General features: G+C 42.2%; 1 protein-coding gene across 2 annotated transcripts; it reads left to right on the forward strand.

The window, feature by feature from the left end:
- The first annotated feature begins 17,409 nt into the window (after positions 1–17,409).
- RGS8 (regulator of G protein signaling 8) lies at positions 17,410–98,536 on the forward strand. 2 transcript variants are annotated; one of them, XM_089683992.1, is made up of 5 exons: positions 17,410–17,769; positions 56,335–56,442; positions 65,715–65,779; positions 68,401–68,567; positions 88,100–98,536. In XM_089683992.1, the coding sequence occupies exons 1-5, from the start codon at positions 17,642–17,644 to the stop codon at positions 88,280–88,282; spliced, it is 651 nt and encodes a 216-aa protein (XP_089540118.1). In that variant the 5' UTR covers positions 17,410–17,641; the 3' UTR covers positions 88,283–98,536. The 2 variants fall into 2 exon arrangements, with proteins under 2 accessions (XP_089540118.1, XP_089540119.1); XM_089683993.1 differs by having other exon boundaries at positions 17,412–17,769; positions 56,338–56,442.
- Positions 98,537–144,179: the final 45,643 nt, after the last annotated feature.

Raw genomic sequence — 144,179 nt, forward strand, 5'->3', positions numbered from 1 at the left:
CAACAGACTTATCTTATTTTCTCTATTTTGGTCTGCTAAATATACAGTTGAATTTCTTTTGCTATATCTGTTCAATAAAGTGAGAAAAATACCTGTTAATGTTGTCAGAAATCTTTTCCGCTAATAACTTTCTATGCTCTCTATCTGTGCTGCATTTTTAACAGTTACAGGGTATGTTCACACGAGCAGCTGAATTGCAACAAAGCAGCTGGTGTGCGGTGCGATTCGGTTGAGATCAGCACAGTGATGTCATTTTTTTTTAAACTTTATTGAGATGTCACACAGACACCTCATAAAGTTCAATTGCCACCTGCACAGTGCGAAGCAGTGGATTGCCTCGCACTGCAAAAATAAAAGTACTGATTGCTGTACTTTTTTTCAGCGAACACCACCTGTGCATCACTGCAACACAGATAGGTAGACAAGGCATTTTGTCTTGTCATGCTGTGGGACCGCACTAAATAGCTGCTCAAAGCAGTCCCACCACGTGTGGTGTGAATTGACCCACATTGGTCCTGAGCAGGGACGGACTGACAACTCATGGGGCCCCCGGGCAATAGGGGATCATGGGGCCCCTGTGTCCTTGCCCAAACTCAAAAAAGCCTATGGAAAAGGTACCGGGGGCATCTCATGGGGCCCCTTACTGACCCCGGGCCCTCGGGCAGTGCCCGAGTTTCCTAATGGTCAGTCCGCCCCTGGTCCTGAGGACTATAGAACCCTGCCCATCTATCTTATGGAGAAGAGGAGAGAGGTAGGTTCCAGTTGTGCAGTTCAGTTTCTGTTGTTCTAATACAGTATTATGAGTAACCATTGTCACCGTGTGTTACTAGCAGGCTCACAAGGTGATAATAAAGAGAAAAAAAAAACTAAAGCAGTCACCAAATCTAGGGATTGGTAAACTGTAATATATAACATTTGTCTTCTCGTGTTGCTAAAAATATGCTCTAAATGCCAAGGTGTTCCCAAGGAAACTCAACTTCACATATTGCTTTTATTAAGGTAGCAGTGTGTAACTTGAAGAAAAGTATGGTATGTCTTTTGAATGGTTTTTCTATGTCAGTACAGATCATGTATTGCATAACTTTCCAGAAAGCATGCCAAATACATTTTTGTGTTTAAAAATAACTATTGTACATTTTACATTTAGGACACACTACCAAATTTTCTAAATCCCCACCAGCAACATTTAAAGCATTTATGTATTTTTAGAATAATTAAATGTAGCGCTATCTGAAAGATCGAATTGAATGAAAGTTACTGCAAGCACTTAAAGGAACACAAGTGTACATACCTTTAACTTGGTTATGAATTAATACCAAGAAATAGACACAGGTTAGAATAAATGGTGGTTTGAGTATAAATGAACACAGAAGGTAGGTTCAGACACAGTCCACTAGACAGTTTAATCACTATAATCAGAATAATCAACTCATGAATCAGCAAAGTCAGCAATGTGCAGTGCATATAAGCATTAAAGTGTTACTAAACCCAGGACCCTGCATTCACTATATCTGGTCTCCCACAGTACACACACATGGAAATGCAATTGTTTTAGTAAATATAAACTGCTACATACCTTTTCTCATTAGCAGTTAGAGCAGTCTTGTGACTTCTATCAGTGTTTAGCAGAGCATTGGTTAAACCTTGTAGGAGTTTTCTTTCTGCTCTAGTAGGATGCAAAACCCCTGACCCTCTGTCTGGACATTGCTGATTGGCCCTGTGCTGATCACATGCACTCTCCTAAGAAAAAAAAAACCTCTCTAGTAATACACACTAAACTGAGCATGTGCATGTGACTACAAGCTCAGTCTGTCTTATTAGGTGGACATTTGAACAAGAGGAGGGGCAGAGAAAACAGGACCAAACAGCCTTTTTACACAATGCAGAGGATAAGCCCCTTAGGTTCCACAGTGGGTATGACAAGCATGCTTTACTGCATATACAGACTGATTTTACTGTTGTGGGTTTAGTAACACTTTAACTGTAATGTGAATACTATAACTAGCCTAGAGTGCCCTCTAGGAGAATGGCTGGGATATCATGCAATGTCCTCTGAGAGGTATCTGTTAGCATAAGCAATAGGTGAATGTCAGGGCAGGTGCTGTGGAACGGACAGGCAGGCCTAATGGCAGGGTCACGCACCGACTGACGACAACCACCACCCACAGACCGGAGTCCCTCAGGGCACGGAGTCTAAGTCCCAGGCTGCCCTTCACCAGGGCCCCTGATGGTATGGATGGACTTGACGCAGCCAGGGACCAGGTCACGGCCCCCCAGACACCCTAGCTGCAGTAATGGCTGCCACCAATGTAGCTGGTAGGAACCAGATAAGACAATGGCGTAGTCGGGCAGGCCGGGTCGATAACAACAGGACAGACAGTACAGAACGGTAGACAAGAATAACAGGTCACAAGCCGGGTTCAGCAACGGGAGGTCAGATAAATAGATAACGCAGAGAATAGTCTAGTCAAAAGCGGAGTCAGTTTCCAGGAGAGCCACGAGAATAGAAACAGAGCTTGTTGCAACACAAACATACAAGACACGAATGCAAAGAGCACAACAGGCTTATATGTGATCAACCACACCCTTCTGGGGGATGGACCGCAGAGGCCTGAAGGCATAAAAGACTCCCACCATGCTCTGCAGAAACCCAAGATGGATGCCAGCACATGGAGCAGCATAACCTCTGGGAAAAGGCAGCACCTTGACAGTGAAGATCTCTGTGTAACAGTTGCCAAAGGACAGTCTTTAGTCCTAACTCTTCAGCCGGATAGCAATGGGGCCCAGTTGTACTGTAAATGTGCAGGCAGCAATAAGTCTAATAGATGGCTGTATGGTCAGTTCCCAATGGACAAAGAGGAAGCTGTGCTTTCTACAGATTTAAAAAATGCAGCTCTTTCCCTTCCTTCTGAGAAATGTAGTTCAATGATCGATAGAATTCCACAATATGGCTCTCTTTCCCACATTCACTGTGGCCAGCATAGAAGTCTATGAAGCTCATTGACATCCCAGTTCCCCATGCTGGCAGGAGGCAGACAGTGAGATGAATCAGCATATCAGTTCAGTGATAGTGTAGACTGTCATACCTTGTTCATCACAGCCAAGTACCTGGAAACACAAATGTATTGTATAGCAAGCATTATTACCTGTCTTCATATCAGCCTCCTGTCATCCCTCCACATATTAGTACTCAAAGAGCATGCATACAGTTGTGACCAAAATTATTCAACCCCCACTGAAATTGAGTGTTTTGGCCAGTTTGACATTGCTTTTGATCATTCAGTCATCTTGCTTACATTTACATTAAAGAGGCACTTGTAGGTCAGACAAATATAACATAACAGTTATAATGAAATAACCACAAATGTCTTTTCTGTGCTCACAGCATTATCAGTTTTATTCAACCCCCAAGTGACATTCAATCTTAGTACTTAGTACAGCATCCTTTTACAGTTATAACAGCTTTTAAACGTGAAGCATAGCTTGACACAAGTGTCTTGCAGCGATCTACGGGTATCTTCGCCCATTCTTCATGGGCAAAGGCCTCCAGTTCAGTCACATTCTTAGGCTTGCGCACTGCAACTGCTTTCTTTAAGTCCCACCAGAGGTTCTCAATCGGATTTAAGTCTGGTGACTGCGATGGCCACTCCAAAATGTTCCAGCCTTTCCTCTGCAACCATGCTCTAGTGGACTTGGAGGTATGCTTGGGATCATTGTCCTGTTGAAAGGTCCAACGTCTCCCAAGCCTCAGGTGTGTGACGGACTGCATCACGTTTCCATCCAATATCTCCTGGTACTGAAGAGAATTCATGGTACCTTGCACACGCTGAAGCTTCCCTGTACCTGCAGAAGCAAAACAGCCCCAAAGCATGATTGACCCTCCACCATGCTTCACAGTAGGCAAGGTGTTCTTTTCATCATAGGCCTTGTTCTTCCTCCTCCAAACATAGCGTTGATCCATGGGCCCAAACAGTTCTAATTTTGTTTCATCAGTCCACAGAACACTATCCCACAACTTTTGTGGTTTGTCCACATGGCTTTTGGCATACTGCAGTCGACTCTTCTTATTCTTTGGAGACAGCAAGGGGGTACGCCTGGGAGTTCTGGCACGGAGGCCTTCATTACGCAGTGTGCGTCTTATTGTCTGGGCTGAAACTTCTGTACCCACATCTGACAAATCTTTTCTCAGTTCCTCAGCAGTCACACGGGGACTTCTCTCCACTCTACGCTTCAGGTAGCGCACAGCAGTCGAAGTCAGCATCTTCTTTCTGCCACGACCAGGTAGCGTTTCAACAGTGCCCTTTGCCTTGAATTTGCGAATGATGCTTCCTAAGGTGTCTCTTGGTATGTTTAACATCTTTGCAATCTTCTTATAGCCATTGCCCTTCCTGTGAAGAGAAATCACCTCTTCTCTTGTCTTCCTGGACCATTCTCTTGCCTTCACCATGTTTGTAACCACACCAGTAAATGTCTAGAAGGAGCTGAGTATCACAGTCATTTTAAAGCTGCCTAATTGGTGCTTATTATGCTTGATTGCTGCTCGGTGACATCCACAGGTGTTTTCAATACCTGATGGAAAGCACCTGTATGAACCTCTGTTCTTCAGAGTGGTAGTCTTTAAGGGGTTGAATAATTGTGGCAATGAAGAAACCACATAAGAACCATTTACTACTGTATTACATAAACAATTGATGTCATTTTAGTTGCATTTGGGTAGTTACAACGTCCTTGTAGGATTTGATTCTGAATACAATTCCAAATGTACACTATAGTCCCTAAACCCCTTTACAGCATTGGGGGTTGAATAATTTTGGTCACAACTGTATACTGTATGCTGACAAAGGGAAAGGGAAATGTGGGCAGACGTTTTCAGTGTTTTGCTGCTCCTTTACTGGCCATTCAGAAGCCTCCGGGGAAGGGGGGAGATGATACCACTGTATCCCTATTCGTGTCTGAACCTGGAGTGGTGTTCAAAATTATCTATGCTTGGTATAATTATGACCAATGCCTAGTGAATGTCCTACTCTCTGAAAAAAAAAATCCTTGTTATCACTATTATTGACAAATTCTAAACTGATCTGGGGTACGTTATGGTGGCAGTCCATTAGAGAGGCACTGGAAAAATCCTGGTTCTAGTCTAGTGATAATTGAGCTGCAGCCTTCTTCATTTGTGGGTAAATCTACCCACACATAAATAAGCAATTTCTTTTGGTATGGATGATTCTGATTTATATTTTTTATATGTACATGCAAAGGTTAAAGCACAATAGTCACAATAGTCGGGCACATGCACGCGGTCAAGCACTCTTTTTTTCATAACTCAATATTATGACTAATGATGGGTGAATCTGCTCAGGTTTGATTTGCTAAGGGAAGGGTTCACCCTCTTTCCTTTTGCCCTCTCTTTCCTGCTCTTTATCCCTCTCTCTTTTCCTACACCTCCCATCTCATCCTGACCGCTGCACTTTGTGTTGTATATTACTTACTCCTGATCCATGCACTCTATTGTATGTTGTACAATATATAGTCCTGCCCAAAGTGTTCATGGTCTCAACAATTTCTATACAAATACATTAAATAACATGCTTGGAGGACAGTTTAAAGGTGTATGTGGTGTTATGGAGCAGTACGATTTTCACAGACAGTCTCAGCAGCTCCCCCCCCCCCAATCCTCTTTATCTCTCCCCCCTCTCTCTCTATCGCTGTCTCTCCCCCTATTTCTCTCACTCTATTCCCTTTCTCACCCCCTTCCCTCTTATTCTGAAAGGTGCACTATTTATACTGTTGTATGTTACTTACTCCTGACCAGGGGCGGACTGACCATTTGGAAACTCGGGCACTGCCCGAGGGCCCGGGGTCAGTAGGGGGCCCATGAGATGCCCCTGGTACCTTTTTCATAGGCTTTTTTGAGTTTGGGCAAGGACACAGGGGCCACATGATCTCCTATTGCCCGGGGGCCCCATGAGTTGTCAGTCCGCTCCTGCTCCTGACCCCTGCATTCTATAAACCATGTTATACATTACATAGTCCTGACCAAAATATTAATTGTCTCAACAATTTTTAGGATTAATAGACTAAGTAAAGTTAAAAAAAAGGGATAGGAAACTGGGCACTGCCATGGAGAACATATACAAATGCAAATAAATAAATAAATAGATAAATAAATAAATAAATAAAACTACTGTACAGCAGAGATGTGTATTTCCCTGTGGCTTTGGGAAAGTTTGAAAATACACAAATAATTTAAATAACATGCTTTGGAAATGGCTTAAAGCTGTATGTGTTATAACAGAACAGTAAGATTTTTTAGGGATAGTCTCAGTGACAGCATACCCTAGCTGTGGAACAATGTTTTTTATTTTACAGTTAGCTGGGCTTACATACAGTAGCAGCACCCCAATCTATTCATTTTCAGGTAGTTTTAGCAGTGACACATGCTCAGGGTTACCAACCGTCTGTATTTTTATGTAGATGTGCAAAATACATTCTGATTTCTCTATTCCGTAATGGTTCCCAGACAAGACAAGCTGTCCGTCTAAATACAATGGCTGGCTGCAGCTGTCAGTGAAGTGTCTGTCTCCTATCTCTCACCCCCCTTTCTCTCTCCCTCCCCCCTATCTCCCCTTTTCTCTGCCCTCATCCCCCTCTCTCTCTCCATCACCCTTCCTCCCCCCTTTGTCTGCGCCCCTCTTCTTCCCTCCCTTGCCTCTTTCTCCCCCTCTCATTTTTTTCTCTCTCCATCCCCCCCTCTCTCCTCCTGACTGCTGCACTCTTTATGCTGTGTTGTATGTCATTTACTCCTGACCCTTACACTTTATATACTGTGTTGTACATTACATAGTCCTGACCAAAGTGTTGACTGTCTCAACAATTTTTAAGACTAATGAGCACACTACTGTAATAAAAAAAAGCATTGAAAACTGGATACTGCCATGGGGAACATTTACAAATAAAAAAATCCAACCCCAAATGTATGGCAATGCCGTGCCTGAGAAGCAGGTTGTGTGGGAACGGTGGCAGATTTGAAACAGAGTATACAACTCTATGTCCTGGCTGCCTACTGTCACTGCCTGAGCCTCAGTGAGACCAGCCTGGGGGCTAGGGGGAAGGGGGGCATATTTGGTGACTGAGCATTCTGTACGCTGAACGCCCCCCTCCTTTACTCTCTTCCCCCCTTTCTCTCTCCCCTCTCTCCACCTTCTCTCTCCTCCATACTTCTCTTTCTACCTCCCCTCTCAACCCCTCTCCTTTACCCCCCCCCCTCTCCTCTTCCACCTTTCTCTTCCCCCTCCCTGCTTTTATATATATATATATATATATATATATATATATATATATATATATAAAAGCATGGAGGAGGAAGAGAAAGGTGGAAGAGGAGAGGGGGGGGCTAAAGGAGAGGGGTTGAGAGGGTTAGGAGGGCCTGCTCCTTGGAGCTTACAATCTAAGATATACAGTCGTGTCCCTAGGGTTGGTGTCCCCTGCTGCGGTAACACTTGGTGACACCCACTCCGACAGTCCCCGCAGGATGTAACGGATCTGCGGATTGAGCAGAATGGATCGGATCTGCAGATTGAGTATAATGGATTGGACTCCGATCCATTATGCTCAATCCGCAGATCTGATACATCCTGCGGGGATCGTCGGCTTGCTTTACAACTTACCTTTTCGTGGAACGGGTCTGGTGTCACCCCATGTGGTCGGTGTCACCGGTGTGGGCCGCACTCCCCTCTCCGGCCTCGGGACACCCTAGTTGTCCCTCTTTTTGTTCTGATGTGTACATCTCTATACAAAATGTACCATTTTGCTGCAAAAAGTGATATGCTCAGGGCGGGTAAGGTGGGGGGTGCTGCATGGAGAGTTCCTTCCTACAAGCTGACAGGAGTAGTGACCACAGCTTCACTACTCCTGTCAGCTTAGTGCTGGAGGAGACAAGCTAGATCTGGAGAAGAGGCGAGAGCCTGAAGGATGTGCAGGGTGTGCTCTCTCTCCTCCAGCTCCTGCAATGCTCCTGGATTGGGACTGCCAGATCACCATTGTGTAATGTTAGTTCACCCGCCTCCTATCTCCTCCCAGCAAAGAATGTACTAGGAGGGGGCTTTGTGTTAAAAAGGGGGATTTGGGAGGGTTGTGCTAGTAAGGATGGTTAGAGGGGATGTGTGCTAAGAGGGGAAATTTGGGGTAGAGGTTTTGTGATAGGAAGGGGGATTTGGAGGGGAAAGGGGATTATTGCTCAGAGGTGAAATTTGAGAAGTAGAGGATTTGAGCTGGGGGGGGGGGGGGTAGCGACAAAGATTTGTGCTAGGTTGGGGGGAGGAGGATTTGTACTAGCAGAGGAGGAATTTTTGTCTGGGGAGAATTTTGGATTGCAAAGGGAATTTATGCTTAGGGGGACAAGTATGCAGATTAGTGCTCAAATTTTTGGGAGGGGGAGGGAGAGGATTTTTTCTGACACATAATGCTCATGCATTTTGGAGGTAGGGGGTTTTGTTTGGCATCTTCACCCTTGGTGCTAGAATGCCGTTGTCCCAGCACTGGCTATGCAGATCTATATTTTTTTATCCAGCCTCTACCTTATTGCATTTGTTGTTTTGCCAAAAAGCCAATATAAAGGAAAAACAGAGGTCAAAAAACACTTGTGTGGTTTAGTCAATCATTTTCTGTATATTAGATCTTTGTGGTAACAGGGGCCATGGCAGGGACATGTCCTTTTCCTACATACTTTATGCTGAAAGTTTACTTTTTGTTAGTGATGTGCCTTAGTTTGGGTTCTCACAGATCCTACTTTGCATTCATTGCAGGGTGTTGTTTGGGTGCTAACACTAGCAGTCATATCTGGGATTTCCACTGACATCAATCTCTTGGGCTGCTTCTTGTACCGTTGATTTTAACTGGAAGCTATTGTACACAAAGTAGTCCAGCCAAATAGCTTTCTGAGTCTGAACGTTGTCTCCCAATGTTTGTTGTTGCACCCCTAGCAACTAGCACCGGGCCTCTGGTTTAGTGACGCTAGGATTGACGCCAGAGCCACTTTTCAGTTACCGAAAGTGCGGCTGTAAGTGCACAACAGCAAGCAAAGAAGCCCAAGTTGTTGCCTTATAAACTGCGGCTGAAAACTATAGTAATCAACTATGATATTCAACCCAATTAAAAGGATTTCATCCCAAGATGAGTCTTCCTGGAGTTCACCTGATGGTCTGAGCATGTCAACACAGAATAAAAATACATATAGCCAGGTTTGCAGTAGTTAAAAATGTTTTTCTCCATTTGCAAGTTGTGCCACTTACCTGTGGCATAAGGAAGGTTAAGTGTATTGCCTGCAACGCTGAGCTGCAGTGACCATTTTGGAGAAGACCATGAACAATGCTCAGTTATTGAGTTTCTTCAACCTTGGGAGGCAGCCATTTTGGGTGAGCCAGTATGTATGCTGGATGGATTGTGATTGGTTGAAGTATATAGAGGGCATATGGACTGATGTCAATTGTGGGAAGGAAAGATCCTGCTGGGAGCACCTATGTGGGAGATTTAGTTCCTAGAGACTAAGCCTTTGTTTTAGGTTGGAGGAGGGACTACATATCCCAGCATTGCCAGAGTCTCATGGAGAGGAAAAATCAGGGTCTGTTCCTGGACTTCAGGCAGAGGTGGTGAGGACATTTTGGAAAGAGAGTTCTTCAGGCTGTTAACAGAATTTTTTTGCCACTGCATAAGGCACGCAGAAAGCCAGAGTAGTGGACAGAATGTCACTGTCACCGACAGGTGCTGCCTGATCATGAGGGAGAACACCGCTGACTGGTGCTGTCAACTGATTGCTGGGACGGATGCTGCTGCCATTGACTTCGCTGAGCCACCCTAGGAGAACACAGGGAGACTGTCACCCCAGAAGTTGGTGAGAGGCCACTGACCAAACCCTACTGCACCTCATGAAAGAGGAACAGTATTGTTTGCTTGGGACACAATGCAGACACATATGTGTGGGTTAGGAGGAAACTTTTAAGTGCTCAAGCTCTGGATTTGGGCCCCAAGGTGATGGGAAAGAGTTTAATACAGCCTGAGACTGTTATTGAATCATTGTCCCTTAGGCAGGACCCTCCCTAGTATAGAATTTAGGGGTCATTCTCTGGACCAATGCCTTACTACCAACTGTATACCCCAGTTGCTACTGTTTATATATATTTTTTAGCCAACTGCATATCCTATTTACTACTGTTTTATATATTTGTTTGAGGGGTTGCTGCCATTTCCATTTTTCAGAGTTTTCTGGTTGCTATATATATATATATATATATATATATATATATTCACAATAAATATCTCCTCTTCAACCCAGGTGTGTCAGAGAGTGCGGTGCTGCTTACAGAGTTCTAGGGTCTGGGAACAGGGGACCCAAGAAAATAGCAGTTTCTCTGGGGGTAAGTGCGTACAGTATAATGATCCTCAAAACAGGCAACATTGTAGATGACCTCCAGTTACCATTACCCATTTCAAACAGCAAAGCACCAACAGACTGATCATTCATTATATACACTTTAAAGTGGTAGTAAAGCCATTTTGTTAATTTTTACCTACAGGTAAGCTTATAATAAAGCTTGCCTGCAGGTAAAATGAATATCTCCTAAACGTGCACTATATAGGAGATATTCGGGGGGTTTATGCTCTGAAGGGATGCATACCCGTGCCATTCCTTCAGAGCACTGTGCGTCCCGAAACTCCTGTGCGCATGCATGGGAGTGACATCTTCGCAGCTTGGCCATTCAAGCTGCCATAGCCTGCGAACCCAGGAGAAGGATCAAGTGAAGATGGAAGCCCTGTCAACATTGACAGCATGCCACTGCAAAACTTCCTTTAAAGTAAGTTTTACATAATGTGCTAGTATGCGATGCATACTAGAACATTTGCCATTACCTTGCAGGTATTTTTTTTCTTTTTATGCAGTTTACTACCACTTTAAGGGTCACATAAAAACTATACAAATATAAATTAATTAACCTAGCTCCAGTATAAATAGAGTCAGCAATGCAAAGGTATCACAGGGACAATACTTATCGCTGAATAATTTTTTTTTTGCTAGAGATCAGCAAACATACACTGTTGCATGGAACTCAAGTTAATTGAGGATGCTATACAATTAATTACTTAATGAGCCTTTACTTTTAATGCTAGTGATGGGCTTTATGTTCGAGTTAAATGTAAGTTCAACACGAACATTGGCCGTTTGTGTGTTCGCTGAACACAAGAACGGTAAGTGTGTTCACCCGCCGCGCCCCACAATGCACTGCACCCTGACAGTGCATTGTGATTGACCAAAGCAATTCACCTAACCACAGGTCAGGTACAATGCTTTAACCAATCACAGCGCATGATGATGTCACAAGGGGTGGGGGTAATCCCGTCCCTTGTGACGTCATCACAGTATTTAAGAACTGTCATCGCAGCGCAGCTGTCAAACAGCGGGAGCCAGCTTCAAGAGTGGAGCGGGGTTTTTTTATTTTTTTGGGTCAGTGGTGGTGTTGGATCTACTTCAGAGTACATTTTTTTTATTTTTGTTTTTATTAAAGGACTTGTCAAAGACTGTCCTCTGCCATTTTTACACTGCACTTTTTTTGTGAATGGGTAGCGGTACCATGTACCGCATACTCATTCACATGGGGGGGGCAGGATCTGGGGGCCCCCTTGTTAAAAGGGGATTCCAGATTCCAATAAGCCCACCGCCCACAGACCCCATTGTCAGCTGAAACATTAAAGAATGTTTCACTACTAAAATACCCCATGACTTAATAATATAACTCATGCGGTATTTTAGTAGCTGAGCAGTATCTTACCGCATACTCAGATGCAGTGAATACCACTCAGTAAGTTGTCCCTGTTTAAAATTTGCGGTCGAACTTTTGGTAGGTTCGAATGTTCAACCGTGAACCAAACCAGGGGGTGCTCGGCCCATCACCAGTTAATACTAAGCTTCAAAAATTACTTTTTCCATTCTAATGGATTTTAGTGATTTTATTTATGGTAACCCTAGGTGTCCTGTTGCAGTGGTGGGAATCTATTGCATGGTGAGATAGACTCCCCATTGCACTAATGTCTATTGTATGAGGCAACAATTGTATTGTATTGTATTGACTGGACAACAGATAAAAATACTATGAAAATTCTATAGTTATTAGTTTCAAGCGTAAGCATAACACTACCTGCCTGGAGTTTTTCCTCTGTGCCTATGTGGGCTTTCTCTGGGTAGTCCAGTTTCCTCCCACACTTCAAAGACATCCTAATAGGTTAATTGGCTCCTGTCTAAATTGGTCCTAGTATGTATATGTACCACCCCCCATTCATCTGCCACCACCAACCCTCCCCTGCCCCAGTGAGAGAGAGAAAAATACTCACCTACACAGCTCCGGACATCCCCGAGAATGAGAGTCAGGCTCTCCATACACTGTCAAGCAGCCAGCAGCCTCTCTCGGATCCCACCTGGTCCTCATGCCAGGTGTGTCTATTCTTCCAGATGACAGCGCCACCCCCCTGAAAAATGCCTCCCTAGGCAAACGTCTTGTTTGCCATGATACCAGATCTTCAGTAGATGGCCCCTCAGTTTTAACAGAACCAAAGTCGCAGCATTCAGGTCCTCAGGTAGCCCACCTGAGACCACATGGTAGCAGTTGCCTGGGAGGGCAGCATGCCCCGCTTCAGGCTGGACCAACCCTACACAGGAAAAGACCCATAGCCAAGCATGCTCGCTGAATATACACCCAGCATGCCATCAGAGCCTGTCTCTGTGAAATAGGCTGGGGCAGTATCAATAGTTATACTGTCATCTGCATAGCTCCACACCTATGATCCAAAAGCTTCTCAAGCTTTCTGGATGCAGAGGGAGCTATCAGCCTTGCAGCAGCTGATCCCACTGAGCAGACCTAACCAGCAGAACACAGCAGCACTGATTGCAGGACAGTGTGCAAGGTATACGTTTACCTAATAACAATCACAACCACACTGACTACAGTGTGATAACTAAATTTACCTATCAGAACACAAACTAAATCTGTATATCTAAAGCTAGCACCCATCTAGGAGGATGCTACATATTCATCATGTTCCACCACTGCACCAACATTATTCATGGTCCCCTTCACCGCCACTGCTCCCTCTTCACCACCAGTGTCCTGAAATGCAATTATTCACACGCTGTTCCTGTACTGACATGCACTCTCTGCCATAGCACAAATGGGCACTTATTTGCACACTCCTTCTCCTTCCCATACTTTATGACTGGAAGTGCTGGGACAAGTTCATCCAGGGCCCAGGGCAAAGATGCCAAACTGTGAAGACAGACACAACAAAGATGGGCACTAGTTACTTTAGTCTTTTTCTTCAGTTTTATTGCTCTAGTTTACATGTAGAGAGGGTTAGGGTATAAGTCTCCTTTAGCACAGGGCTCCAGTATCCTTTAGACTTCAGTACAAAAAACAGTCACTGCCCCAGTCTATAACTGGCCTTCGCAGCAAGGAGCACATGGACGGACGATGCATGTCAAACAACAAAAAGAAAAATTCCCAGCTCTAACTTGCCAGCAAGCCTGCAAACAAACCAAATTTACCTGTCTAGCAGTATGCGTTAAAAACAGGGGTTTAGTTAGCACACATTTGCAAATACATGCGTAAGCTACAGAGCCTCGTCACGGCACCCCAGTATTCTGTAGTTCCTAACTCTACAAATTTAAGAGCCCCCATAGTAAAGGTACATGTATTTAATGGATAGACCAAGGGCAGGTGGACATGAGGGTGCCCACCCCTCCTTAAAGGTACAGGAGTGCACTGAACACCCAGCATGTAGCACAATGGCAGCTAGGGTATCCAATGCGCCCCCTCGACCAGCAATTCAACAGTACAAAAAATGGTCACTGCCCCAGTCTACAACTGGCCTTCACAACAAGGAGCACATATATGGGCGACGCATGTCAAACAACAAAAAAGAAACATTCCCAGCTCTAACTTGCCAGCCAGTCTGCAAACAAACCAAATTTACCTATCTAGCAGTATGCATTAAAAACAGGGGTTTAGTTAACACATTTGCAAATACAAGGGAGTGCCAGGATCCTCTGAGGGTGGACACCAACCCCCCCTCCAGCAAAACTTCATCCACTTGCTCTGCCACCTTAGATGTTGTACCCTCCGTGACCAGACAGAGCAGCATGAGGAATTTTGTACTAGGCCCCAAACAGACTCTGGCCTACACAGCACAGGCTCTTCTGCACGCACCTCCCCAGGCTGCAGTTTGGGAGAAGGAGAGCCCACCAGGTCACTTCCCAAGCATTTATAGCCTCCCTCAGCATGCACCACTCCAAGTGGTTGCCAGAGGGGACATAGATGCTCAAAGCACAAGATTGTCACTACCCCCATAACTATTGCCCTGAGTTTCAGTGACACCCTAGGGGGGAAAATCTACAAATTGACCTGGGCAAACTTCTACTCAGCAGAACTAAATTTACTAGACACTTCTGATGACATGGCAACTACATTTAAAAGCCAATGTTAGCTATTCACAATACATTCCGATTGTACAGTCTTTGTACAATCTCCTTCAGATTTACCAAAACCATACTTAATAAGGACTTAAATCAATGATCCATTCAATTTTCATCTCTATAGGCTTGACCTTTATAGTTGTTTTGTAGATCTAAAGGAGTTTGTACAATTACATTATAACATGTGTGTTCAGATTCATGGAGAAGATGTGCAGGCACCTTGAAAGCACCTCTGAGTGCTTGGATTATCATAATGGTGGCAGCTTACACAACACTAGGTCAGTACAGAATCACTATAAAGTCATGGTGCCTCGGGCTATAACTTAGATCTTATCTACCACCTGCTGTGGCTAGAGATCACGGAAGTCATTTTTATGAGTGACTTTAACAATAGTGTGAAAATTACATAACTGTAGCAATGCTGTGTAAATAAATCCAGTCTACTTTGTACAGGACAGTAGGAGACTCGGTACTTTGTGTAATAAAAATAATATTAATCATTGTTATCATGAAGACAATGGCCATAATTTCCTGGTAAGAGGCTATAAGAATATTGGAGCCTGTCAGTGAAGTTTTACTATTTGTGCAATACCACAGCTGCAAAGTTACAAAAAAAACTGACTATGTTTTGTAATCTGCCCTCCGTCTGCGCCTGTAACACCGACCACAAACTGCAGACACACGTGTATAATTTTGGCACCTGTCTCTGCCATATGACTGTAAATGTGGTAACAAGAACATAACGTCTTGGATTTGGGGACCTCAGACAGTCAGTTATATATCACCTTATTTTGAAAATCCCTTGCAGGCCATAAACAATACAGATAAACTGAAGTGTCAGAATAATGGCACACTGAATAAAACAGTGCAAAGAGCAAAGCTGAAATGTAGTACCCAAGCTAGATTATTTACTGAAACCAATTCAGTAACATTAAAGTAGGTATATTTCTAATCTAAATTTTATTTTGTTTTTTTTTCTTTTCACCCTTCATTGCATCGCAATGTTAATGATCACCTAAAACCTTTTTGCAGCCACTGCCTACATGCACTGCAGCGATGGCTGCATGGTATTTCACTGGGCAGGTTTTAGATGGTAACAGCATTAGTGTTTTGCAATGGCGACTTGTGGTCTACATCTGAAGTCTGTTTGGCAGGGTGACAACTCAGGAGCACTATGGGGAGATACGAACAGAGTGCTGTCACCCAACACAAGGAAGTGCCTAAATAAGGATCTTAATGGCAGGATAATATTTAAAATGATTAAGAATGACTTTTTGCAATTAATTTAAAATGTTAAAGCCTATGTGAGATTGTAATAAATAGGTTTACATATACCTAAAATTGTCATTAATTACTATGGTTTATTGCCCTTACCTTGCTGAATGAAGCCAGCCATAGATGGATCAACTCTTGGCTGGATCAGGACAACTCGATTTCAGTACAAACAGCCTGTTGAATTTTTTCTATGCAATTACTGTTGGGGGCTATAGCAGCTAGCAGTCATCATTGTGTTCTGCTGGCAGTGAAGGTTCATCACTGGCAGAGTACAATAGCTCTGCGGGAGGCATTACCCCACCTGTGACTGGGAGAAATAAATTCTAATAATCTATGGCTTGATTTAGTCTTCTAGAAAGGTCAGGGTTAGGGTTGGGGAAGGGCGTATAAAACTGCTATATTGTCTAGGGCCTCCAAGATTCCATTTCCCCTTTTTAGCAATACTAATGTAAAACTACAACTATGTTCCATCACATCAGCTCTTCAGGTTGCAGTGCTCATGACTTTGCAGTCTACTGAGATTATTTACAACCGCGAACATGAGGAAGGGTAGGTGGCAGGGGCGGACTGACAAGTCATGGGGCCCCCGGGCAATAGGGGATCATGGGGCCCCTGTGTCCTTGCCCAAACTAAAAAAAGCCTATGAAAAAGGTACCAGGGGCATCTCATGGGGCCTTCTACTGACCCCGGGCCCTCGGCAGCGCCCGAGTTTCCAAATGGTCAGTCCGCCCCTGGTAGGTGGTGATGTTCAAAGCTGTCTTTTTTTGAAAATAAATTCATATGTATAATAAAATTTGGATCATAAATTTTGTATATGAAGAATGTCTATTTCTGAGACATATATTAGAAAGATGGAGAGCGCCGGCTTATGAAGGCCCCCGGGCAATAGGGGATCATGGGGCCCCTGTGTCCTTGCCCAAACTCAAAAAAGCCTATGAAAAAGGTACCAGGGGCATCTCATGGGGCCCCCTACTGACCCCGGGCCCTTGGCAGTGCCCGAGTTTCCAAATGGTCAGTCCGCCCCTGGTAGGTGGTGATGTTCAAAGCTGTCTTTTTTCGAAAATAAATTCATATGTACAATGAAATTTGGATCATAAATTTTGTATATGAAGAATGTCTGTTTCTGAGACTTTATATTAGAAAGATGGAGAGTGCCAGCTTATGAAGTTTGAAAGAATGGTATAAATATAATATTATATATATATATATATATATATATATATATATATATATATATATATATATATACATACCAACCTTTCTTACATTGCCTCTTGGGGTTGACTGCCTCAAGTGTTCTTTCTTTTTTTTTTTTAACACTGCTTATCATCTGCTTGTCTATCCTTCCGTGACCGGCATTACCGTTTTGTCTCATGCGTGTCATATGAACTGAATAATACTCTCTCTTTACATTTTGGACTCAGTATTAAAAACATGTTTATTTGCTGAAAAAAAAAATGACAGTGCATGCCCAGAAATGGGCCTGGGATGGTTATTAAGAGATCCTCAGCTCTGATCCCTGATCTCCATCATCCACTGCAGAGGATGGGGCTGAGCACACACAGTTAATAGGGGTATTGGAGGAGGAGAGGTTATGCCTGGATCAGACATCACGTGACTGTTAGTGTTTTGGTACCCATGCAGTCAGGATAGTTCTCCTCAGCATCAGTGAATACAAGGAATGGCAGGGGTATGGTTGTAGATGCAAGCAGCTCCCAACACATGTGTTACATTGCCTGACCAGACGCCTAGGGGGGATTAACAGGGCTGAAACTGAGCTGTCACACAAACAAGGACAGGAGGCTTGGTGTAGGGGGGATTATTTGTCAGGCGGGGGTCTGTCCTCTCTGGATAATGCATCAAAGCACCAAGCTCCGTTCTCTCAGCCTGAGCTGTCCGACACGTACCACAGATGAAATGGACGCTGCTTTGGGGGGTAACGGAACAGAAAAACCGCCCCGGCCTTGTGGGTCTAATCTGGGGTAAGATTTACTATTTTCAAGAGCCCACTCATTTTTCTTGTCCTGTGTTGTCCTATCCCTAACCCTGTAGCTGTTGATCGCATACATCTTCCCCTCTGTCACCTTCTCCATGAAGCCCATAACTCCCAGATTGTGTTAAAAAGCCTAAAGAGGTAACAATGAAGGTAAGGTATGCATGTCAAAATAACGATGATAAAACATTGCTCGTTAATGCCATGCAGATCAGGCGTAATAATGAAAAGCTTAACGGGCTCCGATTCTGCATCCTGCAGAGAAGGTGAAAATTTTTATCTCACATTATGAGCCAAATGTGACTCGCCTGGCACATTAGGCAACCGCCATCCATTATTGTTTCTTTCATGTATCCTAATCCTTGTAGTGTAAATACGATCCCTTTGAAAGGAGATGCAGAAGAGCTGTGTAAACAACGACAGCCATAAGACTGGTTTCACGCAGGCGGAAGCAGGCAGTGAAATGTGTAACCGAGCTGGGAAGAGCTTGTTCTCAAACAATGCTTCTATCAAAGGATGCTCTGCAACATTCCCTCCTTGACTCATGACAATATCATAGACTGTGTTGTTTAATTTGGCCTGGAACAAAAAGTAAAACTGAAATATATGTAGTCATTTGTGTCGGTGGAAGGGATAATAGACGGAATTTCATTTGAGAAATCCCGATCTTTGATCCAGACTTGGAAATTGAGAAGACATTGATTAGGCACAGGAGACAATAGTGGTCTCTTGTGAATGCCGGAGAGGCACTTGCTGCAGCACCAGCAAACTGAAAGCAATTGATTAAAAGCTTTGTTAGTCTTGAACAATATAAATACTTTACACGTCTCCCATAAGGTTTGTGCTGATGTTGATGTATCGAAGGGTTGACAGATGAATGCATTTTTTTTTTTTAATTTTCCGGTGTACTGCAGTCATGTTTATATTCATCACCAACCCCCTTAATGTGCCGCAGTTTTGATTTTATCTTTGAACACCCATTGAAAGCATGATGAAAAACAAAACATAGCCAGCTTGTGGTAAACGTAGCTCTGAACTTGGTGACTTGCATACTACCAAAAATGTAAATTGCAGTTAACAAATGTGATCTTTTACAGGCTGTAAATTGGTATTTTACATGTCGATTCCAGTGTAGGAATGAGAGTGCTTGGTTCAGAATCATGTGATGAAGAAAGTTCGAGAATATAAATGGAAAAGTACTGTTGTTCTGTAATCATGTCATAAGATAGCTATAGGCGATAGGTAGTGGTCTTATGATGAGGATGATGAACAAGGTTTTGACAGATTGATCCATAGATATGTATAGTTGTACTGCACAAACATTCAGTGGATGCATATCTCGGTAGCTATCCTTATTTTGCAGGGACAACAGCCTACTGGATGATAAATTCAAATAAACAGGTAGACATTGCTCTGGAGATCAAATTGGCCAGCAGAGGTCTGAAGCTGACCACAAGCATGCCAAATATTGTCTGATATTAGTTTGTGACCAAGTGTGAGCAATGATCATCTAAGACTATGAAGCTATGTCCACCAAGTTATTGTCCAACCATTACTATGTGAAACACTGCCAAACTGTTTGAACAAGAAATAAATCAGCTGTCTGAGCAAGGCAAAAGGTTTTGTTTCATGTAATTTAATGAATTATAGGCCTATAATAATGATATGACCTGTGTGCTACCATTGTGAAAGTCAGTACTATATTAGTGACCAACCTAATGGACTATGCTACCAATACTATATGTATCCTTTGTTTTGTTTTGTTTTTTTATAACAAGTATGTCTATACTTACCTGCTCTGTGCCGTGATTTTGCACAGAGCAGCCCCGATCCTCTTTTTTTCAGGTCCCTGGCGAAGCTCCTGACTCCTCCCCCTCAAGCAGTGCCCCCAGAGAAAGCCACTCGCCCTGGAGGCACCACTGCATGCTCATCCCCGAGTCGCTGCTCTATGCGTCCATAAAACACATAGTGCTGTGGCTTGGCTCTGTCCCCTGCTCTCTTGTCATTAGCTCACTACTGCTGTCTCAGCCACTGAGGAGAAAAATTCCCAAGACAGCAGAGGCTGTTGAGAATGTTGCTGGATCAGAGGGGGCTCAGGTAGAGACGGGCGGGGGACAGGTGCTGGGGAGGCTGAACACAGAAGATTTTTTACCTTCATGCATAAAATACAAAATACAAAATTCTTCAGCCTTTAGAACCACTTTCAACATATAATCTGTGATTTTACTGGTGTCTGTGTGACGTTTAGTTCTCCGCATGTGCAATAAACTGAAAAAAAAAGTATAACCAAAATGGTTTGTGTGTTGTGAGGGATATTCAAAATTCTAATAACTCTCTTGAACAAAAAAATCATATAACACAATAGATACAATTAGTAAGGGAGTTTTGATGAACAAATATAAAACTAATGATTATAAACGACTCGTAAACATAAATCCCAATAAATGTGAACCCGTGTTCCCAGTGCTACAACATAAACATGAAATTAAGTTTTTTTTATATTAGGGGGTTGTGACCACCCTCTCAGTGCTATGTAAATCACAAAACACAAATAAATGTGAATAATTCAACAATCTACAGTATGTCACAATGCATGTAACTCCATAATCCCAGTGCTGCAACATAGACACACACCAAAATATATGTTGAGGTGTTGTCACCAACTTTCCAGTCCTGTGCAGGACAACTTACAACTAATCAATCTATCAATACACTACTAGTAAATCATTTGCATCCACATGGTAAACAATGGGAATTACAACCGCATTCCCAGTGCTGCAAAACAAACATATAGTGCAAAGATAGTCCAATAACAGTAATAAAGAAATGTGTAGTGAGCGCTCTTAGATATATATAGCAGCTGGAACACTTCAGACAACCACAGTACCTTTAGAATATAAGTATATCAATGTAACAAGAAACAGTGCACGCTCAAGAATTAATAAATAAATTAATGAAAACCAACTATATATATATATATATATATATATATATATATATATATATATAAAAGTCTGTGCAATATCCGTGGTATTGTCTGGTAAGGTGAATACACATCCGGAGTATATACTGCCTCGAAATAATAGCAATGCGCACTCACCAGAAACGCATGGATTATGCGCATGTAGGGTAAATCATCCCAGATATCAGATCCAACGAAGACCGAGTGGTGGGCGTCCTACTCACGGTGGGTCATCAGATACACCAAGACTGATCCAGAGGTCCCCTTAAGGTTACTCAGATAATCCACACTGATGGTGTTGATCCCTCTTCTGGCTGGTAAAGGCACCCTTTCTGTGGGAGTAACAGCTCCACAAAGGAGCCCCAAAAACAGGTGCCAGAGATAGTGTAGTATGCTCTTAAATGATTTTATTGGTCAAACATCGCAATAGGGCAGTATGCATATCATAACATGAGTGTAGAGGTGAAAGACAGCATTTACTGACCCCAATAAAGATGGCCGCCGGGCCTCCTTGTGGCTCCGGCGGTAGGAAGTGATGTCACGCTCTGCACAGCTCCTCCTTAGGCCTTTCGTGCTACAGGCACATCATCAGAGGGGAGGCGTTTCTGGTGAGTGCGCATTGCTATTATTTCGAGGCAGTATATACTCCGGATGTGTATTCACCTTACCAGACGATACCACGGATATTGCACAGACTTTTCTATATATATATATATATATATATATATATATATAGTTGGTTTTCATTCATTTATTTATTAATTCTTGAGCGCTGCACTGTTTCTTGTTACATTGATAGTCCAATAACAGTTCGCAGACACTCTTCTATGTTGTAATCACTACTGATCTATGTACCCCAGCACAATGCTTGATCTTTCAGTGCACATTAAATAGTTCTCCGCCAACAGCATGCAGTGATGTGCTCCACCAAAGTTCAAATTTGCTGCTCACCCAGTTCTTAGTCCTTTATTTACATACAGGTCTAACAACGCTTTATGTAGTATGAGCAAGTCACAACACCAGGTATCAGCGTCCTCAACTGACTTTCCTCAGCATCCACCAATTAACAGTTATATACAAAAAAGACAATCCTCGCAATCGGAAGCCAGTGGAGGGATTGGCAGAGGGGGGGTGGCGGAGATGGTGCGGTTGGAAAGGTGAATGAGTCTAGCTGCAGTATTTAGGATTGACTGAAGCGGGGATACCCAGCAGCGAGGCAGGCCAGTAAGGAGGGAGTTGCAGTAATCGAGTCGTGATATGATGAGGGAGTGGATGAGCTGTTTAGTGGATTCTGGGGTTAGGAACGTGCAGATTTTGGCGATGTTGCGGAGGTGGAGTCTGCACAAGCTTGTTAAAGATTGGACTTGGGGCTGGAAGGATAAGTTGGAGTCCAGAATGACACCAGGTACTCTGGCCTGCGGGGCGGGTTTGATGGTGGCGTTGTTGGACATGATGGAAAAGTCAATGGGGAGCGACATCCAGTCAGATATGTTGCTCAGTAGGTGTGTGATTCGGGCAGAGACTGAGGGGGTGAGGTGGGGGGTTGAGAGATAGATTTGTGTCATATAGGTGGTAGTTGAAGCCGTGAGAGTGTATGAGTTGGCCAAGGGAGGAGGTGTAGATGGAGAAGAGAAGGGGCCCGAGGACGGAGCCTTGAGGGACCCCAACAGAGAGGGGGAGTGAGGGGGAGGTGGTAGCATTATAGGTAACGCTGAAAGAGCGTTGTGACAGGTAGGATGAGAGCCAGGAGAGAGCAGTGTAGGGGACGGAAGCCGGACTGTAGGGGGTCGAGGAGGTTGTTGTCATTGAGGTGAGAGCATAGGCGGGTGTAGACTAGGCGCTCGAGGAGTTTGGATGTAAATGGGAGCAGGGAGATGGGTCTGAGGTTGTTTGGGTCATTGGGGTCCAGGGAGGGCTTTTTAAGTATGGGGGTGATGTGTGCATGTTTCAGAGGGGAGGGGAAACTGCCGGAGGAGAGGGAGAGATTAAAGATGTGGGTGAGGGAGCGTAGGATGGAGGGGGAGGGAGGTCGTAGGAGTTGTGAGGGGATAGGGTTGAGGGGGCAGGTGGTGAGGTGGGCATCAGAGAGGATCTTGGAGACTTCCTCGATGGTAGTAAGGTCAAAGGTGTGAAGTGTTGGGGGGGGCTTCAGTATGAGGAATGAAGGGTGGGGTGGAAGTGGAGGTCAGAGCAGTGGTGGGGCCATGGGAGAGGGGTGATGAGGGGGTAGCTGAGTGAGGGGGAATGGGGTTAGAGGGAGTTTGAGCAGTGACGAAGTCCCTGCGGGTTATGTCGAGGGAGAGGGGGGATGAGGGGGTAGCTGTGTGAGAGGGGACAGGTTGAGAGGGCATGTGAGTTGCGGCGATGTCCTTGCGAATTGTGTCAATCTTGTTTTTGAAGTGATTGGCAATCTCAAGGGCAGTGAGTGAGGTGCTTGGTGGAGGTGGGGGTGGCGAGAGTAGAGAGTTGAAGGTGGAGAAGAGTCGGCGAGGATTGGAGGAGAGGGCCTTGATGAGGGTCAGGAAGTAGGCTTGTTTGGCTGCGTGGAGGGAGGAGGTGTAGGTGTGGAAGGCAGATTTGTAGCGGGTGAAGGCTTGTTGGGATTAGGTTTTGCGCCATAGTCGCTCCAGGGCACGATACCCTGCATTGATACCCTGAATTGCTTCTAAGTGAACTTTTTTTGTCCAATGATCTGTCTTTCTTGGATATTTTCTTGGAGATTTCAGGAGACTTTAATCTGACCATCTCAGTCTTGATTTACGGGAAAAAAAAGGTGGCATTCTGTTCAGTACTACTTCCCCATTCTTTCCATACAGTTTGGGGTTCATCAGACCTAACTATCATTACACCAGCTCATGTTGGTGTAACTTTTTTAAGTTACCCCATTAGAGAGATTTCCCTTCATTTCCTACCAGGACAGGAGGTGATGGCATTTTTCTCCAGACCAAATAGAGATGCTATAAGACACGTATTTTTCATTAACATGAGAATGATTAGAACCTCTGTCAGATAATTATACATTTCTATCTTGAGGTCCTTGTGACAACTGCTTCACTTTATTTCTTGGATGCTGTTTCAGGAACAGGAAATAAGGTGAAATATCTGTAATAAGGTCAAGGACAGCTTTAAAGCCCAACTCCAGGCCCAACTCCAACTCCTACCCACCCCACACTGCAAGGTTTAAATTCTTGTTATGTCTAAAGGAGAGATGAGCATGTTCTATCATTTAACTTACACACCACCCCAGCCATCGCAAGCGCTGTCATTCTCCCCCAGAAGCTTAAGTTCATGGGCAGAGCCTTGGCATTATCACATACTGTACAATGCAGGGTCAATGATCCCGTATGGTACTCCGAGGAGCCTGGAGTGTGACTAGAGCTGGTTGCAGCTTACAGAGCAGCTGCAGGGGACCAGTCGCAGTGCTGGAGAGATACTGTTGGAGCAAGGAGTAAGGTAAGTATTTACTCCTAAATCCTCTGTTCCTAGGTAAACTAGCATTAACCCCTTCCTGCCACCACCTCCCTGCTCTTTAAGAGGTTCTAAATGGTCATGAGTTGGCAAACTCCCGATCAAGTATGATCCCAATTATGCATCGGGAGATTGTTGGTATCCCTCTGGTTACTGTGCTGGGAGCACGCAGGGAATGCGCTCTCAGCACAGAAATGTGTTTACTTAGGGACACATATAAGTGGCTACTGGGCGTTAAAACCCATCCTCCCATGGGCCCTGTACACTCACCGGCCACTTTATTAGGTACACCCTGCTAGTGCCAAGAAAATATTACCCACACCATTACACCACCAGCAGCAGCCTGAACTGTTGATAAAAGGCAGGATGGCTCCATGCTTTTATGTTGTTTACGCTAAATTCTGACCCTACCAATTGAATGTCGCAGCTGAAATGGAGACTCATCAGACCAGGCAACATTTTTCTAATCTTCTATTGTCCAATATTGGTAAGCCTGTGCAAATTGTAGCCTCTGTTTCTTGTTTTTAGCTGAAAGGAGTGACACTCGGTGTGGTCTTCTGCTGCTGTAGCCCATCTGCTTCAAGGTTTGACGTGTTGTGCATTCAGAGATGGTATTCTGCATACCTTGGTTGTAACATGTGGTTATTTAAGTTACTGTTGCCTTTCTATCATCTCGAACCAGTCTACCCATTCTCCTCTGACCTCTGCAACAAGAAGGCATTTTCGTGCACACAACTGCCTCTCAATTAATATTTTCTCTATTTTGGACCATTCTCTGTAAACCCTAGAGATGGTTGTGCATGAAAACCCCAGTAGATCAGCATTTTTTAAAATACGCAGACATCGTCTGGTACAACTATGCCACGTTCAAAGTCACTTAAGTCCCCTTTCTTCCCCATTCTGATGCTCGGTTTGAACTTCAACAAGTTGTCTTCACCACGTCTAGATGCCTAAATGCATTGAGTTGCTGTCATGTGATTGGCTTATTAGCAATTTGTGTTACCAAGCAATTGAACAGGTGTACCTAATAAAGTGGCCAAGGAGTGTATATTCATAACTTCATCGGGAAATGGTTAATCCCTTGTACCAGTGGGGGGGGGGGGGGTCACTACATGGGTGAATAAAACATTTAAAAGTTCTGTATAAGAGCAAGCACCATCCCTGTGCCCAATGAGAGTGCCTATATTGACCACTGAGACAATCTCACTAGGCAAGGGATTGAGAGATGGGCAGGGCTTATTCCTAAAGTCAGGGAAGTCACAACTGTAGTAACAAGGTGCATCATAGGGGCCCACGGAGGAAAGTTTCCTGGCTAACAATAATGGCAGGTACTTTTGATTTCTGTGTTATGTAAATATATTGGATTTACTTATATCTCACATGCTTACTAGTTAACTTCAGCATTTAATTATGGCTTTTAGAACTGATACTGACTGCAGATCATCACCAACAAACCAATGTATTTTTATATGAGTTTTTAGTATTGTATACTACTTCTGCCATGACGATGTCCCACATGACATTTGACGCAGAGGGTGCATCAAAAATCTCGATCGCTCTAGTTAATGGAAAGAGATTATTAGATTTGAGGGGCGAAGCTGTGAAATCACAAATCTCCTTCTGCCATCAAGACCCTTATCTGTGGCCATCTGTGTATAGAGCAGGCCAGGACAGAGCAAGATAGCAGGGTTACCAGAGATATTTAGCTTATTGAAAGCCCAATATAGTCTACGCTTTCCACTTAACATCATTCCCACATTTCATGGTATAAAAAGCTTCTCAACAATCTCTTTATATAGCTTTTCTGTCATATTATAAAAATAGATAATCCAGCTTTACCTAAATTCTTTCAAATTCTTTCTTTACAACCATCATTCTCATCTACAGATATCAGCCAGCTGGAGGACAAGGTCAGGTGCTGAAACCTCCATGCAGTCATTCTGCTCTACATTTTTTTTTTTATACAATCTCATCCAATCTACTTTTATCCTTTTATTTTAATAATGTATTGATTAAAGTCTTTAGTATGTGCAGAGGCTGCTACAAAGGTAGTTCTATACAACAGTCATATGTAACTGAATCATTCAAAAGCGTTGCAAATGCTTTTGATCAGGTCATAAAAGGGTTACCTGTGCCCAGGCTCAATTCACTGAGGAGTTCAGTAAATCTTGTTTGAAATTTGGCAGATTCTTACTTAGAGGTGAATTTCATTGAAGTCTATAGGGGGTGGATCTTGTTACTGAATTCTGTCCATTTTTAATGGGAAAACCACTGCACAGAAAAAAAACCAGGGAAGCTGAGCACATGTACCAATATATATTTTAAAAAATGCAGCTGGAGAGACTTTTCGTGTTGCTTCAACTTCTACACTGAAAATACTCAAATCCTTTAAATAGCATGCTTCAGGGATGCCCTAAAGTGATTGTAGGATTAAGGTATAAAACCTTCTGTGTGCAGTCTCTCCCCATCCTTACCTGAGCCCAATCTCGATCTAGCTCTGCTCCCAAGATGAGATCAGTGTCTCTCTCCCCCCCCCCCCTTTCTTTTTCCTCACTGGACATGAAGGCAGCTGTAGGAGCCATTGACTCCTGCTGCTGTCAATCAGAGCCAGTGAGCAGAGATGGGGGGGTGAGACTAATTAATGCTGTGTGTTTCAATGAACACACACATCCAGTGGTGTATTAAAGTTTTGTGCTACCCAAGGCAAAAATTGTCTGCCCCCATGGACATGAACCAACACTCCCCCCCCCTCCTTCCCCCTCCCACGGAGAGAGCCTGACACTGACCAACAACACCCTTGCCCCCCACCTGGGAGAGCCGAGCCTTCTGCTAAACACCCCCCCCCCCCGGCGATAGAGAGAAAAACACCCATCTTCACAGCTCCGGACATCCCCGGGAATAAGAGTCAGGCTCTACATACACGCAGCCTCTCTCTGATCCCACCTGGTTCCCATGGCGTGCATGTCCCTTTTTCCATACCTTCTTCTGAGGGGGAGGTGCTCCCCCCCTAAAAAATGCCGCCCTAGGTAAGTGCCTTGTTTGCCTTATGGTAAATGCGCCCCTGCACACAGCACGTCTCTGGATTGCACCCACCCAGGAGCCCCCATAGCAAGCAACTTGTTATAGGGGCACTCAGCAAGAGGGAGAAGCAAGAAGCACCATGGGGGACCCAAGAAGAGGATCAGAGCTGCTCTGTGCAAAACCAATGCACAGAGCAGGTAAGTACAACATGTTTGTTATTTTAAAGAAATACATATATAATCACTTTAAAGCTATATTTTTTTACTGGAATGGTACAATTTTCAAGACAAGTCTCTGCAAAAATGTACACTAGAAGGGCATATGAGGGTGTGAAATTATTTTTCTTCTTATGCAATTAGCTTGGCTAACATACTGCAGCAGCTCCCCAATCTAATTATATTCTATAAGTGTGCATACGGGGTGTGCTGGATGTGCCTGGGCACACCCTAATCACCCCACGTGCACAGGGCTCTTTCTCAGCCAGATTGTGCCAGAACGGAGTTCTGTCACCTTTGGCGTTAGCTCCTTTCCTGCTGCGGTTTTTTGCACACACAGACGCTGGGCTTCTGTGTGTACTGGTGATAGGCTCCATGAACAGAGCTTGGGGGTTGTAGGGGTCGCATTGTTGACCTCACCCATGATTCGCTGTCAAATGCCTGGGCAGACAAGCCTGAGCAATTGAGCCCAGAGGAACTGCAGACATGATGAAGTGGTAAGAGATGACTGATGGTCCTGACTACTGCCTCATCCACACTGACTGCCTGACACTGTCTACCCCTGTGGTAATCATAGGAGTATCAGGCCAGGATGCAAAAATAAAATAGGATAATGTATCCCTGGGGTCATAGGGGTGTCAAGGGTACAGACATCATAGGCAGAGCTTGAGGAATTCCCCCATGCTCCAGGGGGCCCGTCCTGACCCATGTCCAGAACCACCTAATTAAGGGCACAGAGACTACTGAAGCAAGTATGTGCTGAACGCATTCACCCAGTGAGCAGCCGCTGTCTGTGAGGGGGGAAGGACTCAGGAGTAATGTGAGGCACATGGCTCTCTCCCACCTGTATGGAGGAGGGTTGTATGCAGTGTGCAACCTTCTCATATCACAGTTCTGTGGGTTGCATGGCACTCTCCACCTGTACTGTGGATGGAATGTTCCAACATTAGATGTACACCTCTCTCTACTGGGTTCTGACCTTTATATGGCAGTTCCCACTGGTATGTCCTATCGAGGCATGTGTGGCGATATACAAGGACATGAGCAGAGCTTCAGGGTCACAGGGGTCGCAATGACGAGCAGCCTCCCTGTCACATTCAGTTATTTTTGTATATTTATAAAATGCAATGCAATATGCTGCACACAGCTATGTTCTATTCAGTTTGAAAAAAGGGCCTTTTCAGGCTATTTTAGTAGCAAACACATGCTTCTTCATCAAGCAGTAATTAGCAAACACAAGCTTTTTCATCAAGCAGTAATAGGCCTGCTTTGTCTGGCAGAAAGAGTTGGTCAGTATTTCACTGAGGCTGTCCCCTTTCTTGCTGATTCTAAATTGTCCTGCGTCTGTCCAGTTTGTAATAAACTTCCATTTGGAATTAAAGGACTACAGATGATTCAGTTGTGTAAAACTGGCCTAATATCCCTAATTAAAACTGGTGAGCTGCAGGACATTTTTTAACCCTAGGTTCACATCTGAGCGGGTGGTGCTGCTGCGGACCCGCACAAAAATTTGTGCAGCCGCACCACCCGCACAGAGAAATGCGGACCTGCGGGCGGGTGCCATTAGTTCTAATGGCATGCCGCCCGCACTGGAAACCGCAACCTTACTGGGAACCGAGGTTCCCGTGCGGCTGCATTTTCCAAAGAAGTGCAGGGACTTCTTCCCTGCATGTCATGGGCATGGGAGTCCATTCAAATTAATGGGCTCTCGTGCCAGTACAAAATGCGGCCCGCACTACCATATATATGTGAACCGGGGGGTCATGAAGAAGACTTGGCCAACATGTACTAGAAAATACAGTAGAGGTGTTTTACTACAACAATTAAACCTAAAACCAAAAATGTATTATTTTGCAGCTTGCCAGCCATTAAATGTGGTGGCTGCATTAGTTTTCTTTTAGACATATTTCACCTGGTAATTTGGACGGCAACACACCTCCTCCATTAGAGTGCCTCCACTCTGCATGAAGGAGCAGAGGGGGCACAGCAAACAGCAGCATTGTCAGTCTGAGGGGGGAGTGAGTGTTAAATGTATTAGCATATTTAAATACAGATAACAAAATGAAGCCAAACTTTATAATCAGTTACAGCATCAAACTCACACTGTATAATGAGTTACAGCAAAACATTTTTTTCCTTTTGGGATAAAGGTTTTAAATTAATATATAAAAGCTGATCATTTTAATCACCCCTGACTGTGGTAAATGAATTGTCTCATCCATGTAAACTTATACATTCTGCTGGAGAGCTTGAGTTTCTGAAAAAGAGCAGACTTTCTGGCAGAATCATCAGATGAAAATAGAAGAAAAAAAGCCAAAAAAGAAAACTAATGCAGTCATTACATCTAAGAATTGATAAGCTACAATAAAATAAATGTTTGCTTTTGGGTTTAATGCTGCTTTAAGAGACTGCAGATGACACAGAAGTGTAAAATTGGCCAACAGCACAATTTTAAATAGCGAAGTTCACTAGAGACACCAATTTACTAGAGTCAAGAGCACAGGCTGGGACTTTACTACAAGAGTTAAGATACGGTATAGGATACAGCAAGTTGGCAAGCAGCAGAAAGTTTTAATCGGGGACAGGGATAGGCCTTACTGGTGTATGCCATATTTTGATTTTATCTATAGGGATAAATGGTATAGTGGATGTGAATGAAGCAATGGTATTGTTTTACTAAAGGCAAATAGGCGGTTCACTTTGAAAGGGAAGTTGCACTTTGTAAGGGAATTTGCCCCAGAGCATAGTGAAGGAGGTGAAGTTCTGCTAGCCTCTATCATCCAATCATATGCAAGCAACAATGCAGTTTAATTGTATTTTCCTTGCACATGATTTAGCATTCTTTGCAAAGTGAAAATTTACTACATTTACTAAGCTCTGGGGCAAAATGCAACTTTCCTTGCAAAGTGATCAGCCCATTTGTTTTTTGTAAATAAACTCTAAGAAAAGGTGGTCTAATAAACACTGTTCTTGCATTTAGCTCTTTTTATTTCAAATGATGCAATGCTGCAAACCAAAGGCAGCTCCAGGAACAAATGGTCAGTACAAGTGATTGCAGACAAAAGCACTATCAACATACAATAAAAGTTAAAAATAAAAACAAAACTGCCATCCCTGAAACAAAAGATCCCTTGTTTAAAGGAAGATGTTTACCCCAAAACCTTGAAAACGCCCCAAAACACTCCCTAAAACAAAAATCAAAAAAGAGGGCTGCAAGAGCTGGGACAGTAGTAATAATGGGAAATTAATATGTGTATAACCACACTCAAAATATTATGTTAAGCTACCTAAAACAAGAAAAGTGTTAAAATAATACTGTATAAATTGTATCAACAAAATATTCACTTACAAAATATTGTGCAGCTTACTTCACAAACAATTGGGTTGATTTACTAAAACTGGAGAGTGCAAAATCTGGTGCAGCTGTACATGATAGCCAATCAGCTTCTAACTTCAGCTTGTTCAACTAAGCTTTGACAAAAAAATAACTGGAAGCTGATTGGTTTCTATGCGGAGCTGCATCAGATTCTGTACTCTCCAGTTTTAGTAAATCAGCTCCACTGTGCACATAATAATCAATCCAAAATCCAAATAAACAAAAATAAATTCCTTAATGTCAATCATCGAGTGCAATATGTGCAAAACATAAATAAAATGAAATACATTTGTACAAAAATTCTCTTTGCTTAAAAGTGTGATGTCAAAGCACTCAGTGTCCTCACCTCTTCAGGTAAATGGCTCATCTCTTTCCACACAAATTAAAATACAAAGTAAAAATCCTTTCCTTTAAAAGGAATCATACACAATGCAATCCACTTCCAAACCTGTTGGAGCAGTATGCAATACTTAACAGCCAATGATAGGGTAATGGATCCACTCTCTTCAATAATGAGCTTGCAAGGTTCTCACAGTATCAGACCATTTGCCAACATGTCAAAAAACAGAAAGGAAGGCTTCATAGTATAAAACAATCCATTATTTTTTAATAATGTGTCAGGCATGGAACATGGCAATGTGAGTGTACTTTTGATGGTTTTTATTATTAATTCTAATTTATTCTAATCTCGTAGCACAAAAAAACTGACAAAATGGGCACTCCTGAACTTATTATTGCATGCTATGCCAACATTTTATCAAAAGTTAACTTGTTATAAGATATCAGGGAATATCTTTACACAGATGCTGGTATTGTATCTTAGAGGTAGGGTTTATACACAGTAGTGCGAAGAGATAACATATATGTATATATATATATATATATATGTGTGTATATACATATATATCATTTTGTCATAGAAAAACTTATACAAATACATATACGCCATCATCATAAAGACATACATATATTTTTTAAATTTATTTATATATATATGTATATACAGTGGGGCAAAAAAGTATTTAGTCAGCCACCAATTGTGCAAGTTCTCCCACTTAAAAAGATGAGAGAGGCCTGTAATTGGTATCATAGGTAGACCTCAACTATGAGAGACAAAATGAGAAAAGAAATCCAGACAATCACATTGGCTGATTTGGAAAGAATTTATTTGAAAAAAATGGTGGAAAATAAGTATTTGGTCAATATCAAAAGTTCATCTCAATACTTTGTTATATATCCTTTGTTGGCAATGACAGAGGTCAAACGTTTCCTGTAAGTCTTCACAAGGTTGGCACACACTGTTGCTGGTATGTTGGCCCATTCCTCCATGCAGATCTCCTCTAGAGCAGTGATGTTTTGGGGCTGTCGCTGGGCAACACGGACTTTCAACTCCCTCCAAAGGTTTTCTATGGGGTTGAGATCTGGAGACTGACTAGGCCACTCCAGGACCTTGAAAGGCTTCTTGTGAAGCCACTCCTTCGTTGCCCGGGCGGTATGTTTGGGATCATTGTCATGTTGGAAGACCCAGCCACGTTTCATCTTCAATGCCCTTGCTGATGGAAGGAGGTTTGCACTCAAAATCTCACAATACATGGCCCCATTCATTCTGTCCTGTACATGGATCAGTCCTCCTGGTCCCTTTGCGGAGAAACAGCCCCAAAGCATGATGTTGCCACCCCCATGCTTCACAGTAGGTATGGTGCTCTTTGGATGCAACTCAGCATTCTCTCTCCTCCAAACACGACAAGTTGTGTTTCTACCAAACAGTTCTATTTTGGTTTCATCTGACCATATGACATTCTCCCAATCCTCTTCTGGATCATCCAAATGCTCTCTAGCAAACTTCAGATGGGCCTGGACATGTACTGGCTTAAGCAGGGGGACACGTCTGGCACTGCAGGATCAGAGTCCCTGGCGGCGTAGTGTGTTACTGATGGTAGCCTTTGTTACGTTGGTCCCAGCTCTCTGCAGGTCATTCACTAGGTCCCCCCCCGTGTGGTCCTGGGATTTTTTCTCACCGTTCTTGTGATCATTTTGACCCCACGGGGTGAGATCTTGCGTGGAGTCCAAGATCGAGGGAGATTACCAGTGGTCTTGTATGTCTTCCATTTTCTAATTATTGCTCCCACAGTTGATTTGTTCACACCAAGCTGCTTGCCTATTGCAGATTCAGTCTTCCCAGCCTGGTGCAGGTCTACAATTTTGTTTCTGGTGTCCTTCGACAGCTCTTTACCATAGTGGAGTTTGGAGTGTGACTGTTTGAGGTTGTGGACAGGTGTCTTTTATACTGATAACAAGTTCAAACAGGTGCCATTGATACAGGTAATGAGTGCAGGACAGAGGAGCCTCTTAAAGAAGAAGGTACAGGTCTGTGAGAGCCAGAAATCTTGCTTGTTTGTAGGTGACCAAATACTTATTTTCCACCATAATTTGCAAATAAATTCTTTCCAAATCAGCCAATGTGATTGTCTGGATTTTTTTCTCATTTTGTCTCTCATAGTTGAGGTCTACCTATGATGACAATTACAGGCCTCTCTCATCTTTTTAAGTGGGAGAACTTGCACAATTGGTGGCTGACTAAATACTTTTTTGCCCCACTGTATATATATATCTATAGATATATATATATAATTTTATCATAGAAAAACAAATACATATACGCCATCATCATACAGACAAGAGATCTTTCTTTAAAGCACAGCTGCTAATGGCACATTAAGCTGCGAGTAAGCACGAATAACCATTATGATAGAGAATCTATTCTCAATGCTAAGTCAGAATTCATTAGAGTTATTACTACATTTGCGAACACTGAATCCAGCCAAGAAGTATTAGTTTTTAATGAATCCCATCCTTATGTTTAAAGTGGTTCTAAAAACTGAAAGTTTTGTACCTTAATGCATTCTATGCATTAGGGTAAAAAAAACCCTCCAATATACAGCTTCCCCCCCTCTCCCCTCTCCCATCAGCCCTCCATTATACTTACCTGAGCCTGATCTTGATCAAGCAATTTGCACAAGAGCATCGTCTCTCTCTCTCTCCTCATTGGCTCAGACACAGGAGCTGGAGACATTGGCGCTCGCTGCTGTCAATCACAGCCAGTGAGCATGGCCTGGGTGTGAGCCCAGATGAGTGTTCCCATAGCAAGCAGCTTACTACTGGAAATAGGAAATAGGCATCCATGACAGTAGGTGTATTGTATGTATATGGTGTGTGCTTACTTTACAAGACTGATACTTCACCTAGGGGCTTATGCTGATAGCAACTTTAGAGGGTAAAATGAACACAAAAACTCTAAAGCTTCCTACTTTCCAAAAGTTGTGTTCCTGAGAATTATGCTGATGATAGATACCAGTAGGGCCACCTATGCTGGGAAGGTCTTTGGCAATGGCCCAGACATAAAAGAATCCCTTAAAGTTCCAGGAATGAATTCTGTTTTGGCTAATCTTTTTGTTCTCCATGAGTATTGTGGAGTAAATAACTAAAACAAAGTGTAACTAACCCATGTTTACTGCAAACATACCTTCACATTCAGTGCATAGCAAAAGGTTCACTTTAATAGTCTTCCCCAGAAGCATGCACTCACCTTCCTGTACCACTCCATTCAGCTGATGGGGAGTCCTGTGCAAGATCCAAGTTGCTGGAGACATGGCGTACACAGGGCTATGGATTGCTTTGTGACAGCACTGATGGACCCAGTGCTGTCACATTGATCAAGTCACATGTTCCTCCATACTAAGACGTACAGGGTGTTTCCTTTGTCTCAGGGCACTGAATGGAGTAGTGGGTAAGCAAAGGAAAAGTACTTATATGGGGTTGGCAATAGGGAATCTATAGTAAACCTATTTGGTTTCCCAGAATGGTCAAAGTACAGGTTTGTTTGAAAAATAAATGTAAAATAGTCAGCTATTGAACTATTGTGAAATAGCTCTTTAAATGTTTCTTCCAGTATTTGTTTTTTAACTGTGAAATAAAGCACTGAGCAGGGGCAGACTAACAACTCATGGGGACCCTGGACAATAGGGGAACATGGGGCCCCTGTGTCCTTGCCCAAACTCAAAAAAGCCTATGAAAAAGGTACCAGGGGCATCTCATGGGGCCCCCTACTGACTCCAGGCCCTCGGGCAGTGCCCAAGTTTCCAAATGGTCAGTCCGCCCCTGGCACTGAGCAATCCTATCCATACTGTCTGCAAGGAAGCTTTTAACCTTTTTGTTTTGGATCACTCTGACCTTGCTCTATGGCATTGTGCTGATCTGATGAGTTTGAACTCTTATGTCTAAAGAATGCCATTGCTTAGCCATTTGTGTTTCCATGGTCATGATCTGAACTTGAAGTGTTCACAGTCCCAAATAAGTATGTAGTCTTCTGGCTTAATAAAAGCCATTGACCTCATTGTTAGTACATTCATGCCTGACATTTGTAAGTGCCCGCTCCTTCAAGTGTCTGTGTCCATTATCTGTGGATAATCATAATGAAACTTGATGGCACTGATAATTCTGTAAATAATGATAACTTGTAGTGCTGGGCATGTAGCAGCTTGAAGGGAAAGCGTAATGGTTTTTGTAGAATTCTAATTTTACTTTTTTTGGAATGATTATTTATATATTTGTTGTCATAATTTTCAAAATTTACAAATAATTATGGAACACTCTCTAGACAGAAAACAGTCAAATGTTTGCCAGTTATCAATGTGATTCAAGATATATATATCTTATATGTCCTTTATTATGCAGATAACTGTCATATGATCACTTTAGAGTTCTGAGCTCGAAAAACTGCAAAAATAAGCGTTAGTAAGTGAAACTCCCTATAAGGCACACTGTGGGAAGCAAGGTCATTTTTGAAGCTAACTTCTAGCCTTACCTTCAGTCTTGTGGTGATCCATGGAAATGTGAACAGGCAGGAATAGCTGTAGCTGCTGACATTCTGTTATTACAGTGTGCAGGTTTTGGGGGAGCAGATAACCGCTCACAGCTGTCAAACCCAGCAGCAAGATTTAGTAGACTATTGCCGCAAGGAGTCGCACTTTGGCAAAACGCCCTTGAGAATGTAGCCTAAGGAGTCAGCAAAGGCAGCCTCTTCGCTTCTTTCAGAAGGGTCCCAATGACACCATAGTGGTTTAGAGCAAGTAGAGTGCTGAATGAAAGAATTTGAACCAACAGAATCAAAGCACAATTCAGTCTAAAGTCAGAAGACCTTACTTCTAAGGGCCAAAAAAAAAGAAATTTAGTTGGGCGAACTCTGATTTTTATAACGCATTAGAACATGGGAAATAAAATTTACAATATATATATATATATATATAGACATGTATAGTAAGGCAGTGCACAACACAAGGGCAATAGGCAGAAGGCATTAGCCCATAGCAGCCAGACATCATTTCTTACCGTTAGTTAAAGACGGTTGCTGTATGGGTTTTGTAGGGGTTGATGTTCTTTGCACATGTGGTAGCTATGTGGTAGTTCTGGACTGATGAAAATGACAGTTGTCAGGAACAGGAATATAGAATAAAGTGCCTTCTTTTTTGAAGGGGGTGAATTTGGAATTGTAAGATGTCACAAGCAGGGTTCTCCTAACCCTGTTGCCACTCATCAGACAATCAGCTTTTGGATGTGTGGTTAGGAATACCTAGCACAAATGTCCATCTTGTTTGGAAATGCTTTTGAATTATTAATCATCAGATACAGCCAATGCATTTTTGGGGAAAAACTTCCCCTTCTTTAGGGCTTGTGCAATGGCTCCACTAACCCCCTGCTGCATGGTCCAGCTACCAGCATGCTATGGTCCAGCACCGGTCCATGGTCAAGGGGTTGGGGACTTCTGTATTACCCTCCTTTCACATCAAGCCTGACTTTGACTTACAGTGAAGTCACATGATTTCAAAGTCGGAGGCCCCACCAATTTCAGGTGTGATCTGCAAGACATCTGATGCAGATGTCTATGCAAATCGCGCCAAAAGTAGTGCATGTACTACTTTTGAAATTGGTGCGGCTCCGACCAAGTCGGAGCCGCACCATTATGACTGCTCCAATTGCGGACAATAACGTGCGACTTGGCATGCAATTTGCAAGTTGCAGGGCATGCAAATCACATGCCAAGTCGCATCCAGTGTGAACCAGGGCTTAAACATTACTCCACAGCCCTCTCCTAAACATTACAAAGTGGAGGGGGGAGCATGTAAGGATTTATAAGCAGGTAAAAAGCACTTAAAAAGGTAACCAGCATTTTTTATTTTTTTTTAGGCTATGCTATGTTATTGGGAACATGTACAGAATATAAAGTAGGTTTTATCCCAATTTGGCTGCAAAAGTGGAAATACCCTTAAAGGTTAGATTGAGGCTAGGATTTTCAGTGTGTCCTAACAGCAGTGTGGGCAACCAATCTTTGCCATTTTACATAGGACTGGTGATATTGTGATAATACGAGATGTCATGAGTGAGTCTGTGTTTTATACAGCATTGGTAGTTCTATAATTACACCTATTCACTGAGCATAATGGAATAAACACATTCGATGTATTGTGTTTCCTGTGGCTTCTAAAACAAATGTTCCCTGAATCAATCATAATTTATTCTCTGGATGTACATGCTCAAAACAGGTAGATAATCAAGGTCAGGCTTAATGTACACAGAACTAGGAAATGCCTTTTTCCATTACAATTAATTTGGAGCATAGACAAAACACAGTCGGTTTTAAAAGTAGGCACATGGAACCTTTACTCTGTCACCTCCTGCCTACACACAATACACTCAGCAGTTCTGTGGGTTCAGCCATGATGTATGACAATGAAAACTGCATCATAGGAACAAATACATTGTCAGCGTATGCTGCCTCCGCCAATGTGGGTGATTAGAATGGATTAAAAGTGTTTTCTTCTGTGGCTGTATATTTACCCAATCCAGTCTCAAACCTTTTGATAATTAAAAAGTCAAAATTCCATGTGATGCAGGATACACATTTTGTTGTAGTTTTGCTGTAACTTACCTCCATCTGCCATTAGAACCCCTCAAACTGATCTATCATCAGAGCCCTTTAAAACCCATTGATATATCAAAAAGCTAAGCATGTTGCTTGATTGCAAGGAATAGTTTACATGGGCTATTGAGATGCTTTTGAAATGTATTTGCCATGCACTCACTTGGCCCAATGAAAGAATAACCAAACATGAAGAGATCTTAAACTAACCTCTTAACCCAACCACCAGGGGCGGGCTGACAACTCATGGGGCCCCAGGCAATAAGGGATCACGGGTCCCCTGTGTCCATGCCCACACTCAAAGCACACCCAAAAAAGCCTATAAAAAGGTACCAGGGGCATTTCATGGGGCCCCCTACTGACCCCAAGCCCTCGGGGGCTCGAACGGTCAGTCCACCCCTGCCAACCACCAAAATCATATATAAGCTTCAATATGTAAGGGTCCATTCACACTAAGCATCGAAGGATGTAAAAAGGAGAGACCAGTAAATTATTAAAAAGAACTCAACAGTTGCCTATGATGTATTGGGGGTTATTAACTGAAACTGGAAAGTGCAAAAATCTGGTGCAACTTTGCATAGAAACCAATCAGCTTCCAGGTTTTATTGCCAAAGCTTAACTGAACAGGCTGAAGTTTGAAGCTGATTGGCTACCATGCTCAGCTGCACCAGATTTTGAGTGCACCAGTTTTAGTAAATCTACCCCACAGAGCTTTAGCAAAAACTAAATATTATCCAGTTGGGGTTTTCAAAAGCCCATGTACACTAGCCTTTACATTGCATAGTCTGGGTAGTAAGTTCTGTTTAAGGGTGTCTGTAAATTCAGAAATGTCAATGGGAAAGCAATTTTTTTTCTACATTTGGCTGCCATACTATCAAACTGTCTTTATTACATGTTTATCTAATTTGGACATGATCATATATTGCTACATTATCGCCCATACAACTGGGAGTTTTCTGTATGTCATACAGCACTCTACAGTGCAACCCTTTGTGTATAATTATCTTTATGAAAATGAAAGGGCAGCCTAAACCTCTTATGGGAATGGCTGTAAAAATGTTCAATTATCTATTGTGTTTGAGTTGTCCATAACTGAGAATTGGAACAAGAACAAAATTAATCTGATTTCCTAAAGAGGAAATAAACTCTGGAAACTGTATTGCCTGTGGTCTTGCTGCAGCTGTTTTTTTCCATTCATAACTTACCATGCCTTTGTAGAGCTACCCCCTCAGGACCCACTTGGTAGATTGGATTCTCTGTTCTTCTGCTTGACTTGTAGAACAACCTCAGCCCCACTGACACACCAGGTTGAGCAAATGCATACTGCACTGCTACTGTAAACACAAATATAGATTGTCTATACACAATTCAGGTTCAGTATCAAAAAGCCAGACTGATTAGTGATAAATGAACCCAATATACTGTCATGGGTTGCAGTAAACAGCAGGATGCACATAAATGAGTAAGTAAAGGATTAGATCAATCATAGTTCACTAGGCTATAGCAACATAGAATGGAGTTCTATGCAGATAAATTATAGTAAACATGGTAATCTGCAAAATCAGCAATAAGTAATGACATTAGAAAACAGTCACAGCAATGATAATCAATACTGCGATAACTCTTCTGTAAACAGTAGGCTATATCCACTTTAGAGTACACTCTATATGAATGGTAGTAATGAAATTTAAAACGGCATAAAGAGATACTTTTTACTATGGACAATAAGCAAAGTTCTGGTGAAACAGCTATCTGAGTGAGCAGTTTTTAGCCCTAGCACTTCAGCTGCATAACGTTGGGGCCCAGTCTTTATGGTGGTACACATTACAGTTCCAGTAAAGTCTGCATTCAGTAAATAATGTTCCTTATCAGATGACCAGTCCCTATGTGCTCAGTCTCTGCTAGCAGCAACAGGTTAATAGCAGCAGCGCCCTCTCACTAGTCCCAGCATTACAGCAACAGGGATCTCACTTTTGGTTCTGCCTGGAGTGACTCCAGTCCTCAGACCACACCTGCAGGCTTGTGACAGGTTGATGCTTGGCTACCTCTTCCTAAACAGCCAACTGGAGCTTTTACTACACAAAGATATAGTCCTTTGCTGCGGCCTTAAAGTGCTACTAACCCCAGGACCCTGCATTTCCTCTATTAGGTCTCCCACAGTACAAAGAACATGGAAAATGAATTATTTTAGTAAATATAAACTGCTAAATACCTTTTATCATCAGTTAGAGCAGTCTTGTGACTTCTATCAGTGTTCAGAAGAGCACTGGTTAAAGCTTGTACGAGGAGTTTTCATTCTGCTCTAACTGTCCTTTGAGGTTGCAGGACCCCTGACCCTCTTTCCGAAGAGTGCTGATTGGCCTTGTGCTGATCACATGCACTCTCCCAAGAAAAAAAAAACTAACAATACACACCAAACTGAGCATGTGCAGTGTGTCTCCACACGATATGTCTTATCAGAAGATAAGAGGGAACACTGGAAGAAGGGGAGGATAAGAGAAGTCAGGATCAAACAGCATTTTTACACTATGCAGAGGATTAACCCCTTAGGTTTCACTTTGAGTATAACAAGCATGCTTTACTGCATATACAGACTGATTTTACTGTTGTGGGTTTAGTAACACTTTAAACAAGGAACACACAGTACATAGTCACCAACAGCAGGAATGGGGCATCTATAGAGGTACATTTTTGTGGTAGGGGCAATTTTTGTGTTGGCAAGATCATCAAGATTCAACAGAGCCAAATTCTATTGTTGAGTTTAGATCTGTTTAAAAAATACTGTATATTGGATAATAGATCTGTCTATGGAATTAGGTTTTTAAAAACTATGGAAATGCTTTAATCACACCTATGATGAGAAAGTTTATAAGACTGACCATGGATTTAGACTATGACTGTAGCCATGTGAATTACAAACTAAGTCTGGAAACAAGCTGAGGAAGCAAGGCAGAGCAAAATGAGTAAATAGGGACAGGAGCAGGCCAGGCAGAAATGTACCATATGTGTTTTTACAGACACATCCTTTAAACAAACTTAGAAAATGGCAACACGATTAGAGGAACCAGTCTTATTGGGATATAAAAATATGTTGTGACGAGCACCGAAAAAAATAATATACACTGTATTGCACTTTTATTTTTAAATTATATTTTTAATTTGTAATTTTATAGTTACATTTATTATTTATTGTATAACAGATATAATTTCTCTTTAAAAGGCTTAATTATTCATTTCCAGTTTCCTGTACTGTGTTTTCCTTTGTGAACCAGTAACTTGCTCCCTGGAAATATGGAAGTTGGACAATGTAGGATTTGTTTTCTCAAGAAAAAAAAACCCAGTCAATTTTTTCACTTTAAAGCTTCTCCCCACAACTACGGCAACTTCCCTTTTCATTGTTTGGTGTCTGCTACATTGCTGTAGAGATTGGAGAGAAATAACGGGTACTTCTGAGTATAGGGGAGCATGCGACTCACTCCCTAGTTCCCAAATGGCAGCAATAGAGCCTGATGATTGGACACCCAGACCCCTAACGTTATCACATGGGGGCAGAATGTGTCCTCAGCTCATTTTAACCTCCAGCTAGAATCAACTCAGAGATTTCAGCAGGCTTCTTTTCTTCTCTTGGCTGGCTATAAAATGAATCTGTTGATTTAGATCAGAGGTCTCCCAACTTTCTAAACAAGGGGCCGCTTTACTGTCCTTCAGACGTTAGGAGGGGGGGCAGATTGTGGCCAGTAGAAAATGTCCCAGCATTAGCAAAAGTAAACAATGTCTCAGGTCTGGTAATCAGTAGGAGTATGAAAATTGCATAGCGCCCATGGTCAGTAGGAGGAGGAATAGTGCCCAATAATTAGTATCCTTGGGAAAAATGGTACCCCATTGTTGGTGTCAATGGAAGGAATAATGCCCACTTATTGGTGTCATTTGAAGGAATAGTGCCCCATCATTGGTATCAGTGAAAGGAAAAATACACTATCTTTGGTGTCAGTGGGAAGCATAGTGTTCCATTGTTAGTGTCAGTGGAAATAATAATCCTCATCCTTGGTGCAAGTGGAAGGAATAGAGCCCCATTCATTGGTATTTGTAGAGGGAATATTGTCCCATGCTTGGTGTAAATGAAAGGAACAGTGCCCATCATTGCTGTCATTAGAAAGAATAATGACCATCATTGTTGTCAGTGGAAGTAATAGTGCCCCACACTTGGTGCCAGTGGAAAGAATAGTACCCCACCCTTGATGTCAGTGGAACGAATAGTGCCCCATCTATGGTGTCAGTGGAAGTAATAGTGTCCCACCCTTGGTGTCAGTGAAAGGAATAGTACCCCATCCTTGGTGTCAGTGGAAGGAATAGTACCCCACCCTTGGTGTCAGTGGAAGGAAGAGTGCCCCATCTATGGTGTCAGTGGAAGGAATGGTGCCCCATTGTTGGTGTTAGGGGGAGCAAATATGCTCCACTGTTGATGTCAATGGAAGGAACGGTGCCTCTTTGCTGGTTTCAGTGAGAGGAAAATGCCTAGTATCAGTTGGTGGAATATTGACCCAAGGGCTGGATAAAGGCAAGCAAAGAGCAGCATCTGTCCTGGGGGCGACAGTTTGGAGACCACTGATTTAGACAAAGCAAATGTTTACTTTGGAACCAATCTGATTGGGGTGATAATATCCCTATGATGACCACTGACACAATTAAACAAATATATACGTCTCATTGCAACAAAATAATTACTTAAATTAACAAATGTATCATATATCTCATTTATCTCGGAAACTCTTATTAATTCAAATATAATCATTCATTTTCTTTTCTGAATTTCCCTTCATAAATCATTGAGTTCCTTCCTGTAATACTGAAGTTGTGGAATGTGGGATTTGCCTCCCCATGGAGACACAACACTGAATCATTACAGATATGCTGGTGACGTGTGATGATTTATTCTCCCAGGAGCCCGTGTCTAATCAGTCTAGTAGTCAATAGTGGTAAATAGTGAGGGTCTGTAATCTCTTTCTGCTTGTTTTTTTATCCATTCCTATCAATTCATGTACATGTGTTACAATCACAAACAGGAGACATGGCCATTCTATGAACAAACAAGCACCCACTGGCTATATGACATTACCAACAATAAGTACTTTACGGTCTCACTCATTTGGTAATATGAAGATTATAATGGTTCATAGAAACCAACCCTCCCTCTTTTTTGTAGGGATAGTCCCCCTGATTCCAACTCCCCAACTCTCTTACCTTTACAACTGTGAATATATAATACATTAAAGTGTTACTAAACCCAGGACCCTGCATTTTCTCTATCTGGTCTCCCACAGTACACAGAACATGGAAATGCAATTATTTTAGTAAAAATAATCTGCTAAATACCTTTTTTCATCTGCAGTCTTGTGACTTTTATCAGTGTTCAGCAGAGCACTGGTTAAAGCTTGTACGAGGAGTTTTCATTCTACTCTGACTGTTCTATGAGGCTGCATAGCCCATCACCCACTGATTGGCCCTGTGCTGATCCCATGCACTCTCCCAAGAAAATAAAAAATTCTCTAGCAATACATACCAAATGGAGCATGTGCAGCCTGTCGCCAGGGTTCTGTTCTATCAGTAGATGGATTGGGGACTGTGGAAGAAGGGGAGGATCAGAAAATACAGGAGCAAACAGTCTTTTTACACAATGCAGAGGATTAACCCCTTAGGTCCAACAGTGAGTATAACAAGCATGCTTTGCTGCATATACAGACTGATTTTACTGTTGTGGGTTTAGTAACACTTTAAATAAAGAACATACAGTACATAGCCACCAACAGCAGGAATGGGGCATCTGTAGAGGTACATTTTTGTGGTAGGGGCAATTTTTGTGTTGGCAAGATAATCAAGGTTCAACAGAGACAAATTCTCATGCGCATTGCCCAACGCCTTTCTCCTTGCAGGAGAAGAGAAGCGTCAAAAATGCACCTAAAACTGCGTTTTTGCAAACATGTTTAGCGGTCATGTATTCGCTCAGTTCGTGGTCTTAAAGCCAACATGGGACAACTGCAGCATCACACTGCAGCATCACACTGCAGCATCTCTTAGATTGTAAGCTCCAAGGAGCGCCTAACCTTCTTGTATTGAACTGTATTGTTGCTGTATTGTCTCCCTTTATATTGTAAAGTGCTGAGCAAACTGTTGGCGCTATATAAATCCTGTATAATAATAATAATAACTAAAGTGAGTATGTATGTTTTTTTAACCCCATACATCTCCTTTAAAGTATATGTACTTAATATACTTTTGTTATTTTCTCCTTTTTATTGGGCTTTTTTAATTTTTTTTTACCAGAGACATGTAGCAGAATACATTTTGGCCTAAATTTATGAAGAAATTGTTTTTGATTATCTTTTATAGCAGAAAGCAAAAAGTATAGTTTTTTCAGTTTTTGTTCTTTTTTTTCCATTTATATAATAACAAATAACCAGCGGTGATCAAATACCACCATAAAAAAGCTCTATTTGTGTGGAAAAAAATGATATAAATTTCATTTAGGTACAGTGTTGCATGACCTCGCGATTGCCAGTTAAAATAGCGCATTGCCGAGCTCCCCCCAAAGGGGGAAGTTCTGCTTTAAATGCTCTTCCCCTCCTGCCCTGCCACATTTGGCATGCAACGTTTTTTGGTGAGGGAGTGGGTACCTAGTTTTGATAGGTACCCACTCCAACTTCCAGTTAACTTCGCCGCAGCAAACTTAGTCAGAAGTTCAGCCCCCTCCTTTCCCCCGCAGTCTTCTGAGACATTTCACAGGTCCCAGAAGACTGCTGGACCATTCAGGAGGCACACATGCACAGTGTGAAGCAGCAAGCTGTGCCCACAGTTGAGATGCCGGCGTCAGGGAAGTGAAGAGGGAGAGAAGGGATGGCTTGGGTGAGCACATTGCTGGATCCTGGAAAAGGTGAATGTGTGTATTAAAAGTCAGTAGCTACAGTTTTTGTAGCTGCTGACTGTTAATAAACACAAAACAACTGGAGCTCCTCTTTAAGTGGTTAACATGCACTCAAAGAGCTTGTTTACACGTGCTTCAAAATGTGGCTTTGGACAAGCTTTTTTAAAGCACTCTGATTGCCAATCAAAGCCCCTGTCACTAAATAAAACAGTTAGCTTACACTCCTGTTTACACATTGCTTTTGCTTTGCTTCGCTTCACTTTAAAAATGATACCCCATGTCGCTTCAAAGCACCTCCGAAGCCTTCATAGATGTCTATGACAAAGCTCACTTGCAGCACCTGCAGATTTTGAGAGGCTTTTATTCTATTCACTTTGGACACCTGACCATAATACCTAGCTGAGTGTTTTAGACATTCCATTCTAAATCATAGGCATGTTGCCACTAAGCCCTTCACCCTCCGCTTTGTGGCTATAACAGCCTCTATTCTTTTTGGAAAGGCTTTCCATGAGAACAGCTGGCTGTCAGAAATACATCAGCAGTCACTTCCGGTTCATTTGTATATTTTCTGGGAGTGTTTGGTGCAGATGTCGTAGAGCCGCAGGAAAGTGGGTCTGGACCAGAGTGGAGCAGACGGCGCATGTGATGTGCAACATGAGAACGCTATAGCAGAAGGTGAGCGGAAACCAGAGAGAGAGTACTGAGCGGCAGAGGATCTGCCGAGCTGGGGGACCGGAGCAAGAGAAACTAGCAATGTCACACGTGCCACGAAGCATGGGAACAATATAGCAGGAGGTGAGTAGGGCCTGGAGAGAGAGGAGGATCAGCAAACCAGAGGATCAGCAGACCTGGGGGTTACTACTGAGTGGGGGATCAGCAGAGCTGGAGGTTACTACTGAAAGGGGGATCAACAGAGCTGGGGGTTACTACTGAGTGGGGGATCACTAGAGCAGGGAATACTACTGAACAATTGATCTGCTGAACAAGGGTACTAATAAGCTTGGGGTCTGCTGAACAGGGGGACCAATGGCCCTGGGATCTGCTGAACAGGGGTAGTATTGTCCTGGGGATCTGCTGACTGGGGGTACTACTGAGCTGGGGTTCTACCAGGCCACTTTAAAACAAATAGAAAATCAACAGACACACAGGGCATTCACCAAGCTTCATTAGAGCTTCAAAAAAGCATCATCGAAGCATCAAAAACATATAAAAAAAAGCAGGTTGAAGCGGTGGGCGAGGGCTAGTTTACACAAGCTTCAAAACATGGCATTGCACACTATTTTTTAAAGCACCTGTCACTAAATAAAATGAGTAGCTTCTTGCAGTCCTGTTTACATGTTGTGTTTGCTTTGCTTTCAAAAATTATACCCCATGTCTCTTTAGTGGTGCTTCAAAGCGTCTTCAAAGCCTCCACAGAAGTCTATGACAAAGCTCACTTAGAGAACCTGCAGCTTTTATTCAGCCTTAGCTTCACTTTGTTTTGGAGATATTGCTGGTATGATATATTAACACACACAGGGCACCTGTCAAGCTTCCTTAAGTGCCCAGTCATACCGATGCAATTTCAGGTGTGATTTGGGAATTGAAATCGCACCTGAAATCGCATCTAATGTGAATGTCAGTGTCTTAACATTTGCGATTTGCGGCAGCGCGATTTCTAAAGTAGTTCTTGCATTACTTTTTCTGCAGTTTTGGGGTCACATGCCAACCTTAGATTGTATGCCCCTTGAGGGTTAGGGACTGACAAGAATGACATGAATGTACAATATATATGTAAAGCGCAGCATAAATTGATGCAGCTATATAAGTACCTGAAATAAATAAATAAGTTGCATCCCATGTTTCCCAATGGGTATCATTCATATCTGTGCAACTTCAAAGTAGTTCCTGCACTACTTTGGTCCGACTTGAGGGCCATAGACTTCAATGTAAACTCTCCAAAGTCTCATGAAAATCGCACCTGAATGTTGTACATGCAAATTGTGTGTGACTTTGTACAGCACAAACAATCGTGCTTGGTCAAAGCAAAGTCACACAAAATTTGCACGTATCCAAAGTCACATCAATGTCACACCAAACTCGCATCAAAGTCACGTAAAACTCACATCGAGTCGCACTGTAATGTTGCAGTGAAAATCATATGATTTTGAAGTCACATAAGTGTGAATGGACCCTTAGGGCTTATTGCCAGTGACAGTTTTGCAGTGTATTTTACAAATTATCTACTGCAGCAAACTGCAGGAATAGTGGAAACACATTTTTCCCGAGCCCACCATGGAGCTGTGATGAAAAATTACAGTGCAGCATGTTCCAACAGACAAAAATACAATGTTTCTAAAAAGAAGGCTACCTGGCTATGTTGAAGCTTTGTGCAAAAACTGAGATGCATGTTAAAATAAATATCAATGTGTTCCAGGGCTCATATGTTGGAGCCTACCATTGTATTTGAGCTCATATGTTGGAGAACACTGTTGTATTTGAGCTCATATGTTGGAGCACACCATTGTATTTGAGCTCATATGTTGGAGCACACCGTTGTATTTGAGCTCATATGTTGGAGCACACCGTTGTATTTGAGCTCATGTTGGAGCACGCCATTGTATTTGAGCTCATATGTTGAAGCACACCATGGTATTTGTGCTCATACGTTGGAGCAAAACATTGTATTTGAGCTCATATGTTGGCACACACCATTGTATTTGAGCTCATATGTTGGAGCACACCGTTGTATTTGAGCTCATATGTTGGAGCCCACCGTTGTATTTGAGCTCATATGTTGGAGCACACTGTTGTATTTGGGCTCATATGTTGGAGCACACCTTTGTATTCGACCTCATATGTTGGAGCACACCGTTGTATCTGAGCTCATATGTTGGAGCACAACATTGTATTTGGGCTCATATGTTGGAGCACACCTTTGTATTTGAGCTCATATGTTGGAGCACACCGTTGTATCTGAGCTCATATGTTGGAGCACAACGTTGTATTTGAGCTCATATCTTGGAGCACACCGTTATATTTGAGCTCATATGTTGGAACACACCATTGTATTTGAGCTCATATGTTGGACCACACCATTGTACTTGAGCTCATATGTTGGAGCACACTGTTGTATTTGAGCTCATATGTTGGAACACACCGTTGTATTTGAGCTCATATGTTGGAGCACACCGTTGTATTTGAGCTCATATGTTGGAGCACACCGTTGTATTTGAGCTCATATGTTGGAGCACACCGTTGTATTTGAGCTCATGTTGGAGCACGCCATTGCATTTGAGCTCATATGTTGGAGCACACCATTGTATTTGAGCTCATATGTTGGAGCACGCCATTGCATTTGAGCTCATATGTTGGAGCACACCGTTGTATTTGAGCTCATATGTTGGAACACACCGTTGTATTTGAGCTCATATGTTAGAGCACGCCATTGCATTTGAGCTCATATGTTGGAGCACGACATTGCATTTGAGCTCATATGTTGGAACACACCGTTGTATTTGACAAGAATCTTTGTTCTTGGTTTCCTTTGATGCTGCAGGCAGCCATCTTTCAGCAATGATCCAGCTGTGAAGTACCTACCTGCAGCATGGCCATATAGTTACACTATTCTCCACTATTACCTACTCTACATCCCGGTAAGGTTTGTAGGGACAAACTGCTTATACAGCTGACAATGGGTATGGCCTGATTAATAAGGAAGACTGTCATTCTAAAGGAAGAGGATGCAATTGCACCAGTTTGATCCACTCTATATTTTACATGAACAAAAACACTCATTATTGCACATGAAGTTATAAAATCTCATACTATTCCTTTTGTTCAGTTATTTGGCTTAATGTGATATTAAACCATTTTTTAAACAATTTAGGCAGCTGAATTATTCACTTACTGAATATGCAGTTTCTTTATCTTTTAATCCTTGCCTATGTTCCTGTTTAAAGCGACATTAAACCTTCATTTTTTTTTTCTAAAATAACAAACATGTTATACTTACCTGCTCTGTGCAATGCTGTTGCACAGAGAAGCCCGGATGCCCCTCTTCTGGGGTCCTCCGATGGCGCGGCAGGCTCCTCATCTTCAGTGGGTGACCCAATGGAAAGCCACGTTCCATGTGGACACCCGTGCGGGCTCGCTCCAGAGCCACCCTGTCTGCGTCCATTGGCATAGACCGACCTGGCCCATCTCTCCCCACTCGCTGGCTTGGCACAACATTTGATTGACAGCAGCAGGAGCCAAGGGAGGAGGGAGAGAGTGGTGAGAGCCACTGCTCTTGTGCATATCGCTGGACTGGATAGGGCTCAGGTAAGTATAAGGGGGGCTGGGGAGCATCCTGTAGCACAGAAGGTTTTTCACTTTAATGCATAGATTGTATTAGGGTGAAAAACCTTAAAGTGTTACTAAACCCACAACAGTAAAATCAGTCTGTATATGCAGTAAATCATGCTTGTTATATTCACTGTGGAACCTAAGCGGTTAATCCTCCTTGTAAACAAAACAGTTCTCCTTCCAGTAAGCTTGTGCACACTGCTTTGGATGGCTCTGCACAGCCATCCAAAGCAGTGTGCTTACAGTGAAGCACACGGACACAGCCCACAGTAAAACAGCACACAGCACACAATTAACCCTTTGATCGCCTTTCATGTTAACCCCTTCCTGCCAAGTGCCATTAATACAGTGTCAGTGCTTTTTTTTTAGCATTGATCACTGTATTGGTGTCATTGGGGATATCAGTGACACCAAGTCAGTTCCCCCCAATTTCAAAATGCCCGCCGCAGTTTTGTGGTCCTGCTATAATTCACTGATTACTATTACTAGCAAAAATAAAAAAAAAATCCCAGTATATATTCCGCCATTTGTAAACGCTATAACTCACGTAAACCAATTAATTTACATGTATTGGGATTTTTTTTTAGCAAAGACATGTAGCAGAATACATTGTGGCCAAATGTATGATGAAATTTGAATTTTGGAATTAAATTTTATTACTGGACTTGTTTAATAGCAAAAAGTCAAAAATATAGGTTTTTTTTTCAAAATTGTCAGTCTTTTTTTTTTATAGCACAAAAAATAGAAAACACAGAGGCGATTAAATACCACAAAAGAAAGTTTAATTCGTGGGAAAAAAAGGAAGTAGATTTCATTTGTGTACAGTGTTGCATGACCGTGCAAGTTAAAGTAACGCAGAGTCGTAATGCAAAAGATAGCCTGGTCAGGAACGGGAATAAATCCTCAGGGAGGCAAGTGGTTAAAGCAGAACTTTACCCACTTTACCCATTTTTCATGTTCCACTCTTCTGTCTCCTGCCCACTCCCCCTCGCAAATTATCAAAAAAACATTTAGAAAACAAAACTTTTTTAAAGTTATTTATTTTATTTCATTTTTTTTTTACACAGCCTAGTTTTAACCTAGGGCAGTCCCCCCTGGTGTGTATGAGCTGCATCTCGCAAACTGCTTCCCGGTATGTGTGATGTACCATCCCAGGAACTGTTTGCGAGATGCCACGAATGTGCATACACACCATGGGAGTATGCCAAAATGGATTAGATGCATGCACAGACTATAGATCTGGCAAAGACTCACGGTATGTCTATGCATGCGTTGGATCCAAGTTGATGATGGCGTCGCAGAAAAAGAAGCAAACTGAGAGCTTTTGCTTCAGCAAGGCAACACTGGACTCCATGGTATGGTAAGTATGCAGTTCTTAATTTTAAGATAAATGTTAGGGATCTTTTTTGGAAGGGGGGGTTGTCAGTGTAGCTCCTTTTAAAGGTAAAAAACACTGAGGGTTTAATGCCATTTTAAGGAACATCCGATAGCAAGGTGCATGGGGCTACTATTCAGAATAAATGTCACCACATTGCATCAGCACAGATATCGTCTTACCTCAATGCAATAATGTGAATATGCCCTCAAACAGTATATAACAGAGGTAATCTCAGACCAGGATTACATGTTCTCCTTGTATAGAAAAGTATGGGTTGCCTACTGACATCAGGAGATCCACAGAGGGAAAAGATCGATGTAAGTATAGTGTGCTAATGTTTTTAATTTAGAGATTCAACTGAATAATAGAATTTCAGGATGCCAGTTCTCTTCTCAATAAAGAAGGAAGAATAGAGATCATTTTTTTGCCGAAGCAAGTACCAAGTGCCAAACATGGGGCTTTTTTTCTAAGAGAATAGGTGTTGGAACTCACCCTTTCCAAGTCATCCCTTGTCTCTACCCCCCCCCCCCACCCACCTCTGAGCACCATTCCTTCATTCCATCTCCTACTCACATCCCAGTACCACCCCTTTTAAAGAATACCAAACCAAGTAGCCTTATGTAGTGCCAAGTAATTTGCATGGAATTTAATGGTGGCACCACAAAATGCTTCTTGGTTCTGTATTCTCTAAAAGTGGTGGTACTGGGATGTGGGTAGGGGGTAGAATGAAGGAATGGTGCTCAGAGGTGGGTGGAGGGGTAGAGACAAGGGGTGAAGAAAAGCAGTAAAATAGATCTCCGGCAGCCCGCAACAATAGACCCCACCAGTGATAATAGATTCCTCCTAGCAACAATGGACTGCCTGTAACAAAATACCGCCCAGCAACAATATTATTATTATTATTATTATACAGGATTTATATAGCGCCAACCAGGGGTGGACTGACAACTCATGGGGCCCCCGGACAATAGGGTATCATGGGGCCCCTGTGTCCTTGCCCAAACTCAAAAAAGCCTATGAAAAGGGTACCAGGGGCATCTCATGGGGCCCCCTACTGACCCCGGGCCGTCGGGCAGTGCCCGAGCTTCCAAATGGTCAGTCCGCCCCTGGCGCCAACAGTTTACTCAGCGCTTTACAATATAAACAATAGACCTCCAGCAGCAACAACAGATCTCCCCACAGCCAGTATCAGTAGACCCTCCAGCAGCCAGCAACAGTAGACCCTGCCCTCAAAGTAGATCCTTCCCAGTAACAATTGGCCCCCCAGCAATGTAAGACCCACCCCAGCAACAATAGATTCCCCACCAGCACAAAAAACCTCCACAGAAACAATAGACCTCCCTGCAAAAATAGATTCCCTCCAGAAACAACATATCCCCCAGCAGCCAGCATCGATAGGCCATCCAGAACACCCCAGTACTCCTTGCCATTACATATATTCAGTGCTGGAGGTGCTGCAACTGTGTTCCCCTATGTTCTCTCTGAAAAAAAGCCCTGGTTAAACATATCTGTAATTCACAATGTTGGGCTTTAGATCCATGCATGTTTGCTATAGCAATGTTATGGTTGCAGTAAAGCCACACACCTGCTTTGTAACTGGGCTCCCTAGTGAAAGAATAATTTCCATTTTACAGGCTAACACAGTCATTGATGCAACACTCTGTGGAAGTACGTAAAGAAAAGGCCAGAATGCCTCAAAATCCTGCACTACATTATTTATTTATTTCAGGTACTTATATAGTGCCACCAATTTATGCAGTTCTTTACATATACAGTGGGGATCGAAAGTTTGGGCACCCCAGCTAAAAATTTGTATTAATGTGCGTAAAGAAGCCAAGGAAAGATGGAAAAATCTCCAAAAGGCATCAAATTACAGATTAGACATTCTTATAACATGTCAACAAAAGTTAGATTTTATTTCAATCATTTACACTTTCAAAATAACAGAAAACAAAAAAATGGCGTCTGCAAAAGTTTGGGCACCCTGCAGAATTTATAGCATGCACTGCCCCCTTTGCCAAGCTGAGACCTGCCAGTGTCATGGATTGTTCTCAATCATTATCTGGGAAGACCAGGTAATGTCAATCTTAAAGGTTTTAAATGCCCAGACTCATCTGACCTTGCCCCAACAATCAGCACCATGGGTTCTTCTAAGCAGTTGTCTAGAAAACTGAAACTGAAAATAGTTGACGCTCACAAAGCTGGAGAAGGCTATAAGAAAGCAAAGCGTTTTCAGATGTCAATATCCTCTGTTCGGAATGTAATTAAGAAATGGCAGTCATCAGGAACAGTGGAAGTTAAAGCAAGATCTGGAAGACCAAGAAAAATATCAGACAGAACAGCTCGCAGGATTGTGAGAAAAACAATTCAAAACCCACGTTTGACTGCACGATCCCTCCAGAAAGATCTGGCAGACACTGGAGTTGTGGTACACTATTCCACTATAAAGAGATACTTGTACAAATATGGTCTTCATGGAAGAGTCATCAGAAGAAAACCTCTTCTACGTCCTCACCACAAAAATCATCGTTTGAACTTTGCAAATGAACATATAGACAAGCCTGATGCATTTTGGAAACAAGTTCTGTGGACAGATGAGGTTAAAATTTAACTTTTTGGCCGGAATGAGCAAAGGTACGTTTGGAGAAGAAGGGGCACAGAATTTAATGAAAAGAACCTCTGTCCAACTGTTAAGCATGGGGTTAGATCAATCATGCTTTGGGGTTGTGTTGCAGCCAGTGGCACCGGGAACATCTCATGAATAGAAGGAAAAATGGATTCAATAAAATTTCAGCAAATTTTGGATGGTAACTTGATGCCATCTGTGAAAAAGCTGAAGTTAAAGAGAGGATGGCTTCTACAAATGGATAATGAACCTAAACACACCTCGAAATCCACGGGGGATTACATCAAGAGGCGTAAACTAAAGGTTTTGCCATGGCCTTCACAATCTCCTGACCTCAACATAATTGAAAATCTATGGATAGACCTTAAAAGAGCAGTGCGTGACAGACAGCCCAGAAATCTCAAAGAACTGGAAGACTTTTGTAAGGAAGAATGGGCAAAGATACCTCAAACAAGAATTGAAAGACTCTTGGCTGGCTACAAAAAGCGTTTACAAGCTGTGATACTTGACAAAGGGGGCAGTACAAGATATTAACTCTGCAGGGTGCCCAAACTTTTGCAGACGCCATTTTTTTGTTTTCTGTTATTTTGAAAGTGTAAATGATGGAAATAAAATCTAACTTTTGTTGACATATTATAAGAATGTCTAATCTGTAATTTGATGCCTTTTGGAGATTTTTCCATCTTTCCTTGGCTTCTTTATGCACAATAATACAAATTTTTAGCTGGGGTGCCCAAACTTTCGATCCCCACTGTATATGTATTGTACATTCACATCAGTCCCTAACCCTCAAGGGGTGTACAATCTAAGGTCCCTAACTCACATTCACATACTAGGGCCAATTTAGACAGGAGCCAATAAACCTACCAGCATGTCTTTGAAGAGTGGGAGGAAACCCATGTAGGCACAGGGAGAACATGCAAACTCCAGGTAGGAGGTGCCGTGGCTGGGATTCAAACCAACGACCCTAGTACTGCCAGGTGGAAGTGCTAACCATTTAGCCATTGTGCTGCACATTATATTTAATTAGCCAATAAATGGTAGCTCCTGAACTACATTTCTACAGAGAAAATTAAACTATCACTTCTAATCTATTTTTACTTTTCACTTATTTAGCTTGATCATTTCCAAATGGTATTAATTTCTTCAGATCTGTTACAGAGAAACTTTATACATACCTGCCCCCCAAGAGCTTACAATGTTATGTAGCTTATATAGCTTTTTTTATAAAGAATGATTTTGAGTTATTTTGAACCTTGGAACTGCTTGTTGAGATAACACTGGGAGTTTTCGCCTTGTTGGAATACACCAGTCGGCCTTAACTTTATGACAACCCACTTAATATTAGGTAGGTCTCCCTTTTGCCCCCAAAACAGCTCTGACCCATCGAGGCATGGGCGCCACAAGACCTATGAAGGTATGCTGTGGTATCTGGCAGCCATCCACCAGTAGCTAAAACTTTAAGTCCTGTAAGTTGCAAGGTGGGGCCTCCATGGATTGGCCTTGTTTTTCTAACACATCCCAAAGATGCTCGATTGGATTGAGAACTGGAGAATTTGGAGGTCAAGTCAACACCTCAAGCTTGTTGTGTTCCCCAAACCATTCTTGAAGATTTTTCAGCATGGCATGGTGCGCTATCCTGCTGAAAGATGCCATTGCCATCAAGGAATATTATTTGATGAAGGGATGTACTTTGGTTGGCAACAATATTTAGGTGGTATGTGTTATGTAACATCCACATGAATAGCAGAATCCAAGGTTTCCCAGCAGAACATTCTTCCTGGTATCATGTCTTCCCCAGGTAAACGACACCCATGCACCCGGCCAGCCACATGATGTAAAAGAAAACATAATTTATTAGACCAAGCCACCTTCTTCAATTGCTCTGTGGCCCAGTTCTGATACTCACATGCCTATTGTAGGCACTTTTAGCTGTGGACATGGGTCAGCATGGACACCCTGACCGCTCTGCAGCTAAGCAGTCCCATAAGCAACAATCTGTGATGCCCCTTTGTTGCTGCTTAGAGCACATTAACTTCATGGACATATCTTGCTGCCTAATGCATCCCACAGACTTTCGGATACCATTGTTACAAGATAATGAGTGTTTTTCACTTAAAGTGATATTAAAGGCATTTTTTTTTAAATAACAAAAATGTCATACATACCTGTTCTGTGCAGTGATTTTGCATAGAGCAGCCCTGATCCACCTTTTCTTGGGTCCCCCACCAGAGTTCCTGGCCCCTCCCTCCTGCCTAGTGCCCCCAGAGCAAGCAGCTTGCTATGGGGGGCACTCAAGCAGGCTTGCTCTAAAGCAACTGCTTCGCATGTGTATTCACACAGAGCTGTGGCTCAGCCCCATCTCCTCTCTCTCTACATTGGCTCACTGGCTGTAATTGACAGCAGTGGAAGCCAATGGCTCCTGCTGCTGTCTCAGCCAAAGAGGAGGGAGAGTCCCTGGAGAACCAAGGCTCTTGTGCACATCCTTGGATCACAGACTCAGGTAAGTATTAGGGGGGTCTGGGGGGGGGGGGCTTCTGTACATGGAAGTTTTTTTACCTTTATGCATAGAATGCATGAAGTTAAAAAAAATGTTCAGCCTTTATAACCACTTTAACCGGTCAGTGGTCATAAAGTTATGGCTGATCAATGTACAGTATATCTGTGCCAGCAAGTACCAATAATTTATTTTTCAATGAAATGTGCATGTGTGACACACTCACCCACTGGGTGAGCCAGGTAGAACATAATAGAGGGCCCTGGCAGTACACACATAACAGATCTAATTTTGAGTAGAAGCCAAATCATCTCTCATAACTTTACCACTTGGAAAAGCTCTCTTATAGAATCCACCTACCTGCTTCATCTGTTGTTAAAAGTTATATGGCATATATTTAGGAGAATCATGAACTAATGAACAATAGGCTCTTCTGATTTAAGTATAATTGCCACTCATCCCTTAAAAGTGCATAAGCATTTTCTGATAGGTATTATCAATTGCTGGTGATATCATGGAAGCATCAATGGTGGGAATTGGAGCTGTGGGAGACTAGAATGTGCCTCTGCCAGGTTTACTTTATTAATATTTTAAATAATAAACAGGAAGTCATACAAAACCCCACATTTATCATTGCATTGTCATTACTGTAAAAACATTCAATTTATTTCAACATTTACTGATTGGTATGGTACCTCTGTATCCACATAAACAAAACCGTGTTCACATATGTTGTCTGCATCAATGTGTGTTTGCATTTGCTTTTTGACTATTGTCTTCTCGCCCCCAGCAGGAGCCGAGGAATCCGCACTCACCTGAGCTGTCTGTCACAAAAGTCTGATTCGCTCAGTGACTTCTCCACTCTTCAGTATGACGCCAAGCACAATCAAGCCCTTAAGTAAGTTGCCACATCCATACACACTTGTATTTCTGTGCTTTGCAGATGGAGTGTAGCATGTTGGGTTTCCATAGTTATCAAATAATTTCATTGTCTGACTACAGGTGCTGGCCTGTAACCAGCTCTTGTTCTGTTGAGTAGGGAAGTCAAGGGGTCATGAAATTGGCCAAAATCCTCATTTCCAGGGCGTAACATCAATGATGAATAAGAACATAGTTGACGGAAGGGATTGAGTGCAGTCAATCTTCATAGGAATCAATGCCAAAATATTTGTAAAAACAATGATTCAGGAGTACATTTTTAAAGTGAATGGTACCAGTGAATGTACAGGTAGCTGTCTTATAAATATGCTAACTGAGTCATAGATCTAACAACTGTGGGAAATTCAGATTTTAGGAAAACAATGGCAAATGTGCTGTGATGAGACTAACCTTTCCAGCCAAAGGATTTTAAAAATGCAGTAAATCTTCAATCAAGTCATAGACGAATTAGGGAATGGTTAGCAAATTGATCATTTGCCATTGTATAGTATATTCCTTAAAGCTAGTTAAAGTGGTTGTAAAGGATGAATGTTCTATGCATGAAGGTAAAAAGCCTTCTGTGTGCAGCAGTGCCCCCAGCCCCCTCAGTACTTACTTGAGTCTCATCGCGACCCAGCGATGTGAATAACAGCCTCGGCTGTCCCGAGTCTCTGCCTCCTCATTGGCTGGGACAGCAAGTGGGAACCATTGGCTCCCACTGCTGTCAATCACAGCCAGTCAGCCAATGAGGAAATAGAGGGTTGGGGCCAAGGTGTGGCTCCGTGTGTGACTGGACACAGAGCAGCGGGTGCACCGATAGCAAGCTGCTTGCTGTGGGTGCACCCGACAGAAAGCAGGATCCAGGAGAGCCTGCGGGGGACCCGAGAAGAGGAGGATGCAGGCTGCTCTGTGCAAAACCACTGCACACAGTAGTTAAGTATAGACATGTTTGTTATTTTGCAAAGAACAAAAAAAAAAGAATCTTTAGAATCGCTTTAAATTATAATTGTATCCCTAGTCTGAGGGTGTATTGGGTTTTTTTTTATTAAGACTGGAGAATGCAGCTCTCCATAGAAACCAATCAACTTCCAGGTTTTATTGCCAAAGCTTAACTTAACCTGATGTTAGAAATTGATTGGTCACCATGCACAGCTGCACCAGGTTTTGAGTACACTAGTTTTGATAAATTTTCCCCATAATGTCAGGTTCCTGTATCCAGGGGCGGACTGACCATTTGGAAATTCGGGCACTGCCCGAGGGCCCGGGGTCAGTAGGGGGTCCCATGAGATGCTCCTGGTACCTTTTTCATAGGCTTTTTTGAGTTTGGGCAAGGACACAGGGGCCCCATGATCCCCTATTGCCCGGGGGCCCCATGAGTTGTCAGTCCGCCCCTGCCTGTATCATTAAAGTATTATTGAAGTTTAAAGTATAGCTACAGGCAGAATATTTTTTTTTTTAGTTGCAATAGACTGGTGAGGGGATAAAACCACTGTCAGGTTGCTGTCTGGGTCCTCTTTAGCGAGATTCACCCTCTAATTGTCCTGATCACCAATGCCAACAGAACTGGGCTGTAGGCAAGATAGCACCTTTGCCCCCACCTTGTATCCCCCACATACCTTGAATTGACATTGATAAGGATTGCAGTAGGCACAGAGAAGCAGCACCATTTGCATTGTCTGGACTGGCTTGCCCCATTAGACACCAATTGCCTATAGGTTCATCTTCCTTTGTAAAGTGATGGTTGCACAACTTTCACCAATTGCATTATCCTCTTGTTCACTACAGAAGCATGAAGGTTACTGCTAGGCTATCCTGACCCTAGGATCTTGCCTAGGTTGTCTTGTGACTAACACCCCGGTCACATCAAGCCCGACTTTGAAATCGTACGACTTACAGTGAAGTTGCACAATTTCAAAGTCGAGGGACATGCCGATTTCAAGTGTGATTTGTAAGACATCTGACACAGATGTCTATGCAAATCGCACCAAAAGTAGTACATGTACTGCTTTAGAAATTGGTGACCAAGTCTGACCAAGTCTGAACCGCATTGGTTTGACCGCTGTAATTATGGACAATAGGGTGCGACTTAGCATACAATTTGCAAGTCACATGGCATGCAAATCGCTTGCCAAGTCACACCCAGTGCGACCGTGGTGTAAGGTATTTAAAGAAAACCTCCTGTGAGAACATGTGAAGACTGCCATTGCTCACCCCCATTCCCAAAAACACTAGCTCCATGGATGTCATTCTGATCCAGTGGACAGGGACACTTACTTGTTTCTGACTTTTCTTGATTTTCATGCTTATTTTGGGTCATTGAAAGTATTGGTAGTGGAGACAGTCAAGAAATTAACATTGTCTAAGAGAGGTCAGCTACAGCAACCTTCATCTCTCAGTAGAGGTTTCCTGTAAGTCCCTATGTCTTTCCATAGTCTATTTGTTGGGTACCAGATATTGCTCAGTTTAAACATTATACAATCCAGTAGTGTAGAAAATCTACTGAATATCACTGAGTCCATGGTCCCTGGAGCTACAAGAGGGCCCTGATTCAAGAATTGCTGCCTTATGCTTACTCACTAGAGATTCAGCAAGAGGCAGATGGGCACCATGCTTTATATAATGTAGAAAAATTAGACAAATGACTCAACAGCAATGATATGCAATGGGATTTCACTTTTCATCAGTTCAATGAAAATGATTACTGGTTAGTTGCTTTGTGCATTCCTCATTGAAAATTACCCATCCAAAAATACAGAGGGAGATAAGCAAAAATTAAGCAGCATTAGTGAGATATGAAATGGTGGTAAGACTTTGCATAGGGCACTAATGTACAGCAATATAGTCTGCTCATATTTGTTACTAAGGTTTCCATTGCAATTCACAAATTTCCAAACATGCTATCTCATACTAGGAAAATGACCTAATTCTTACAATGAAATACTTAATTATGGATCATTATTGAATAGAGGATTTTGCAAAATAGAGAGCTACAGTTAAGCTTTAATAATATTTCATTCTATTTAAAAGCCACAGGCCTAATGGATAATATGTATCATCTAGAAAATACATGATTATATTCCATTTATATTCTTTTATAAAAAAAAACATTTTTTTAAAAGGTTCAGATGCATTGCCTGATCAGAAATATTGTTGTAACCTGTATAATTGGGCTGAGTCTACACAAGCTGACATTGTTGGGTGGAATGGTGTGTACACACTCTGATTTGAAAAAGTTTTGCATGTTTGCATTGGCCCAACTGTTAAAGAGATTTTCCAGTGACTGTACAAGTTAGCATGAAAAAAAAAATCCTGAGCAACAGCAAAATATATATATATATATATATATATATATACACTATATTGCCAAAAGTATTAAAGTCGTAGAATTCGCCAAATGTCTGCAGAGTCAGTAGCTAACGACCTCCAAACTTTGTGTGGTCTTACAACAACAGTGCGTAGAGAGCTTCATGGAATGGATTTCCATGGCCGGGCAGCTGCATCCAAGCCTTACATCACCAAGTGCAATGCAATGCGTCGGATGCTGTGGTGTAAAGCACGCCACCACTGGACTCTAGAGCAGTGGAGACGTGTTCTCTAGAGTGACGAATCACGCTTCTGTGTCTGGCAATACAATGGATGTGTCTGGATTTGGTGGTTGCTAGGAAAACGATACTTGCCTGACTGCATTGTGCGAAGTGTAAAGTTTGGTGAAGGGGGATTATGGTGTGGGGTTGTTTTTCAGAGGCTGGGCTTGGCCCCATAGCTCCAGTGAAGGGAACTCTTAAGGCGTCAGCATGCCAAGACATTTTGGACAATTGCATGCTCCCAACTTTGTGGGAACAGTTTGGGGATGGCCTCTTCCTGTTCCAACATGACTGCGCACCAGTACACAAAGCAAGGTCCACAAAGACATGGTGAGCGAGTTTGGGGTGGAGGAACTTGACTGGCCTGTGCAGAGTCCTGACCTCAACCCAATAGAACACCTTTTGGATGAATTAGAGCGGAGACGGTGAGCTAGGCCTTTTTGTCCGACATCAGTGCCTGACCTCACAAATGAGCTTCTGGAAGAACTGGCAAACATTCCCATAGACACACTCCTAAACCTTGTGGACAGCCTTCCCAGAAGAGTTGAAGCTGTTATTGTTGCAAAGGGTTGACCAAATCTTATATATTCCACACGTTGCATTCAGAATCAGAGGCAAACAGTCATTGAGCTTGCTTTTGTGATTTTATTAAGGGGTTAATAACTTGGATAGGGCTCAGGGGTGTATGGGATGCCCAAGGGAACTGCAAATGTGAGCACAAACTCCTTAGCAACTATGTATAGATATGGACAAAATAGTCTCTCCTCCGAGAGCATTCCAGCTCTCTGGTGTACCTCCTCAGACCGCAGATGATTCCTCCTCTTCACCCAGCTGCCTGAGAGTATACCCTGAAGTTGCCAACTTGAAACAGTCCCATACTAGGAGCTAGCTGGGTTCTCCACCTGACCGCCCTCTTCCCTTATCCAGCCCAGGGGGTGTAGGATTACTCACTCCTTCAAGCTTAGTGGCTGCCTCCAGACCTGACACTGGGCTGTCTCCTTTCCTTCTCCACAGGCTGTGCTCTCTCTGGAAATGTTGAGGCAGAGATATACACCTTTCCAGCACCCTGCCCTTAGGTGAGCCCCTTCCCTGGGCCCCCTCCCTAGCTCCACACTCCAACCTCTCACTCCATCTTCCACCCGACACTATTCCTGCCACTCTGTGATTCTTAAGGGTAGCCTTGTTTACCATGCCCAGCCTCCTGCCAGGGGATTGGCCAAGGTCCCTCAGGTATGCAGATTCAAGCTTCCTCCCCTCTTCCAAAAAGCTCTCAGGTTTCCGGAGAGGAGGGAGGGCTCCAGAAGCTCTGATTTTAGACTCTCCCTAACCCAGCAATGGGCAAACTACGGCCCGGCGGACCTTTTAATCCGGCCCGCGGAGCATGATAAAAAAAAAAACAGCCAGGGCAGGCAAACATTGGCTGTCAGGATGTGTGTAGGCGGGGCAGCGTGACGAACGTGAGGGGAGCTAGGCTCCTCTCACAGTCCGCCATGAAGACCGGAACGGCGCGGGAACACGGCGAGAGGAACGCGCTGAGCAAAGGTAAGTAAATTGACACAGGGGGGACTTGGCTTACTACTTGGGGGGGAATAGTACTATGGGGGATGAAATACTATATGAGGGATGAATTAATATGGGGGATGAATTAATATGGGGAATGAATTACTATAGGGGGGATGAATTACTATAGGGGAGATGAATTACTATGGGGGATGAATTACTATGGGGGATGAATTACTATATGGGGGATTAATTACTATGCTTACTATGGGGGAATATTACTATACTTACTATGGATGGCATGGTAGTGGCTGGGCCGCACAGCAGCTAGTGGGGGGCATAAAAGTTTTGTAAAATAACTCTTTTTATGCTTTTCTACCTTAAATTAATCTAAACATTTAATGTTACAAATTTTAATTTAATTTATATTAATTCACACATACACATCATTCATCTACTCTTGGTCCGGCCCCCGGGTCCAATATATGAACCCATTGCGGCCTTCAAGTCAAAAAGTTTGCCCACTCCTGCCCTAGCCTGTCCTGAGGTAACCTCTCTACCTCACTCCCAGGTTGACTCATCCTAGGCTGCTACTCAGCCTCTGACTAAAAAAACAACAACAAAACCTATCTAGGTAAACTAGAGGGCATTACATATACATTTATAAATTGAATCTTTAATTATTAAAAAACAGTCCTTAAACTCCAGTCAAGTGATTTTCTTAGGCTGAGATGATATCAGCAGTTTCTTGCAGGCAGGATAAAGCTTTACCTCCTCTCTCTCTCAGTGATCAGACTGCTACAGTGTAATTTTGTGGCAAATTACATGGTGAGAGGCTGCATCAGGGATTGATTTGTATCAGGCCTTTATGAACACAACCAAGAATTGCACAGGCATAGGAATGTGCATAGTTGAGTACAGAGGAAAAATAGCTTTAGACTCATAGGGTTATCTCATTGGTATTACTATCTTAAAGTACTGATACTGCTATAAATAATATGGCTCCTGGACAGGCAGCTTCTACACCCCAGATGATGTCCATAGTTTCCTTGGCTTGTAGTATAATGTAACAAAAAGTGAAATTGAAGTTCCACACCACTGTTAAAAGGTCTAGATACAACTTTATTTCAATTAAAGTTAGGGGGACAATCCAAAGAGTATCAAACATTTTTCAGGGGTTCAAAAATGCCCCCAAGAAATGAATTGGATTTTTAATGTTATCTCTTGCAGTGTGATTGCAAGTACAGGTCTTGTCAGCAGCTGGTTTTGGCCTGTCATGGTCCATTTTACTTCTAGTCTGTTCACATTGTTATTAATCATGTCCTGATGAAGGAGACGTTCTTAGACCCACAGAATGTGTTGGCTACTTTTTGGATTATCCCCATGACTTTTGTAGGAATAAAGTTGTATCTGGGCCTCTTAGTGGTGTGGCACTTCAATTTCCATGGGGCTTTACTTAACTGTTTCATCTCTGAGCCAGCAAGTCCAGGTAGGAGATACTGACCCTGGGTGATGCTAGACCAAAAATGGGCAGATTAGGGCATTTTAAGGCAGGCAAATTGGGATCATGTATTTAGTAGAATAACATATCTGTAACCTTAGGACCACTTTCTTTGCACTGTTCCATTTGTACTACTTCATTGATTATGCTGATTTCTTCAGTTGGTTGAGTTAGCGTTCCAAGTCAAGGTTGAGTGCTGGCTGGCCAAACACGGTGCTAAATAATATTTCTCAGTACCGTGGAGACTAAGTCTTAGTGACATTTCCATGAATTACACAGATCTCTATAAAATAATAATAACACTTTTATTACTCTGTTTGTTCATTAAAATGCATATAAATGTTTGAAGTGATTCCCTATACTCACAAATGAAATTTCTGCAGTAATCTGGGTTTCATTAATTATATGTTATGAGTGTGTATTACATTACTCCTGGGACAGTGCAGATCATTAAGCTTTTCACATCATTTAACCTTCAGCTTAATGTGCTAATACTGTAGTTTCACAGGCACATCTGTCAGTGGATGACTCATAATGTGGGCTACACACCATATTGTACAGTGCTATGGTATTTTCACTGTATCTGTAGCAAACATTGCAAAGAAGCAAGAGCAATAGGCACACTGGATCCAATTTGGTAGAAAGACCACCAGGACTACAGCTTAAAGTGAACCTGTTCCAGGGCAAAATTATAGGTTTGTGTTACTGCTGGCCCCCACAGCTGCTTATACCTACCTTCCTCACTTCTTCTTTTATCATTGGGAGCAAAAAGAAGATCTGTGCATCTTTCAAGTCTCTGATATGAAGGGAGAACTTTGATGTAAAGGGCGGGGGGGGGGGGGGTGGGCTCTGCTATTCATCCCAAAATTTTCCACCTGGCCCTGATGAGGGTCAGAAGAGTGCTGACTGGGCCACCCACAGACTGAATTTTGACTAGTTCATCAAGCAGCCAAAATTTGCTTTGTGTATGGCCAGCTTTGGCCTGTATATTATTAAGAAAGAATTACTATGTTCAAAACAGCTGATGGGGCAGATTATGATGTTATCACTATGTTTACATGTTTGGGGTATGAAAAGGTTCATTTTAGGCAGGGAATGGTCAGTGGTGGAAGTCTGCCTCTTGTTTTGCTATGAGAATGAATTTCTCTGCTTTTTCCTATAATTATATATTATATTCATTATGTGAATAATACATTTCTTTGTGAAGTGTGCAATCACTGGGACCATCCATAAGTATTAGAACAGTGCCACAGTACCCTGGGGTGTTGTTTGCATTTCCTTGGGGTGTTGAGATTGCAGGACCCAGTTTTCCCTGGATCGGCATCATGAGTTGCCATAATACGAATGAGCCAGCCACCAGCACCATAAAGACCACTGTGCTCTAGGGCAAGGCCCAGCAGCACCATTTGTTGCCACGGTTATGGCTCCAGGCTCATACACATTATAGCAACATAGGACTCTGTTACCGCATGAAGGGCTATCCCCAGCATGTAGGAGAAGACGGAAGATCTGCTTGCTCTTTCTCCCTCCCTATGCCATGTTGCTAGAGCCAAACATAGGGCTCTAATGTGAAGAGGGAACTGTGTGACTGGGGGGGCTCTGTGATGGGGGGGACTATATGAATGGGGTGTTGTGTAATTGGGAGGCTAATTGACTGGGTGACTGTGTGATTGTTGACTCTGTGTTGGAGGGACTGTCTGATTGGGGGGGGGTTCTGATGTTAAGACTCCCTGGTGTTGGGGGGCCTCCGATGTGAAGGAGTGAATATGACATGAAGGGGGAATCTGATGTGATGGGCGGACCTCTGACATGATGAGAGACCTCTGGTGTGATGGGTAAACTCTGCTGTAAAGGGAGTGGGGGTGCTGAGTAATGGGGGACCTCTGACATCATGAGGGATCTCAGGTGTGGGGCCCTCTGATGTGAAGGGGGAACTCTGATCGATGAGAGGAACTCTGATGCGATGGTGGAACGTGTTATGTAAAGGAGGGGGGAGGGGGGCGGATTGCGCATTTTTCCAGGCTTCCATTCAGATTTCTCATTGATAAGTAACATTTATGCTTTGGTACATTAAGAGTTTGCATACTTTTAAAGTGTGCCATGACTGAAAAATGGTTGAGAAACACTGCAATAGAGTTTTGTCAGACATGCAGTTTTTATTTCATCCAGCAGCTAACATGTATGTTCTGCTTTAAAATCTATTTTTCTTTGCTCATGAAGAAGGACCTATATAAATTTACAGCTCATACATCTGTGCAAACGCACGCTGGTTATTATGGGAGATACTCACACAAAGAATGGTTGGGTATTACTGGAAACAGAACAAGGACAATGACCCCTGGGAAACCCAGCTTTGCCACTGATTCCAGATTACATTCCACTGAGGAACCCTATTTAAGAATGTCCTTCTGAAGATTGAATTACACTAACAAATTGTTATGTTTTATCATGCACAAATACCTATGATAGTTATTGCCAATGATCTGTTATATAGATTTGGTTCACATTATGGACCTGGGCCCAGGCAGTTACTCTTTATCCACTCCAGAGTTTAAAATCATTGTTTTACTTCTGTTTTTGTGTCCAGTAGACAGTTCAGCCTTATTAATGTTCCCTGTGTTCTAGAACCAGCAAACAAAGGATTATGTATATCTTTCGCTCCCACAGACGACTGACCGCAGAGGAAGCCAGACGATGGGCTCGGTCGTTTGATCTACTCCTGTCTCATAAATGTGAGTATACCAAAATACATAAATATAACTGGAATTTGTTCAAGACTTTGCTGCATAACATTATAGAATGAGAGTTCCAACCAAGCATGGACCTTTCCTATACATTCTTACAAGGGGATCACATGGCTTTGTTAATATATCCATGTCTGTGACATTTGTTTTTTTTTTTCCCACCCAAGTCATGCCACACAACATCAGGTTATGATATGGCTTTGTTTATATACAAAGCCGTATTGAACAGAAAACTTTTCTTTCTAACGTATTTCGGTTAGCGGTGATACATGGCAAAATGAGAGGCCAATTGAAATGAACTTTTAACAAAGATAAATCGGTATTTGAACTGTGAAATCAAGTTTTGGGGAAATCAGTGTCCTATTCCTATATATGACTTTCGGCTCTTACCTGGAGAAGGGATGGCAGGGGGTACATCAGATTTAATCATACAGTAAATGGCTGGTTCAGGTGGAGATTACCTTCTCTTTGTCCATATCAATCTTCTATTTAACCTTTCCAGCTTCACCACTTCATCAGCCACCTCAACCCCAACCGTCCACCACAGTCACCTCACCCAACATCCCCCCCCACACACACACAGCACATTTCTTCCTGACCTTCCTGACAGTCACATCTTAGCCTTCATGACCAACTCAACACTCCAACATTACAGACAGCTCTCCTACTCCACCAGAGTCCCCTCTACCACCTCTGTTCCTCGCCATATGCACACTGCCTACACTGTAATGATCAGCTCCACTCAACAACTTTACCCATTCAGGAAAGCATTGCTTGTCTTTTCACTAAATTTAATAGGATGACCTAATCTGGAAATTGCTGTGTATTGTAATTTATATGACTGACATATTAGCTGTATATCATAATGAATCTGGCTCATAGCTATATGATTTATTAGGTAGCAGGGGTAGTTATATCTTACTACTGACATAAATCTGTCTGATGTTATATCATCTGTGTTTTGTATCTAATATTCCTAATGTCTTTGGCTGACATTCTAACTGTACCTAAAACAAACAGTAGCTGAGGTTATAGCTGTGAATTGTAATAAAGTGTCTAATGTTATATCTGTAGTGAATATGGCTGACATTCTAGCTCAGCCTTTCTCAGTCTTTTCAGCACAAAGGAACCCTTGAAATGACTTTCTGATCTCAGAGAACAATCCCTAAAAATGACTATATCTACAACTCAAGATACATTAGTGTGATGATCAGTGGGAATAATGCTTCTTATACTTGTGGTAATTAGGAAGAATTACCCCCTTACAGATAGCTAAAACAATCAGTGGTGTTAGTGGAAACTTATCTGAGAGGCAGAGATTGCTCATTGCTCAAGGAACCCCTAGCAACCTTTGGAGCAGTTGGCTTTCAGCCGTCTAGTAAGAGCGTTTCATTGAAATATGCATATGTGGTACAGTATGTTGATCTGTTGACAGTTCTCAAATTGTTCTTTAAAATCAAGGTTTAGATGCATATTGCACCTTAAGGAATATATAGGGGGCACAATAGGTATTGAATAGGAGGGTATAAGATAGATTTCGGGGTATAGTGGGTGAATGTGTACAACGGTAGTGAGAGGGAGAAGGAAGAGAGAGAGAAAAAAAGGGAGGCGGCAGGGGTAGGGATGTCGAGAGGAAGGTAGAAAAAGGGCGACTGGAAGCTAGTAATTGCAGGAGGAAACAGTAGTTACTTGCTGTATGTCAAAGGTGCAAGCTCGGCAAAGCTCCAGTATGGTGGGCCCTTACATAGGATCCTGTTTAGGTTACTTGGGTGGGAGTGTGGCTCTCTAGCAATACACACCAAACTGAGTATGTGCAGCTTGCCCCAAGGCTCTGTTCTATCAGCAGATGGATTGGGGACAGTAGAAGGGGAGGATCAGAGAAGTCAGGATCAAACAGCATTTTTATACAATGTGGAAGATTAACCCCTTAGGTTCTATGGTGAGTATAACAAGCATGCTTTACTGCATATACAGACTGATTTTACTGTTGTGGGTTTAGTAACACTTTAAATATGTATGTTGCATACCTGTGGGATCCGTGTGGAAGCAGGAATTCACTTTAGTAGGCACCACTACTCCAGTGATTTCTGCAAGCTTCCTGGTCCCATGCCAAATGGCTGCCATGCTTCCTTGTGAACACAGAAGGTCATTTGCTTGGCACAAATGCCATTCAGGGAACGCTTTGCATTTCCTCAATTAATGCAAACATTCTCTGATTGGACAATGTGGAGAGGTGGGCAGATTATGTCACAATGTCCTAATTGTCCAATCAAAGAAAGCTTTGCACTCTTCGAGAAAATGCAAAGTGTTTTTGAAACAGTGACCATGCTGAGCAGGTAACCTCCTGTGTTTGGTAAGCAGCAGAACAGCTGCTTGGCAAAAGACCTGGAAGCTAAAGGCAATCAATGTAGTGGTGCTTACTGCAGTGATTTTTTGCTTCCACTGGGATCCCACAGGTATGGCACATACATACTTACAGTGGTCCAAACTGGACAAGCTATATAAAAATTGGCAAACCTAAGCATGAGTTTTAATGATTTTAGGGCCTGCACATTTCTGTTTAGTGAAATAAAGTAGTGTGAAGTATGACCAGAGTTTTATTACCCTAGATGGCCGCTCTGCATTCCGTGCCTTTCTGCAGTCAGAATTCAGTGAGGAGAATTTGGAGTTCTGGATGGCCTGTGAAGAATACAGGAAAACCCGCTCCATGAACAAACTGCCAGCAAAGGCTCGTCGTATCTTCCAAGAATTCATTGACGTTCAGGCTCCCAGAGAAGTAAGCTGAAGTAATCTTCACTATTCACTAATGACACAATAAATCTGTGATTTCAAGGATCTAATTACTGAAGGATAAAGTCCACTGCTGTACATAGTAATTAAAAGTATTCTATACAGAAAAAAGGACCAGCTGCTACTGGGATGCCTAGTATGAATATACCCCACCAAATTCAGAGGTCCTTGGCCAGGAGGACTGCCATCTCTGCCCAAAAGCTATGTATTCGGGAAATGATCAGCTCTGATTGAGTACTTTAGGTCAATGTTTCTCAGCTTATGGATGTAGTACTTTATTAAAATTAATGTTTATCAAGTACGCCAAGTAAGGATCTTAACATGAGAACACTTATTACCTATACGGCATATTTGTCCTTATAGCCCTGAGTTAAAAGAAAAAATATATGCAGTCAGGTAGGCATTGTGCTAACCTCCATTTAGTCTTACCTCCACTTTCCTGTTCTAACAGTTGTGTAAGGTGTCTAAATATAGCTATTAGATGCAGTTACTGATGTGGGTGCCCAAACATAATAGCCGGCAAGGGAAATTCCTCCATCCACGTGGATAGAGGAATCAATTGCTTTCTCATTGTATGGCTTGATTTAGGGATAAACTAGATCGGTAGAGACTTCAGAAACTGAAAATGTAACTTAACATGTCTTGAGAAAGAAGGAAAAGGGGAGACATGTCTGAAACCTGTAAATGCAATTCAGGGGGGTGGTATTTTCAGTACAAAGCTAAGATCAAGAACAAGGGGACATGACCTCTAACTAGCAAAACAAACCTTAGAAAGTATTATTTTACAGAAAGAGTAGTTAATACTGGAACAGATTTTCAGTAGAGTAAGTAAATCAGTCAACTGCTAAAACCAATTCATTGAAGCGCAATAGGAAAATTGACTCTTAAATTGGTGGTCAGTTGGAAGAATGCCTGGTCTGATTACCACCCTTGTAGACAGCTTAAACTATCCCAGATGTCATGCTGCTGGCTCTGCAAGTGGCACTAGCCCTGGAACTATGCAGGCACCATAAAATGGGAGGTCAGTTAGCCACAGCTTAAGGAACCCCTAGCAGCCTTTGGAGGAACCCTAGGGATCCACAGTACCCTGGCTGAGAATGGCTGCTTTGGATAATAGTTACAATAAAGGGGGCATACACTAAGAAGAGTTCAATCAGTTCTTTAAAGTGGTTGTAAAGGCTCAAGGTTTTTGCCTTCATGCATGGGTAAAAAACCTGTGTGCAGCAGCCCACCCCAGCTCCCCCTAATACTTAACTGAGCCCTATCCAGATCCAATAATGTACACAAGAGCCTCGGCTCTCCGGGCACTCTCCCTCCTCATTGGCTCAATCAGTGAGCCAATGAGGAGAGGGAGAGGGGGTAGAACAGGGCCAAACCACGACTCTGTGTGAAAGGATACGCAGAGCAGTGGCTCAGGAGCGAGTATGCTTGGGTGCCCCCATAGCAAGCTGCTTGCTCTGGGGGCACTTGGCAGGAGGGAGGGGTCTGGAGCGCTGAAAGGAAAACCCGAGAAGAGGAGGATCAGGGCTGCTCTGTGCAAAACCACTGCACAGAGCAGGTAAGTATAATATGTTTGTTATATATTTTTTAAATAATTGCCTTTAATATCACTGTAAGAAATTTGACCAATGTGTGTCTCTGTTGGCAATATTCAACATCCTGTGATTAAAAAATTGATGGAGCAAGATAGAAAACTGTCGGCTCAAGCGCATTCTGTTTACCAATCAGATGCAAGCAATGTTTAGCTATTTGGATTGACCATCTTTCAGAATACAATAGTTGCAGTGGAAGATTCATCCATTTGTGCTGTTTATACTACTAGTTTTCCATGAGAGTGTTTCCAACAGCTCTGCCGACCTCTAATTTCTTCAGGGAAATACATTTCAAAATCACGACAGCATGAAAAGCCACAGGAAGCAAGAAGAAATCTCTTCAAAGTGAATAGAAATCACATCTTAGAAAGTTGTGACCGGAACAAATAGGCCCTTTTTTTTTAGACGATTTCTCCTTAACTTCTATTTCTTTGACAGCTGTGAAATTTGCATATCTTACCACTTTCACCCAGGAAAATGGAAAGGGCTGCCCCAGCGGTGACACAGATAACAGTAAAAACCTGAAAGGGATTCTATCCCTTCCCTACTTTATCCAAAGCTTTTGACTACACATACATTTTAATAAAAAACTCACCCAGTGATTTTCCACAGGTAACTAAATTCAGATGTGTCATATCATTTTATTTTCTGGTAACAGTAAGCCCTGGGTCACACCAGTGCGGCTTCAAAAGTGCACTACTTCATCAAGATTTCAAAGCCGCAGATCAGCGAGCTTTCTACCTCCCGATTTCACTAAGGCTTCAACAGAAGTCAGTGCAAGTCGTAATAAAACTGGAAAATAGTAGTGAAGGAACCTTTTCAAAGTCACTGCAACATGAGTCATGGCAATTTGAACGACTCCATTGCCAGCAATTGGGTGCGACTTGTCATGCAATTTGGAACTGTCAAGTCGCATGACAAATCGCACAGGTGTAAACCAGGGCTAAGTCATTGTAGAACAAAAGGTTATATGGGAAACGCAGACTGATTACATAAGATTATCCTAACACTATCTTACAACTAAAGCTGGCCACAGACAACTTGAATTTATGCAGATTCCTAGTGAAATTCCCTGTCAGCACCACTTGACTTGACAAAAGTCAATTTAAAAATCCACTGAGTCGGGCGTAAATTATCAGCCTGGTGTTGCTGCTAGTTAGCAGTAGAGATTCTCCCATTCAAGCTATTTAGTATACATGAAGAAATCGATTGATTTTCTCTCATTCAGCCCATGTATGGCTAGCCTAAAACAAAAAAAAAGAACTTGAGCTTGGTTCCACCCCCCTTCACCTCCTGAGTTTCTGTTGGTCCTTTAATGTGATAGGCAGCTTCACTGACCAGTAGGGAGACTTCGGAAGCAGATGGGGATGGCTTGAGCTTTAATTGAGAAGTAAAAGGTCAAGATTTGCCTGTTATTTTCACAGCCTTTATCTTTGGATCTACAGATATTGTTAATAAGTGGATACCTTTAATCTCTGCTTACCCACATGGAAGAAAAATATATTTGAAAAATATTTTAGAAATATTCTTCCCAAATATATTTACATATATTTGAAATGCTACAATTTTTTTTTTTAAATATAGTTTTTAAATATATTCTTCAGAATTTTTTTAACAAATAAAAAAGTAATTTTAACATATATTTTTACATATATTTGTAAATGCATTCCAAAAATGTAGATTTGTATCTTTAGAGACCTACAGTATATTTTAAATTTATTTAAATTTATTTTTTTAAATATTTTTTATATATTTTGTAATAAAAACGCATTTCAACATGCAGTATATATATATATATTATTGAAATATATTGACTATGGCCAAAATTGTAGAATTTCAAACATATGTCAATATGTTATGACAGTACTCAAATATATTTTTAATATATATTTGAGTACTGTCCGTGATACTTTTTTTATTTGCACTAACATACAATTTTGAGGACAAGCTTTCGGGGTATGTCCCCTTCTTCAAGGTCTAAGCAGTACTATTACATTATTATTTTCTGTCGCAAATGCACTAATACGGCTACAATCACCTCAAGTAATATATATTTCAAATATATTTTTCTTCCATATGGGTACGTACAGTATTTTTCATTATGTTTAGTTTGAATTGCTCATGTTAAAGCAGGTTTACTGCTGTACTGAGAGTGATTTGCAAGCTAAAAATGCTAGTCGCCCCTATCTTTAGTCTTTGTAAGTTATTGACACTACTGATCTGCATATTTGTTCTGAATCGGTGACTGAGAAAGTATTGTTCATGTAATCAGTGTGATAGCCAGGCAGCTTGCATTTTCAGAAGCAGGAGTTGTCAGTAACAATGAAAGCCTATTTTCCTCAATACAGGTTTGCTATCTACATGTTACACTTCACGTCTTTCCACTTTCCACTCTCGACTCATCAGATATCAGTTAGATTGTGACTGTACCTTTGCGTTATATTAATTTGTCTTAATCTGTCTTTCCTATTTGCACAAAACTCCCCCAGACAAATATAGAATTAAATAGAGACTACGCAGGCTGATAAAAATAATTCCTGAGCAACATTTTCCTCCCGTAAGGTCAGCAGATGCCTTTATTTCAGCTATACCACTAGTGGGGATTCAGGCAAACTATAGTTCATTCTAATGAATTCACATGAATCATAAATCATACGCTTTCAACTCACTTCCTTAATTTATAGACGTTGAAAGTTTTATACTGGCCTGGGAATTATTCTTCCAACTGAGAGATTAACCACCAGAAAACTGAGCTGAGGTTTTGATGCTGGAGGAAAAATACCATCTGAATATGTATTAGTGGATTAGTTCAGCTACTTGATCTGCTGAATCAATATGCATCACTTACTTTGCTATTCATACTGATGCTCTAATTTTCTGAACAAGCATAGTAAAATATAAATAAGTAATGCAAAGCTGATTAGAGATTCCGCTACAGTTGAGCCACACAGAATAAGAAAGAAAAATGGCTTAATCTGTGCCCACAAAATGCAGGCAGGTGGTAAATGAGTAGTTACCAGTATTGCCTGCAGTCTTCCTGTACTTGCCATTACTAACTTACTATACCTTAGTAGAGGAGCAAGGCTTTGCTTCCTTGTGTCAGAGCAGACCCCCTGATGACTGGTGATTTGGTGACTAGTGGGGTAATATTTAAAAAGCAGTAGCATATTAGAGTAAGCACAGATCCACAGAAAACAATAAAGTAGAAACGGGGAGATTTTTGCATTGAAAGCCTTCAGGTACAGCTTCCACTCCAGTAAGGAAAAAGGTAACCTGCATAGTACATAGTTACATAGTTAATCTAGTTGAAAAAAAGACACAGGTACATCCAGTTTAACCAGTAGTGACACCACCAAATCTCAATGTAAATCTTGTGAGACTAAGGCCCTGATTCACTAAGATGTGAGTGTAATAGCAGAGACTGACCATTCAGGCAGACTCCGGTCAATCAATCAGTCGTCTGACCAGCGTCTAGCAAGCTCATTGACGAGCGTCTATTGACTACTTTGCTATCACTGGCACATTTTTAGGTGCAATACCGGATATGTTCGCTAGAGGGCGCACAAGCGCGGGCTTTATTGACATTGGCGTTCTTATGATGGCAAAATAATTCTTAGAATGTAATAAATAGTATACCTGTATTAGAATTTTCTATTTTCTTCTATTTCTTTTCTTGCTGTGTCTCCAAAATGATCAGGAAACTAATGCATTTACTAATGAATGTCATACATTCTGTACTCAAATGTTAAACATTTTCACACTTATATCTCAAATAATTTATATACTTCTAATTTCCCGATATAATTATATATCTTCATTCTCTTTAATCACGTAACTATTCTATGGTAAAGACAAGTGCAGCGCTATAAATGCATGTGATCAATAATGAACGCATGTAAAAACCAAAAAGTGCAAAGAATTGCAACAATGATGTAATATTGTAAATGGTGCTAAAATAAGTTCATAGAATCATTCCTGAATAATGGAATGTCCTTCGTGTGAGAGTACCAACTCAGAGAGTGCCTATGAATGGCACGTGTGGTCTCTCCGTGACGGACAGTAGTGCATGAACTCGTGAAAGGTAAACCACCCTTGGTCTACACTCACCAGAACAAAAGTATTAATGTGCATGGGTTATACACATCACACATCTGGGGGTGCAGCGGTATGCTGGCAGTTATGGGTTAGTCATCCAGCTCCATCCATCCATCCATCCATCCATCCATCAGGGTGGGTGCCCAAATGGTCCTGGGGAGGAATTAGCTCAGCCACAGGAGCCAGAAAGGTGCTTAATAGTGTAGTGCACTGTCACAGGGGTGGATGACCTTTCATGAGTTCATGCACTACTGTTCGTGGTTATATTTATCTTGTGTAATACCACTTTACTAGTCTATATCATTTGACCAGCGCTCGCTCTATCATTTTCAAACAATGGAACTATTCTACATTATAGCTCAAACTGTGTCTCCCACAGTGGTTTAGTGGTTAGAGCTCAGAACTTACAGCACTTGGGTCATGGGTTCTAATCCCAGTCATGGCTACATCCTAAAAAATGGAGATCAATTTTCTGGGTTGTGTCAGTGCCAGGAATATTGATTAAACAATTATGATTTTGCCTAATGACTAGAAAGTGGATGAATGTACTCTTCTGCCAATTAGGTCATGTGCAAGTTTCATGCCGTGTATATTTCATTGTAACATTTTTCTCTTTTAAATCTGTCTCCTTATACAACTTGACCCCCTCCCCCACCCCGTCATCACCTGTCCCATATGCAAATCTATGGATCACCGCCCCACTCTTTAACTATCTATTTACTGATCAAGTGAATGTGTCACATTTTCTATCAGCTACAGCTCAGATCTCACATTATTATACAATTGCTGATTGTATCTCACCACTAGTCTGATTGAATTCACAATTCCTGGTCAGTCCCGTTCCCTGACCTCTAATAACCTTTAGGGCCAGTTCACACTACATGTGTTTCAGTTGCTTTTTCGGCATCACAAACGCACAGAAAGAAGGTTATGTGGTTGTCAATGTCATAGTTCACATCAGCGCTTGCATTTTCAGTGCATTGCAGGTGCTGTAAACAAAGTTGACCACGCTGCATTGTTTCTGCACAGAACTGTACTGGAACACATTGAAACGTCCTTGAATGTACTAAAACGCACATGTCCCTAACTACATTGAATACAAAGAAAATAGAAAAAAATAAGTGGAAGGGATATAAAAATGCAATGTAAACATGTCCAAAACGCATTCAAAATGTACTGGAACACACTAAACATGCATGCCAAAAGGGCATGAAAAAAACCCATCAGGAACACATCTAGACTGTTTCTATAGTGTGAACCAGCCCTTAGGACTTGTTCACACCATTGGTGGTGCAGAAACGCATGCAAGAACACACATTTTCCAGCACAGCAAAGAAATGCAATGCCCTATGTAGATGTGCGCAGGTACCATGATGAAAACGTTGTTGCACCTACACACGTCTATTAAAAACAGCCCCATTCACAGCCACAAATACGCATGGCACCACACTACTGTGCGGTTAGGTGCGACACACTTGGAAAATAACATAAAAATAAGCCAACATGGCTAAAACATATCTTGAAAATATGGGGACTCTGATATCCGGCGACAGTCCGTTCACGAACGAGAAGCAATTCTGCACCCCTAAAACCAACATAGAGGAAAGGGATGGTCAAATTGCTGTGCTGCTTCCAAACCACCTCTGGCATGCCAGGGTCATTATGCAGGTCCTCGATGCCAGTTCTTGCCTGCGGCCACAAAATATCCACTGGCCACGAGTGAAGGTGAGTGGAGGACGTGAAGGTGGATTTCTACCAGCTTCAACCGCAAGCAGTACCACTCCTGAAAAATGAGAGCAAATAATCATTGACACGTCATCATGACAGTCAATTCTCAGTGCAGGCTATCTAGAGTGTCTTTCCTTTTTAACCATTTCAAGAGTTCAAGGAAACATTCTTGGAGCATCTACTGTGTTTGGAAAGGCCAAAGGTCCCCCCCTCCCCCAGGCACACTAATGTTTATGCAGGCCATAGACGGGGAGAAAAACGGCCGATTTTTCTTTTAAAAAATGAAAAATTGGTTGTTCAAGCGGCCGACGTTACCAGCAATGGTAAAAAAAAAAATCGGCCGATTTTCATCCCGTCTACAGCCGGCAAAAAGTGTCTCTGCAGAGAGCTCCGCTATTTCTTTGACAGTTCCTTGACATTTACAGCGGTTGCAACAATGTATCTATTTGTATCCATTTAGGATACAGATGTTTTTATTCGGAAACAAATAGATACAATGTTGCAACCGCTGTAAATGTCAAGGAACTGTCAAAGAAATAGCGGAGCTCTCTGCAGGGACACTTTTTGCCATACTGGAATTCCTCTCATTTTTCATCCTTCTTCTTCTTCTTCTTCTTCTTCATCATCATCCTCTTCTTCTTTTTCATCATCATCCTCTTCTTCTTCTTCATCATCATCCTCTTCTTCTTCATCTTCTTCATCATCATCATCATCCTCTTCATCATCATCCTCTTCTTCATCATCATCATCCTCTTCTTCTTCATCATCATCCTCTTCTTCTTCATCATCATCATCATCATCATCCTCTTCTTCTTCATCATCTTCATCCTCTTCTTCTTCTTCATCATCATCATCCTCTTCTTCTTCTTCATCATCATCATCCTCTTCTTCTTCATCATCATCATCCTCTTCTTCATCCTCATCCTCTTCTTCATCCTCATCCTCTTCTTCATCCTCTTCTTCTTTTTCTTCTTTTTGTCTTCCTCTTGCAGGTCACTGCTCATGTGCAGATTTTTTATCAGTAAAAAATCGGCCAATTTGCCCATCATTGCCGCGAAAATCGGCCGATCGGCAAATTCGGCCGTTTTTTTTTTCCAACTTTACCGAAAAAAAAAATCTGCCAAAATACCGAAAAACGGCCGAACAAATAGCCCACTAACGATCCGAAAATCGGCCGATTTTATTTTCGGCCGAAAAATCGGCCAATTTTCGACCCATCTATGGCCTGCATAAGATATGGTGTGGCCCTAGGGTCAATGTGTGTTTAGAATACTTCCAAAATGCACATACAAAAACACTACATCCAAATGCATGTTGCATTTCTATAGCATGTTAAACAGAAGAAAAACGCACTTACATAATGTTAACATGCGCAAGTAAAAGTAGACAAAATCCACATCCTTTTATTCTGGCTTCACATACATGCATTGTGGTCTAACACCGCACTCCTGGGCAAATCACATGCAATTTGTGTGCGTTGCAATTAGAGACAAACATTTTGCACACCTCAAATTGCACCGCATCCGGGCCAAAAATGTGCAGGACCCTTTTTCAGGGTATGCACATGTATTGTACTGTCCAAGGCATTGCACACTAACGCATTGCACACTAAAAATGTCAAATGCGTTAGTGTGTACAGTGCATGAGTGTAAAATGCTTTAGTGTGTACAGTGCATGAGTGTAAAATGCTTTAGTGTGTACAGTGCATGAGTGTAAAATGCTTTAGTGCACACTGCAGTGTACAACGCATTGCACACTGTAATACACTGTAATACCGTGTACACCCACACATTGTAGACTGTAATGCACTGTACACTGTCATGCAGGATGGAGCTACGCATTGCACACTGTGATACGCTGTCCACTGTCATGCAGAATCCAGCAACGCATTGCACACTGTAATACCATGTACACCAACACATTGTAGAATGTAATGCATTATACGCAGTATACATGTCCAGATATTCAAAGATTAGCCATGAAGGCCTAGCTGGTTACCTATTGGGCGACCGCAGATAGCCGAATAACGCTACACTGCATCCAGGCAGCTCTGGGAGGGTGTCATATGACATCCTGGCAGAACGCGCTCTCCGTGATTGCTGTGTCCTAAGGACACAGCTGATCACGTGATGTGGTAAAGGCCAATCACAGCGGCTTTTTACCATGTGATCAGCCATGTCCAATGACACGCTGATCACTGGGAAATGCATTTGCCGGGTCTTGGCTGCATCACGCTATCAGAATGTGTGGAAAGTACTGCCGAGAACCAGCAGTTATCAAAGCAGGGGTCGGCCCCGATGATCAGTGCCACCCAACAGTTCCGCCCACCTGTGGCCAGCAGTGCCACCCACCAGTGCTGCCTCATCAACGCACATCAGTGTTGCTAAATTACCAGTTTACCAAATGTTATAATATAAACAGACTTTTATTCATTATGAGCTATTTTGTGGTTTATCGAGCAAAAAGTAAAACACACAGCAGCAAGTCAATACCACCCAAAGAAAGCTCTATTTGTCTGAAAAAACTGATATAAATTTAAGATGGGTACAATGTGGCATGACCGCACAATTGTCATTCAAAGGGTAACAGTGCAGAAAGATGAAAATTGGCCAGGACAGGAAGGGGGTAGGAGTACCCAGTAGGCAAGTGGTTAATATCATTGACCCATCAATACCCAGGAGCTAATGTACAGATAAGTAGCATGTGCACCAAGTGAGATTCTGCTAGGCCCCACCCACAAAATTGCAATTACCTGTCCCTCACATGTTATTAACATATTTGCAATGGCCACAGTTACTGTACATATAAGGATCATCTCCACAGTTGAGAACTGTGCTCTCGCCCTGTCCAAATGCCAATAAGGTTATCAAAATTTTCAACCAACACAAAACCTCCAACCACTTCTGATCCACTTACACTCCCCACAACCACTTCCGGGTGCGCGCGCACGTGATGACGGACTTCCAGGATAGCCGTTCATGCGCCATGCGGACACCTGTTTGGTGCTTATTTGTTTGCAATCGCGCATTTTTATGTGCGGCTATGATAGCTTTCGCAAATCTATGTTTCTTATTGATTTATTTTTTTTAACCTTGGCTAATATTTGTTGCCAAAGGCCAAAACTCAACAAAGTGTGGACTATTTTATTACTGTAAATCAAATTGTAGAAAACCTGTAGCTGGCTGCACAGTGAATGTGACATTCATTAGTACATAACAATATTGTGGTGCAAGTGGGTTTTTTTTTTTTTGGTTTTGAAAAAGCCAGTTTGCACCCACTTGCATATTCACGCTCTTACAAACTACATTTGAGCAGATTATATAAGTATACAAAGTAACTATTAAGGTTGTTCATATATTGAACATAAAATAAACACAAAAACATCGGTCAAATATTTATTGATCAAATATATCGTCATTTATTTGGTCAGCAGGAACAAGTAGGTACAGTCAATATCTTGGTGAGTCACAAAAATAGGATTGATGTGGCAAAAATAAAACACTCCTGCTCATAAGAGCTTACAATCTAAAGATACTTCTAGTGAACTGTGTGTGCTCAGGTTATAGCAGCAAACAAAGGGGAAGATGAATCAAGTAACATTTTCATGCACATAGGATTTACTTACACAATCACTTAGTATGAAGGTCCATTCACAAAAAAAAGTCTTCAGATCAAAATATCAAGAAAACAAAGCATGTGAAAAAAACCCCTCCCACCTCTACAAATCCCATACACATACATTTGTCAGCAGGTTTGTCAGAAAAATGCATTGGAGTCTAAATAAGCAAGCAAAATTAAAACAAGAGCAGATTTTAAACAAAACGATTGACATGTGTGAGGCTTTCAATGCAAAGAGAAAAAACACAATCATTGTGCAATAACACACAAACACTTTACAAGGCCAAAAATATGCAAACATTTCCAGCCCACTTCCAAACACAGCCTGAGTGGTGTCTGGGGCAATTCAGCACAAAATCTCTTCCTCCCCCAAACCACTACAAGCAAGGACTTAGTCACAAACCACCCGGCCTAGTAACAGGCCAAATCACTCCCTACTGCACATCTTTATATAAGCTAGGTTGTATTTGGAGCGCCAAACAAGGCCCCACACCCAATGAAGCCTCACCCACCACTGACCTTAATTTGGTCAGTGAAAGTGTTTTCACCTGATGAATCCGCTTCCTACCTGCATTAACCCTTGGTATACAGGCCCCACAAATCAGAAAGATATATACAGTGAAATGTACGTGTGCAGCATACCACAGAACATTGAGCAGGGATGTGAAAGGGAACCCCAATTGGAACCGTTATTGCTACTATGGTCACAATTCCCTCCAGATTCTCGCATGAGTTAAGACAGTCACATGACCACATCTTGTATGCAATACTGAAAATGACAAATCGATTTGACTAGTATGGTGAATTTCCCATCAATTGGCAAAACACTCCAGAAATCAAACATCACCAAACATTACACTCTGGGCAAAGCTGATTTACAAATCCTGCGACTTACAGTAAAGTTGACCATTTTAATGCAATTTTCAAGACATCTGACACAGATCTCTATGCAAATTGCCACTAAAGTAGTACATGTACTACTTAAGAAATCAGTGTTTGAAACGCACCCATGTGGTCACTCTAATAGCAGACAATAGGGTGCAACTTTGCAGACGATTTACAACTTGCATGTTGTGCAAATCACATGCCAAGTCCCACGCAATGTGCACGCTATTGGAGTGTTCATATTGTTGTGGTTCAAACTTGGTAGGAGCCGCAAGTAATAATAGAGTAATGAATACACTACTTTTCATGCAATTTGCTGAGAGATCGGTGTCGATTGTCTTGCAAATTGCACTTGAAATCACCATGTACCCTAACTTTGAAATCATGCAACTTCTATGCAAGTCACATGATGTGACTGTGGTGTCAATAACACCACTTAGAAATCTGCTTTAATGTGACCGGGTAGCCCCCAGTAACATTGTTTGCGATTGCCATGCAATTGGCATTACAGGCGACTTGCAAATCGTAGACCAAGTCGCACCCTATTGGCCACTGTAGGCTCTGTTCACATCCAATTGGATTGTGAACTCGTGCAACTTCACTGTAAGTTGGGCAATTGCCGCATCGGATTAGATGTGACAGTGGTGTTAGCCCCCAGTAACATTGTGTGCAATTTGCCATGCAAAGGGCAAGTTGCTGGCCATGCCAATCGCATGACAAGTCGCATCCAGGGTGTGCAATTTCAGGTGCGATTTGTGAATTGACATGGTGCCTGATATTGGATATAATGAATGTGAATGTGAGTGTATTAACGTACGCCATTTGTTGAAGTGAGAGTTCAAAGGTATTTGAAGATTTTGGCCATTTATTAGCAATTTAACATCTAGACTCAAATAGAAATCGCAATGCTACACACAATTGAAAACACAACTAGTTAGTAATTCTCTAGAAAACACAGTAAAATTGGCAACTTAAACAGTAATTTTCAATTGCATATAGTGTGAGCGAAGCAGGAAAATTAACAAAGGAAATAAATCTTTGAAGGCGTGCGGTCTGCTTTGCATTTGGTGGAAAAATCCATACCAGTATTTGTGACAAGTTTGATGTGTGGATTCACCAACCAAGTCTTTTCTCTCTCGCTCACTCTTCTTTGTCTCACTGACTCGCTCTTCTCTCTCGCTCACTCTTCTGTATGTCTCTCTTTATCACTCTTCAGTATGTTTTTCTCGCTCACTCTTCTTCATCTCACTGGCTCGCTCTTCTCTCTCTCTGTCAGCTCTTTGCTTGCCAAATCCTTCACAAAAGTGGGTTGAGTGTAAACCATCATTATCAAATCTATTAGTGCTCCAGGCTCTTATCTTACCCCATTGTATGACATTCACATAAGGTGCAGCTTTGAAGGTGTTTCAACAGACAAGGCCTCATTCTAATTCACATTTTAGGGATCACTTAGACAGAAAGCAAAGATGTTGCCAGAACATATATTTGAAGACAGCCACACACGGAGATCATACTACTTCCTTGCCGTGGTTGGGATTCAAACCGACAACCCTAGAGTTGTGAGGCAGTAGTGCTAACCACTAATCCACGGAGCTACATTGCTAATCCAGCCTGTATTTCTGTGCTGTGAATCAATCCTAGGTCCCTGGGCAAGTTCAGTGTAACTACCAGATATCTCCAATGTGACACAAATGTTGTGCTATGTTGCCAATTCACATGTATGATGGTTCTATGTATCCCAATACAAAGGATTGCAATACTAATACAGGCGTACCTCGGTTTACCAATGCCTCAGGGAACGTCATATTTGGGGTACAAATGCCAAACCATTTCAGTTAATTGGTCTGTTTACAAATGTTTGAATAATTTGGTATGGGCATGTGGCCTGGTATGGTTCAGGAGGGGGGGAGGCGCTCGCTTGTCCCCCCCCCCCTTTCCTGACCTGCTGGGCTGCATGCTCAGATAAGTATCTGTTATGGATTTTGGGGGGTACCCCATGCTGTTTTTTATTTAATTTCAGCGTGGAGTTACCCCTTAACATCCATACGAGACCCGAAGGGCTTAGTATGGATGGGAGGGGGGACCCCACGCCGGGTTTTTTACAAATTGTTTATAATTCCCTGCAATACTTTTACATCAACTGTCAGTGGGGAACTCCGCCGACAGCTGAAACATGAGCGCTGCATTGGTTTTCGCTACTAAAATGCTGCATGAGTTGATAACATAACTCATGCGGGATTGTAGCAGCGACAGCCATGTGTTAATGTTTCAACTGTCAGCGGGGTTCCCCACTGACAGCTGAATGTAAAAAAAAAAAAAAAAAGCGTTGGGTCCCCCCTCCCATCCATACCAAGCCCTTCGGATCTGGTATGGATATTAAGGGGGAACTCCACGCTGAAATAAAAAAAAACAGCTTGGGGATCCCCCCAAAATCCATACCAGACCCTTATCCGAGCATGCAGCCCGGCAGGTCAGGAAAGGGGGGGGGGGACGAGCGAGCGCCCCCCCTCCTGAACTATACCAGGCCACCTGCCCTCAACATGGGGGGGTGCTTTGGGGAAGGGGGGCTCCCCCCCAAAGCACCTTGTCCCCATGTTAATGGGGACAAGGGCCTCTTCCGTTATTGGGATAATTGGTCAGCCATTTTTTGGGATTTTAGCATATTTTGTTTACCAGTAAAGTTGAAAATTTTTTGTTCCAAATTTACTGATAAAAAAAATGTGCCAAAATCCCGAAAAACAGCTGACCAATTAACCCACTAACGGCCCGAAAATCGTTCGATTTTCTTTTCGGCAGAAAAATCGGCCGATTTTAGACCCATCTATGGCCTGCTTTACTTGGGTCTAAAATCGTCCGCAAAAAAAATCGGCTGATTTTCAGCCCGTTAGTGGGTTAATTGGTCAGCCATTTTTGGGGATTTTGCAACTTTTTTTAATTGGTAAATTTGGATAAAAATTGGCCGATTTTGCAGATCGGCCGATTTTAGCTGCAATGATCGGCAAATTGGCTGATCTTTTAACAGATAAAAAATCTGCACATGAGCCATGACCTGCAAGAAAAAGAATAAAAAAAAAGAATAAGAAAAAGAAAAATGCAGGCCTTAGATGGGGCGAAAACTGACCGTTTTAAAAAAAAAAAATCGGTTGTTCAATGGGCCGACGTTACCACCAATGGTAAAAAAAATGTTCGATTTTCGCCCCATCTACGGCCTGCAAATATAATAGCAAAGTAATTACTTCTGTCCCTGCAGAGAGCTGCGCTATTATATTTGACATTAAAAAGTATAAAGGTTGCAACATTGTATCTATTTGTATCCGAATAAAAACATCTATATCCGGAATGGATACAAATGGATACAATGTTGCAGTCTCTATACTTTTTAATGTCAAATATAATAGCGGAGCTCTCTGCAGGGACAGAAGGAATGTTTCAGCTGTCATCGGGGTTTCCCACTGACAGCTGAATTTTAAATTATTTCCGTGAATTAAATAAATAATAAAAAAAACAGCGTGGGTCCCCCCTCTCATCCTTACCAAGCCCTTCAGGTCTGGTATGGGTATTAAGGGGGAACTTAAAAACAGCGTGGGGTCCCCCTCAATATCCATACCAGACCCTTATCCGCCCAGCCGGGAACAGCAAGCATGTGACATGGGGCGGGTCACTCGGATGATGTCCCCGGCTGGCCCCGCCCCATAGCTATATAAGAAATGTCAGACTGTCTCCTGCATTCAGCTAGTTAGCCTCAGAGGAGAGACAGGGTGACATTTCTCAAATAGGTAAGGGGCGGGGATGATGTGCCCGGCTGGCCCCACCCCATACCTATATAAGAACTGTCAGCTAGCCTCTTCTTCACAAGGCTGGAAGCCTGCGACGGGAGCGGAGCCTTTTTTTTTTTTTCTTTTTTCGGGTCCCTGCCGCCGCCGCCGTGATTGACGTTGGATCTACTTCGGGGGACATTGTTTTAATAAAGGACTTGTCAAAGACCCTGTACTGTGTTTTTTTTACACCACACTTTTTTTTTTTGTGAAGGAGTCTGCGGGAGCATCTACCGCAGACTCCTTCACGTAGGGGGGGGGGCCGGGATCTGGGGGCCCCCTTGTTAAAGGGGGCTTCCAGATTCTGATAAGCCCCCCACCCGCAGACCCCCACAACCACCGGCCAGGGTTGTGGGGAAGAGGACCTTGTCCTCATCAACATGGGGACAAGGTGCTTTGGGGGGGGGAGCCCCCCCTGCCTCAAAGCACCCCCCCATGTTGAGGGCATGTGGCCTGGTATGGTTCAGGAGGGGGGGCGCTCACTCGTCCCCCCCCTTTCCTGACCTGCCGGGCTGCATGCTCGGATAAGGGTCTGGTATGGATATTGAGGGGGACCCCACGCTGTTTTTTTTTTTAAATTTCAGCGTGGAGTTCCCCCTTAATATCCATACCAGACCTGAAGGGCTTGGTAAGGATGAGAGGGGGGACCCACGCTGTTTTGTTTTTTTTTTTTTTTTATTGTGGACCTTTATTTTTACATTCAGCTGTCAAAATAAATATTATCTAGACCTTTGAAATAAGTAAAATCATTACAGAAATAATTATAAAGGATAAGAAACAAAAATAGAATCACTAGAACTAAGGAAATCTAGTTAGATTACATGAAGATATGCCGAGTGCTGTTTATTAAACACAATAGACGCGACCGAGTGCCGGATGTCAGAGGAATCCACAATCAGATTCACTATTAGTCAGTGGCTAAAAAGCAAACGCCCATGGCAGAAGTCTAAAATGTGTTCTGCACATGCTCAGTTGTATCTGCCAAAGACACTGCACGGGCTTCTAGATTTTTACTGTGTCGATTTCCTTGAAAAAAACGATTTTTAACACATTCTTAATTTTTTTTGAAATAGCAGATATTGTTTAAAGTGAAGTCCTGATATTTGGCAAAGCAAATTTCTAAGTGAACATGTCTCTGCAGTGATTTTTCATGGTTTTAGACTTGCTTCTTAGTGAGTCTGTTTTGTGAGTCTGATTTCGGGCGTGTGTCTTTTTGTGAATTAGATTGGGCATCTGCTTATGGGCTCTGCTCAATAGTGAATTAGGTTGCAGGGTAAAAAATGACGGACGCCCATGAAAATTGGGCTTAAGCCCATAAATATGCGCCCATGCCCAATAGTGAATCAGGGCCTAAATGTCAGAGGCATGGCACATTAGATTATCACACTTTATAGATATACTGCTAATAGGTTACATAACCAGAGTGGCTAGGCAAAGTCACATGTCATGAAATGTAATGCTATGTGTGCTTGTCATGAGGAATTCTGGCAAGAGGTAGATTTTTGGGGTACTACTTTGGCACAATTAACACTTCCAGATGTCCATATAAGATATCAAAGAATCAAAAGTTCACACCCACTTTAAAGCTTTAAAAAGGAACTTCAGTCTCCTTTAGTCTTGGTTCCTTCACTAGCACAAAAATACTGTAAAGTAAAAAAAATATCCAAATATGAGAGAGGGAGGGGGAGATTGCAGGGCAAAGTAAGTGTATACTTAGGGTGAAGGTCCGCTTTAAGGTTGCTGTGAAAGGACAGACTTTTGCAAGGGATGCAACCTGTTTGAGTAGAGTTTTTTTAATAATAGGAAATATATGGGTTTACTGTATAGATAGCCAAAACTGTATTCTTTTGGCTTTGGATTGAATAAGGAGTGCCTAAAATCCCCTTTTTATCTAGGCATTAACCTTAACATTTTGGATAGCTCACTATTTTCTGTCCCTGGGACAATGGTCACCAGGGCAAAAACAGAGTGTGAGTCTTCGCAACAGGGACACAGACAGTAATGAAAACTTTTTTTGTTTACAAACGGTTTTATTTTGCAAAAGTAGACTGTATGACAACAGTACAGTTTCAAGTGATACTTACAGCAAAAACAAGGCACGTTTGAAAAGTACAATACAGAAAAGTATATTAATATAAGAAAGAGGGAATAGAAAGTAGAAAACAGTAGATTGCAAGTACATGAAAACGTAGACAATTAAATAGGTTGAATGTTACATCTTGAAACAGTATATGCCAATCAATCTTCACTTGGGATGTTGTTAATTATGCAATAAATGTCTATAATTCCCATTTTTTTTCAAATAAGTGCATCTTATTCAGTAAGGTATAATGAATACGGTCCATGAGCTTTACAGCATCAACTCTGTGCAAAACGGTGGTTAAGGGTACAGTATTGGATTTCCAATGTGAGGCCACAGCCCACAAAGTGGCAATACAAATAGTATATATCAGTCTCATATTGACATCAGAGACCCCCGGGATATCAGCCCCCAATAAACAGGACAGTAATGAAAACTTGACAGAGTTCATTCCCTACTCTACCACAGCTAACTGCATTCAGAGGACATAACAGGTTCATAACTCACTGGTTGCTTAGTAGCCTGATGTGCTTCACCACACAAATCTTAATTTTATAAAGTAAGTTCTTCTTAGGATATAATATTTTTCTGTTGCAACTCTACAAATGTAAGTCAAAAATCCATAATGGTTTAAAGGTGTCTGCAAATTGTATGATTACAAGTAGAGCTCCTGCTGTCTTTCTCAACTACAGTTCTCAACTTATTGGTTGGTTTTGAAAAAATAATTAGAGACCTCTGCAACCTTGAAGATGAACTTCTGCTAATGTATCACGGTGTCCCTTATCCTCATATCCCTCTAAGATCTTTTGAACTGAGAGATTGGTTTTAAAAACACATTTTAATGCAAAGCACTCATTTTACTAACTTTCTCCACTGTGACATCATTAGCAGCCTCTTCTTCCTCTCTCCATGTCTACAGTTAGTAAGTGTGCTTCAGTACATCCTACATCCTATCTGGGTGATATAGGCATGCGCAATGAAACTACAGCTCCTATGAGCCATCCACATACAGCTACAGTTGGAGCTGGTCCTTTAGAGAGATTTGGGCAGTGTCTGCATTGATAGGGGAGCAGTGTATTCCCTTTGTCATTACCTACTATGGCATTTATAGAGTGAGGTAGTAGATGGGCCCACATTTTGGTATTCTCTGTACAGAGAGAGCACTGGGCTACCTAAGGCATTTAGGAAACCATTCACCTGCCCCAAAGGATACCCACGGTAGTGACCATAATCTTCATAACAAGAAAATGGGAAGGAGGAGTAGCTAAAAACAGCAATATATTCTGCAATGATAAACTTTCTCCAAACTCGTCAATTTAGGTAAGGCTCAAAATGATGTTTGCCAAACAAATTTTTTTTGCATTTGTGCCTGGAGTCCAACTTTAAGCAGCAGTTCTATGTGGTCTGCATGAAACAATCTGTTAAAAAAAAAGTATCTTAGCCTACATGTACCACGGGGGATTCATTTCTGTTTTATGAATAGAAAATGGTTACTTAGTTATATAAGACAAATAAAATAAACAACTCGAGTAGCCATATAAAGCCAAAATAAGTGACCTAAGGCATCCCAAAAGCATGCATCTTTATTAAATTAAATTAGCCAATAAAGGGTATTACTTAAACTTAATACATACGTATACATTTTAGAAATATATGCAATCCTCACCTTGTAAACTCTCTATGTTTAAACTTTGCTTTTTAAAAGGTGAATATTGATTACCCAACTCGAGAAATGACTAAAAGAAATCTGCTGCACCCAACGTTGTCCTGTTTTGACCTGGCCCAGTTGAGAGTACGTAGTCTAATGGAAAGGGATTCCTACCCAAGGTTTCTTCGATCTCAAATCTACAATGACCTACTCAGCCACACGCAGAAGAGTCCATGCTAGTTCTACATGTGGTTTCAGAAACTTGCAGGTCACTTGGCCCATCCCAAGAACAGTCTTGCACTATGGCCAGAAGAACAGAGGTGACCCAGATATGACTGCTTCTGACAATTAAGCGTCTTCACTGCCAACATTAATATTTCATCATCATCTGGCTATTCTGAATCAACCTGTTGCTTCAATGGATATTATCAGCCTTGCGGATCAGTGGACAGAGGAAATCCCGGGTTTCTAAAGAGGTGAAAGCAATGTAGAAGAGTCCTGATGCCGCCAATGTTGCAAAACACGTGTATCTTTCCTTTGATTACCATAGCTAATGCTTGAATTCCATCTTTAACTATCACATTAATTCAATCAACATGTTCAGACGCAAATACTTAATTACCGCATATGTCATATCCGATTGTTATGTCTCATAGGCATATATTTCAATGAACAAGCCAAAAATGTTATAACTTAAGTTGACTTGAAATGTTCTTGTGTGTAGAAACAATGGAAGGTCTGAAGGGTAGAAAGTGGTTGTACGGCATGTGAAAAATTTAATTAAATGAATGTTAAGTTACTGTAGATAATTGGAAAGGCTTCAGGGTCATCTGAAAAGTGACTATGTAAGACTGTTTCTCCCAGCTGTGAGTGCACATTAGGACAAGCGCAAACTGGCAAGAAGAAGTATACTTAAAGCAAAGATTACGTAATATAAAAAATAAGTTACTATTTATTAATTCATATGCACAAGTTTCAGGAGCTTGCAAGAAATGAAAAAAAAATGAAATCAAGCTATCATTATAAGATATATGATATCCCAAGGTAGCCAGAATTCTTTAAAAGCATAATACAAAATGGCTGCTTGCATAAGCAAGTACATTAGGCTGAACAGCCAATGTGGATGAGATAAGAATTTAAAGTTCTATGAAAATATGGAAACTATTACACTAGTACATGTGTATACTACTAGTAGATTCTTTATTCAAACTAACTGACCTTGTAGGTAGTGTATTTAAAACCTGAACTTCACTTATTTGCTCCCTTTTGGTCTGTTAAACATATTATTAGAAGCATTTTGTTGTATCTGTTTGATAAGTGCAAACATTACCTATTTATCATGCTAGAAATCCACTGAACTTTCTGTGCAATCTACATCTGCTTCATTATTATCACTCAGCAGTTTCACAGTTTGCTCTTACCTCTTGTGTTATGGATATTAGAAAAGGGAAAGAGTTCTGTAGTCCTAACTTATTTTCAGTCCACAATGCTGCTCCATAAATAAAGGACAGTGAGTGAGTGATCTCACCCTAGGTGAAAATAAGGGAGGAAAAAAAGCCTGAAAAGAAAAACAAAACACAGCCACCACATCTATGTACTGGTACTCTGCAAAATACTACACTTTTCTTGGATTTAGAGACACTTTAAGGGCACTTTAGTAGTTTATGTGCAATGTACTAGACAGAGGTCAAACCAATGTATGGGACTTTTGAAATCACAGAAGAACCTATGATATAAGCAGCACTGATAGATGGAAATTGATGTTTTGCAGAGGATAAAAAATAAAATCATGAGTACTTAAAGAAAGCCAATCACTAATCTTGGCAATTCAGACTTGAGTGTATTAATATAAAAAATACATATGTTTATTTATTTCAGGTACTTATATAGTGTCATCAATTTATGCAGCGCTTTACATATATATTGTACAATCACATCAGTCCCTAACCCTCAAGGGGCGTACAATCTAAGGTCTCTAACTCACATTCATACATACACATACTAGGGCCAATTTATAGAGGAGTACCCGGAGGAAACCCACGCAGGCACAGGGAGAACATGCAAACTCCAGGCAGGTTATGCCGTGGTTGGGATTCGAACCAGCAACGCTAGCACTGCCAGGCGGAAGTGCTAACCATTAAGCCACTGTGCTGCCTATATCTTCATGATATTCTCATTTGAATTGCTGAGGTTTGTGAAAGCTTTAGTTAATCATGATATGAAATATAGAGATATAGCAAAGAAGTAGAAACCACACTACCAATGAATCCTCTTTTTTCAGATTTCGAAGTGTTTTATTGTTTGCTGAGCATTACACAAGCTACCAAGCCATACTCCTTTTCTGATGTGTTTCTCCCTACCAGGGTCTTAGTCATGCAACGTCATGATTGCTATAGAAGAGGAGTATGGTTTGGCGGCTCAGGTAATGCTCAGCAAACACTAAAGCTCTTTTAAAGAGAGGATTTAGAGACTATGGTTTATACTTTTTGCTACATGCATTGCATGGAGCTTACAGACCATATACAACTAATCAATAATAGACAATTGTAAACTAGTTAAAGCTGAGGTCTGCTTGGGTACATCAAATTGTTATTGGTTGGATGGTGTGTTCAAGTAAGGGCCAAATTTCCTAAAAATATGTCAAATGATGTATTCTTCTTCTGCACAAAATACACGTCAGATGCTTACTAGACATGATCATAGGGAAGAATAAAAGCTTTGTGCTTATCTGACCCAATCTTTTGTAGCTATGCACTGCTTTGATTTTCCTAGAAATGGAAATGACTGATGTATAATGATATCTTTTTCTCAGTGAAATTTGATTAGGAAGATCAGACAATCCACACATATTTATCCAATGCATTCTGAGATGGAACAATGACCTTGATGATGGTTTCATAGAAAAAAACTCACATTTTAAGATTAATAAGCAATTAAATGAAATATGAAAATTAGATCACGCAATTAGCTTATTTCAAAGCGTGGTGGAATGAAGAGATAATTGTAGACTTTTTATCTAAAAGCATCCCAAAATGAATATCTACACTACTCCATTTTTGTTCTGGAAATGCAAATTCACCTGCCCAAATCAGTGTTGGGAGTTGTAGACGCTCAAAGTGATGCATCATCTGTCTGTTCCATGGGAGTTAATGCTAAGCAGTGGGAGTTAACCATTAGAAATATATATATTTACCCTTGAGGGTTAGGGACTGATGTGAATGTACAATATATATGTAAAGCACTGCGTACATTGACGGCGCTATACAAGTACCTGAAATAAATAAATAAATGTGTATATATATACAGAGAGAGAGAGAGAGAGAGAGAGATACAATATACTTATACCATGGCATTTAAAGATTTACTTATTCTTATTAGATGAATAATCACTAACCTCTTTAGTTGCTTGTACTGTGAGGTAATTATTACTCAAAAATTGTCAAAGATTACAACAAAGACTCTAAAGTTGCATGTCCATTGGTTTCTAACAGCTTACATGCACCTACTGTGTATGCATTTCTCCACAATGCCTATAGCTACAGGGTTGAATAAGGGTTTGCTTTAAAGTACTTGTTCAGAATATTTAAATACTTTAATGTGTATAGTCCTGCCACAGATTCACATTAAAGTGGTTGTAAAGGCTGAAGGTTTTTTACCTTCATGCATTCTATGCATGAAGGTAAAAAACGTATGTGTGCAGCAGCTCCCCCAGCCCCCTCAATACTTACCTGAGCCTCATCGCGATCCAGCAATGTAAATGACAGCCTAGGCTGTCCCGGGTCTCTGCCTCCTCATTGGCAGAGACAGCAAGCGGGAGCCATTGGCTCCCGCTACTGTCAATCACAGCCAGCCAATGAGGAGGGGGGGGGGGGCAAGCCATGGCTCCACAGAGCAGTAGGTGCCCCCATAGCAAGCTGCTTGCTGTGGGGGCACTTAACAGATAGGAGGAGCCAGTAGAACCTGCGGGGCACCCGAGAGGAGGAGGATCCAGACTGCTCTCTGCAAAACCACTGCACACAGCAGGTAAGTATAGATATGTTTGTTATTTAAAAAAAAAAAATGAACCTTTAGAATCACTTTAAGTCTTTAATGTGTAAGTACAGTTGTGGATAGTGTAAGAAAGATTTTAAAAACCCTCTTCAGCTGTCATGGTAACGATTATTACTGAGACAGAAAGTGATGGGAAATCCAAAATTCTACAGTTGACACCAGTACAGGAGGTGAGCATAAATCTCCCCATGGGAGCCCCAGTTCTGATGACAACTATAGAGATTCTCTCTCACTTCTTGTTCAATCTCTGGGATGAGAAGTGAAGGAAGAAGACAGCAAAAAAGAAACTCTCGGGGATTTTAACTCTTTTCTATTCTATCCAAAACCAAAAAAACAGCTCTACATACACTTTAATTCCAAAACAGTTAAAGCATATCTATTTCAACTTATTGGTTCATAGATACATAATTACATAGTTAGTATGGCTGAAAAAAGACAAAAGTCCATCCAGTTCAACCATTAAAAAAAAGTTATAATCCATAACCCACAGTTGATCCAGAGGAAGGCAAAAAACCCAGCAAATGTGGTGGCTGTATAAGTTTTCCTTTTTAGAGTAAAAAGCATTTACAGTAAGAACAGGAAATGCTATACCTGTTGACCTTCCTAGAAATACAGGGTCCTTGTTTCTGCCTGGCAGCTGAAAAGAACGCATAAATATATTTTTTCTCTTGTAAACTACTAATCACGCCATAGATGGAGAAGTTAATATAGACATGAAGGTACAGTAAGTGCGTTATTTGCACGATCACAGATGTAATAAAGGGAAAAAAAGCTTGACAAAAGAAAACAAATTAGGCCACTACATTTAGGGACTGATAAGCTGCATTATAATAAATGTCTGATTTTGAGTTTAGATACACTTTAAAAAAAAGTCAGGTAAGACTGGATTGCCAAATGGATGTTTTTCATCAAAATGTCTGCAAGTATTGCTCTATCCCATATTCTACAAAACACTGTCAAGGTAAGGGGGAAGAAAAAAAATATCAAGAGGGGAGTGAAGTTTCTGTTTAAGTACTTTATTATCTTTCTGCTTCTCATTGCAACTTGAGAATAAACATAGTACACAAGCCACATCAAAGACTATTTTTGACTACAGATTTGTTACTGTGTAATCAGTCACTTTCCAATATGAAACAGCTTGGCTTAACTGGTTTAAGCTGGGTCTGATCCAGGTCTTCCAAAGAATGCAGTGTCACACATGATAGAATATATGCCGTGACATGTGTAAACATGTAGGTTGATTTCCTTCCCAATACCTGTTGTACATATAGAAACCGTACACATTAACATAGATAAAAAGCTGCAGTTTAGGAGATATTGCAGTTCATGTTTGTTCAAGCTGCAATGAAGATACTTTGTTTAGAAGATGTGAATTTGCTTCTGCTTTGCTATGCTGCATTACTTTTATACATTTTGCTGAGCATTAGTCTAGAGTTAGTTGCATACCGATCCAGTTCAACCATTTCTGCTATCAGCCATGTTGTGCTAGGCTCACCGGTGCGTAACAGCTGTAACTATAGAAATACGTCCAATGCACTGTGTAGTGAATCTCTGTATTCTTCTGTGGTACTGTATACAAAGAAGCAGGTTATTGATCCCTGTTTCTCTTCCATTTCTGGTAGTCCTGAGTGCAAAAAGCAAATGTTTGTAAAGGAAACGTTTGTGTAGCATATTTGTGTCATGGTTTACATACTGCATATATGCAAATCTGTATAAGTAAACCTACGTCTATCTAGCGATATATTGCAAACCCATGTACAGTAGTGTGCTATGAATTGAGTGAAAATCCTGCAGTGTAAATGTACATTTGTTGTCTATGTCTAACAAAATAAGAATTTAATAGATTACATTGCTAATTTTTTTTTTTTTTTTTTTAATAAGGTGGGCATTGGGGTTGGTAATCATGCAAAAGCATGATGTCACCTTCACCTGCAACATATCAGCTGCTATTTGTACAATGAAAAGGACAATCAATTAATTATGGAAAGATAATTCTAGGTAAAATATGATGAAATAAAAAGGGTCCAAAGGACTGGATTGACTTATTCTTTGAAAAGTCAGCACACTTTTTGGAGGAATTGTAGCCTACATTAGAAATGGCGACAGGGATTTCTCACTAGGTCATGGATCTTGGGTATAATGGCTACCAAGAAAGGTGTTTATGAAACACCTGGTGCGTCATGATAACTGAGTGGCAAGCTATGGCAAGCTGTTCATGTTGCTCAGACTGGGTAGAAGATTGGTGACCATCTTAGAGATGAGGAATGGAATTTGCAGGAGGATACATGTTTAAAGTAAACCTGCGTTTTTCTTATACCAAGCATAATTAGTGAGTGACCTGCATGGCTAGCTGCCACCCCTGTCAGTCTTGTCACCTTGGGTAGCAGGCCTAGGAGAGAGAAAGGTTCAAATCCAACCCTGGATAGCAGTCGTTGGGATGGCTGAGGTTTAATGTCCTGGACAAAGCACTTCCTCTACCAAATTCCAATCTCTGTCTGCATTCTGAACCATGGACCTGTGTGCAATGTGTCAAAAGATCCAACACAGGCTTTTATGATGATATTTTGACATTACCACACTTGTACATTAAGCACTTGCTTTCATGAATGGATCTGCCTGTGCTTAGCGTAGGACATTTTGGATCAGTGGATTGCTGGATCTGCACCAGGTGGCATATACATCTTCTGTTGGCATATTGATTACTTTAGTTAGTTGTTTTGTTTGCTTGCTAAAGCCAAATGTAAGCCAAAACATTTAATTTGCTGTAGATGGAAAGAGTAAGAGTTAGAACCTCTGCTAGGCTTTTATTGCTGCCTGTCCCTGTTGAGGAGAATTCCCCTCATTTACTATGGGGGCACAGTCATGAGTAAAAACAAATTTTCAGTAGGCTAACAAAAGGATTAGAATTGAGATGGTTTTTAATGGTGTTTATCTTGCTACCCTGCAGGCAGCTGCTTTTCTTGTACATGACCACAAGGGACAGAAAATCTGCCCAATGGGGTCACAGACAGGAACTTAAGAGAAATTTGAATTCTTACTATATCCAAAACTGAAGAAGGAAAATTTGACTGGAGTTAGGCTTTGTTTGGAACAATGTGGTGCTGAAGTCAAAAGGACTTATTGACAGGGCTACATGAGGAACTATATGTATTATCTTAGAGTGGGCTGGATTTTTATCATTGGAGTCAGTAGACACCCAATTTTCAGCACTTTAAATTGTATTTTCACCTTTGCAGTACGCTTTGAGAAGCTCCTAATATACGGTTGTTATGTGTTCCTATTCATATAGCACACGTAAGATATTAAATAAAAATATATTTACTTTTCTTTTTCTTTCTTTAGAGTAGGTTTATATATAAGGCATTATTAGCGGTTTCTATTGTTCGTAACAATTGTGCAATTAAGGGACAGACTGAGAGACAGTCATTTTTTTAAAAATGCATTAACATCTTTAAATCTTAGGAACGGACATGGTGCACATCTACTTTACAACTGATAATAGGAATGTGCCAGACAGTGTTAGTTATTGTAAATACAACTTCCCAGCCCCCTTCTTGACATTACATAGAAGGGGAAAGCTAAGTAACAGTAAGAGTGGTATAAAGTAGATGATATCCCAATGTGGCTGCAATGGTGGAAATGCACTTTAAATAACAGTTCTATGTTCGAATCATCTCTTTCACGCAGGATAGTTTTCCAGGCCGTAACCTGGCTTAGAATACTATGATAAAATGTAAATAGTTTTATATGAGATGAATATATTGCTACTACTGATGATGAAAAACATATGGGTAAAAATAATATTACAGAAAACATTGCCTCTTTGTCCCTGCAATCTATAGTCACATCCATCCCTACTGTGTCCAATGGTCAATCCAGCCTTGAGTTTTCCACATTTCACTCAGTGCAACTCATACCAATAGACAGTGTATAGGGACTCTTAATGTAATCATTATCATTAAGGCTGGCCATAGATGTTTCAAATCTCGGCCGGTTGAGCAGGAACGGCTGAGATTCGAACCATGTATGAGCAGACTGAATATACCAAGTTGATCAACTTTGGTACAACCAGCCTTCCATATTTTACATACGATTATCACTAGTGGCTGCTATAGCTGCTAGCGATAATCACTGTCTTCTCCCAGCAGGATGGCTTCTCCCGCCCCCCCACCAAGAGAATACAGTTGCTGAGCGGGAGGGATTCCCCCATCAATACTGACTGTGTTTGCAGTGGTTGCGGGAAAGAAATTACCGTAACTCCATAAATGACCTTAAGGACCGTGTGATCCTTTTTTCTTTAAAGTGCAATGTTAAATATATTTAATAATTGTAAGGGTTATTTTTTTTTTTTAATAGGAACTCAGTTTTGCAAGTATCAAGGGCACAGGTAGCTGAGAGAAGAGTCACAAATGATCTCTGTGTGATCACTATAGTTGCATAACCGACTCCATTTTAATGGATATTTGTAAAGAACATAAAATGGCAGTCTCCACAATGTATAGCTACAGGTACTGTTAAAATTGTTTTATAAATGCCAAGAAAGTTAATAGAGACAATGCAGTTCTATAATGTCTTTAATTTATTGACATGTCTATAGTCAAATATTTGTACCTCTTTGTGAAAGATGAAACCATTCAATATACAGACAGTCCCCGGGTTACGAACAGGATAAGTTTGTTAGGTTTGTTCTTAAGTTGAATTTGTGTGTAAGCTGGAACATGTACATATTTTAGGTGTAACTCCAGCCAAACAATTATATTTAAGTTTTGGAAAGCATAAGGAAGGGTTAACTGGCCATGCAGTGATGTGGGACTGCTGACAGGTCCACCAGACAGGTGGTAGCATGAGGTGAGCAGCAAGATGGCCAACCAGCTGTTTCCGGGACCAGTATGACATCATGCTACCTCCGTTTTTAAGTATGAGTCATATGTAAGTTGGATGTTTGTAACTTGGGGACTGCATGTGGCAATGTTTGAGTAAAAGGCCTAAAAGGTGCTTCTGCTATAAAATGAATAATTTTGGGTGAGCTTTGTAGTGTTTGATCACACACACCCAGACAACCCCACTTTCACCACCCAGAGAGCCTTGATACCCCTTCGCTCAATGGTAATCATATTTGTGTTTGGCATTATGTAAGGCTGAGTTGTCAACCAGAACATGCTGAATTCTCCTTATGCTTATGCATGGTTAGGCAAGGAATGTCATCATCATTATTAAGGCACAGCTAGGATGTCATGGGGGAGATCTCAACACTATTTAAAGCCCAACTGAAGGCATAGAAATATCTAAGTAGTCAGGCAGAATGTGCATTCCAATAGGCACCAGATTTAGATTTAGTTCTTTCAAATATCAGCACTTACTAAAAGAACTCAATATATCACCCAAACCACCATCTTCTCTGCTTCTCCTAAGACCTCCTGCTCTCCAGCTCCCTTGTTTCCTCCTTCCATGCTTGTCTCCATGACTTCTCCAGAGCCTCTCTCATCCTTTGGAACTCTCTGCCCCAATCTGTCTGGCTATCTCCTACTCTGTACACTTTTAGACGATCCCTGAAAACTAACCTCTTCAGAGAAGCCTATCCCGCCTTCACCTAACAACTGAATCTTTTAATTCTCCTATCAGCTCATCCCTGGCAGTTATTACCTATTATTTCACTTGCCCCTCCCTTCTGGATTGTAAGCTTTCGGGAGCAGGTCCCTCCTAACCCTCTTTTATTGAATTGTATTGTAACTGTACTGTCACCCTTTATATGTAAAGCACTGTGCAAATTGTTGGTGCTATATAATCCCTGTATAATATTAACAGAACTGGTCTGACACATCCCTTTTCTCACTTTGCAATGCAAGTCTATGGGAGGACAGTTGTGATGAGAGGTGTGGCTGTTACTCAGCTCTGTCAGAATGCAGCACTGCATTGTAAGGGCAGGGAGCTGCAATTTCATTGAAAGACAAACTTATTTTAAGGCATTTCCAAACAAAAACATTCAAATGCAAAACATGAAGGGGTACAGCACTAAAAAAAGAGATGTAAAACCTGAGGCTTCAGTTTGGCTTTAACCAGCTAATGGGTGATGAAATCTATCAACATCGGTTTAGTGTGGCCCTGGCATGTATAAGTGTGGACTATGATCATTATAAGCGCTCTTTAAACTGCATACTATAACTGACAGGATTCTAAAAAGGTGCAAAAGTCTCACAAATTGCCCATCAACAAATGGAACTCTGAGTTAAGCTACAATAAATGTTTTTCTGATCATTTTTCTTTCCTGGTGTAATAGAATCCAGATGTACTTGTACTTTTTTCCGTGTCATGCAGTGTCAAGCAAAATGTCTTGTTGTCGTTTGTATCTGATTTAGTTTTTCCTTTTGTATTATGTCCTTGCTGCTATCTGTATAAATGCTCAATTAGCACTATATAAATACAAATAAAGCACTATTTAATGTACATGTGTATTACATTTCATGATATTATATCATGTTCTGTGTATTAAAAGAAGAACTAAAAATGAGTCGCATTAAATTAAGGGTTATCACAGATCCACATTATTCCAATATGCTTCTACAGGCTATTGAAGCATTTAATGTGCTGCATGTGAAATGTTTAAGATTTTTTTTTTTCTGGTGGTCATGTATCTGCTGTGGTCTAAATTTATATACAACTGAATGTACATTGTTTCTACTGTCATCGTTAAATGGTTGTACTGTATGGTAAAGAGTTAATACACATGCCATCAGAATTTAAACATGGCCTACATAAAACTGCAGTGACAAAAAAAAAAATAAAATGCACACATAGAAAAGCAATTTTACTAGAATTTAGAATTTCTGGCATCCCAGAACCCAATAAGAGATGTATGTTTAAAATATAGAATCAATAATTAAATCATAATAGTATAAAATATGTGCTGGAATAAGGGAGTGTGCCATTATATAGTAACAAACATTTCTACTAGCAAAAACAAAACTGAATAAATGTGATATATACAGGACAGTATTGTCAATGCATCAGTGAGTTGCATGTTTCTGTAGTAAGGGAGTCATCATATCAATTAATTTATTTACTGTGCCTCAGAGCAGTATATAATGTCCAAGATACACACAAAGATATGCATTAAGAATCTGAATCTGATACAATGTTGTTATGTACTTCATACTAGAAGTTTTAAAGGGTTAGTTCACTTTTTCCAGAAAACTGCCTATGCAGATAAGGGCCGCCTGTAGATAAAACAAACTGTGCAGCTTTGACCAAAATGAAAACCCAATTCTGGGCAAAAATAAAAAGTGAGTTTGCTGCTCATTTTGTCCAGGGGCAACCAGAAAACTTATACCCACCCGATCCTCCAATTCAGTGGCAAATGGTGCTCCTCATGATCCAATGGCAGAATGTTCCTGACGTTCTCAGGTCTAGAGCAGGTCTATGGGCTTGATGATGTCAGGAACAGTCCCCAAGACTGAAAGACCGGGGGGAGGGGGGGTGCAGCAGCCACATGGACAGGTTTTGTGTGGGGAATTAGGTAAGTATATCTCCCTTCTCCAATCCCCTAGACAAAAACAAGCAGTTAACCTTGTTGTCTGGGCACAGGAAAGACTTTTCTTTACCTTGAGTTAGGCTTTAAATAATACCCTTGCTATAAGTGTAGGCTATTTACATACTTCCCAAAGCCTAGTCAAAATACTTCCAGAGATGGCATCATCTCATCCTGCCTAATTGCTAGGGCATTGCTAAGACACTCCCAGCCAATTCAAACCTGTTAACATGTACTCTCTATCCCCCGTTGTAGTAGCTCTGAGTTTAGCGATGCTGATATGAAGGTGATAGTGGACCACACATGAGAGGGATTTTGAGAGGTCACTCCTGTGATGGTGGAGGTGAGCAGTATTGCATGGGAAAGTCCAAGCAACAAGGCAGGATGAGATTATGCCAACTCTGGGAGTTTTTCTGCTAGGCTTTGGGAGGTGCCTATAGGAAGGGCTATATCCAACTTTAGTCAAAGCTGCATAGTTTATTTTTATCTACATGGGCCCTTTACCTGCATAGGGAGTTTTCTGGTAAAGGTGAATTAACCCTAACCTAAAGTGAAGTTCCTGAGCATCAAATGTCAGAGCTTCCATTGTGGGAAGCAAAGAGAGCAGGCAATAAACCAAACCTATCATTATAGTGTTACTTGTGAATGTACTTACTTTTATGGCAGGCCATGTGTTAAAATGCTGCCACTTCACTGCTCCTTTTGGGTCCATCGCCACATAATGTTGTTCCTCCTGGTGTCCTGTAGTGATATAGAAATCAGTGGGAGAAGCTATGTGGGATGGAGCAGTAGGAATTCCAGTCACCCAGAAGTGTGGCTGGAATTCCTGCTACCGGCCTCACCTATGGGATTTTAGCAGCTGGGGAGGAGCAAAGCAGCAGTGTTACAACCCAAAGGTCTGAGAAGACAAGAATATTCACACTTTTATAGGTATGCTTTTGGGTACAAGTGACCCTGCACTAACAGGGTCACTTTAAGGATGATTGATGACTTGGGCTAGGGAGAGTTTAAGGAATTTGCATAAGTGTACCCACAAAGGTTTAGGAAAAGATATCTCATTTGTTCTATGCCCTGGAAAAAGATTGGACTAATGGAAGAAGATTTGTGAGGCTTCCTGAACTGAGCTCTGAGACTCAAGAGTGAAGACTGGATCATGTCTGGTGAAGAAAGGGGTTACATTTCAGATTTCCAAACTCAGAGTCCACTGAGAGCTGCGGGATACGGCATGGATTCACTGGTCTTACCAATGTCCCCTATTATAAATCTAATAGGGTACAAAGGAGAGGGAGATGTTGGTGCCTGGAGTTATGAGAGTATTCAGAGGGTATGAGAATATTTTGAGCTCCGAATATGTACAGTTGTGTTCAAAATAATAGCAGTGTGTTGAAAAAAAGTGAATAAAGCTCAAAATCCTTCTAATAGCTTTTATTTCCATACACACAAATGCATTGGGAACACTACACATTCTATTCCAAATCAAAACATGAAGAAAAATATATCAAAGTTGTGTTGTTCCTCTAAAAAAATTGAAGAAAAGTGAATATTAGACTGTTAAAAAAAATAGAAGTGTTTGTATTCTTCTTTACAAACTCAAACATTCACTATATAAACTGAAAAATGTTTGAAGATGTTGCTTTCCTTTGAATCACTTAATATTTAGTTGTATAACCACTCGTTCTGAGAACTGCTGTACATCTGTATTACATGGAGTCAACCAACTTCTGTCACCTGTGAACAGGTATTCCAGCCCAAAATGATTGGACTACATTCCACAGTTCTTCTCTATTTCTTGGTTTTGCCTCAGAAACTGCATTTATTATGTCACCCCACAAGTTTTCTATTGGATTAAGATCCGGGTATTGGGCTGGCCACTCCATAACGTCAATCTTGTTGTTCTGGAACCAAGATGTTGCATGTTTACTGGTGTGTTTGGGGTCGTTGTCTTGTTGGAACATCCATTTCAAGGGCATTTCCTCTTCAGCATAAGGCAGCATGACCTCTTCAAGTATTCTGATGTATTCAAACTGATCCATGATCCCTGGTATGCGATAAATAGGCCCAACACTGTAGTATGAGAAACATCCCCATATCATGATGCTTGCGCAACCATGCTTCACTGACTTCACAGTGTACTGTGGCTTGAGTTCAGTGTTTGGGGGTCGTCTGACAAACTGTCTCCGGCCACTAGACCCAAAAAGAACAATCTTACTTTCATCAGTCCACAAAATGTTGCACCAAATTGTAACCTCTTCAGCACGTCTTTTTTTCAACAGTGGGACTTTGCGGGGCCTTCTTGCAGATAGCTTGGCTTCACATAGGTGCCTTCTAATTGTAACAGTACTCACAGGTAACTTTAGACCTTCTTTGATCTTCCTGGAGCTGATTGTTGGCCATTTTGGCTATTCTGCTATCCATTCGAATGGTAGTTTTTCGCTTTCTTCCACGTCTTTCAGGTTTTGGTTGCCATTTTAAAGCATTTGCGATCATTTTAGCTGAGCACCCTATCATTTCCTGCACTTCTTTATATGTTTTCTCCTCTCCAATCAACTTTTTAATCAAGGTATGCTGTTCTTCTGAGCAATGTCTGGAACAACCCATTTTCCTCAGAATTTCAGAGAGAAATGCACTGTAACCAGCATGTACAACATTTGCTGCCTTCCTTTCTTAAATAAGGGCAATAATTGCCACCTGTTTTTCAAAGAATGAATGACCTCACTAATAGAACTCCACACTGCTATTATTTTAAACATTCCCCTTTCAATTAGTGATTCCATTGCACAGAATCAGCAGCATGCATGTCATGACTGTTGGGTCTGTTAGATTTCTATTACTCTACTACACCTGCTAGTAAATTATTTGCCATGTAGAAATATAATTTCTACCAAAAACAGTGATTGATCAGGTTAGTGATGTCTGACTGCTATTATTTTGAACACAACTGTATATGATAATTCCCACTTTTCTTCACTTTTGAACTTCTGAATTTGATATTGAAGGTTTCCCACTGTCAACCCGGTGTCAACCACATCTTGCCCTAAATCTAAGTAGAGTCGTGAGAGCCCCCATAAAGTACACATATGCTTCATAACTTCCCCAAAGCTCTTACAACTAAGGTTAAACCTCAACTGTTTGTCTGGCCAATACTCTAGCTTTTAGTAGAGCAGTTAAACAACAACAAAAAAAAAAGATCTTTAGAAATAATAGGCAGTTATTGCCTATACACTGGTTATATCACCTACCAAAGCTGCAGATATGCAGCTGACCCAAGTAGTTCCAGCACCATTATAATACCGGAAGCCTAGGAGATCTTTTAAACATAAGTATTATGTGCCCACCGCACCCCAGATAGTACATGAGGACATGGAGGGCTTGCCCACATTCCAAGCTGTCAAGGGGCTGAGGAATAAGGTAAGCATTACACCCCACTAAAGGAAACCAGCATTTAACCCTTAATTTCTGGAGGAATGGAAGCTACACAATAACTATTTTTAAAGGCTGAGTGGAATCAACGCACAAAAGGGAACTGTGGTAATTGTGAGGTCTGACTAGCCGGGAAGCAATATTTTATACAGTGCCACCCCAGTGGTAACTAGGATAGTAAGACTTAAATCTCCTGTCTGTGTTAAAAGGAAGCAGAGAAGGTAAACAATGAGAAATAAAAACAACAAGCTCAAGACACATTTACACAAAGAATGTCATAGATCAACTTGAATGAACTGAATAAACATATTAGCCAGAATCTGCACAATTCTGTTAACCTCCCTGGCGGTATGATTATTTCAGATTTTTGGTGCTGAAAGCGGTACCATTTTTTTGCATGGAAATATGTATTTTTTTTATTGTAGGCTGTAATTTTTAGGAAAAACTCACTGATATCTGTCCGAACAAGAGTCTAGTAAACATCCCGGGTATGATAAAATTTGAAACACAAAATCATAAATTATAATTTAATAAATAATCATAAAAATAATATAAAAATAATAAAAAATGTAATTCAATAATGTAATCAAACCAAAAACACTGAAATGTGAAATAGAGCGCCAAGTTCGCACATTGCTGAGCTCAGTCACAAAATCGTTTTCAGTTTCTGATGACGAATTTCCCCACGAATCATTATCACTCAATTCTGCAAGTGGTTCTGATTTACTATCGCTGTTCTCTAGCTGATCTAAACCGCTTTTGACCTAAAGGGACACTTTTTGGACGCCATGGACGTTTCTCAGTTTCCAGACAGAAAGAACAGACAAAATGCAGGCAGGGCGCAGGACAAAGCACTAGGGACAATATGTATGTGAAATAGGTTGAAACAGCAATGTTTTACTGTGTAAAATGTAAAAAAAAAAAAATGACATTTTTTAAAATTCTTAAATTTCCCGCCGGCGGCGGCGGCGCCCGTACGTCCCGACGTCACAGGGACAGGACACAGAAGCCGGATGCCGGCATCGGCCGGAGGAGATGGCCGGGGACGCTGCAGGGGACACATCGTGGGAGCGCAGGGTAAGGTAAGTGAAGAACACTTGCCGGAGCAGTGCCTCAGGGTAAGCCCGAGTGTAGCTCGGGGTTACCGCTTTTGGTACTGAAATGTTACCCCGAGCTACACTCGGGAATACCGTCAGGGAGGTTAATGGGCCTAATCGTAAATGACTTTTGTAAACTTCAGTTAAAGTGTTACTAAACCCAGGACCCTGCATCCACTCTATCTGGTCTCCCACAGGACACAGAACACGGAAGTGCAATTATTTTTTGTAAATACAACCTGCTAAATACCTTTTCTCATCAGCAGTTACTGCAGTCTTGTGATTTCTATCAGTGTCCAGCTGAGCAATGGTTAAAACTTGTAGGATGAGTTTTCATTTTGCTCTAGGAGGACGCAGAACCCCTGACCTCTGTCTGGACAGTGCTGATTGGCCCTGTGCTAATCAGATGCACTCTCCCAAGAAAAAAAAACACCTCTCTAGCAATGCACACCAAACTGAGCATGTGCAGAGTAACTCCAAAGGCTATGTCTTATCAGCAGATAAGCGATGGACACTGGAAGAAGGGGGAGGATCAGAGAAGTCATGATCAAACAGAGTTTTTACAAAATGCAAAGGAATAACCACTTAGGTTCCACAGTGACTATAACAAGCATGCTTTACTGCATATACAGACTGATTTTACTGTTGTGGGTTTACTAACACTTTAAGTCATAAACTCTCAGTACAGCCCTGTAGTAAGACCATCTAGAAGCAAATACACATTCTGGTCTGGGGTTGTTTAACTACCAAAGCGGAGCTCTAATCATATTCCATAATAATATTTCATATTAATAAAGTTGCATTTATAAAAAGTGATTATATTGTAGTATGAGAACATGTCAATCAGTTAGACACCAAACAGGCTTATGCTAAAATATCCAGCCAGCAGAGCCAGGTGTGTAGGTGTCTAGAATATATGTGTGTGTTGTATGCATGGTGTACGTTTGTGTGTGTCACATGCTATTTAGATTAATTTGTTGGCTCCTCATACTGTAGACTTATTTTTTGTTGATTTTCTAGAGATGAAGATAGAATACACACATAAGCACACCTCATAGAACCTTTGATTGATTATGTTAATCATGTAAATGCCCCCTTCATGGATTATTTTGTCCATATTGTACTTAAAACTAATAATTAAAAAATAGACACCTTTAAAAAAAAATATCCAACATGCAAATAAAAAAATATCCAACATGCATTAAATCAACTGATATGCATCAGATTTATATCGTATTTGCTGTCTATCAAATCATAATTCCATTTGGCTTAACAATATGCTAGCTGTAGAATTGTCATCTGGAAATATAGATGTAGACAGAAAAGTCGGCATTAGGGATGTATCTGCCAAGCATCATAAAACACTTCAAAACCACATAAGCACACTTCTGAGATGCTTTGATTGGTATGTTATTTCCGTAATGCCCTCTTCAGGGTGCAAAGTATAGTAACGAAATACAACCAAATCATAAATCATCTCTTAAATTTGTCTTTCCCAACTCTAAACCTTATAGTCCACTAATAAGTTATGCTTTCTACCTGCTACTTGCACAGCCTTGTTTAGTAGTCACAGTTTAAATGTTAACCATTTCACCTGACACTCTATGTAGAGAACTTGAAAACATGCCTAAATAGAACCCCATGGAAAGCAGTCAGTAATCTAGTAAACTAAAACCTATAGTGTATTTGGCTCATCATCCCTCCTCTCCCTACTACCTTTTGTAATAATCCTTTTGGCATTATAACTGCTGTCTCAAGAAGTCCCTAAGTAACAGGCTTGCCAGTTTGCAGGCTTCAGGCTTTCCCAGAGCTGTTCCTGTGCCTGGCTGAAAACTGTGTCTCCATTCTCTGTGAAATGATTAGGTCTGCATTTAGTTTTAATGATGTACTGTGTATTCACACTGTGTGACGCCAGCTTCTAAAGATAGATATAAATAAACGAGTAAGATGGCGGCAGCAGCCTCTCGTAAGCGCTGTCATCCCTTGATCTACACTGGCAACTCTTGATCTCTGTGTCGTAAATTTATATCTGTATTACTTTGCTGCTGTAATCTTCCTGCCAAGTACATTATTGTTGTAAATGATAAGCACAAAGGTTACATCATGATAATGATGTCTGCATCAAAGAAGGAACAAGAGTTCTCAGCATTTTCCATAGGATGCTCAGGGCTGTATTCAGGGCTTTGCCACCATAAGACAAAGCAAAGGTGGGGAAACAAATTTAATGTGCATCTAAACCCAAAAACAGAAATATAATATATTTGCAGACTACAGTATCTAGTTGCTGAATTATTTTCTTTTTTCAGATTATTTTTTTTACATTTCTAATAATGATCCTACCAGTAACAAACTTCTTGTCCTAAAGTGACAACATTCACTCCATGTACTGTATCAATTGAAGAGCAGCGTTGTCACCCTAAATTGGTGTCACCCCTAACACAGGTGGTCAGACATAATAGCTGACTTCTGCGTTCTTCACCTATAGCAGCCCTTTTCCCATAAGGCAAGCAGGCCTACCAGTACAGGGAGAATGTATTACAGCCAAAACAAGGATGCTGGAATGAGACCAGCAGCTGTGATGGAGCAGGAGCGCTACACGCTCCTGACAATAGGGCTAAAAACAATCCACGTTCTCCTATTCTGCAAAGCCTAGAGCAGTGGTTCTTAACCTGGGTTCGATCGAACCCCAGGGGTTCGGTGAGTCAGTCTCGCGGGTTCGGCGGAGGTGAAGACCCACACCTGACTCATATGATTCGTGCAGTAAATATTCATTATTATGTTTTTGTTTTTGTGTGAAAATCATGTTTTAATGGTTTTGTTCTTTGTTCTTAACGGTTTTGTTCATTTTGTGCACCTATGTATAAATATATACCTAAATATATACCTATGTTTTGAATTTTAAAAATCATATTTTATTTTTCCAATTAAGAAGGGTTCGGTGAATGCGCATATGAAACTGGTGGGGTTCAGTACCTCCAACAAGGTTAAGAACCACTGGCCTAGAGCCAGGGAGTTTTGCAGTCCTAGTAACAGTCATCATAGTCAGAGGGCACAGAAATTAATCAGCTGACAAGATTTATGGGTATTTCTTGAACCGATAAAACAAAACACCTTGTTGGTTTGACAGATTAAAGGGAACAAATATGAGAAGACTTTACCCTTTGAAGTGTTACTAAACTCAGGACCCTGTATTCACTATATCTGGTCTCCCACAGTACACAGAACATGGAAATGCAATTATTTCCGTGTAACACCCTGCTACAAGTGGATGCAGGATGTTAAAACAAACAGAATATGGCAGTGTCCTACAGAACAGTGGCATTCGCACTCTGTAGAGCAGCCCCATATGCTGAACCACAGGACTTTGCTAAGGAACAGTGTAGTAAAGAACTACATTTCCCAGAGGAGCTGGCGTGTCGGCGGAGGTGTATATATATGAAGGCCCGGGAGATGAGACGGGAAGTGAGAGGGGAGAGATCTGGAGAGAAGAGTGTGCTGACTGAGGAATAATCAGACCAGGCCGTGGAAAGAGAGAAAGAGGAGGCAAAGAGAGTCTGCTGATTGCTGACCTTGCTGTATCATGGAAAAAGCTGTTCTGCTAGCAGGTAATCGGATGGAACACTGCAGGCGGGACTGAAAAGTGTGTGGAGGCCTTATCGAAGAAGAGAGCAAAACTGACAGAATTCGCCAAATGCCATACTTCGGGTGGGAGAGTTCCAAACATTATCAAGGACGGCGAACATTGACACCTGCTCCACCTTTGCTATTTTCCTGCCCACAGTTGCAGACATTGCACTTAGTTATTAGAAGTTGCTGCCTAGTTCCTGTAGCTGCTATTATCTGACTATACTTAGCACAACCTTATCATTAGAACTGATAACAGGACAGTCGGTCCACAAGCCGAACCACCGCTGTGTCACCATAATCATCAGTTCACTCTGGTAAGGAGGCCTTTTACTTATTGTGCCAAAAATTTTGTAGCCCAAACAAGTGTTGCCCTGTGCCAACAATCTCCTTTACCAGATTGGCCACTTGTTCCATTAGATTCGCTAGTGACTAATGCCATAAAGTAATATTACATCTATAAGATTGCTGCTTGCAAGGGGAGTATTATTCTTCCCTCTCTTTGTTACACTGTTCCTCAGAGAGTTACAGGCCAAACTTCTCTTCACTGTGAACCAACTCGGCCCCATCATATGCACAGAAGACTCTTCATTGCCTTTAAAGAACGTTGGTTGTTTTGGGGTAGAGTGCTCTTTCCCTTGTTTCAGGCTATCTCTGTGCCATTAGGTCCTGAGGGCCCAAAGTGAGCTAGTCTACCTGTTTAATAGTCTTAGCTGCTCACTGGGGACTGAAAGACCATCTCAGGTTGAAGGTATTGAGTTAGGTTCTGATAAGCAGGCCTGCTAATACTAACTGACATTCTGTGATTGTCTTTACCAAAGTTCCACCCAAAAGGCAAAGTTCTGTTTTAATGCTTTGTCCCCCACTCCCCATTAAGGATTGGCACCTTTGGGGAGCGGGCACCCAAATTTGACAGATATCCACTCCCACTTCCTCTGTGATCTCCTAGGCGATCGGAAGCGAAAGTTTTCCTCCATCCCCGTAGTCTTCTGGGCCATTCACAAAGCGCAGTGCTTCTCGTGCATGCGCAGTGGGCACCTGGCTGTGAAGCTGCAAGCTGTCACGGCTGTATGCCCACACTAAAGATGCCGTCACCGGGGACAGAAGACAGCTGGTGAAACCAGCCATGGTGAGGACACCATGGACCGAGAGACAGGTAAGTGGCTGTATTTTAAAAGTCAGCAGCTACAGTTTTTGCAGCTACTGACTTTTTTTTTTTCTGCTGGAACTCCGCTTTAAGTTAAAATTGACACAAGTAACATTTGATTTTACACATTCCAATTCTGTTTAGTTTGCTATAAACCTCTTTCTAGTTTAGTTCAATCTGTGTGTGAATTCACTTTCGCATGGTGATTTATTTCAGTTAAGAGTATACTGTGGTGTAAGCAGGGGTTGGGCTTCCAAAAACAATTCAGCAACTCCTAAGGGGGTAGTGCTACATGAGTAGATTTCAACTGCTAAATACCTTTTCTCATCAGCAGTTAGAGCAGTCTTATGACTTCTATCATTGGTCAGCACAGCACTGGTTAAAGCTTGTAGGAGGAGTTTTCATTCTCCCTTGATTGTCCTATGAGGCTGCATAACCCCTGACCCTCTGTCTGGACAGAGCTGATTGGCCCTATGCTGATCACATGTACTCTCCCAAGAAAAAAAAACTCTCTAGCAATACACACCAAACTGAGCATGTGCAGCTTGCCCCCAAGGCTCTGTTCTATCAGCAGATGGATTGGGGACAGTAGAAGAAGAGGAGTATCAGAGAAGACAGGATCAAACAGCCTTTTTACACAATGCGGAGCATTAACCCCTTAGGTTCCACAGTGAGTATAACAAGCATGCTTTACTGCATATACAGACTGATTTTTACTGTTGTGGGTTTAGTAACACTTTAAGGTTATATTGATTAGCTCGATAACAAACACTCATCAACAGATCTCCCAAAATAGGTGGGGGTCTCCAGATGTCTAAAGCGTGTTTGAAAGTCCTCAAAATTTCATCCAGACCTACTATTTGAATGGAATCCCAGACATTTTAAACTGATTTAATTATAATATGTACAATTTTTTTGTGAAGAAAACCACATTTACAGTTAAGCCAGTCAGGGCCATCTTTAAGAAGAAGCTAAAGAGGAAGCTGCCTTGGGTCTAGTCATTGTTGTGGGGTCCAAAGCAGCTGGCCCATACTTGCCAGCTGTCCCGGTTTAAATTCCTTTGTCCCTTAAAGTCTTCATCCTGCTCTGTGTCCCACTATCTCAGTGTGAAGTGCTGTCACTTATGCTATTGCCTATTGCCCATGTGCAGACCATGTCAGCATTCACATGTAAATAAGCGGCATTCATATGCAAATCGCGGCAGCATTCATATGTATATTATGCCCCCTGAGATTCCAGCCACCATCACCTCTGCTGAATACTTTTTTATAGCGCAAAAAATAAAAAACGCACAGGCGATCATATACCACCAAAAGAAATTTCAATTCGTGGGGAAAAAAGGACATCAATTTAATTTGGGTGCATGACCACGCAATTATCAGTTTAAAGTAATGCAGCGCAGCAACGCAAAAAATGGCCTGGTCAGGAAGGGGGGTAAATCCTCAGGAGGGCAAGTGTCTAAAAATCATACCAAGCCACACAGTGCCACAGCACTGTGAATTTTTGTGCATGCTAACATGCGCACATCAGTAGATGCACGGGGGTGTCATTAACAATTAATGGCAGAGCTGTGTACCTGCTAAAGGGCAGCAAGTTTCTGTGGTGTCTGGAAAGTGCTTTTGCAAGCGTTCCCGAAATGCACAAATGTGAACATAACCTAAATGTCTCAAGTACACTGGTCGTCAGTGAATATCTTCTCATTACATTGGGGCTTGGTGTAGAACCTTTCATTCACAGTAGTGGCCAGCGTGAATGTCCCATTACATTAGCGGTCAGTGTGAATACCATCGACATTGGTGGCCAGTGTAGAAACTCCTCTTTATATTGATAGTCGGTAGAAAATCCCAACTTGCATTTGTGGTCAGTGTGAATCCTCCCTTACATTAGTGGTCCATGTAGAAGCCCCCCTTAAATTGATGGTCAGTGTAAATTCCCCTTACATTGTTGGCCAGTGTAGAAATGAAAAGAAATTTATTCTCCAAACACGGAACGGTTTCTTCACAATAAGGGCTGTGAAAATATGGAATAGACTCCCTTGGGAGTTGATTCACGCCAGTTCAGTGGATTGCTTTAAAAAAGGCCTGGACTCTTTCTTGGATACACAGAATATAACTGGCTACTAACATTTATTGGTAAAGTTGATCCAGGGAATATCCGATTGCCTCTTGGGGGATCAGGAAGGAATTTTTTCCCCTGTAGGAGAGATCATACTTTGCTGGGTTTTTTGTCTTCCTCTGGATCAAATGAGGGTGTAGGATTATAACTCTGCTCTCTCCTGGTTCTCCTCCTACCTATCGCAGCGCTCCTTCAGCATTTACCTGTAACTCTGTCTCCTCCTCTCCACTTCCTCTTTCTGTAGGGGTCCCTCAAGGTTCTGCCCTTGGACCTCTTCTCTTCTCCATCTACACCTCCTCCCTTGGTCACTTGATAAAAGCCCATGGTTTTAAGCACCATCTCTATGCTGATGACACATAAATCTATCTTTCTACTCCTCACCTTGCCCCTTCAGTCTCCTCTCGAATTACTAACCTACTAAGTGACATATTAGCATGGATGTCACTCCATGTCCTCAAACTAAATCTTTCCAAAACGCAGCTCATACTATTCCCTCCAGCCCGTGCCCCCTCCCCTGACTTCCTCATCAAGATCAATAATACAACCATCAGTCCCTCCCCTTATGCCAGTGTACTAGGTGTAATCATAGACTCCCATCTGTTCTTTCAGTCCAAAATCCAATCACTGTCCAAATCTTGTAGACTTCACCTCCGCAACATCTCCAAGATACACCCGTTCTTAACCTCTGAAACCACTAAGCAACTTATTCACTCCCTTGTTTTCTCTTGCCTTGACTATTGTAACTCCCTCCTCATTAGCCTACCTAATCACAGGCTATCCCCTCTTCAGTCTATCATGAATGCTGCTGCCAGACTCATCCACCTTACTAAACATTCCATATCTGCCTTACCTCTCTGCCAATCCCTCCACTGGCTTCCCATTGCCCAACAAATAAAATTCAAAACAACATATAAATAACATATAAAGCCATTTGTAACTCTGTCCCAAATTACATAACCAATCTATGTATTGGTTGGTGTAAAATCCCCCATTACATTGGTTGTCAGTGTAAATTCTTCCCTACATTGGTGTTTAGTGCAAATTATCCATTACATCGTTGGTCAGTGTAAATTTCCCTTACATTGGTAGTCAGTGTAAATCCCCCTGTACATTGTCATCAGTGAAAATTCCCTCTAACATTGGTGGTCTGTGTAGAAATGTCACCTCCCATCCTCATCCAGCACTGCCACTGATCCCATCTACCCCAAGTACTACCACTGATCCCATCCCCCCCACCAGCACTGTCACTAATCCCATCCCCCCAGCACTACCACTTATCACACCCTCCATCCCAGCACTGTCACTAATCACAGGAGACTTAGGATCCCTAGTTTTTGTCTATTGGTGGGTCCCCTCATCTTCCCAGTCCATGGTGTGCAGGCACTGAGATGATATGCTGTAACCTCTAACAACAAATCAGTGAGCTATAATGATGTCCTGTAACCTCTAATAATTAATACATGAGTGGTAATTATGCACAGTAATCAATAGCAACCAATCAGTAAGTGTAATGATGTGCAGTAACTTCTAGCAATCAATCAGTGAAAAGTGGTCTGTCAGGGCTCTGTACACAGCAGAGGTACTCAGAGACCTGGCATTCCTGCCAGTACCTTGCATGGCCGCAGAAATGCATGCTGGTGAAAATCTATGCACATTGGTGCACGGACGCATCTGACTTTGGCTTTGAACCGACTACTCTGTGGTCCCCTGCTACCTGTCTGCAGACACCATTCCAGTGCATCAGCTGTGCTCCTGGGTGTACCTTTGACAAGCACTCCTACAGGTGACCCATGCTACTTTGGGCCTGACTCTTTCTGTCCCATATCCAGGGGACTCTGGAACTTAGCCACAAGGGAAGCCCTCTCTCAATTGGCCTATAACACCAGGTACGTGATATAGTGATTTGCTGTACTCTCTAGCAACCAATCAGTGAGCAATAATGATGTGTGGTAACCTCTAGTAACCAATCAGTAAGCTGTAATGATGTGCAGTGATCTCCAGCAGCCAATCAGTGAGGGGTAATGATGTGCAGTAACCTCTAGCAACCAATCAATGAATGGTAATAATGTGCAGTAACTTTTAGCAACCAATAAGTGAGTGGTAATAATGTGCATTAACCTCTAGCAACCAATCAGCATGCAGAAATCATGTGCTGTAATGTCTAGCAACTAATCAGTGAGCCATAATGTGTGCTGTAACCTTTGGCAACCAGTCAGTGAGCGGTAATGATATTCTGTAACCTCCGGCAACCAATTGCAATCACTGCCTGATCTGCTGCAATAAACTGATTTTGAGTCTAGCTGCTATTTATTGTATGTCTCAGAGCAAGTGGAGAGAGAAATTGCATTGGAGCGGTCCAAGAAAATGTTTGCCCAGGGTCCAATTGACATTAAAGATGGCCTTGAAGCCAGCCATACATGGATTGAAATTCGGCAGGGAATGGCCGAATTTTGATCCATGTATGGGCAGGCTGGTAATAAGTTGATCTACCTTTAATTTGCTGTACAACCACCCTGGCGAATTTTTCCAAATCAATTAGTGGCGCTGGCTGTTTTTCTTGTTCAAACAATTTTATTAACAATAAACCGGAATGACACAAACAAGGAGACATTGTTAATGTATACTAGGCATTAAAGTGACAGTAGGACATAATAAAATGAAGGAGGGTCAAGGTATTAATGCCTATACATTTCTAACGGAAACAGGTAAATAAAAGTTAACAGCAGATCACAATATGGTATCAGCCAATCATAGCAATGTCTCCCAAGTGCATTAAAGAAATAGGGGGAAGTTTGGAGGGGGTCAGACAGGAGTGGAAGGGGGGGAAGGGGAAGAGGAACAACAACCATGACTCCATGAACATTCATCAAGTTTACAACAGCCCCTATGCGCTACGAACGAAGGGCTATTGACAATATCCTTGGCGCACAGTACAGAACTCAAGGGAGAAGGTGTGATTCGTCAGTTAGGCGGGAGAAAGTGCTCTACCCAGGGGCTCCATATGCGCAGGAATTTAGGGATTGTGTCAAGAACTGTGGCTTCCACCTTTGCGTGTATCATGGCTTGTGTTATTCTGGTTTTGACGGCCGCGACACTTAGGGTGGGGGATTTCCAAGACTTCGCTATAACCTGCTTAGCCGCTGTCGTAACTTGCATAAGAAGCTTGAATTGCGAGTTGGAGATGCCAGGAGGGCATTGATTGAGTAGGGCTGTTGTTGGGTCGGGCCATATAGTGATAGTGCTAAATGTAGATATCATGGTGAAAATTTCATCCCAAAAGATTCGGGCTACAGGGCAGTCCAACCACATATTGTAATGTGTTCCTAGATCCATACAGCCTCTAAAACAATTGGGCGAGTAATTAGGGGTAAATTTTGCGATTCTCGCTGGGACCAAGTACCAGCGGGTTAAAACTTTATAATTCGTTTCCAGTGCTACAACGTTCTGCGAAGACGATTTTGTGTTGGCCCAAATGTGGTCCCAATCAGACGGGTCAAATTTCTTACCTAGATCCACTTCCCATTTATGGGTATATAGAAGGGGGGACGTGGTGGTCGAAGTGGCGAAGAGTGAGTATAAGCAGGAGATAAGCCCACGTCTATGAGGGCCTTTGCAACACGCTCGTTCAAAGAGAGACATGGTGTCTGGCCGATTGGTTATTGTAGCGTAGGGGGCGTAAAAGTGTTGTAGCTGCAAGTATCTAAATATCTCGGAGGCTGGGAGGCTATGTGTTTCCCGCAGCGAGGCAAAGGATTTAAACGTATTCCTTTGTAGGGGCGCTGGCTGTTTTTATATGACTTTTTTTTAACCAACAATTAAAATATTTTGGACTCTGCCATAGGCACAACAGAAAGCAAGAGGAAATCCTGCCAAAGTAAGAGAAATCCCCTCTTAGACAGTTGTCACGGCATCATGTATTCCCAGGTTTTCCTCACCTCCAGTTCTAGTGACCACATAAAATTTTAGATTTTCTCACCATGACAAATAAAGGTGTCATTTGTTATTATGAGACGTCTGAGCAGAGGACGCAGACATAACAAAAACTGATAAAGGTTCGAACCCTTCCTTGCTTTATCCAAAACAAACAAAATGGCTTTAGATACATTTAAATCTTAAAAGTTTATGTTAAAATTGTAGTTCGATTTTTTTAGGATTGGTCCACATTGCGAGTGTTGAATGTGATTTGAGGTGCAATACTGAGTGCTGGTTCTGTGTGATTGTCATGTGATACTACACCTGTGCACGTTTGGATGTGATTTTTGTGGCTAGGGAACTACTACTACTCCTCAAACGCAACAAAAATGTATCTACTTGCAATTATTGTGCATTTCCATTCAATTCTATAAGCCAAAAACTCGCACTGCATTGCATCAAAGTAGCACATGACCCTTCATCAAACTCACATCACAGTCACGCTGCACTGATGTGAATGGCGATCATTAAAAGCTATGCCATTTCCATTTGTCAAGCGATTCTGTGTGACTCAAGTAGCATCAGAAATCACACTAGTGTGAACCAGGCCTTAGGGACAGGTTCAATCTAACTTGTCATACACCTTATAATTAGTGCTCCATGTGACATCATGAGTAGCAAGATGATGCTGAGTTGACCCTCTATATCAGGGTCCAGATTCAGACTATTTTGCAAACTTCCTCATCAGTTAATATCAGCCTATGAAGCCGTGTATTACTATGTTTTTCATGTTTTTTTATTTTGCTTAAAATCAGGGATCAATACAGATTTGGACAGATTCTGTTACTCAGCTACTCTCAACCTTTCTTTACTCTTATGGCAGATTTTCTTGATAAGTAATATATCATATTAAAACTGAAATAGCACCTAAAGTATGCAGGCTCTGTCTCTACTACTGCAAACAGTGATTGTGACTTACTATTCCTTTTTCCCAGTGCAAATATATCAGTGCTCTTGGACTGAATCAACACGGAACTAAATTTAATCAATAAAAGTTTGGTAGCAGGTAAAGTTTTATGGCAGGAAAGAGATATCTCTTCTGCCATAAAGCCTCTTTCTCTTCCTGCTATCATTTTTTTTATTAATTGTACATTAACTGCGGTGCCTCTTTGCATATTATGGAAAGAGCATTGGAGACCAAGTAGAGACAGTTCCGCTTTCAAACAATAGACTCTCTATATGGTTTATAATTTACTACTTCATGCGCTGGCTGCCTTCTTTCAGTAGGTCATTAAAGGAGAAGTATGGGCTTAAAAAAAATGTCCATAGTCACATCCATTCTGCAGCATCTGTGCAATGTTGATGCTGTCCCACCTCAGCTCTAAAACCAAGAGCCAGCTGGCAATCAGGCAGCAGGGTGGACCCTGACAATATTGTAGGGATCTGTCCAGAGCCTGGCATGGCAATAACCTGCTATCAGCCAGGGGCGGACTGACAACTCATGGAGCCCCCGGGCAATAGGGGATCATGGGGCCCCTGTGTCCTTGCCCAAACTCAAAAAAGCCTATGAAAAAGGTACCAGGGGCATCTCATGGGGCCCCCTACTGACCCCGGGCCCTCGGGCAGTGCCCGAGTTTCCAAATGGTCAGTCCAACCCTGCTATCAGCTTACTATGGGTTACAAAAGTAATTAAGTAAATGTACTCCTGTAACCCACTAGAGACTATAGCCAAAAAAGCTTTGGTCATGCTCTTTTCAAGCCACATAGAGCATTGTGTGATGCATGGGAGGTGTCTTTCAACCCCAACACTTTGGTTGAATTTTGCTTATTGTTGATCATCCTAGTTTGGGGGCTTTCAGCTCTATTAACAAGCAATACAGATCACTGCCATGTGATGGCTAGATTTCATTCATTGTATCACTTGGGATACTTGGGATAAGAATTGAGAGTTTTCATTTCCCTGAATGTTTTGGAATTAGGAGGTTTAGGAAAACTTCACCATTTGAGTTAATTTAGAAAGTGAAATTAGTTGTTTTCAGTGTTTTTTTAAGGGTGTAGTTGACTTTAAAAGGTTCCTGAGGATTACTGATAGTCCAGCATAAATGCACTATTAGCATGGTCACTGTTGTTAAGATATGTGTCAATCATTATGATTCATCTGGTGGAGCAAATCCAAGAATCATAGCAAACTTCTGATTGCCACAGATATAGTCTGCAACCTCAGCCATCATAAAAAGGTTTTGACCAACCTATGCTGCCATTCCACCCAGTATGTTGACCAGGTGGTGTTAGTGGTTACCTGGTCATTAAGCAAGCCAAGGGCTCTTGTACCTTAACCTCTTGAGTACTAGCCTTTATATACCATTATCAGGGCATTTTCAGCTATTCAGTCACGTGACATTGTATCCAAATGAATCTTTACTATTTTTAAATAATTTTTTTACTATATAAAAGAAAGATATCAAAAATGTTGAAAAAAACTTTCCTTTAATTTTTGCTATAAAAAATATCAAATAAAAAAACAGGACAGTACAAACACCCCCAAATGCTCCCTTTATGAAGGGCAAACACAAGGTACTGTCCTTTCATCCATCCATTTGTCCTTCAATCATAGAGCACTTTTCATTGATGGAAGCTATACTACAGTATTTATGAATGGAGGAGGAGGGGATCGGAAAGGGATCTTCATGAGTGCCTAAGACAGGTCCAGCCAATCATATTATATATTATATAACTTGCTGTAGAGCTCACTCTGAGCTTGCCTATATTTTGCTTGATGGACCTTTGACCAAGTGGACATTTGATAAGTGTAGTTAAAAAACCGGAGTTGAAAACAGGAGATTAAAACAGAAGTCTACTAACCTGTACAGTAAGTGACAACTGATATTTCCTATTAATATTGTAACTGGGATAATGTGTGCTAGCAGGGTGGAAAAGAACATTGGGGAACTGGAGAAAGTACAGAGAAGGGCAACCAAACTGATAAGAGGCATGGAGGAGATCAACTATGAGGAAATATTAGAGGAACTGAATTTATTCTCTCTTGAGAAGAGGAGATTAAAGGGGGATATGATCAACATGTATAAATACATCAGTGGTTCATATAGTGAACTCGGTGTAGAGCTATTCACCCTGAGGTCATCACAGAAGACAAGGGGGCACTCTTTATGTGTGGAGGAAAAAAAAAATATAATCTCCAAACACAGAAAGGTTTCTTCACAGTAAGAGCTGTGAAAATGTGGAATAGACTCCCTCAAGAGTTGGTTCTGGACAGCTCAGTGGATTGCTTAAAAAGAGACCTGGATTCTTTCTTAGATACACAGAATATAACTGGATACTAACATTTATAGGTAAAGTTGATCCAGGGAATATCCGATTGCCTCTCATCAGGAAGGAATTTTTTCCCTGCAGGAGCAAAGTGGATCATGCTTTGCTGGGTTTTTTGCCTTCCTCTGGATCAACTGTGGGTGTAGGATTATAACTTTTTTTTTTAATGGTTGAACTGGATTGTCTTTTTTCAGCCAGAATAACTATGTAACTATGTTACATATCGCCACGAACGCTGGAGTAAGAGAAATAATTCTAGAGCAAGATCTGCTTTGTAATGCTAAACTGACGATCTGTAGGGGCTTTTGAAGTGTCAACTATAGAAAAAATATTAACCCCTGCAGCACCAGAATATTACCACTAAAATGATGGTAGGGTGGGAGAGGACAGAAGATTTCATATAAGAGAGCAGCCACCAGCACAAGGGACACTTTGACTGCAAATAAGTACCTCCTATTGAGTTGATTTAAAAAGAGATAGAACTTAACTTAGGCTTCCACCCCCCTACCTGTTGCCTACCTCTCTTTCTACAATAGGTTGAATAGATGTCCTTGGTTTCCATGGACAGTTAGGTGGCTGTCCCCAGTTAAAAAGTTCTTTCTGACTGGCAGTGTGCGGTTGATATGCTACATCCCCCCAGTTGGCAGCGTATTGTTGATATACTCATATCCACCTGGCCTCCACCTCCCTATGTCTGGCTGTATATCTCCTCTCAATGTGCTGCCTGGCCTTTGCCTCCCCATGGCTAGTTGTGTGCATTTAATATGCTCCAGCTTTGCCTGGTCTCCATGTCCCTGCCAATGGTAGAGTGTTATTTATATGCCACAGCTCTGCGCATTCTCCGTCTTCCTATGTCTGGCATTGTGTTATTGATATGCAACAGCTTTGCCTGGTCTCTGCCACCCCCCAGCTGGCAGCATGCCTCCTGCCAATGTGATGTGCAGCAATGCTGCCTGGTCCTCACCTTCCCATGGCTGGCAGTGTGTTGTTGATATCCTACAGCTTCACATGGTCTCCACCTCCATACGTCTGGCAGAGTATTGTTAACCATTACAGTGATCACCACTCTAAAACCTCCTTGGCGCTATGATTATTTCAGATTTTTGGTGCTGAAAGCGGTACCATTATTTTGCATGGAAATATGTTGTTTTTTTTATTGTAGGCCTGTAATTTTTAGGAATAACTCACTGAAATCTGTCCGAACAAGAGTCTAGTAAACATCCCGGGTAGGATAAAACTTGAAACACGAAATCATAAATTAAAATTTAATAAATAAGCATAAAAAATAATAATATAATAATAACACATTTAATTCAATAATATAATCAAACCAAAAACACTGAAATTTGAAATATAGCGCCAGGTTTACACATCGCTGAGCAAAGTCGCAAAATCGTTTTCAGTGTCTGATGACGAATTTCCCCACGAATCATTATCACTCAATTCTGCAAGTGGTTCTGATTTACTATCGCTGTTCTCTAGCTGATCTAAACCCGCTTTTGACCTAAAGGGATGCTTTTTGGACGCCATGGGTTTTTCTAAGTTTCCAGGCAGAAAGAACAGTCAAAATGCAGACAGGGGACAGGACAGAGCACTCGGGACAAAATGTATGTGAAATGGTTTGAAACAGCAATGTTTTACTATGTAAAATTCGTTTTGAAAAAAATGACATTTTTAAAAAAAATTCAAATTTCCCGCCGCCCGCGGTGGTGCCCGTACGTCCTGACGTCACAGGGACTGGAACACAGAAGCCGGATGCCGGCATCAGCCGGAGGAGATGGCCGGGGACGCTGCAGGGGACACAGCGCGGGAGCGAAGGACAAGGTAAGCTCTGCAGGGACTCCCTATGCAGCGCCGCATGGTAAGCCCGAGTGTAGCTCAGGGTTACCGCTTTTGGTACAGAAACTTTACCCCGAGCTACACTCGGGAATACCGCCAGGGAGGTTAATGGCTCTGTGCAGTTTGCCTCTCATCTTCACTGTCCAATGACAGCTGGGTGACAGGCATTCATAGGGCACCCAGCTGCCAATGTGTGTTTTGTGCAGTGTTGTATATAAATGGTGCTTTAGAAACTTTTTTTCTTATTTTTAGATAGAGTGGAGAAGGGTTGGAATCTCTGTCGAGATTTTACTACAATTTGGATTCTCACATGCGCAGTGCGGATTGAAGCTCAGGTTTCACAGCTGACAGTTGCTGTTCAGCAGTTTATGTCAGGTTTACATCAGGTTCAGGACAGGATTAGGTTAGGATCTTATCCTGTTCACACATATGCAGTTTAGAAACGATTCCCATAGAAGTCAATAGCCTGTAATCCACACCTGAACCTGAAGGCACTGGTCAGAAATCGCACATGACTCTCTTTCAAACTGCACTGAATCTGCACCACCAGTGCACTGGACATATGTCCAGGCATCATAGGAAGCAATGTTATTTCACATGTTATGCAGATTGGATGTGGTTCAAGCCGCATCCAATTTGCATATATGTGAACCAGCACTGAGAAAGGTTTCTCCCAGCTCCCTGTGCTGCTGACAATGTTTTACCAGAAATGAAGTGAGAGTAACAGAAATAAATAATAAATAAATATAATAGAAATAAATAAGAGAAACACAAATGCAGGGCAAGTGTAGAACCCCTGTCAGATTTAAATTTTTGACTGTGTCCCAGTTGCAAATTTTCTTTGACACTCTGCTTAGTGATTCTGTTATTAGCAGGATAGAAAGTGGATTTAAATATGAACTCTAGGAAAAATTACCAATTAGTACAACCCCCTACACAAAACACTAAACAGTTAATAACATTTTTCTGATTCTTACCATTTAGGAGAAATGTCTAATTGATTTTCATAACTTCATCTCTGTAATTCAAAAGATAATAGCATCCAAGGAGGAGAAGTAACAGCAGGGATTACATCATATCCTCTCCTATCTGCAGTAAAAGGAAACTACAGTTCCCATCAATCACAAGGAATTGTTGTGAATGTGGGTGGGTGCACTAGGCCTGTACATGTTGAATGTGTCTGAGAATTGTGGTCCACTCACCACTGCAAGTGGGGCTGAATTACATTACTGCTTCCTGGAGAAAGAACTACAGAAGGGATGTGCCAAGGCCAGTGGTTGGGGGAATAGGAGGCATAGCAGCCACAACAGTCTTACAAACAGGAAACCAAAAAGAATGAATGTTTGATTTGAAAATGAATAGGCTATTTCAGAGCAACTACTGCGTAAATCAGAAGATAGATGACACATTCAATGAAGGTAGGAGATCAGCAACAAGGACATGTAAAGAAGTTTTTACCCGAAGGTCTGCTTTAAAACTCTCTGAGACTGTTATAATCCTTCACCGCTATACACAACTATAAAAAAATAGAAGAAAGATAAAGTCACCCTACGATTTCACAGTAGTTTTCCTCTGTTAATTGTGCTACAAAACATTAGCCACAGGGTACCATATAAGAATCTATTGACATTTAGCATTATCTGAATCACATTAATAGCACATCTATATACATATATAGCACAAAAATAATTATTTGAGTTGCTAGAAATAGTTGACAAATACATAGTAATACTTATACATTGATACATTTGCTGTAAGATCATTGGTGCGATTACATTCCATTATGTCAAGCTTTCCGTTATTCATTTTGCCACCCTTGATACCTGGTTCCCTATTCTCATCTTCTGTGAAAGCAATTTTACTGTGACACAAAAGAACGCATTGTTCTTTAGTATCTGTTTAGAAGCATCAGTGCCAAAATGCCCAAGGCTAATGTGAGGAAGTGGGGCAGCTGATGACTACAATCCACATACAGCATTGCTGACGGTATCAAACATGAGCCACAGCTTAGATAATACAAAGTTAGGTTGAAAACAATTGCTTTTCCATCTACTTCGACCATTCAAAACAAAAAAAATTGCATCCTCAAAACCCTGAATCTCTAGATAATACAGAAAAGCCAAATGAACAGTTATATAGTCCAATTTGCTTTAAAGTGGACCTGTCATTGAATTTCATAATTCAAATGAATTAATAGGATTCTTGTCAGCATGAACAAATCGTAATATTATGTTGAGTGAAACTAAGATTTCCTTGTTCCACTGAACAAATAAAAATCATACTCCCAGCCTAGGCAGTATGTATGTGCATGGAGATTTCATCAAAACTGATTTCGGCTCAAAAAAACAGATTTTGGTGTTGGTGGAGCACTCACTTTCAAGTCAAATTTTTCAGGAAAAAAATCATTCTATTCTATTTTGTATTCTGGTGTCTCTTTTTCTGGGCAGTGCTGAATAGGGTAGTCTAGTCTAGTTTGCTACATCCCCTCTTCTCCGTATTTGTATTTTCCCTATGTTGTGTATTTGATTTTTTTATCTACGTTTTTATCTGCAGTATATAGACTTCAGGCATTCAAGCATAATAAAATATTGCTATCTACGCTGGATCTTTCTGACAGGAGCTGGTCAAAAATTCCAGAGCAAAAAAAAAAAATGCTTATTTTAGTGCAGAATTATGCACATTTGCCATTTAGAAGCGTATGCATGTAAATTCATTCTGTTGGCTAGAATATTCATTTATTCTAGCCACTGGAATGAATTCTCACACATATGCATGCATTTACGTGCATTTACACATGCACATGTGTATGCTAATTAGCTCCTTTTGACAGTTTTTTTCATTTCTGTAAAAAAAAAAAAAAAACAGAAAATAATGAGGCTATTGAGGGGAAGCTTTTGGCTCTAGAACAGGACTAGGATAAATGAAATTACCTTACATAACCCTCATGGGCTATTTAAAGCCCTTTACACCCTTAGCCGTTTCCTGACCTCACTTTAGCCAACAGACACAGCTGACACAGCTGATCACACATCGCAGTAAAGGGCCAATCACAGCAGCCCTTTATCATGTGATCAGCTGTGTCCAATCACACCTGATCACAGTGTAAACACATGTGCCAGTTATTGGCTTTTCCTTTCCTCAGCACTGTCACAGCTCGAGCAAGGGAGAGCAGGTAGCCGGGTCACATTTACACTGGGGACTTCTACACTGATAATCAGGGCACTGAACATCAGTGCCCTGATTATCAGTGCAGCTCCGACAGCGCCAATCAGTGCTGCCAATCGGTGCCCATCAGTGCCTTCTACCAGTGCCCATCAATGCCACCTATCAGTGCTCATCACTGCCACATATTAGTGCCCATCAATGCTGTCCATCAGTGCCACCAATCAGTGCTTCCCATCAGTGCCACATATCAGTGCAGCCACATCAGTGCCTCCTCATCAATGCCATCTCATCAGTACCATCGCATCAGTGCCTATCAGTGCCACCTCATCCATGCTGCCTCATCAGTGCCACCTATCAGTGCCCATTAGTGCAGCCTATCAGTGCCCATCAGTGCAGCCTCATCAGAGAACATCAGTGAAGTAGAAAAATTACTTATGCAAAATTTTATAACAGAAACTAAAGAAAATGTTTCCAAAACTTTCTTTCTTTTTTAAGTTTTTTTAGCAAAAAATAAAAAAACCCAGTGGTGATGAAATACCACACCACAAGAAAGTTCTATCTGTTTAAAAAAATTATAAAAATCTTGTTTGGGTACAGTGTTGCATGACCACACAATTGTCATTGAAAATGCGACAGCGCTGAAAGCTGAAAATTGGCCTGGGCAGGAAGGGGGTAAAAGTGCCCGGTATTGAACCATGAACCGCAATCTTACCTTTGCTTTCAACATTTACTGAAATGCCTGATGTGTGTGTGATAGCACTGCACCAATAGAAGTAAAAATTTGTTCTAATGGATCTACCATTGTGTGACATTTCTTCAAAGAAGCAAAACACTGATTGAAGTCTAGCATGGGTGGACCTTGCTCTGGCCCTAGCCTACTACCTCTCTGATAGCAACAGAAGGAAGTACTTGCCAGATGATAGATTCTTGAATGTATATGGAGAAGCGCCTGTTGCAAAAGTTCATCCAAATTTAAAGGGATTATAAATGCTTATATTTTTTATTAAAATATCAAACGTGTTATACTTACCTGCTCTGTGTAATGGTTTTGCACACAGCAGCTCCAATCCTCCTCTTCTTTGGTTAAGAGCCAGCTCTCCTGGCCCCTCTTCCAACAGTAGATAATTGATGTGGGAGCACTCAAGTGGGCTTGCTCCCAAGAACCGTTCTGTGTCCATTGACACACAGAGCACGGCTTGACCCCACCCCTCCTCTCTCTGCTGTCTCACTGCTGTCTCTGAGCCAATGAGGAGGGAGAGAGCCGAGAGAGCTGAGAGAGCTGCTGCTCTTGTGCACATCGCTGGATCAAGATCGGGCTCAGGTAAGTATATAGGGGGTGGGCTGCGGGGGAGATGCATGCAGAAGTTTTTTTACCTTAATGCAGAGGTAAAGGTAATTGGTAATGCAGAGGTAATGCAGAGGTAATGCATTAAGGTAAAAAAAACCTTCTGCCTTTAGAACTACTGTAAAGGACTTTTTAAAACAGTTATAACATTTATTGGTTAAGAGCATCAGATACAGCCAACGTGTTTTGAGGGAAAAGCCTCCCTCTTCTTTGGGGCTTGAGCAGATGCTAGTCCTCATCAAGCTTTTACACAGGTCCCTTTGTCGATTTTGTTGTGATTTTATGAACATTGATTGCTCAAACCCCAAAGAAGAGGGAGCCATTTTCTCCTGAAACGTGTTAGCTGTATCTGATACTCTAAACCAGTGGTCTTCAAACTGCAGCCCTGGGGCCAGGCGCGGCCTTTTGTTTAGCTTTATCTGGCCCTTGTAGAATTATTTCTGCCATGGACACCAACAATGGGACATTCCTGCAACTGACACCAACAAAGAGGCACTATTCCATCCACTGACACCAACAATAAGGTATAATTCCTTCTGCTGACAACAAAAATGAGGCACCATTCCTCCCACAAACTATTTCTCCCCCCTAATACTAAAGATTGGGCATTGTTTACTCCTACTGAGGGACAGTCCGGCCCCCCTAAATTCTGAAGGACCGTAAACTGGCCCTTTCTTTAGAATGTTTGGAGACCCCTGCTCTAAACCATTAAGTGTTTCAAAAAGTCCTTTAAGTGAGATGAACTTTTGCACCAGGCGCTACTCTTCCAGAATCTACCATCTACTCCAATGTATTTTGACAGTGTTGAAATTTTGCCAATATCTTCAGATGTTCCCCAAAATTTGATGAAAACTCTCAGTTTCACTCATCCATACCAGGCAGCCTTGATCGCCTTTGGCAATCAGGAACTTTAGGTGTTACTGGAGACTACAAAGACTCTGCTTTTCTATGTGACTGACTCTAATTGGAAGACTGGCTCCAAGAGTAAAGAATAATGTTGTGCACAATTAAAAAGTAGGAAGCAGCACCTGCATATGTGACGTGCAAATATGACCTCCCTATGTACATTTATAAATACTAACTAAAAAGAAATAAAAATAAGTTTACTTGCATTAAACAAATCACTTAAACATGCATATTAAGTCTTTTAAAAGAAAAATATATTTCAACAGGAGGTATTATTTAGCGAGAACATTGCATCTTTATTTACACAGTTGCTCACAGTTAAGCATTCAGCATTTTCTTCGATGTACTGTATTTATTTGACATTTTCCAGAACCTTATTGAGCTTGAAAAGGCAGTGCAAAGCAGTGCAATTGCATACTTTCAGCCCAGGGAGCTACCAAAGGTGAGAGGCCCATGAGTGCACAATAGCAACTCCATGTTTACTATAATAGGGAATTATGGGAAAAATACAGCACCATCAGGCCAATTCAGCAGTTTAATGCTTCTGCAGTGAAATCTTCGAGACTGTGATCCTGTGTGCTCTGTGCTAACAGACTCTCCAGTGGGCTGCATATTCTGACCCCATTGTCCAAACTGTCCTTTATTTCTCCATCTTTTGAACCGAATCCACATGTCCCTCATCGTCATCTTCCCTCATCAGTTGTCCCTCTTTTTAATATGATTTATAGATAATATAACTACCTGAAATGCTAAACCTTTCATCCCACCTCTAAAGTACAGGAATTACAAAGTATAGGCCAGTGTAAAGGAAAGGAAATGTTGAAATAAAAACACTTTTGGGTTTTACCAATCACTTTTTGCATGTTTTATTCTTCACGGACTACATTTACTCTGTTCTAAAATATATTCTTCTTCATATCTTAGAAAGTTGAGATGTATGTGATCCTGAACCATATGCTCCCTGCAGGCATGTTGTCTGAATATTTGTGATACTACTTGAGTGCTCTGTATAAAATCTGTTTGTCCATGTACCAGGAAAACCTGAGCAAAAATTGCAAAAAAAGTGTTGGCTCCAGTAAGTTGCATTGTTTAGTTCAGTGGTTTTTAAACTGCGGCCTGGGGGCCAGATGTGGCACTTTGTGTGCCTTTATTCGGCCTTCAGGGCACTCTTCCTCCCACTGATATGAGACACTATTCTTCCCCCAAAATAGGGGGAAATATTCCTTCCACTGACACCAATGGTAGGGTACTATTTCTTCCACTGACTCAAATGACAGGTCACTATTTCTTCCACTGACACCAACAATGGGGCACTATTCCTTCCATTGACACTAACGATGGGGCACTATTCCTTTCACTGACACCAATGGTGGGGCACTATTTCTTCCACTGATACCAACAATGGGGCACTATTCCTTCCCTTGACACTAACGATGGGGCACTATTCCTTTTACTGACACCAATGATCAGGCACTACTCTTTCGACTGACACCAACAATGGGGCATTATTTCTTCCACTGACACCAACGATGGGGCACTATTCCTTCCACTGACACCAATGATGGGGCACTATTCCTTTAACTGACACCAATGATGGGTCATTATTCTTTCCAATGACACCACATTGGGGCACTTTTCCTTCCACTGACACCAATGCTGGGGTGCTATTCCTCCCACTGACACCAATGATGGGGCACTATTCCTTCTATTGACACTAATAATGGGGCACTATTCCACCCACTGAAACCAATGATGAGACACAATTTCTCCCACTGAAACCAATGATGAAGCACTATTTCTCCCACTGACACCAATGATGAGGCACTATTCCTCCCACATCTACAGTGGGGCATTATTCCTCTTGCTGACACCAACGATGCACTGTTTACTCCCTATGATGCCAGAACAATTTCTACTCCCACTGGCCACAGTCCAGCCCCTTAAAGTCTGAAGGACAGTAAATTAGACAATTTAGAAAATTTGGAGACCCCTGGTTTAGATTGCCCTAACTAATACTCTGGCTGACTTAAGGCCTATCCTTGGACCTGTTACTTGGACCAATTACTGTTTGTCCTGACCCTCTGCCTGGTTCCTGGCTATGCCTGATTGGTTTCAACAAAATGGCAGCCGGCTACACACACAGGCACCATCTCCCTGTTGCATAAATGTGAATGAAATGGGTGAAAGATGGCTTCAGCTCCTGTTCATCACCATAGAGAACTCCTTAGTCATGTTTCGCCTCTTTTGGGGCTTAAACATAGAGGCCTCTAAGGATAAACCCTGAAAAGGGCAAAACGCATCTGAGCAGTTCTCTACAGGTGGAGAACAGGAGTTGAAGCTTTATTTCACCCATTTCTTTCAATCAGGGAGTTGTGTCTGTGAGCAGATGGACACCATTTTGTTGAAATCTAATGGAGCTTGACAAACTGATCCTGTCTGTCTTGCATTAGTCTATCCACATGCTGATCTGACTGATACAGGTTTGGGAGGCATTTGAGAGGTACTATTTTCATTGCTTTATGCCTGATTGGTGTTTGCCTTGAATTTTGGTTTCAGCTTGCCTACATTTTGGTCTCTCATTTTAGTGCTTTTACTGGTCTTCTGCACATTCTTTAGAGGACATTGGTGGGACTGACACCAATCCATCTTTCTTCACAGGCTTGAAGTTTGAAATTCAGGCACTCCTTAGACTCTGCATCTTGGTGTAAGCTTGTGTATACCAATGGCCTACTCTATGTAGTGGTGCCAGAACTAAATATTGGCAAGATATAACATTCACAATCAAGTATAGCGCATGCATGTGACAAGATTGTGCCATAAATATGTGCTCTTCATCATTCTTGTCAGAAGCAATCATTATACATTACACACTACTTGAAGGGTCATTCTGGGTGCAGCTGTGCAAGGGCCCTCTGGGACCTGAGGACTCATTTACATGGTAAGTTAGTTGGATGGGTACCGAGGCACCCTGCTGTCACCTAGATACTGGCTCTAGAGCAAGTGAGAAGTGAGATTTATTCATCATTCATCTGTCAGGCCACAATCGACTCTTTCACTTTCTGCCTAAACAATGCCTAGACATTAATATTCTCTAATTTCCTTTATTAACCCTGTAAGTGAAAGGGATGCAACTGCCTTACCCCAGTAAATTATAGAATGAACTGTGGGCAGGACAGTGGCTAAATGGTTAGCACTTCCACCTGACAGTACTAGGGTCGCTGGTTCAAATCCTAACCAAGGCACCACCTGCCTGGAGTTTGCATGTTCTCCCTGTGCCTGCGTGGGTTTCCTCCAGGTACTCTGGTTTACTCCCACACTCCAAAGACATGCTGGTAAGCTAATTGGCTCCTGTCTAAATCTAAGGGACCTTAGATTGTACACCCCTTGAGGGTTAGGGACTGATGTGAATGTACAATATATATGTAAAGCGCTGCATAAATTGATGGCGCTATATAAGTACCATAAATAAATAACTGTTTTAAATATTCCACTGAAGTACAGTCTTCCTACTTGGGAGGTACTGTTGCTTCACTGGTTAAGTCAGTGAAGTAGTATATTGTCCAGTACTACTGAACAGTAACCAGATCATTGAATGACCTTGCCCAATCCATATATTTCTGACTGATGCTGTTCTCTATTCTTTACCAGCTCATCAGTGGTGCAGTGGATTTATAATCTGCTGGGTGAAGCCTCTGAGCTACCACATTTTACTCCTTTGAGTGTCCTCAGGGATCTACATACCTATGGTTGACAGACACTTAAAATGATACAGTCATTTTTAGGGACACCATCACTGTTCTTCACAGTGGGTTCAACACAACAGAACTTGGATATCAGATGATGGTGGTGTTGTTACTGTAAGGGACCGCCTGGCAGTACCACTAGCACTCCACTGAATAGGCGTCCCCAGCGCACGGAGTCTAAGTCCCAGGCTGCTTGTTCACCAGGGCCCCTGATGGTGGGGATGGACTTGGAGCCCCCCCGAGACCAGGTCGTGGCTACTGGGTGCGTCCGTCAGTGGTAGTGGTATGCGCCAAGGGCTCCCACGGGGAAGAGTCTGATATGAGGAGGTCAGAAGACCCCACTGCAAGGGATGGATGGATGAGCAAGGTCAGACGGGCCGGGTCGGTAACAGAGAGGACGGCAAGGTACAAGGCAGCGGGCATAGAATGGTCGGGTCACACGCCAGGTCAGCAACAGCAGGTCAAATCCAATAGGGGGCATCCAGGAGAGAGGTCAGGCAAAGCAAGGGTCAGAATAGGAGAAAACAGCAAGGTCAGGTACAATCCGGGTCAATAACTTACAGGGTACAGGTTCGCAGAATCACAGGATGCAGGAAAGACCAGAATGCGCTGCCATTGGTGCCCAGCGGGCAGCCGCGGCTTCTACTGCGCATGCGCGAACTCGAATGCCGCTGCTGGCCCGGACCTAGTGCCCGTGTCCCTGCACAGGGCGGTGCACTGCGCCTGCGCCGGGACCATCGCGGCGGGGATCGAGGAGATCCCTGACATTGCCCCCCCCCTACGGGCAACCTCCGGATGCCCACCCGATTTCTCCACCACGGGTGATCGCGAAAAAACCTCCGGACAAGTCTGGGTGCATGGACATTATGGGCTGGCTCCCAAGAATTGTCCTCAGGGCCATAGCCCTTCCATTTGATAAGGAATTGGGTCTGGCCTCCCCTCCTTCGGCACTTCAGGATTGTTTCTACCTCAAATTCTTCTTCTCCCTCGACCGTTATGGCTTCCGGGGGTCTAGATTCTTGGTCAGGGAAGGCATCTGGGATTACTGGCTTCAGCAGGGACACATGGAAGACTGGGTGGATCTTGAGTGTGTCAGGAAGGACGAGTTCGTAGGCCACTTTGTTGACCATCCGTTTAATGCAGAAGGATCCTATAAATTCGGGTCCCAATTTCTTCGACGGGCAAAGCATCTTTAAATTGGACGTCGCTAGCCACACCTTCTCCCCAGGCCGCAACACCAGATCTCCCCTCCGTTTCCTGTTGAATGCCTTCCTGTAGTCTTCCTGGGCCCGACTGATGTCCTCTTGAAGCTTCTTATTGTTCGCGGAGAAAAACGTTACCACATCTTGCGTTGCTGGTACTGGGCATTCCGAGACCAAATCCGGGAGGAAGACGGGGTGGAAACCATAGTTGGCAAAGAACGGGGACTGTCCCGTCACTGAGTGGCGGGCGTTGTTGTACGCGAATTCCGCTAGGGGTAGAAGTGGCATCCAGTTATCTTGAGTAAACGAAGTGTAGCATCTTAAGTATTGCTCCAGGGTCTGATTGGTCCTTTCGGTTTGACCGTTAGTTTGAGGGTGGAACGCAGAGGAGAGGGACAATTTGATGTCCAGGGCTTTGCACAGTGCTCTCCAAAATCTTGACGTGAACTGGACCCCCCGGTCCGAGACAATGTCTTCGGGGACCCCATGCAGCCTTACTACCTCACGGATGAAGACTCGCGCAGTCTCGGCTGCCGAGGGGGTTTTCTTCAACGGGATGAAGTGGGCCATCTTGGACAAGCGGTCCACGACCACCAGGATTGCCGTGTGGTCTAGTGATGGCGGAAGCTCGACTATAAAGTCTAAGGGGATCTTTTGCCAAGGCTGTTCAGGAATCGGTAAGGGTCGCAGCAGACCCCAAACTTTTTTTCTTGATGGCTTGTTCTTCTGGCAGGTGATACAGGACCTTACATAGCCCTTACAATCTTTAGCCATGTCCGGCCACCAGAAGGAGCGTCGGAGAAGTTCCAGGGTCTTTTCTGGGCCAAAGTGCCCCGCCATCGGGTGGTCATGGCAATGCCCCAAGACCAGGGTTCGGGCTTCCTCCGGCACCACAATTCGATCTTCCCTCCATAAAAGTCCCCCCTTGTTCTGGAGGGGCCCTCCGCCCGGGGTAGAGACGGTTGTGGATGCCTCCATTATCTTGGAACGAAGGTCCGACTGAAGGGCCAAGAAGTTACCCGAGGACAGGATGGTGTCGGGTACCGGGATTTCCTTGGCGTCCTCGTACATACGTGATAACGCATCTGGCTTAGTGTTCTTTGATCCAGGCCGGTACGTAATGTGGAAGTTGAATCTTGAAAAGAATAGTGCCCATCTTGCCTGTCTCGGGCGTAGACGCTTGGCAGTTCTCAGATATTCCAGGTTTTTGTGGTCAGTAAATATTAAGATGGGGTGCACCACACCTTCCAGCAGGTACCTCCATTCCTCTAACGCCGTTTTGATCGCCAGTAGCTCTCGAACACCGATATCATAATTCTTCTCCGCTGGGGTAAGCTTCCGTGAGAAGAATGCTACAGGATGGAGCAATTCCTTGGTGCCTTTCCGCTGGGAGAGGATGGAACCTACCGCATTCTCCGATGCATCCACCTCCAAGATATAGGGCAGGGCGGCGTCTGGGTGACCCAAAATGGGTGCCGAGGTGAACAGCTTCTTCAAGGCTTCAAAAGCTTCCTGCACCTCTGGTGTCCATCTGAACCGGGTTCCCAGCTTGGTTAGCTAAGTAATGGGGGAGACCAGACCCGAGAAGTTCTTGATGAACTACCGGTAAAAATTTGCAAAACCGATAAATCGTTGGACGCCTTTCCTGTCCGTGGGTTCAGGCCAATCCAGTATTGCAGCGACTTTCTGAGGATCCATCGCGACCCCCGCGGTGTAGATAATCAGGCCCAAGAAAGTAATGCTGGATTGTTCGAAACAACATTTCTCTGCCTTGGCGTACAACCCATGCTGCCGCAATCACCCCAATACCCTCGCTACATGTATTCTGTGTTCCTCCAAAGAAGGGGAGAAAATCAAAATGTCGTCTAAATAGACGATAACAAAGACATCCAGGAAGTCTTTAAAAATATCATTCACAAAGTGTTGAAAAGTGGCCGGAGCATTGCACAACCCGAACGGCATGACCAAATATTCAAAGTGGCCGAAGCGGGTGCGGAAGGCCGTCTTCCACTCGTCCCCCTCCCTTATGCGAACCAAGTTGTACGCTCCCCTCAAATCCAGCTTTGTAAAAACCACTGCTGTTTTTAAACTTTGGAATAACTCCGGTACTAACGGCAGTGGGTAACGGTTCTTTATCGTGACCCTGTTCAATTCCCGGTAATCGATACACGGCCTTAAGGTTTTGTCCTTCTTTTCAACAAAGAAAATTCCCGCCCCCGCCGGTGAAGTGGAGGGGCGGATGAACCCCTTCTGGAGGCTGTCCTCGATATATTCCTTCAGGGCCCCCAATTCGAGCTCTGAAAGGGGGAAGATTCGCCCAAAAGGAATTTCTGAACCGGGTAACAGGTCAACGGGACAGTCATAAGGGTGGTGGGGGGGTAGAGTATCGGCTCCCCATTTGCTGAACACATCTAGGAACTCATGGTAGGCTGCAGGGATTACTTGTTTTAATTCGGCTTCCCCCTCAGAGCACAGGAGGATTTGGGGGACCCCCGGGCCCGAAGTGCGGCAGCATACCCGACAGTATGGGGAAGGGAATGAGATTACTCCGGTCTCCCAGTCAATTTGGGGGTTATGGGCCCGTAACCATGGGAGCCCCAAAATGACTGGGAAGAGGGGTGAAGCTATAGCATCCAGGCGGAGGAGTTCCTGGTGCTGGCCGGCAATGACAGTGGCGATGGAGGGGGTTTCCTGGTTCACTACCCCCGATTTTATCCGGGAACCGTCGGCCAAATAAATATTGAACCCCTTCTGTTTCAATTGGAGAGGAATACCCTGCTGGTGAGAAAAATTAATGTCCAAGAAGCAGCTGCATGCCCCCGAATCAACTATGGCCGATACTTCCACGGTCCTTTCTGGAAGCTGAAAGGAAAGGGGCACCACTAAGTATTGGGATGGACTAACATTGCCAATGGATAAGGAAGAAGAGGTGCACTTACTCAGTTTCTGCGGGCAGGATCGTACCATATGACCAGCTTCACCACAGTAGAGGCACAGGTTCTGGGATCGTCTGCGCTGGTGTTCCTCTGGAGATAGTTTAGGCCGTGCCAGGCCGAGTTGCATGGGTTCAGGGATATCTCCAGGTGGCCGGTTCTGGATGTTTGGCCTAGGTGCTTGACTGGGACCTTGAAATGACCCCCAGGGATTTCCATGACCCTGGCCGGACCTCTCAAACCTGCGTTCCCGCAGTCTACGGTCAATCTTAATGGTCAGCGCAATTAAGTCCTCTAAAGTCTCAGGCACCTCCACCCGGGCGAGCTCATCTTTCAGGCCTTCTGATAGGCCTATACGGAACTGCTACAGGAGTGCAGACTCGTTCCAGCGTGTGTCCCCCATCCAGCGCCTAAACTCAGACGCGTACTCCTCCGCCGCTCGGCGGCCTTGCCGGAGCGTGTACACAGTAGCTTCAGCAGAAGCTGCCCGCTGTGGGTCATCGTATAGGATGGCCATTGCGTCAAAAAAATTGTCAACCGAACTAAGGTGAGGGTAATTTTTTCCCCGCAGTCGGTGGGCCCAGTCTTGGGGTTCACCCTGCAGGAGGGAGATGACGAACCCCACCTTCACGGATTCAGTCACGAAGGTCCGTGGTTGTAACTCAAAATAGAGAAGACAGGACTCACTGAACGACCTGAACCGTGTGCGGTCCCCGTGAAAACGTTCCGGTAAGGGTCCTCGGGGTTCGGCCGCCGGGAGTGGTGCGGACGCCCCAGAAACCGGCACATGGGCTGCTACGGCCGGGGGTGCGGGGACCGCGGCCTGTGGGGCAGGAACGGATATAGTGCAGGTCTGGAATTGATTCTCAATCTGCTGACATCTGTCCTGCAGGGCCGATACGGCCTGTGTCAAATTAGACAGGTGCCTGCAGATCTCCTCAAGCGGCAAGGGCCCTCCTCTAGACTCAGTCATGGCCTTCTGGTACTGTAAGGGACCGCCTGGCGGTACCACTAGCACTCCACTGAATAGGCGTCCCCAGCGCACGGAGTCTAAGTCCCAGGGTGCTTGTTCACCAGGGCCCCTGATGGTAGGGATGGACTTGAAGCCCCCCGAGACCAGGTCGTGGCTACTGGGTGCGTCCGTCAGTGGTAGTGGTATGCGCCAAGGGCTCCCACGGGGAAAAGTCTGATATGAGGAGGTCAGAAGACCCCACTGCAAGGGATGGATGGATGGATGAGCAAGGTCAGGCGGGCCGGGTCTATAACAGAGAGGACGGCAAGGTACAAGGCAGTGGGCATAGAATGGTCGGGTCACACGCCAGGTCAGCAACAGCAGGTCAAATCCAATAGGGGGCATCCAGGAGAGAGGTCAGGCAAAGCAAGGGTCAGAATAGGAGAAAACAGCAAGGTCAGGTACAATCACTTACAGGGTACAGGTTCGCAGAATCACAGGATGCAGGAAAGACCAGAAGGCACTGAATGACAGCTCAGGGCCATTTAAATATCCCGCCCTGCGCTGCCATTGGTGCCCAGCGGGCGGCCGCGGCTTCTACTGCGCATGCGCGAACTCGAACGCCGCGGCCGGCCCGGACCTAGTGCCCGTGTCCCTGCACAGGGTGGTGCACTGCGCCTGCGCCGGGACCATCGCGGCGGGGATCGAGGAGATCCCTGACAGTTACATTTATGCCATTTTCAGAATAAAATCGAAGGCATCAGCAAAAACATAACACTTTACAAACTCAATTTTATTCTTACATCTCGATTTCAAGGAAGGGGTAGCATGGGATCACATAAAGACTGGATTGTTTTCTCACAGCTAATCATATTCTTAGAACACACAGAATTTCTCTGCACAACTACTGGCTTTGGTAGACACTATAAATCCGAACGTCATTGGCAAGGGAATCAATTAAAGGCTTAATTACATTAAAAGGCCCCAGGCTAATATGACTCCAAATACATGGCTGATTTGGCATTTAATCTATACAATAGCTCTCTAAAACAGAAGTGGTTGCACAAAATTCAATCCAAAAACACATAATCATTTGTGTGATGCTCTACATTACCAATGGAATGCTCTGACACGTATTTGTTACCCATCCTCAGCTGACAGTTTCTTCAAGTTAGCTGACCATCTGTCTTCATTACTTCCTGAGTCACTGACCTGGAGCAAGTACGCATCTCAGTATAGTCAGAGTCAACTCAGAAGCCCTTAGCTCCCTATTTGGTATAAGTTAAAGCGGAATTTCACCCAAAAGGGTAAGTTCCACTTGTTAGTATCTTCCCCCCTCCACTACCACATTTGGAACTTTTTGAGGGGAGGGGGCAGCGAGTACCTGTTTTTGGCATGTACCCACTCCCAGTTCTGGGTCAGATCACCGTGGTGAACTGAGGCAGAAGTTCAGCCCCCTTCCTTCCCCCGCACACTCCACAAGTCTCAGAAGACTGTGAGATCATTCACAAAGCACGGCGCTGCAGGAAACCAGCAGTGAAGCCGCAAGGTTTCCCTTACTTAAGATGCTAGCACCTGCACCAAAGACAATTGAAGAATTGAATCGGGTGAGGACATTGATGGATCCCTGGACAGGCAAGTGTCCTTATATTACAAGTCGGCAGCTACAGTATTTGTAGCTGGTGACTTTTAATTTTTTGGGGGGAGCCTGGAGCTCCTCTTTAACCTCCCTGGCGGTATTCCCGAGTGTAGCTCGGGGTAACATTTCAGTACCAAAAGCGGTAACCCCGAGCTACACTCGGGAATACCATGCGGCGCTGCTCCGGCATGTGTTCCTCACTTACCTTACCCTGCGCTCCCACGATGTGTCCCCTGCAGCGTCCCCGGCCATCTCCTCCGGCCGATGCCAGCATCCGGCTTCTGTGTCCTGTCTCTGTGACGTCGGGACGTACGGGCGCCGCCGGCGGCGGGAAATTTAAAAATTTTAAAAAATGTCTTTTTTTTTTTTTTTCATTTTACACAGTAAAACATTGCTGTTTCAACCTATTTCACATACATATTGTCCCTAGTGCTTTGTCCTGCGCCCTGCCTGCATTTTGTCTGTTCTTTCTGCCTGGAAACTGAGAAATGTCCATGGCGTCCAAAAAGTGTCCCTTTAGGTCAAAAGCGGTTTAGATCAGCTAGAGAACAGCGATAGTAAATCAGAACCACTTGCAGAATTGAGTGATAATGATTCGTGGGGGAAATTCGTCATCAGAAACTGAAAACAATTTTGCGACTGAGCTCAGCAATGTGCGAACTTGGCGCTATATTTCACATTTCAGTGTTTTTGGTTTGATTATATTATTGAATTAAATTTTTTATTATTTTTATATTATTTTTATGATTATTTATTAAATTATAATTTATGATTTTGTGTTTCAAATTTTATCATACCCGGGATGTTTACTAGACTCTTGTTCGGACAGATTTCAGTGAGTTTTTCCTAAAAATTACAGCCTACAATAAAAAAAATACATATTTCCATGCAAAAAAATGGTACCGCTTTCAGCACCAAAAATCTGAAATAATCATACCGCCAGGGAGGTTAAGCTGGCCATACACCCATTTTTGTTCAGTCAGCAGGTTGAATGAAAGAAATGTAATAGATATGAATGCTGCTGCCAGACTCATCCACCTTACCAAATGTTCTATGTCTGCCATCCCTCTCTGCCAATCCCTCCACTGACTTCTCATTGCCCAATGAATAAAATTAAAAACATTAACTATAACATATAAAGCCATTTAAATCTCTGCCCCCAATTATATCACCAATCTTGTCTCCAATATCACCCAAACCATCCTCTCCACTCCTCCCACAACCTCCTGCTCTCTAGCTCCCTTGTCTCCTCCTCCCATGCCCATCTCTAGAACTTCTTCAGAGCCTCCCCCATTCTCTGGAACTCTCTACCCCAATCTATCTGACTATCGCCTACTCTGCCCACTTTTAGGCGATCTCTGAAAACCTATCTCTTCAGGGAAGCCTATCCTGCCTTCAGCTAATAACGGCATCTTCTATTCCTCCCATCAGTTTGTCCCCCACAGTTATTACATTTTGTACCGCTAGCCCCTCCCTCTTAGATTGTAAGCTCCAAGGAGCAGGGCCCTCTTAACCCTCTTGTATTGCACTGTATCTTTGCTGTATTGTCTCCCTTTATATTGCAAAGCACTGAACAAACTGTTGGTGCTATATAAATCCTGTATAATAATAATAAGAAGAAGAATACAGTAATAGATTCCTCCATCCACACTACACAGCAGAGAGGGAAAAATGTCCTGCTGTGGCTATTGTATTCTGGCAGCTAATGCCACTGACTGTCAGGATTACAAAACAGTGTCTGCATTTGGTTGGATGCAAGCAGTATTTAACCAATAATTTTTATCAGGTCCCATTGATTTTATTAATGTCAAATTTTTTCTGGTTCATCAATAACTGGCCAAAATTTGCTCAGTGTGTGGCCAACTTCAGTTACTCAAAGCGTTGCTGAGCAGAGTACTGCACCTTGTGCTACACCATTTGGTTTAAGGCCACATTCAAACTGCAGCCCAAAAACATCTGTTTTACAGCCGTTTTACTTTTTTTTCTCTGCCTCTAAACATTCCTCCATGTTATCCTTTGGGGTTGAATTGCTAAAACTGGAGAGTGCAAAATTTGGTGCAGCTCTACATAGAAACCAATCAGCTTCCAGGGTTTGTTGTCAAAACTTAATTGAACAAGCTGAAGTTAAAAGCTGATTGGCTACCATGCGCAGATTACAAGATTTTGCACTCTCCAGTTTTAGTAAATCAACCCCTTTGTGTCCATGCACACATTGGCATTTACAGGTGTGTTTAGAGGCAGAGGAAAAAAAACATCACCTGCTTATTCTGAAGAGGAGCATTTGGGCTGAAAAAACATGCAAACACACTTAAACATGCTTTCATGTGTTAATGAACTCTAATTGGCCAGAATACATTTCCAGCAGCTTTTTGCCTGGGCATGCTTTGGAGTACATTGCGCCTGGATCCTGAAACTACAAGTGCAAAAGAATCCGAGGTCTCCCGATTGTTAAATTGTCCATCATTTATGCTGTGTACAGATACAGTATACAGTGCCTTAAAAAAGTATTCATACCACTTGAAATTTTCCGCATTTTGTCATGATACAACCAAAAATGTAAATGTATTTTATTGGGATTTTATGTGATAGACCAACACAAACTGGCACATAATTGTGTGGTATGCATTTGTATTCATCCCCCTTCACTCCGATACCCCTAACTAAAATTACCTAACTAAAATCACTTAACTAAAGTCACCTAATTAGTAAATAGAGTCCACCTGTGTGTAATTTAATCTCAGTATAAATACAGCTGTTCTGTGAAACCCTCAGAGGTTTGTTAGAGAACATTAGTGAACAAACAGCATCATGAAGGCCAAGGAACACACCAGACAGGTCAGGGATTAAGTTGTAGAGAAGTTTAAAGCTGGATTAGGTTATAAAGAAATATCCCAAGCTTTGAACATCTTATGGAGCACTGTTGAATCCATCATCTGAAAATGGAAAGAATATGGTACAACTGCAAACCTATCAAGACATGGCCGTCCACCTAAACTGACAGGCCGGGCAAGGAGAGCATTAATCAGAGAAGCAGCCAAGAGGTCCATGGTAACTCTAAAGGAACTGTAGAGATCCACAGCTCAGGTGGGAGAATCTGTCCACAGGACAACTATTAGTCATGCACTCCACAAATGTTGCCTTTATGGAAGAGTGGCAAGAAGAAAGCCATTGTTGAAAGAAAGTCATAAGAAGTCCCATTTGCAGTTTGCGAAAAGCCATGTGGGGGACAGAGCAAACATGTGGAAGAAGGTTCTCTGGTCAGATGAGACCAAAATGGAACGTTTTGTTTTAAAAGCAAAATGCTATTTGTGGCGGAAAACTAACACTGCACATCACGCTGAACACACCATCCCCACCATGAAACATGGTGGCAACATCATGTTGTGAGGATGCTTTTCTTCAGCAGAGACAGGGAAGCTGGTCAGCGTTGAAGGGAAGATGGATGGAGCCAAATACAGGGCAATCATAGAAGAAAACCTGTTAGAGTCTGCAAAAGACTTCAGACTGGGGCGGAGGTTCACCTTCCAGCAGGACAATGACCCTAAACATACAGCCAGAGCTACAATGGAATGGTTTACATCAAAGCATATTCATGTGTTAGAATGGCCCAGTCAAAGTCCAGACCTAAATCCAATTGAGAATCTGTGGCAATACTTGAAAATTGCTGTTCACAGACTCTCTCCATCCAATCTGACAGAGCTTGAGCTATTCTGCAAAAAATGGGCAAAAATGTCACTCTCTAGATGTGCAAAGCTGGTAGAGACATCCCCAAAAAGACTTGCAGCTGTAACTTCAGTGAAAGGTGGTTCTACAAAGTACTGTCTCATGGGGGCTGCATACAAATGCATGCCACACTTTTCAGATATTTATTTGTAAAAAAGTTTGAAAACCATTTATCATTTTCCTACCGCTTCACAATTATATGCCACTCTGTGTTGGTCTATCACATAAAATCCCAATAAAATACATTTACATTTTTGGTTGTAACATGACAAAATGTGGAAAATTTCAAGGGGTATGAATACTTTTTCAAGGCACTGTAAAAACACACATTCTCAGTAATCCTTAGAAGAATGGACATGGACCTGCCTTTTGACCACAGCTGACCGAATTTCAACAGTGTATGACTAGCTTAAAGCTACCATTAAACTCCCATGAAACATGTAAATTACAAAGTAACTCTAATTTTCATCCGGCTTCCACTATCATTTATTGAATTACCCTGATTCCATGTCAGGGAGGGAAAATTCAGTACAGCATTTTCTCAGGTTCCAGCACTGCTTTGTAGGTCTTAGTAGGGGTTATTATTGTCACAGTACCATTTGATGAGAGGCTGCCAAAGCCTGCTGACAAAAAAAAATACAATAACATCAATACTGTTGTCTGACAGCACCACATACTTCAAAGTAAAGAAAAAAAAGGCACTACAGATACACTACCTATTTTCATGAGTAAATGATAATTACACCACACGCTGCCATGTGAAGAAAAAAAGGCACTATAGATACACTCACCATCTGCATGAGCAAACGATAATTATACAATGCTACATTTTAATGGGAACCTGTAATTATGAATGACTGGCTAAACTGCATAAAAAAGCCTAAATGTACACTTCAGTCAAAACTGATAATAAAGATTTTAGATACATACAGAGAACACTGCTTCCCTGCTTGGCACTTTAGTTTTTCATCTGGGCATTGCTGCGGAGCACCAGTCAACCCGCTCATTATTGCTGGTAATGCTGTGATCTTGGAATACAGCCGCTAGTTATGCTGGATTTGTTCTTTGTTGCCTCTCACATAGAGGAAGCCCCATGTAAAAGGAAAGTCTGTATTATTTCTCTTTTGCCACATATTAGTTTTTTATCTGCTTTGGAAGTTTAATTGTGTAGACTCAAATGACCTCTGGCACCAACTAATCTATGATATGATGTAGTTGAAATACGATGAAAAATTTGTATTGATATGAGACCTGTGCATCTCATGTGCCATATCTCTTAAGATCCTGTGATCCCTTGTCATCATCATTTATTCATTTATTATGGGTACTTATATAGCGTAGTCAATTTATGCAGTGCTTTACATCTCTATTGTATATTCACATTAGTCCCTGCCATCAAGGAGCTTACAATCTAAGGCAAGCCATAGATGATTTTATACACTCGATACCCCCCATCAACATAGCCAGTGTTCATGGGGGGGAATGCCTCCCCGATGTGTTCTGCTGGCAGGGAGCCTCTCCTGCTGGGAAAACACAATTAATAAAGCTACCTGAAACAGCCGCCAGCAGTAATCGCATGTGAATAATCCAACAGGCTGGTTGTATTGAAGTCAATCAATGGATCGATTTCAGTACAACCAGCTTGCCCATAGATGGATTTGATAGATCTATGGCTGGCCTAAGGTCTCTAACTCACATTCATACATATATATACTAGGGTCAATGTAGATTTACAGTATATTGATAGTTAATTTATAAAAAAATAAGATTACTTTTTGGGCCATTTATATATATATTTACTTTATATATGTACAGTGGGGCAAAAAAGTATTTAGTCAGCCACCAATTGTGCAAGTTCTCCCACTTAAAAAGATGAGAGAGGCCTGTAATTGGCATCATAGGTAGACCTCAACTATGAGAGACAAAATGAGAAAAAAAATCCAGACAATCACATTGGCTGATTTGGAAAGAATTTATTTGCAAATTATGGTGGAAAATAAGTATTTGGTCAATATCAAAAGTTCATCTCAATACTTTGTTATATATCCTTTGTTGGCAATGACAGAGGTCAAACGTTTCCTGTAAGTCTTCACAAGGTTGGCACACACTGTTGCTGGTATGTTGGCGCATTCCTCCATGCAGATCTCCTCTAGAGCAGTGATGTTTTGGGGCTGTCGCTGGGCAACACGGACTTTCAACTCCCTCCAAAGGTTTTCTATGGGGTTGAGGTCTGGAGACTGGCTAGACCACTCCAGGACCTTAAAATGCTTCTTACGAAGCCACTCCTTCGTTGCCCAGGTGGTATGTTTGGGATCATTGTCATGTTGGAAGACCCAGCCACGTTTCATCTTCAATGCCCTTGCTGATGGAAGGAGGTTTGCACTCAAAATCTCACGATACATGGCCCCATTCATTCTGTCCTGTACATGGATCAGTCGTCCTGGTCCCTTTGCGGAGAAACAGCCCCAAAGCATGATGTTGCCACCCCCATGCTTCACAGTAGGTATGGTGTTCTTTGGATGCAACTCAGCATTCTCTCTCCTCCAAACACGACGAGTTGTGTTTCTACCAAACAGTTCTATTTTGGTTTCATCTGATCATATGACATTCTCCCAATCCTCTTCTGGATCATCCAAATGCTCTCTAGCAAACTTCAGATGGGCCCGGACATGTACTGGCTTAAGCAGGGGGACACGTCTGGCACTGCAGGATCTGAGTCCCTGGCAGCGTAGCATGTTACTGATGGTAGCCTTTGTTACGTTGGTCCCAGCTCTCTGCAGGTCATTCACTAGGTCCCCCCGTGTGGTCCTGGGATTTTTGCTCACCGTTCTTGTGATCATTTTGACCCCACGGGGTGAGATCTTGCGTGGAGCCCCAGATCGAGGGACATTATCAGTGGTCTTGTATGTCTTCCATTTTCTAATTATTGCTCCCACAGTTGATTTGTTCACACCAAGCTGCTTGCCTATTGCAGATTCAGTCTTCCCAGCCTGGTGCAGGTCTACAATTTTGTTTCTGGTGTCCTTTGACAGCTCTTTGGTCTTCACCATAGTGGAGTTTGGATTGTGACTGTTTGAGGTTGTGGACGGGTGTCTTTTATACTGATAACAAGTTCAAACAGGTGCCATTGATACAGGTAATGAGTGCAGGACAGAGGAGCCTCTTAAAGAGGAAGGTACAGGTCTGTGAGAACCAGAAATCTTGCTTGTTTGTAGGTGACCAAATACTTATTTTCCACCATAATTTGCAGAATAAATTCTTTCCAAATCAGCCAATGTGATTGTCTGGATTTTTTTTCTCATTTTGTCTCTCATAGTTGAGGTCTACCTATGATGCCAATTACAGGCCTCTCTCATCTTTTCAAGTAGGAGAACTTGCACAATTGGTGGCTGACTAAATACTTTTTTGCCCACTGTACATATTTTTTTACTTCAATCCTGCATGACCCCATGCACAGCTGGGTCTGTTTTTACATGTTTTTATTTTGGTGGTCAAAAATAGTTTAAGATATATATTTTTCTAGCATAATAAAGATTTTTTGATAAAGAAAATATTTTGAATTGATTTTCTTTTTCATGATGGATTCATTATTTAAAAAATATAATTTTCTCTCATATCTTCCTGTGTGTAAATAAGCATCGTTGTTTCTTAGTTCCCATGTTCATTCCTACAGACCTTGTTAGATGGTTTGTGAAATCTGTCTGCAGTGGATTACAAATATCTCAGATTAGGCCAAATTATTAACATTATTATTATTATTTATTTATTTCAGGTACTTATATAGCGCTGTCAATTTACACAGAGCTTTACATACATATATTGTACATTAACATCAGTCCCTAACCCTCAAGGGGCGTACAATCTAAGGTCCCTAAATCACATTCATACATATATATACTAGGGCAAATTTAGACAGGAGCCAATTAACCTACCAGCATGTCTTTGGAGTGTGGGAGGAAACTGGAGTACCCAGAGGAAACCCACGCAGGCACAGCGAGAGCATGCAAACTCCAGGCCGGTGGTGCCATGGTTGGGATATGAACCAATGACCCTAGTACTGCCAGGAGGGAGTGCTAACCATCTAGCCACTGTGCTGCCCAATTATTATATACTTGATAGCATTAGGACATTGTTAATTGTTTTTACTTGTTGTATTGCTTCTATAGTGACTATTGCTTATCCACTATGTGCATGGAGAACAAATACTGATTACATCTCATAGTTGTGTGATGTACAAGTGAACCTGAATATGGGGACTACTCAGCCATTCAGAAGATACTTACAGAAGAAAAGTAGTATGTCCTGGCAGGTTCCCTTTAATAGCTCTGCACAGTCTTTATTACATAAAGCCTGTCCATCGATTTAAAGGCAAGAAAGTTAGCTATTTATAGAAGGGATCTGAGCATATTTCCTTTTTCCTTCTTTTGTAGATTAAGAATAATCTTACATCATTGTTATACAATCGCATGGCAT

Source organism: Staurois parvus, unplaced genomic scaffold (genome assembly GCF_062004578.1).
Source record: "Staurois parvus isolate SC_StPar_1 unplaced genomic scaffold, SC_StPar_1.0 ptg000332l, whole genome shotgun sequence".
Classification (NCBI taxonomy): domain Eukaryota; kingdom Metazoa; phylum Chordata; class Amphibia; order Anura; family Ranidae; genus Staurois; species Staurois parvus.

What these genes read in the sequence shown, in the direction of transcription:
- RGS8 (XM_089683992.1), top strand. Translation starts at nt 17,642, where the DNA reads ATGCATCAAAGCACCAAGCTCCGTTCTCTCAGCCTGAGCTGTCCGACA. An exon ending in CCTTGTGGGTCTAATCTGGG is followed by an intron (nt 17,770 to 56,334) that starts GTAAGATTTACT and finishes TCTCGCCCCCAG; the next exon opens with CAGGAGCCGAGGAATCCGCA. An exon ending in ACGTTCAGGCTCCCAGAGAA is followed by an intron (nt 68,568 to 88,099) that starts GTAAGCTGAAGT and finishes GCTTTTTAAAAG; the next exon opens with GTGAATATTGATTACCCAAC.